This window comes from Callorhinus ursinus, unplaced genomic scaffold (assembly GCF_003265705.2).
Source record: "Callorhinus ursinus isolate GAN/ISIS: 27379988/994484 unplaced genomic scaffold, GSC_fseal_2.0 scaffold75, whole genome shotgun sequence".
NCBI lineage: Eukaryota > Metazoa > Chordata > Mammalia > Carnivora > Otariidae > Callorhinus > Callorhinus ursinus.
The window spans coordinates 3,556,323-3,663,876 of NW_027397137.1; the positions used below are offsets into that span (position 1 = coordinate 3,556,323).

Below are 107,554 nucleotides of genomic sequence, written 5' to 3' on the forward strand. Positions count from 1 at the left end.
AGAGGAGAAGCGTTTCTGGCCTGAATGTAGCTCGGGCATCGTGCTGGGTCTACATGCCCGGGAGGTTATGGTCAGGCAGGACCCGGGGCATGCCCGGCATGGAGGGGAGCCAGGGTGGCCCCAGGCTGGCCCCACGACTCAGGACACTGAGTTTCGGCTGGGTGGGGAAGGGTCATTTCCAACACCAGGGACTGGAGATTCTCACTTTTCCAGACCCGGGACACCAAAGTGATTCTGATGGAAAGAAACTGATGGTAAGCACTTAGCTGGGAGTTCTTGAGAGTTTGCACCCGGCAAGTTGGCACGGAATTGTGGGAGTCAGGGTGGCGTTGAGGTTACCGGCACTGGCTCTCCTGTCGACCCTGGTCGTTTGCAGGCAAAAGTGGAAACATCAACTCCAATAGGCTTTAACGATAAAAACCATTCATGACCTCTTGCAAATTAAAAGTCTACGGCAAGGTGGGCTTCAGGTGAGGCTTGCTCTTGCAGCTCTCAAGGACAGAGGTTTGGTCCATCTTTTTTGCTTTCCTTCCATGGTCTCAGCTTCAACCAATAGTTCCCTCTGTCCCCCAATAACTATGAGAAGTAATCAGGACTAGGTGCTCCTTCACTCCTGTGTGGCCAAAGAAAGACAGTGTCTCCCCCAGCCATTGATCGGAGGAATTATGTCTTGGTTGAAACATCCCGGGGGGCACATCAAGGGGGCGGGCATCCTGCCGGTCAGTTTCAGCCATCCAGAGGTCCCTGGAAACCACAGCACACGGGAGAGAGACAGGCTCCATGTTTTGATCTGCACCGCCATGCAAAGGGCAGAGGACTTGAGGCGATTCTGAACGAAGTTGTAAGGCTCTTGACCTCTCAGCCTCACTGTGGCGCTGGCCTGTCTCCAGGCTCTGTGGACTCCATCTCCCAGGGGGTTTCTGGGGATGAGGGGAGAATAACACGGTCTTATCAAGTGATTTGTCGAGACTGCTCTTAGTGGGCCAACAATGCCTTCTTATTGGATCGTTCACACAGGAAGGGTTCCCATCTCCTCCTGGAAGCCCTCCCAGGGATGAAGGCAGCCTGACAGTGCTTGAGGGGGCTCTGGGTGATGCTGACCCCTTCAGAACATTCACCGAGAGGCCCTGATGACCGGGGGTGGACACACATGGCCCATTTCTTGCTACCACTAACTTGAGGGGCCAATGTTGGCACCCTGAAACTGTAGGAAGAGAACAGAGGCCCCAAGATATTAGTGACCTGCCCCAATCAAGCAGTAGGTGCTGGAGCTGGGCCAGATTTCCCAGGGGGTGGACTGCAAAACATGAGTCCCACAGGTGCCCCTGGGCGCTCCGAAGTGGGGAGGAGGGTTTAGGTCCCAATAGATGAGAGGCAGCCTGGCTACCCACGGCCACACTGGTGGTTTGTGGCAGGACCTCTTAGCTGCTTGAGTATATGGTGGCCAGGGCCTCCATCTAGCCGTGGCCATGCCGTGACCTTGACCTTCACTCTCCGTCTTGACCACCCAGGGCAGCAGAGGAGACTATTTAAGATGACACAGGGGCGAGCACAATGCCTGGCCCCCCAGGTGGGGTGGATAAACATCAGCCCCACACCTGCCCTTGCTCCGGAGCCCTCCTCCCTCCGGTGGACCTGGGCAGAGTGGGGGGCTCACCACCCGGCATGACCTACAGGGCCTGGGACTGTGGGGCAGAGCCCTCCAAACAATAATCCCTGGTCTCCCTCTGAGCAGCTCTTGGGGGGCCAGGCATCGTGCTCAATGAGACATCATCTTCCGGGGCCCCCCATCACCCGGCCGCGGTGGGGAGCCCTGGTCAGGGAGGTGGGTGGCCCGGGGAGGAAGCCAGCTGTGGAGCCCTGGCGGCGGGGAAAGGGGGCACCTCGCTGCTCACGCCACGCAGGAAGGGGCATCTCCGTGGCCTGTGGACCATTCTGTGGACTGGCTGGCTCGCCCTCCCTCTGGGGAGGAGTTGGCTCCCCCAACACCCACGAGCGAGAAGGCCTTCCTTGAAGTCGTCAGCTCTGTGCTCGAGGCAGGCCTCCTTCATGAGCCTCCCCCCACTTGGCCAGGCCCACAGTGACCTGCTGTCCCCCAGTAGGGTCCCCCTGCCCACAGCACACGCTGACACTGACATGAGCTGGTCTCTCCGGGGGCCTGGCTGCTCGGGACAGGAAGGCAGACCCACCCCGTATATGCTTTCTCCTTCCCAGCAAGGCTGGTGTGATTCTTCACCCGCTCAAGGGCAGACAGGAAGGACCCTACACCCTGCAGGAGCCTTCTCAGCAGCCTGTCCATTCATAAAGGCTGTCGACGGATAAGCTGGTCCTTCTGTGCCCTCCTTGGGGCAGCAGGACCATGACGCTCTCTGGGCAGCCCCAGGGTCTGGGGCGACCCAGCTTTTCAGGTTCACACAGAGCTCCCCCCTCCCACCCCACGCCCAGAAGGAGGCCACGCCGCAAGCTGCAGGGCCTCTCCCCTGAGCACCTCCCTCACCTGCAGCCAGGGGGACGGGAACAGCATGGAGGCCGGGGCTGGGGGGGAGGGGCGGGGAGGAGGTGCCTCGGGATCAAGGTCACTGTCCTGGGGCATGTCCACTGCCCTGCCCTGGCTCCGGCTTCTTGGCCCTCAGCTTCCAGGGCGTCCCAGCTCTGCGCCCGCCTGCTGCTGACCAGTGCGCATCAGGGGGCTACTCTGCATGGGGAAGGGAGCGTCGGAGAGATCAGGACCCAGTCTGCATTCCCCTCCGCACCCATCCCAGCCCTGTTGTGGGAATGTTGAAAGACAAATCCCTTTCTCCCATAAAGGGCAGGAATCATCTTTCTTTTTTTTTTTTTTTTAAAGATTTTATTTATTTATTTGACACAGAGAGAGAGAGACACACAGCGAGAGAGGGAACACAAGCAGGGGGGCTGTGAGAGGGAGAAGCAGGCCTCCCGCGGAGCAGGGAGCCCGACGCGGGACTCGATCCCAGGACCCTGGGATCGTGACCTGAGCTGAAGGCAGAGGCTTAATGACTGAGCCACCCAGGTGCCCCAAGGGCAGGAATCATTTTAATCCTGTTTCAACAGAGGCTCCAGTCAGGGACTTTTTTGGGGGGGGAGAAGGATGTGCCCGGGCTCCCCAAGACCATCTTTAGGTTCAGTGATCTTCTAGAAAGACAGGACACAGAGGTTTACTTTATCCTAACAAAAGGTTGCAGATGGAAATCAGCAAAGGAGCTGTGCAGGGAGGAGTCCTGGAGAGCAGAGCAGGGGGATCACCCCACACTCAGGCAGAGCTGGACCATGGGGGTGGGTGGGGGCTTGGCTGGGGGCTCCATGCCCCAGCCGTGGAAAGCGGCCGGCGCTGGCCAGCGGGGTTGGGAAGAGCTTCCCTCGGTCGTTCTGGCTGCCTTGTATTTTCCACATCTCCAAGTGTTTATAAATATTCTCTTTAGAGTAGCAGAAGTTGCCATCGGCTCAGCAAAATAAACAGGTCGGTAACCATGGTGATCCGAGTATTTCAGTCCTGGACAGAAAGGACTTCAGGCAGACGTGGGGTTTAATCCGTTTATCCAGGGGTTTGATTCAAGGCAGCACTGACCTGATTGAAAAACTTAGGTCTCTGGGAACCGGTATTTCTCATCTCCCTGTCCATCCCCATTTCGCAGCCTTGGAGCTCTTTGGAGCTGCCGGAGCCCAAGTCCAGCTCCTGAGGCCCCATGTGGTGCCCCGGGCGTGTGGGCTTTTGCCACTCCTGGGCTGTGGGGCCAGGGTCCTGCGAACCGTGCTCCGGGCTCCCCGCCCCATGGCCCGGACCCACCAAAGGTTGGGTTTCTTTCTCACCAAGCTGTTGCCAAGAAGCCCAAGTATTGCAAAGTTCATCAGGGAACTCTAGTCTTATTTCTGTGGATTTTGTGATTAAAGGATGGGGTGGGGGATGGACACAACCACAAAACCCCAAGGAACTAAGAGTGAGACAAAACATACTTAGCTTGCAGAATTTTCAGTGGAAAATTACCCCCACATCACCAGCAGTGCACATCTCAAGTCTGGAGCTTTGTTTACAACCACCTGTAGAAGTTCTGAGTGGAGCCCGCCCCTGCGGCGTCCTCATGAGCTTGGGTAAGAGATCCCTGCACAGCAATGCACCCGTGGGGCCATTCTGAGCGTGGGGCATATCTACATTCAGATGCCAGGAAGAAAGATGCAAGTTTGAGTCTTCTACACCCTGTAATGGGAGACGGGTGGGGAGTGCAGAGGAGCCGGGGGACAGACAGTGGGACAGAGCCTCCCATCCCCCAGGTGTCCAGAGGCCTCGATCCTCGATCCTTGGAGGAGAGGCGGCCGGGGCACGGCCAGTGGCTGGTCCCAGGCTTCCGGTCCCTGCATGCGCACGTTGTTGCTGGGGCTCAGCTGTGGCTGGTAGCATTAGAAGTGTTTTATGAAAACCATGTTAGAATATTTAGAAAATCCAGAAAGGACCCCATAGCTTCCTTCCTGTGGCTCTTCCCTCCTCATTTACTGGAGTCCAGAAGGTTCTGTGGCCCCTAATGAACAGATGAGGCAGCGATGAGAGCTGGGTGTCTGGAGGCTGGACACACTAGGGCTGAGCCCGAGAGGGTCAGCCTGCTGGGTGCTCTTACTGGTCAGCGACCTTTGCTGGTCACTGGGGGGCTGGGACGAGGTCAGGCCTGAGGGAGAAGGGCCTGGAGCAGAGTCCCAGGGCACTGGTGTGCCCTTCCGTGGTGAAGCGTGCTCGCAGGCACCGTGGAGACTGTGACCTTGAACCTCAGTGCCCAGCAGGGAGCTGGGCTGCACGGCGGGCCCTAGGTGAGCAGGTGAGGGGAAGACTTCCCTGGGGCTGGAGTGTGGGGGAGGCACGCAGGCTGCAGCTGAGCCGGGGCCCCTTTCTTTCATGCCTGTTGTTACAAGCTTCAGCTTGCCCTCCCTCCTACGATAGGCCGGGCCCTGCCGCCGACAACCCCTCTGCTTAGCCAGACCTTCCCTGCCCGTCTGACCCGGGAGCCGAGACGCCCTGGCCTCCTTCCCTCCACAGCCCACGTGCACGCAGGGCCCTCTGAGAAACGGCAGTTTCAGGTCTCCCTTGCTGCCCGTAAATCTGATTACGTACCTTGGTGACAGGGGTCACCACCTTCTCCGTGGTGGAGCGGTAAGGAGGCCATCTCTTCTTTCCGGCACCAGCTTCTTGACCCTCCGCAGGGCTGAAGGAGTGAGCAGCCTCAGGTGTCCCTGTGATTCTGGAGGACTTGGACACTGTGCGGGGGGCCCCGTGAGTGCACCTCCAGCCCTGTCCTCGCTGTCACACCATCCGCCACTCGGGCGGAGCTGCCCGGTCCTCGGCCACCAGACCCTGACTTCCCATGGGAGCCATGCAGGTGGTCTCTGAGCTAGAGCTTCACCCCCTCCCTGGGCCTCGCCCTCCCCTGGGCCCAGTGCTCAGCCCCGCACCCCGAGGTCTCGGGTTTGTCTCCCCCTCGCCTTGTGGGCCCGATCTGGGGATGCTGAGGGCACAGGCAGAGGATCAGGCATCAAGTCCACCGTGTGGATTTTTCCAGACTTCGAGGCCGGCACCCTTGAATCTGGAAGGGCTCAGGCACCTCTGGCTGGTCCGAGATGAGACAGTGGCGGACAAAGTCTGCCGAGACCTGGGGTGTTGGGGGTACCTCTGTGACAGGAAGCAGTCCTGGTCTCTGACCTGTACCCCTCCTTCTCTCAGCAGCTGCTTTGGTAAAAATGCCGTCTGCTTGTCCATGTCCCGGCCCCTGCCCGCCTCCCTGCACCTGCTCTCAGGTGGGGCACAGCGGGCTGGAGGCAAGCGGTCAGGTGGAAACCTGAGCCACGCACTTGGAAGACGGGGCGGGGGGGGGGTAGGCGCCCGCTCCCCCAGCCCAGCTGTGCCCGAGAAAAGAGGCGTTTTCTGCTTTGCTGATCTGCCTGAAGGACACAACGCCCAGAGATGGCTCTCTCCCCAGTCAGTAAAGGACAAAGGCAAACAGAAACAGCACTGGTCTTGCTGGCTCAGGGCCACGCTGCGGTCGGGAATTCGGCATATTCTGCAGCTGCGTCTGTTGGGAAACAACGCACAGCAGCCCTTGTCCTGAGGACATGGGTTCACTTTCAACCATGGCTGTTTCTGGGAAAAGAGAACCCAGTCCTCCCAGAGAAGCGGGCTTCATAAGGACTCAACCCTCCTCTGCTTCCTGTTGCTGCCATGGCCAAGGGTGATCCGTGCAGGGCGGCACCGCCTTAAGCCCTTCGCGTTCATGATCCTGATTAATCCTCGTAAAGACCTGATAAGATCAATACTGCGGCCCTCCTGCCTCTTGAGTGAAGCTCGGTGACTGCCCAGGGCCCCCCTCGGCCGGTCCCCGCACGGCCGGTCACAGTGGTCCAAGAAGGGGGCGGGGAGAACCACGGCAGCTGAATGCACTAGGCTCCCGTGGTAGCTGTAACAAGTTTCCACAAACTTCTGTGTCTAAAACAACACGAATGTATCGCCTTATGCTTCTGGAGGCTGGAAGTCTGACACAAGCCTTACTGGGCTGAATGGAGGTGTCTGCAAGGCGGGCTCCTCCGGGAGGCTCTGGGGGGAGACGTCCAGCTTCCAGAGGCCACCCCCCCTTCCTGGCTCGTGGTGCTTCCCCCACCTCAAAGTAGATCGGCGGGGCCGTCTCTGGGCCCCCACCGCTCTGGGCTTCTCTCCTGCCTCCCTCTGCCACACTGAAGGATCCTCATGACTCCTTTGGGCCCCCTGGGTAATCCAGAATAATCTCCCTATTTTGAAGCCAGCTGATCAACACCTTCAGTTCCATCTGTTACCTTGATCCCTTTGCAGTGTAAAATAGTACACTCGCTCCCGGGGTCCGGGGGTGGGACCTGGAAATGCGTTCAGCTGGGGGTGGCGCGTTCACATCGGCGCCCCCCCATGGCCCCCTTTCCCCCGTACCTTGGACTGGCCGTCCCTGCCCCTGATCTCCACCTCTCCCTGCGGGGTGGGCTGGTGCTGGCTCATACTGGCTCTGGGAGCCCAGGGTTACCTGGTATTAATAAATCCTATCAATGTACAGTTAAGTATAATAAAACAAAGGTAACAAATGCTCCAGACTCATCACTTTGTAATGACTTTATTACAAGTTCCTGTCACCTGCGTTCTGTGGTTATTGGTGTCTGTTGGACCCAAATGGCAGAAATTCTGACACTTTCCCCACCGCATATGTCTTGTCCCAGCTCTGCGTTCAGCGATGTTGTGGGGGCAGCTTGCGATTAGCCACGACTGGACAGTGAGCAGTGCGGACGCGAGAAAACACTACCAATCGGGGCTGGACTGACACTTTTGTAGATTACCTATACTTAAGAAAGTGATGGAGAAATTATTAATAATGCAGATGAACTTGTTTGTAACGGTTGCGTGGGGAAAAGCACAAAAGACCGTCAAATCATGATTGAACCGCGACTTAAGTTAAGTTGGCTACCAATACAACAATTTGGCAAAATGATCAAAAGTGCTCTGTGTAAATTCATTGGCTCTATGGAATTTGCAGTAAAAAGTACCATCTGTTTTATTATTATTTGCAAATTACGCGCTACACTCCCTTTACACCAACAGAATGGAGAGTATATGGACCCACGCATGTATGCATGCACTACTTTTTGCAGAGGGCTGGTTGTGAAACCCTCACCAGCACGCTGCTGCCCCCTCCCCTGGCCTCTCCTCCCAGCACCTGTGTGCTGGGGGCTCAGCCTCTGAACCACTCACACTTTCCAGAAGCTTCCCTGCTGGTACACATGCTGTTTGCTCAGTGTGGTGTGACCCACCCCACCCCACCGGTCCATTGCTTGGCGGCTCCTGCTTGGCCCTCGGGCATAGCCCAGGAGCCACCTTCCTCAGGAGGCTGTCCTGGCCCCAGGCAGTTGAGTGTTCTCATTGCTGGGCACAGAGCCTAGCACAAGCCCTCCATGGCAGGTGCTCAAGAGATGTCACTCCATGGACTGGTAGAACACTCCTGTAAGGAGCTGGAATAATTCCTGACTCAGGCAGGACTTCCTGTCTCTCCCAGGACAGAAGGAAACAGGGGAGGGAACCAGGCACTGATGTAGATACAGTTGGGAGGAGCCCGGGCACCCAGCAGGTGGGTTTTCTGGGTACGTGGCTGGGGATGTCTGGAGGAAGGACCCCCGCCACCTCCTTCAAAGCCTGCCATCCCTGACAAAGGGTTTCCTTATGCAGATCCGCAGGGGAGCCCAGGATTTAGGGCAGATTAGCTGCCTCCCCAGGGGGGACCCTGGGAACTGAGATCCTGCCCAGGTGTGCTGGAGGAGAAACAGGGATGGGGGTGAGGCAGTGCACAGGGAAGCAGCTCCCAGGGCAGCCCCCGGCACAGTCAGCCCAGATGTGGAGGCAGTCCGTGTGCGCCCCCTCCTCCACCCTCACCAGGGCTCGGCGGCAAAGGCTGGGCAGTGCTCACAGGAGGCAATGCAGCCTCACCCCACGTCATGCTGTCGCGCTGCTCCCCGCGGCTGGGACAGGGGGCTGGGGGCGGAGGGGAGGCCAGATGCCACCCGGAAGGGATGCCAAGTCGGGTAAATGACGGCAGCGCTGGTGGTACCCTGCTGTGCCAGAGGCTGGGCCAGGTTCTTCCCGCACATGCAAGTCCATGAGGGCAGCACTCAGGATCACCCCCTTTTACAGAGGGCAGACCGAGGCTTGCCCCTGGTGATCGTCAGCACCAGGACAGCCTCTTGGGTCCAAGCCCTGAGACCACCGCACAATACTTGCTGAGTGTAGCCTTAAAATGCTCGGTGCCCGGCCTGGGGCTGCAGACCTCGCACAGGGCACCTGCTCGGCCCTCTGTCTTCACCCGCTGGGGGCTCCTCGCCTGTCCCTGCCGGACCCCAGTTGGAGTCAGCAGAAACCACCAGGAACAGGCAGGAAAACTTCCTGGCCTCGGGCGGGGAGGAGGCAGCAGGAGGGAGGCATGGCCCCGCCACAGAAGGAGCCGGTGCTCCTGGGCAGGGCCACAGAGCGGCCTCAGCCCCGTGCTCTCCCCTGGCGGCAGGACTCACCTGCATTCCTTCAGAGTCTCCTGGGTGTGGCCGGGTTGCTGTGGCCACCGGGAGCCACCTTCTCCTACAAGCTGCAGAAATTCAGGACAATAGGCCAGGGGCAGGAAGGGTTCTCGGAGCGGCTCCAGCTGGGAACATCGCCAGATTTTTCAGTGACTTTGCAATCACAGAAGTGCTTCCAGCCAGAGGAGCCGTGGGCTTCGAGGCGGCAACAAGGTTCGGGCAAAGGCCACCTGGACTGTTGGTTTATCCTGCCCCCTCTGGACACACACACACACACACACACACACACACACACACACACACGGGCACACACACGGACACACGGGGCGCGCTCACACACACGGACACACGGCACACACAGCGCCCCCAGTGGCCACGATGGGGATGCGCTGCCCCCTCCCTGCTCAGACAGACAATACCCTCCCTCCAACCGTCTCTTGAGGAAGGCTCTGTTCTTCCCCGTTCATGTTCTGGAGGAGACCCCTGCGAGGGGGAGTCGGGTAAGGAGGGGTGGAGGTGAGGGGGTGCGGAGAGGAGCGGGCTGGGCACGCAGTGGGAGGCAGGCGGCCCTGAGCTCAGGGAGCGGGTGCAGGCGGGCTCGGAGCGAGTGGGTGGTGAGGTCAGAAGGCAAAGAGGACTTTGTTTCTAGGGAGTCGGGCAGTGGAAGGCAGGCCAAACCCGCGGCCAAAGACATTGCTGGTTTAAAGGAGGGTTCTGTTTGAGTTTGGGGCCAGGGGCAGGTTTGGTGGGGAGGGAGGGAGTGGATGCTGGAGAAGTGGGGGGGAGGGGGCAGTCCCTGGGTGAATGGTGTCAGCAGGGTGGGGACACTGCCAGCTCCTAAATGGAGGGGAGAGCAGAAACGTGTGGATTCAGTGGGGAGAGTGTGGTGCCACGTGGAGGAGTAGAAAGTGGGTGGCTCGCTTCCTGGTGCAGCAGGAGGTGACGCCAGGAGCTCAGAGCAAGGGCCCGGGCAGTGTGATGAGCAGTTAAAAATGGGGGCCTGACGACTTTCTGCCATCTTAAACATGTTTTATTTTGAGATCATTGTAGGTTCACAAGCGGTTGTGAGAAACCGTTCAGAGGGACCTGAGCTCTCTTAGCCCCACCATCATGCCCCCTTGCAGGACTCCGGTGCTCTGCCACGTTTGTTGGTACCTGGGCTCTCCCAGCCCCTGTCCTGCACTCCCTCTCCCCCTGGTGACCATGTTCCTGGTGTTCTCATCCTTGGCTTCCAAAGCCGTCTCTTACCTGTCAAGAAGACCTAGCTGCCCACCTGCAGATTCACCTGGGAGGACTCCTGATGACCAGTCCTAATGTTTGGGCCTCAGGGACTAGCAAGGAGGTAGCCATCAGCCAGGTTAGTGAGGTGTCTGGATCTGGATGGGAAGGCAGGTTAGGGGGACTTATAAACTGGCGGAACAGCCAAGAACAAAGTTAGAAAGGGCAGTTTCTAAGCAGCTCGGGGGGGGGGGGGTCCAGGTAACTGCCCCGGGGCAGAGTTGCCCCCACTCCAACATCATCCTGATCAGGGTCCCGGATGAGAAAGTTCCATTGACTAGGCTTGTGTCCAAGCCCCGCCCTTTGCCAAGGGGGAGGAGCTCCTTGGTTGAGGGTCCCCCAAGCCTGCATGCAGTGGCCAGTGGTCAAGGGCAGCCTTCCAAAGTCAGGAAGCTGCGACTAGAGGAAGAGGGGAGAGACAGGCTAATTTGACTCCGCAGACCTTGTTCAGTGTTGTGCAAAATTATAGGTGGAACTGGAGGCCTCACGTTCCAGTGATATTCACATGACAACCTTGGGAAGAGCGAGTGGACACACGTGTGTTTGAGAACGCCTGGGGTGGACCCCATCTGATGCTGTGTCGACAAGCTCAGAGTGTTGAAAACGTGTGACTCTAAGAACAAACAGAGCTGCAGTTCTCTGGGATTCTACTTAAGTGAGATTCTACTTAAACTATGATGGTTTATTTTCTATAACTCGTAGCCTGGAGACTATAGTGTTCGTTTTACTTATTTGTGCTGAGACATCGTATTTCCTCACATCTCCTTTGTTATGGGAATTTGGACTTACTCATCGACCTCATTATATTTAACCCACAGACTCTCTTGTTTTAATAACCCAAGCTGTGACATAAAACAATGGTTTTAGATTTTCTCTTAATAGGGATAATCTCTGGTTTTGCTCTTACACAGAAAACAATGCAATGAAAATGTAACTGGCAATTAGAGCTGGTACCCTTTTAAGATGCACTGCACACCTTCCAGTTTTAAAGACGGTGGTCTAAGTCAGCACTCCCCTCTGCCTCGAGGAAGATGCGCAAAGAACTAGAACAATGAGGACGAATGCACGAAGTCTCCCTCTGATGAGCGGGAGGCAGGTGGAGAGCACCCAGAAAGCAAGGCGTACTTGGGGTGGAGAGACGATCCCAAAGTGGCAGGTTTTAGAAAAGACACCAAAAGAGTGCACGGCCAAGGGAGGGTGTCTGGAATGGACAGGGCAGGTGAGGCCAGTGCACAGGCGGGGGGAGCTCCCCCAAGCCGGAGTTGGTTCTGGGGAGCAGAGCACGTGGGACTGGATGGGGAGTTACCCGGAAGCCGTGTGTGGATACGGCACCTTGCTACAAAAAGAGAGAGTGTAACCTACGGAAATCCGAGGGAACTAAGGTCAAACACATGTCAGGTTATATACGTACACTGGACAAACCTAACACCTAAACCCGCAGGTCTGCGCCCTGTCTAGAAGGCACTCCTAATCCCGTGGGACTGAGGAAAGTTGAAAACCCAAAGGACGGGGAAGGCACAGGTAGTTAATGTCGGGCGAGGCAGAATTTAGGAGCAAGGCCAAGAAGGGCTCTTTAGAATAATAAAGAATGCAATTTATAACAATGCATCCCAGCTCTGAATACTTAGGTACCCAAAATGTTTCAACACCTAAAGAGCAAAAGTTATAGGAAAGGGGATGGCGTGTATCCAGGGTCACAGTGTTAACAGGAGGCATTTAAGAAAATGACTGTTACGGTTTACTTGTTAGCTTTTTTGGTATTTTCCCCAGTATTTTACTATGAAAAAGTTTCAAATACAGTTGACCCTTGAACAACGCAAAGGTTGGGGCCACCAAACCCTGCCTGGACAAAAATCCACGTATAGATCCCCCAAAACTTAACGACTAAGAGCCTACTGTTAGCTACAAGCCTTCCTGATAACCTAACCAGTCAATTAACACCTATGTCATATGTTATATGTACTGTATGCTGTGTTCTCATGGTACAGTAAGCTACAGAAAAGAAACTATTATTAAGAAAGTCATAACAAAGAGAAAATACATTTACAGTATAGTACTGTATTTTAAAAAAAATCTCCATCTAAGTGGACCTGCGCAGTTCACACCCCTGTGCCTCAAGGGTCGAGGGGACAGAGGGAGGTTGAAAGAACGGTACAGGGAACACTCCTAGAGCCACCCATCATCGGAGGACAGCCAGCGAGTGTGCGGGCTCAGCTCACCCATTGCCTACTTTTCATGTCTTTCAATGGTTGGAAAACAATCAAAAGACCCATGAACATTATGTGAAATTCAAATTTCAGCATCCACAAATACAGACCTACTGCATTTATTTTACATGTGGTCTAGGCTGGTTTCTCGCACCAACGGACAAGGTAAGTGGATGGATAGAGATCGTGTGGTCCATAAGGTCTAAAATATTTACTATCTGGCCCTTTACAGGAAAACTTTAACTGACCCCTGTCCTAGATTCTAAAATTATGGCTTTATCACACATCTACTCATCCCTCTAGCCGTGCATAAATCCAGACTGTTTTTGGATGCACTTTTGAAGTTGCAGAAATGAGTGCATTTCACTCTTTCAAGGCTCCAGCATGCATATCATTAGGGTTCATTATTAGTGGGTTTTCCTAAAATTTACCAGTGGCACAATGTATACAATTTAAGTCTAATCCAAACCTCTATCAAGACAGAGAAAGTTCCCATGAACTTTCCCAGGCCCTATGACCCCACTGGGATGCCCACAGTTCTGACTTTGGGTCACTATCGGTTAGTTCTGCCAGTTCGAGACTGACATAGAACAGACTTGCGTGCTACATACTCTTGTGTGTGAGGGCGTGTTCATGCTGCATAACAGATTGAGAATCACACCGTCTTGTGTCACAGTAGTGCCGGCCTTTCTCCCGCAAGGTAGTATTCCACGGTTATTCTCCTGATGGTATTCTCCCAAGCTGATTCCAGTGTTTGGCTGGCGTAGAGAAAGCAGCTCTTTCTTGTACAATCCTTCTGATGCTCTTACTTCTCTTGGGTAAGTTCAGTTTTATAAGACACTACCAGACATTTCTCCAAAGTGGCTGCCCCATTCCCTCCCAGCGTATGAGATTCCAGTTGTCCCATGTCTTGACCAACAATTGGCGTTGCCATTCTTTTTCATTTTAGCCACTCTGGTGGGTATGCAATGATGTGTGATTTATTTGGGATCTCCTGATTACTAATGATGTTGAACATTTTTGTGTGTGTGTGCCCTTTAGACATTTAGCTATGTTCCTTTGTCAAGTAAAAAATTAGATGGGTTTTTTGCCATGTAAATATTTGTGCATCAGCATTTATTTGCTCACAGGTGAACATTATAAGACTAAAGATTCAGTATTGTGGATATTTTTTTGACCCCGGCACAATCAGCTACAAATAAATAGCTCTTTAAAAATTTAACTTTGGGACGTCTGGGTGGCTCAGTCAGTTGAGTGTCCGACTCTTGGTTTCGGCTCAGGTCATGATCTCAGGGTCATGAGATCCAGCCCTCCTTTGGGCTCAGAGCTCAGCATGGACTCTGCTTGAGATTCTCTCCCTCTCTCTCTCCCACTCCCTTTGCCCCTCCCCCTGCTCGCACACACACTCTCTCTCTCTCTCTCTCAAATAAATAAATGAAATCTTTAACAATTTTTAACTTTATTGAGGTATAATTTACATAGCCAACAATGCATCCATTTTAAGTGTATATCCAATGAATATGATGTGAGGTAAGGTTTGAGGCTCATTTCCCCCCTCATATGGGCATCCTGTTGTCCCAGCACCACTTACAGGAAAGCCTATCCTATCCCCCATTGAATTACCTTTGTTGGGATCATTGTGGGAAATTGACTGAATATGTGAGGGTATTGCCGGATGCTCTATTCTGTTTCATGAACCTATGTGTCTGTCTTGACACTAAACTACAAGGTCTGGATCACAGTGGCTTTCTAGTGAATCTTAAAATCAAGTATCATAAGTCCTCTAATCTCATTCATTTTCAAGAAAATCTGGCTGTGCTCAGTCCTTTGCATTGCCTTATGAAGTTTTACAATCAGCTTGTCAATTTCTACAAAAAAAGATCGCCAGGATTTGGGGGAAGAATTTCTGTAGGATCAACATGATTTCTTCCTAAAGTGTTCAGTAGAATTCTCCAATGAAGCCATCTGGGACCAGTTTTCTTTGAGGAATGTTTGTGTTATTGTTGTTGTTGTTGTTGTTTTTGAGATTTTACTTATTTATTTCGGGGGGAGGGGCAGAGGAAGAGGGAGAGAATCTCAAGCAGACTCCCCACCGAGTGCAGAGCCTGAACGCAGGGCTCAGTCTCATGACCCTGAGATCATGACCTGAGCTGAAATCAGGAGTCAGATGCTTAACAGACTGAACCACCCAGATGCCCCCTTTGAGGCATATTTTTAACTACAAATTCAATTTCTTTGATGTAGAGATATTCAGGTTATTATTTGTTCTTGAGTGAGCTTTGATATAATTTGCATTTTTTAAGATAGTTGTTCGTTTCGAGTAACTTGTCATATGTATTGGCATAAGTTGCTCCTAATATTCCTTTGTTATTTTTCTAATTCTTATAGTATCTATAGTCATGTCCTCTTTATAATTTCTGATATTGATTTCTGTCTTTCATCTTTTTAAATTTCTGATTTTTCTGGCTGGAGATTCATCAAATACTTCAATCTTGTCAAAGAACTTAGTTTCACTTTCATTGAATTTTCTGTTCTTTTTCTATTTTCCAGTTCATTGATTTCCACCTATTATTCCCTTCCACCTTAATCTGGACTTGATTCACTGTTATTGTTTTAGTTTCTGAACTCACAAAATGAGATTGCTGATTTGAGGCCTTCATTCTTAGGCACCGAAGTATCGAAAGCTATACATATCCTTTTAAGCACTACTGTAGAGGCATCCCACAAATTCTGATATGTTGTGATTTCATCTTCATTCATATTTTCTCATTTCTTTTGTGATTTCTTCTTCAGCCCTTGGGCTATCTAAAAGTGTGTTATTTAATTTCCAAACGTTTAGGAGATGTTCCCCATACTTGTCTGTTAACTGAATTCTAGTTTAATTATTTTATGCTCAAAGAACAGATATTACATAATTTGAACCAGTTTACGTTTATTACCACTTGGTTTATGACCTGGCACATGGTCTCCCTCGGTGAATGTCCTGCCTACACTTGGCAAGAATGTATTCGGCAGCTGTCAGGTGGTGTTCACAACTGTAAATCAGGCAAGTTGGCTGATACAGCATTCCTGAGTAAAGGTGGTACTGTTACTAACTTTACTGAGAGAGGAACACTGAAATCTCCAACTGAAATTGTTGATTTGTCTGTTTCTCCTTTTAGGCCTGTCAGCTTTTCCTTTATGCATTTTTGAAGCTTGGTAATTAGATGTGTACAGAGTTAGGACTGTTATATCCTCATGATGAACTTATTCACTTATAATTCTGAAATCTTCCTCTTCATCCTGGGTGATATTCCTTGTTCTGAAGTCTACTTGGTCTGATACTTACAGCATACTAGTCTAGCAACTCCCGTGCCTAGTACCTGCACATATATCTTCTCCTATTCCTTTATCTTTTAATCAGATCTGTGTCACTATTATTTAAAACGGGTTTCTTGTAAAAAACATACAGTCAGTTTCTGATTTTTAGCTCACCTTGATCATCTCTGCCTTATAATTGGCGTGCTTGGCCCATTTATGTTTTCGATGATTTGGGGGTCGGGTTTACATCTATCATCTTGTTCCTTTTTCCATTTTTTATCCCATATTTTAATCAATTGAGCATCGAGTATCTTTATTATTGTGGTGGCAGAATATACATAAACACACATTTTAGATCGAGTACTTTGGGGCGCCTGGGTGGCTCAGTCATTAGGCGTCTGCCTTTGGCTCAGGTCATGATCCCAGGGTCCTGGGATCGAGCCCCACATCGGGCTCCCTGCTCTGCCAGAACCCTGCTTCTCCCTCTCCCACTCCCCCTGCTTGTGTTCCTGCTCTCGCTGTCTCTCTCTGTCAAATAAAAAAATAAAATATTAAAAAAATAAATTGAGTACTTTTTCATACTTCATGCGTCTCCACTTTGGACATCTCCAGTTTGAGCACTTATTCGCTGTTCTTCATTGCTTTGTTACCTGGCCACTCCTTTGTTTCTCATGTTATTCTCTACTGCGCCTATAATGGGCCACAGTCCATGGTCAATGACACCGCACCACTTTACCTGAAAAGCTGAGACCTTGCAACAGAAACTGTATACTTTTGTTTTCCCTGCCCTTCCTTTGTCATACTGTTTTCACACATTCTACCTTCACACATGTTAGGAGTCCCACAGTACGTGGTGATCATGGTTTAAAGCAGGTCTTTTAAAACCACAATTTGATGGAAAGATAATTTTCAGATAAAAATATCATTAACATAAAATGCCCAAAGAATATGATTTTGTTAAAGTGCATTGCTTCTTCCGCTTGCTTCCAGAGCAGACTGCCTGTACTGTGCTTGTAGCGTTTTCGTGCTGTTATTATTTATTTGTCTTTCTCACACATTGGACAATACAGTCCTTGAGAGCAGAAACAGTATCTATTCATCCAGTAGCCTTAGCACAGTGCCTGGGGCTTCCAACAAACTGTAGGACTCACTGATTTCCTGGCTGACTCACTCAGTGAGGGATGCCCAGACGGCTGAGATGCAAATACTAGGCGCAGGTGGGATGCCCTCCAGCAGGCAGACAACATCTACACTGGCTCCTAATTACTTTTATGTACATTTCGTCTCCTTCCACCCTGCTGTCACCATCAGCCCCCCAGTCACAATCTGGCAGGCGAGAAGCAGAAAACAGGGGCCTCGAAGAGACCTGAACTGAAAAGGTCACAGATCAGGACTCAGGTCACAGAGCAGGACTGACTTTGGCCACCTTCCAGGAGCTGCCGGGCGCGGCCCCATTGGGTATGTCATTGTGTCTGGAGGCCTCAGATGTGCTTATGTTGTGAACAAATGTGACCCTGGGTGGGGTGTGGGAATGGAGTGGGCCACTCTGGATCGTGCCGGGAAAGTGGCTCGAGTCCCGAGCCTGCAGCTTGAGTCGGGACCTGACTGCTCTTGATCCCACTGGGGAAACACAGGCCACTGAGCAGGTGCATCAAACGCCAAGGCTTCTCTTCAGCTGCACGGGGGCATTGACTGCTTGATAATGTAGATGGTATTAATCACCTGGGGTATGGACATTTCATGCCCACAGCTGCGAAGTTGGATCCTGAATGCTCGCTACAGTGGCTCAGGAAGAGTTAAACGCAGCTCACAATGGGCAACAGTGAGTCCTTCTGAAAATGTGGATGTGAAAATATTTCTCTTCTAGCATTTTGAATTCAGAACAATCAGGGCATTATGGATTTTACTCTGCTTTGCTGACCTTTCTCTAATTTTCTAAGCCTTGAAACATTGAGAGGATTATAAAAATATTCCCAATGTGCTTTTAAAAAAATTCGACGCTGATAAATAGAAAACCAAAAAATAATATTTCCTCCTTCCAGCTAGTTTTAGCTTTCTATTATAGGGGAGAACTTATTTCAAAGAGGGATCTTTAATACGTACATAATTTTTTAAAAAAACTAAAGAATTTTCTTTCAAATGTAAAATTAAACCCTAAGTTCAACAATCTTCTTGTTTCATATTTTATTTACTTAGCAATATGTACTAAGCACTTATTGATAGGATGAGGCGGGAACCATGTACCCATTATTTCTCTGGTAGAAGGCAGTGTTTCATGGCCAAAGGGGGGTATGGGGCTGATCCCCCCAGTGACCACCAATTCTCTCCAGGTTTATCTTTGTCTTTCTGATGCATTTATGGATGAGCCATTGGTTTTGCTCTTCACTGATCCCAGAACTAGAAAGGCCTTTGACGATAATGGACTGAGGTGGGTTTCAAAACTTCTCCTTCCTACCCCGCCCCCCCCCCAGGAGCCCACTGTTCAATGATTCAGACACAACTGGGACTGCCTGGTTGCAGAGGGGATGGGACACTTGCAGCTCAGCCCCCTCCCCACCAGCGACACCGCCCGGCTCCAACCTTGGGCCATGGACAGTGGGAAACACTGACCTTGTCCAATCCATTCACTTATACACAGGGAGGTTGTGGCCCAGAGAGGCTCGGTGACTTGTCCAAGGCCCCACAGCCCCCTGTGTCAGAACTCTCCTGGGTTATGGGGTCTTGTGACTCCTGGGCCGGTGTTGCCACATTCTCTGCGCTTTGTCTCTCTGGGGTGACCAGGGGGACGGGTGGGGAGGTGAGGGGCTGCTTTGGGAAGCGGCTGACCCCTCTGGGCGCCTGGACAGTGGCCTGGTGAGCTGCAGCAGTGGGGACTGGTTGAGTCAGGGGGCCTGGGAAGCAGGGACCTCTCTGAGCCTGAAGGCTAGGCCAGGATCCAACGAAAAGCCCATTCTGGGTCGATTTGGGTCCTCGTCAGTGTGGAGAGCTGCCGGGTGCAGCTGGCAGGGGCACAGGGACCTCTAAACTAGACATTGCACAGAGAGGTCAGTGAATCCGCCCCCCCCTCCCCCCCGCCAGGGGGAATCGGGGTAGGGCCTTTTCCTCAGGTGATATTCTGTGTGGCCCATCTGGAAGCTCCAGAAGAACTTTCCAGATTCTCATGTAAGACCCCCAGCAGCTCTACCACACAAGACAGTGCTCCTATCTCCTTTGCATTTAAAATGGCAGTCTATGGCCGGAGCTCAGAATTTTCTGGAACTAGCCAGCCTGATTCACCCAATTCAAAACTGCTCCGAGAAAGTGAGCCAGGTGTTGTTTTAGAAGTTCCATTATCCCTTCCAAAATGATAAGGTGCCATTTGGTAAATTACTACTCTCTAGTACTTAACGACATCCTAGCACCTGGGGAAATTGATTTCATCTCTTAACACTTTATGAAGGGGGTGTGTGTGTGTGTGCGTGTGCACACGCGCACGCACGCCTGTGAAAGAGACAGAGAGGGAAGGAGAGAAATGGAGGGAGGGGAAGGGAGGGAGCGGAGAGAGGGAGAGTTTGGGGAAATAATACATAAACACAAAGGTTTATCTGTACCTCTAAAATGTAGATCATTTCTCTCTCAATGGCCTCAATTAACAGCCGGTTCTATTTCTATTTTGGGCAATTATTAGCTGTACTTTCCTAAAAATGCCACTTTAAAAACCACTATCATAAAAGGCTGTATTAGGAGTCTTTCTGAGCTGCAACCACCCCAACAGCCTGAGCAAAACAGGGTGCTTGCTGGTTCACACAGGTGGGGAGTCCAGGTGCACACGCGGACCCCTGGCACGCCTGTGATAAGGCCAACCCGCAGAGATGCTCTCCAGGCCGGTCTGGCTCATCACAGGGGACACTGACAGCTTTCCCACGGGCTCCAGGGGCCGAGGCCAGGAAGGGCTCTGATTGGTGCAGCCCAAGTGACATGAGCATGTCCAAACCAATCACTGTGGCTGGGAGAGAGGGGGCTCTGATTGGTCAGGGCTGGATCACATGGTTGTCAAGATGGCCATCCTTCCTGGGCCGAGGGGAGAGGGTTCCCACCCAGGACACCGGCGTTAGTTAACTAAAAAAAGGCAGGAGAGGTGCTGGAGACGCAAACCCCACCAGAGTTAGACCCTGTTTTCCCCTACTCTGTCTCTTAAATTACCTTTAACCGTGATAGGCCCACAGATAACACATAGTCTACCACCCGATTCTTTCTGGAGCAAGGCTGGATGTGAGTGCACGTAGGCGCAACTGCACATCGTGTTCCATTTTCAAACCTTGGTTCTGCTGTGTTTGTTGCCAGGGCTTTCACTGTACTTAGCTTTCTGGGTTCATTTCTTCACATACAGCCCATTTATTCTGGCAAATGCACTTCAACCTCGATTTCAAGAATTCAGAGATTTGGCAACATCTCTCAGTTGGGAGGTTTTAGCACGGGATTGTCTTTGCAATTTGTGCGTTTCCACCTGCTGTCCTTGGCTATTTGAATTCCCAGCACACAGACCTTCATCCTTGCCGGGATTGCCTTCTGCAGGGGAGGCTACCTGGATCTTCTTGTTCTCTCCGGCAGGGTCTTTATAAATGTCAATATATTTTCCTGATGACCCTCTCTCTCGCATTTGCTTGCACAACTTAACCCTAGGCCACCTGCTCGCTGCAGAAACCTCGTGTTCAGCTCAGTTGCCCTCAGAGCCTCTTGGCTCTTCATGCCTTCTCTTAACTGCCATGTAGATATTTTAATCTGATGGATTATGAGAAGAAATGACCTCAAACGGCAGGTTTGGTGTTGGCTTTATAAAGAAGTGAAGAAATGCTCTAGGTCCTCAAAGCTAGGGACCCAATCCTTAGTCATTTGGCAATACCACTCAGTGACTTCTTCTCTGCACACGATGGGTATATAATTAATGCTGGTGAATTTAACTCCAGTATACACGTGACACACTTCCACCTCTTTCTAGAAGTCATCCAGTGGCTCCATATCACAGAAAGTGTATTCTTCTTCAGGTTTCTACAAATCATGGGCGCTTGATCAAATGCTGGTTAAAGATTTGTTATGTTTTGGATGCATGTGGGCGTGTGTGTGTGTGTGTGTGTGTGTGTTCATGTGTGCATTCAGGCATTCACAGAACTTAGATTGTGAAGACTGAATTGGGGACCGGGTGTCCCACAGCTCCAGACTCCTCCCAGGGTCTACCTTGCATGATGACTTACATCATAGCAGATGTTCAGTAAATGCTTTCGAATCAACTGAAGAACTATTTCGATGTTTACAAAAGTGTCTTCTTCATGTTGTCCTCAGCACTGCACATTGCCCTAACAGATCATTTTGCATCATCCCCCACCCATCAGGCTGCTCCTATGTACTCTGGGCTCCAAGAGCCACCCAGTTGCAGTTGGGGGGGTGGGTGTATGGAACGGCTTTCACATTTCTTTCTGGAACCTCAAGGTGGTACCTGATTTAAGGTTCAACATCTGAATGTACAAAACCCAATACTGAGGTTTATTGGTGCTTTCCCAGTGGGATGCTATGCTCCGGCAAAGAAGAGAAAGATCACCAGGTAGCTGGGAAGGCACACCAAGGTCTCCCAAATAATTCACAGGGAGACAGGAGAAATGCCATATTATGTTCTTCATCTGTAAAATAAGGAGCTCAGCATGATGATCTCCATGTTCCTTGTAGCTGAAAAGTCTGACTTAGAAGCCCAGTATATGCGTGCAGCGTTGGAGAGGAAGACTTTAAAAGTGGTCTCTTTCATGACACCATTCACTCAAAATCCAATTAAACTTCTTAGAAACATGGATCTCCTCCAGCAAAATACCCTTGGTTTCCTTTTAGTAAACAGGCCATTTTTAAGTGGTTAAAATGTTCTGGGAAACATTTTCACATGATTGCACTAGATGCTTCAAGCTAAAAATACACCCACTGTTTTTTTTCCCCTACTTGCAATTTTGACATCACTTACATAGACACATTCAAGGAACTGACATTTGATGGTTAGATCTTCTATTTGGATTAAACACTTTGGAAGTTTTTCTTTTTTTTTTTTAATTATAAGACAATCACTCAAGTGAAAAAAATCTTGATTTATTAAAATGTTCAAATGCCACTAAGAGATGAATCACCATACATGATGATTCTCCTTATTTGAGAGGCAGCTGCCTGAATGACAGAGCCGGTTACTGCCATGAGCTGACCGTGTAACCAGGACTGCACGCCTCCTTTCCTTCAGCTCTGAAAGACTCAGTCCTAAAGAATAGGAACAGGAGTTTTCAACTTCACCAAATGTTGCCCAATTGCCCTCCAAAGTAGTTGTACCATTTTATGCCCCCAACTGAAGGTACGAGAAGTCTTGCCCCTCCACACGCTTGGGGACACTTGTTATCGATAGATTTCGAGTCTTTGTCAGTCTGAGGAGTATGAGACAGGAGGTCATGCTTTTCATTTCCAGCCCCATGCCTGCTGACAACTGTGAGCACCTTTTCACGTGTTTATTAGATGCTTGAGTTTCTTCTGTGAATTTCCTATTCATCTATTCTGCACATTTTAAATGATAGATTTTTTTGTGTGTGTGCTGTTAATTTGTAGGATTTCTTTATATAGTCTAGATATTAAGTCTTTGGGGTTGAGTTGCACATATATATCTTCCCAGTCCAATTTTCTTGTCAAACATATACTAGCATCTCACAACAAATTGTGCAACACTCTCTCTTTTTCTGTTCCTTGAAACAATTCATATAAGATGAAAGCGATCTAGTTCATGAAGATTTGATAAAATTTACCTGAAGATCAGTCTGGGATGCCTAGGAAGGTGGGAGAATGTTGGCTACTGATTCTATTTATACAAAGGTTAGGGGTTTATTCGGGCTTTTGTTATCTTCTTGATTCAATTTCGGTGATTTTCACTTTCCTAAAGATCATCCATTTCATTGCTGTTTCCAGATTCATTGGATAAAGTTATTCATAGTATCTCTTAAGTGTGTTTTTAATTTTCCCTGTAATTAGGTCCCACTTTTCATTCCTATTAGTCATAATTCTTTGCCTCTCTCTCTCCCTCCCGCCCCCCCACCCCCTCTCTTCTGTATCTTTCAGGCTAGAGGTTTGTCTTTCCTGAGCTTTTACAGAGAACTCACTTTTAGGTTTGTTGATTTTTGTCATTGCTTCTGGGGGTGGCATTTAGCTGTCACAGAATCCTGTGTTCTCGCTAGCCAGCCATTCAGGAGGGCCGGTGCCTCATGATTTCTATTGTGATTTCCTAACTCCAGAGTCATTCAGCAGAGTGTTTATATTTTCTCAACATATTTGTGAAGTGTTTGTATTGTTGATTTGTAATTTAATTACACTGAGGTCTAAGAATGTGCTCTGGATAATGGCAATTTTTAAAATGTGTTGAAACTTTATGGAAAAAACAAAACACCTTCCCTTGTGGTTAATTAGCCTAATGCCATGTGCACTTGAAAGAACGCACATTTTCTACCTTTCTACCTAGATGCTGGCCACTGCTGTGAGCAACCGGGGCTTCACCCAGCTGGGACCTATTGGGAAGGGTGTAGAACATTCCAGACTTCTTTGTCCAAGGAAGGAAGGTTGGCAATCCCACCTCCCAACCAGTGAAGTTCCTCCATGAGGCATCACCTCCTGTGCTTCTGGGCAACTCAGGGCTGCGCAACGAGTAGGGCCCTGCTGGCAGCCTCCTTCTGAGGCATCAGAGAAGGCGGGGGGCGGGGGGCGCGGGCGGCAGGATGTGAGGGATGTGGGGCCGGGCACGTGTGAGGTGAGAGCCCTCGGCCGGAAGGGAGCCGGACCTGCACGCACCTGTTTGCCAAGGCCGCAGCTGGCATCGGGCGGATCTGAGCTGCAGACGAGGCATCTGGGGCAAATTGTTTTCTAATTTATTAATGTCTGTTCGGCATTTATGACTTCCTTCCGTCTTCTTTGGGCTTATTTGCTCATTCTTTTTCTGACTTCTTACATTCGGAAATCTAGTTCATTATTATGGTAGCCTCTCCTCTTTTCTAATGGAAGCTTTTAGGATTTTGAACATCTCTTCGAGAAACACTGTATCTGCATCCTTCAAGATTTTAAATATTTATTTATTTATTTATTTATTTATTTATTTATTTATTTATTTAATGGGCCCAGCACGCTTCGGCTGCGCGACTCTCTTTATTTTATCTATTTATTTTAGAGAGGGCACATGAACAAGCACGAGCCGGGGGTGGGAGGTAGAGGGGCAGAGGGAGACGGAGAGAGAATCCCAAGCAGACTTCCTGAGATCAGGACCTGAGTGGAAACCAAGAGCTGGAGGCTCAACCCCCTGTGCCCCTCAGGCACCCTTGCCTCCCTGAGGATTTAAGATGTAGTAGGTTTAACATGGCTATTTCAATAAGTATTTTCTAATTTCAACATTGTTTCTTTTTTTGGCCCACCAGTTAGTTAGAAGTGTACATATTAATTCGCCCGCATCTCCTTCCCCCACATTATCCTTATGGTTAGTTTCTCCCCTAAGGATGGACAAAGAATGTGATGTGAATGAGACCAAACTGGATGGTTTTTAAGTCTCGCTTCGTGCCCCAGATGTAGGTGAACTTTTGTAAATGTTCTGCGTGTGCCTGAGACATACCTGTGTTCTCTCGCGTGTGGGGGATGCTGTTCGTGTCCATCCAAGTCCCTCGGGGCCTGATGTTTTGGGATGTTTTGTCCAACTTCCAACTACCGGTATCTGCCTCTCAGTATCTTAAGACTTTTCTAGAACCCCAGATGGCAGGGCAGAGAGGCCTGGGACCGACAGCCCCAAGGGAAGCCATCAAGAGTGAGGATGGGAACTTAGGATGGGGCCCTCGGCCCCGCACACTGTGAGGGTAACCTTGTCCTGGGGGTGGAGCCTTAGCGTGGGCACTCACACTCTGCATTTACTGCTCACACTTAGGCTTTAAATGTTATGTTGTCTGATATTAATTCTTTAACTAATATCCCCGTTATTTCTCTTTCTCTCTCTCTTTACTTTTTTAAAAAAGATTTTATTTATTTATTTGAGAGAGAGGTTGAGAGTGAACAAGAGGAGGGGCAGAGGGAGAGTTTGGAAAAGCAGACTCCCTGCTGAGCAAGGAGCCTGACGCGGGGCTCGATCCCAGGACCCCGAAATCATGACCCGAGCCGAAGCCAGACACTTAAACCGACTGAGTCACCCGGGTGCCCCCTCTTCACATTTTAATATAAAAACTTCTAAGCATAACAGCAGAGAGGATAGTATGACAAACCATCCTGTATCCTCCACCTGGCTTTAAGATCCATCGACAAACCTGTTTCTCTCTTCAGAGGGAGGTGCTGGGTTTTGAGCAGAAGGGGAGTCGTCTGCATGGAGGGGAGAGGTGACGGGTGTGGGGAGGGGCGTAGGAGCCAGACTGAGGTGTGGAAGTGTCTGAGGTGGGGGCGGCAGTGCCCCGTCAGGGCGGGGGTGTGTCCCCGTAGGGACTGCTCGATGTAGCTGATGTCCTGCCAAGCCAGTCCCACTTTCTGTTCTTTAACGTCTTCAGGATTAATTTAAGTCTTGGAAAGAGACATTCTCAGCACACTCTCAGTTTGTGACCAGACCATTAAGAAAGATGTTTTGAGGGGCGCCTGGGTGGCTCACTCGGTTAAACATCGGCCTTCGGCTCAGGTCATGATCCCAGGGTCCTGGGATCGAGCCCCACATCAGGCTCCCTGCTCTGCGGGGAGCCTGCTTCTCCCTCTGCCTGCCGCTCCCCCTGCTTGTGCTTGCTCTGTCAAATAAATAATAAATAAAATCTTTTTTTTTTTTTAAAGATGTTTTGATAGTTCTGTATAAATAAGAACACTCAGAGAAAGCCATGGTAGAATGTCCTGGACTCGGAGCCGGCGGGACTGGGATCTGGCCGCCTCACTCACTGTGCGCCCTGGACAAACCACAGAGCCCTCTGGGCCTCAGTCACCTCATCTGCAAAGTGGGGATTTTATAGGGTGACCGACTCAACCTGGGTTTAGCACCGAAAGTCCCACGTCCCAGGGACTCCTGTCGCTGCTGCCCCCAGATCTGGGAAACCAGGACAACTGGTCACCGGGAACAGTACCTCCACCTCCAGATTGTCCTAAGGACTAAGGTACACAAAGTCTGTAAGCAGCTGAGCAAGGTGCCAGGCATGCGGTACGCATTTGTTCTCATAATCATAGACACAGTTACAGACATCTACTTGGGACAAAGTGTGAAATATTAAAATTTGATGTACAAAACAGCTTAGTGGTTATAAACAAGCCAGCTTAAGTGGTTTGGATCAGAAGGGCCATATTTCTCGTTTCCTTAACTCTGCTGCCCGGTGTTGGCCGAAGGGATGTCTGGGCGCTGGCTGCCAGGAGGGCATCCCCGGCCTCTGCCAGCAGGGCCAACACCTCGAACCCTGTTACCCGCCGGCAGCCGCTCATCCGGGAAGGGGCGGTGATCAATGCCCCAGAGACGTTACTCCAGGAGGGCCACCTGCCCGGCCACCCACAGGGGGAGGCGGCAGATTATAGAGGGTGCAGGGGCCTGACTGGGGTCCCCTTGTGCTTTCTGGGTGGAGAGGCGCTACAGGAGCCTTGGCAATCACAAGGTCAAAAGGAGCCACCAGGGCATTTTCCATGATGAAATGTCACTGCGGAGGCCTTGACAGCCAGGCAGACGTGGGGGAGCAGGGCAGCCCGTCATTACGGAGCTGGCTCTGGAAGATCGAGCAAACTTGCAGCCAGGGGCTTTGGCCCCCCAGACCAAAGCGGGGAAGTCAGATACAGACCAGCAAGAAGGCCTAGCCTGGGCGTTTACTCATTTAAAATCTATTGTCACCTATCTATCTATGTATCGATTGATCATGTAAATCTATCTATTCATCATCCATCCATCCATCTTTCATCCATTCACTCAAAAGGACATCCTAAATGTGGTTGCTTCATGTGAATTGAGCTCACTATGTTAAATAACAAGACATCTTTTTTATTTAAAAAGCCTGAAAGGTTTGCAGTGGGCTTCAGGGGAGACCTGACATCTGCAGGGTTGGAGAACTAGCCAGTTCTTCCCACCAGAGGCTGCAGGCCCAGCACGGGCTCTGCTGGACAGCTGGGTTGCAGGTCATGTGAGGGCCTTCAGGTCCCCAGTCCCCTGTCTTGGTTCTGAGCTGGGCTGCGTGAAGCGAACTTTTCAGTGGGGTGTCGGGATTATCCAAGTATCTTCCTGCATATAAGAGCACACCTTTCCTTGGGGAATTCTAAAACAGAAGGCAGGTGCTGACTTTCCCAGTGAGGGGGTGGCCGGGGTTGGCACACACCCACAGCCTGCCCCTGCCCCTTCCCTTGGCAGACATCACTAATCGATCGGGGCACCAGGTCCTGCTGAGTCCAGACATGACTTGACAGGGATGAAGACAATGACCGCCACCGTGACTGATCCATCTTGGCCTGCAAGATGAACCCTAGGTTAGATCCTTTGTCCCAGCGGGGAGCTCTGGCTGGTGCACCTCATCTGCTCTTGCTTGTGAGGATGATCTGCAAACCAGCACAGAACTCCAGGCTCCACTTTCAGAAACTACTAAAATCTTTATGTACGAAACACTGTGTCAGCCTGGCACTCAGCTCTTCCCACCAATTCCCTGCTTTGCCTCCGTGGCCCTGGCCTTGCCACCTCTGGGCCCTGGTGGTCCATGCACCCGCCCACACCCGGACGCAGGTGGGAGCCCCAGGGCCTGCGTCACCCAAGATGGGTCTTGTGCAGGAAGGAGGACCCAGCCCATACCCCGCGTCCTGGAGGTTGCAGGCTGAGTTGGGGATATTTTCTGACAAACACAGTGCTGTAGAGCTTTCTCTACTGAGTTCCACAATTTAGTATGGGGAAGAATTGTAGTAATGCAGTGTATCTACGTGTGAAACAAGAATGGGCTTTTATGGCCCGGCCTGGGAACCTAACCCCTGTGTCCATGGGAGAATGCGTTCTCAGTTCTCCACAACAAGCTGGAAAAAGTGCTGGCACACCCTGCGCGGGGACTGCCAGCACCCCGGAGGTGGCGCATCCCCCCCGTTCCCCGGGGCTGGGGCTGGGGCCGAGGTGGAGGGGTGACACCGCCACCATGCGCCCCGCATCCGGCACTCAGCGGGGGGGAGGGCCTGGTGAAGGGCCGAGCGCACGAGTCCTTTCTGCCGTGCTCCACCAGCATTTTGTAAAGAGCTTCTAGAACCAAAATCTGCAAGTTGGGATTTCTAGGATTCAAAAAGCAAAACCTGATGTTTTGGGCGCGTGTTGGCTCTGGGTGGATGTGGCTTAAAGAGTGGGCTCGGGAGGCAGGGAGGCCTTAACGGAGCCTTGGGCTGTGCTCTGTCCCCTGCAGGACTGCTACTGCCTGGATGGAATTTTCTTAGACACTCAGCGGTCAAGGCTGGTTCTCATGGGTTCTAGACGTTCGATGATGTTTCCGTGGCCCTGTCTGCAAGCTGCTCTATGCTCAAGGAAAGCTTGTAAATCCTACCCACTCGGATGAGCCCAGAGACCTGACTGCAACCGACACCTGTCCACGTTTGATGGTGACCGTGGGGAGAGCGCAGCACCCAGAGGAGCTCTTATGCAGGCCCACACCACCCATCCTGCCTTCCAGGCCCTCTGACCCCGGGCGGGCACTAGCTCTGTTTGCTTCTGTCTCTCCCCTTGGCTCTAGGGCTGCACCAACAGCCTTTTCCACGGCCATTGCGACTGTCCCCGTGTGCAAGCAGGCTTGAGGTTTTGCCAGGATCCTTGTGACTTACATCAAATTGTATATGTATGTTTTTCTTTCTTTTTTTTTTTAATGTTTTATTTATTTATTTATTCATGAGAGTCAGAGAGAGAGAGTGGCAGAGGGAGAAGCAGGCTCCCCGCCTAGCAGGGAGCCCGATGCGGGACTCGATCCCAGGACCCTGGGATCATGACCTGAGCCGAAGGCAGACGCGTAACGACGGAGCCACCCAGGCGCCCGTGTATGTTTGTTTTTCAATCCCAACCATGTGAGATATTCTTCCGTTCTTCTCCAGTGTCCCTGTTCTGAAATTAGCCAGCAGAAAGAGGTGGCTGTACGAATCTGCTGGCTGTCAACTGGGAACATCTTAGGATCCCTCTTCCGGTGTTGGGGGCACAAGGCTCTGCCCCCAGCTTCCTGCCTTTTTGTTATTGTTGTTGTTGTTTTGGTGCCCATTGTTCTCAAGCCCATTTAACCTTTGGCATGTCAGGAAAATACTCCAGGACTTTTTTGGAAGATCGAAGAAGGCAGTTGACTTGGGGGTCATGCTTCACTTCTCATTTCTTAGCCTGTGGTTCATCAGGAAAGCCCCACCCTCATCCTCACGTCTTCAAGGGCCTCAGTCTGTATGCCACAGTCTTGCCCCATAGCAACCTCAGACTGCACCACCCTGCGGGACGGGCACAGAGGGTGGGGGCAGTTGGACAGACTCAGACCAGCAGGCCAACTTAGAAAAGAGGATCAACCACCTCCAGCTGGGGTGCAGAGCTCCCAGGAGTGTGGGTGGGCGGCAGCCAAGGGTTGTCCAAAGAGATGGGGGGGGCACTTGGCCCTCAGCCTGGGCCACCTCCAGTGGCCCAGCAGCAGCTCCGAGGCATGGCCCTGGACCTCTTTCCCGGCTCCCCCAGCAGTGCCGATTCACATTCTGGGGTGAAGGGAGGTGTTGCTATTTTTAAAGAGCCCCTCTCCCAGAAGGTTCTGCTGGGAAACCCGGTTTTGGAACATTTTACTCAAATTGCGGGTTGTAAATGGGGGAATTGGCAATCTCTAACATAGATGGTCCAATTCAAGGAAAATGGTGAAAGTGATTTTTATCTGTAGACCTGGTGTTGCCAAGAAAATTGAGTGTTGTTTGTGGAAGGGACAGATGCCTCCTGATTTCCAGTGACAACATAGTTTGGGTTATTGCCTGGGTGTTATTACTAAGGGTAGATTGCAACATTCATCTCCTGACCAGTTCCTAGGAGTAAGTAACAGCACCCTAAGACAAACCACCCCAAACCGCCACAAGCTGTAGGTGAGAAGTAATGCATCATCTCTTCTGTGGAAATGGCTTGCATGTATAGAGGTCAAACGTCAGAGACTGACTCTGAGAAAGCACTGACTGCAAAATAACCATGATAAATCTGTGAAAAAGAGAGTAAAAGACAGATAAAATTGATGCAAAATGGGGGCATTTCACAGGGGAATTGGAATCTACAAAAATCATCAAATGGACATTCTAGATGCACAAATAAATATTTTAAATGAGGGTATTTCAGATGGCTGTAACAGCAGACTGGATACAGCAGAACGCAAGAAAATAAATTTGAGGACAGATCAATAGAAAATATCCAAAGTGAATCACAGAGAGGAAAAAATTATAAACACAGAATAAAGTGTAAGACACATAGGAAGGAAGGACATTACTCGAGAGCAACACAGGTGTAGCTGGAGTCCTGGAGAAAGGGGGGGGGAGTGGGGAGAGAAGCAATACTTGAAGAAATAATAACCAAATATATTTTCCAAATCTTATGAAAGGTAGTGACCTGTGGGTTCAAGAAACTAATGGATAAATAATTTAAAAAAAAATCCAACCTAGGCACATCATAGTAAAACTATCTATAAATCAATCTATAAACTATTATCAGTCATAGATGATTTTAGGAAATTTGCTAATATGTGGAAATTAAACTACATGCTCCTAAATAAACAATGCTTCAAAGAAGAAATAGCAAGGGAAATCAGAATACACTTTGCTATGAATGAAAATGAAAAACGCAACATACCAACATTTGCGGGTGCAGAGAAAACAGTGCCCAGAGGCAAGTTTACAACTGCACGTGCCAATATTAAAAAAGAAGATCTCTGGATCAATAACCTGATCTTCTACCTTGAAAGAACCTAGACTAAGTAGAGCAAACTAAGCCCAAAGCCAGCGGAAAGAAGGAAATAATAAAGATGGGAGATTATTATTGGAAATAATAAATAATCGGTTTTAGCAAAGTTGCAAGATACAAAGTCTCCATATAGAAAAACCAATTTTTATTTCTACATTGTAGCAAGAAACAACTGGACAGTGAGGTTAAAACATATCATTTATAATAATATAAAAATACGAAAAAGAAGAAATCCAACTGAAGATTTCTTCGACGGACAAGAACTACGCACTGAAAACTTTATAGCACTGCTGAGAGAAACCAAAGATGACAAGGGGACGGAGAGATAGTCCATAGACATGGGTGAGGACACTCAGTGTTGTAAGATGTCCCTTCTCCTCAAAGGGAACTGTAGATTAATGCAATCTCTGTCAAAACTCTAGTACATTTGCTTTCTTTCTTCTCTTCTTCCCCCTTTGGATGACAATTGACCAGCTGAGTCTGAAATTTATATGGAAATACAAAGGATCTAGGTCACTGTCATATTTCGGGACTTATTTGGAAACTGCAGTGATGGCTGTGGTGCGGTGTTGGTGTAAGGACAGACAGACAGAACAATGGAACAGAATAGACAGTCCAGAAATGCACCTTCCTCCCATGTATGGCTACTTGATTATATCAAAGGGCTGGTGCAATTTGATGGAGAGAGGATGGTGTTTTCAGGAAATTGGCACTGGAACAATTGAGCGAGCATATGGAAACGTGCACCTTGACCTCTGCCTTTCACACAGAAATTAACTTAAAATGGATCATAAACTTAGATGTGAAAACCAAAACAATGGTGCTTCTAGAAGAAAACATAGGAAACTATTTTCATATTCTCATGGTAGGCAGAGATTTCTTAGAGAAGACATGCGTACAAAGACAACTCCAAGCCATAACTATAAAGGAAAATGGTGATAAATTGGATTTTATTAAAATGAGGAACTCCTATCATGAAAAAACATTAAGAAACTGAATGGCAAGCTCAGGCTGGGAGAACACATTTGTAGGGTATCTATGTGAGGCAGAACGCGAGTCCAGAATAGATCAAGAAATCCTACGGATCAATCATAAAAGCAAAACAATGCAATTTTAAAAGGGGGGGGAATTGAACAGGCGCATCATTAGTCAGGACAGAAAAGCAAATTAAAACCTTGGTGCTACAATCATCACACACCTATCAGGGTGTCCACATTAAAAAAGAAACTTGAAAATGCCAAGTGGGGGCAAGGGTATGAAGCAGCAGGGGTGTTACCTTGCGGTGGGAGTACGAACTCGTAGAAATTTGGAATGCTGATTGGTAGTCTTTACTAAAGTTAAACATTCTTATCCCGTAACCTGGAGATTTCACTGCTAGGGATATCCTCAAGGGAAATGGATGTCCGTGTCCACCAGGAGACACGAGCAAGAAAGCAGACAGTGGCTTTACTGAGGATGGCTGAAAACCGGCCACAACCCCCGTGTTCATCAGTAGCAGAAAGGAAAAGCAAACTGCAGAGGGAGGAACTGTGGGTACACAGCACAGCATGGACGAGTTTCAGGAACATAATGTTGAGCGGAAGAATCCAGACAGGAAGAAGGACATACTGTATGCCAGTTACATGAATATCAAGAATAAACAAAACTAATCTATGGTGATTGAAGCCAGAGGAGTGCTTATCTTTAGAGGCGGGGATGGGCTGGGATCGGGCACGAGGAACATTTCCCATGGTGGAAAGGTTCTAGATGGAAATGTTCTATATCATGATCTGGGTGGTGAATATACAAGTGTATAGATATGTAAAATTTGCCAAGCCTTATGTTACAATTTTTGTGTTTTACTTTAAAGAAGAAAAAGAATCCTTCTTACAGGGGAAAAAAAAAATATATTGCAATCTCTGGAGCCAGACTTGACTGTTTTGGATCTGAGATTGGATATTTTCTTGCTGTGTGACCTCAGGCAACTTACATAGCCTCTCTGTGCCTGAATTCCCCATTGTGGATAAAAATAGTGTCTGGCTCATGGAGTTGTGATGAGGATTAAATGAATTAATGGCTATAACATTCAGAGCACAATTCTGGAACCCACCATTGCCTCCAAGGCTATCAGTTTCTGTTATCAGGTGATGGCTAATCTCCCCTAACCCTGTGAGGTCTCAGATGCTCCAACAGCTCACTTTGCCCCCACTTTGCAGCAACATTGGCTGGCCAGGGCTGTTGTGATATGAGGTTATTGAAGTTATTCTAGCCCTCCCACTAGGAAATACTCCGTTTATCCTTAACGATTACCCTAGAGGCCCTGATGCTTTTTAGTCTTGGCTGTAATTATTTTTAATGTGTGTTACAAAAATAAATAAATAAATTCCAGTGTTCACAAATGTGAAATCTATCATCTGACCAAAAGTGGGAAATAAGTAGATTTCACACTTGGCCAATCTGTGGACAGACAGGTAGTGGGTGCTATTTTATGCCAGTAACCTTGGAGGGAGCAGACTGACCTTCAGTAACCTCACATGCTTCCTGTTTGCTCCAGAAACAGTGACACCGGCCATATTATTACACATATGATTGCATTATGCCTATTTTAAAACCATTTGTCTTGTATGTGCATAGAGCAGAAACTGAAATCATTGTTTGTGGTTTGGGGGTTTTCACATGTTTGCAGTGATGAAAATTGAAATTCTGTCCTACACAGGCAGGGGCTACTTCCCTTTATTAATTGCAGAATAAATACATCTCACTGCAGAAAGGTCTGTTTCGCAGCAGAAGGGCTCCTTGGGAAGTGTTTACATCTAAGCTTGTGGGTAAGTCACTGACAAAGTGCTCTTTCGTAAAAAAATTTTTTTCTCAATATAAATGCATAGAGTAAATGTTTTAACTAGTTGCAGGTCAAAGAAAATATGTCATGTGTGTTAGTATAGGCACAAACAATAATTTATCATTTGAGCCGTGATGTAAAGTGTGTCTGATTTAAATCAGTCAGTCCGCAAATACTGGGGAGTCAACTAGGAGGCAGGTACCTGCTGGATGTTGGGGCTCAGTGAGAATGAGCCAGAGCCTCCCTGTGTCCTCTGGGCCCACAGACCAGTGAGGAAAACACAACTGATCTGTAAATCGGGATGGGTTGCCTCTCTATGAAAAGTAAGATGCCTTAATTTTTTTCCCCCAGTTTTGTTGAGAAAGAATTAACATATAACATTGTACTAGTCCCAAGGTGTACAATATAATGATTTGATAGTGTTTATATCACAAAATAATCACCACAATAAGCTTAGTTAACACCCATCACCTCACGTAGTTATAATTTTTTTCTTGTGATGAGAACTTCTAAGATTTCTTCTCTTAGCAATTTTCAGATACACAATACAGTAATGTGCACCATGCACATGCACCATGTATATTATGTTCTCCAGGACGTATTTATCTTAGAACTACAAGTTTTAACCTTTGGACCACCATATTGATGCCTTCACAATGGATATTGAAATGTTGTCACTCTGAGCTCTGAGGCCCTTTGTACACTTATCCATCCATTTCTCCTTGTAGAACGTCCCACGCAGAACGGTTCATCACAGGAGGAAAAGAAGAGTAAGCCATTTGGGAAGATGGTGAGCAATGGCAACCCTGGGGGAGGGTCAGGGGAAGGTCGTGGTCTCAGAACCTGGAAGGCATGTTAGCTGCACACAAGCCTCCTGCTCTTCCCTCTTCTTGGCTCCAGGCGCCGTAACTACCCCATCTTACTCAGTCACCATGGTACTCTTAGTATTCCCATTTTCCTGATGAAGACTGAGGCTTTGAGAGGGGAGGACCAGCCGGGCACCACAGATGGCTGATGATGGGGCTGGCATCCCATCCATCACTGCCTTTGCAGGTGCCTGGACACTTGAGCCTGCACACCAGGACTTCTAGTAAGGAGGAAGAGCATCATGCCACCCATCCTCACTTTCTCAAGGCGACAATGAACAGTCACAAATGCTTCCTTGTCCAGCAGCCCACTGTGTGGTCCCGAGTGACCTGGTACTCTCTGGTTTCATGCCCTCTCCCTATACATCCCCCAAACTCCGCCACTTACTTCCTCACTCCCTATAGTCCATGTGATGTCCACTCGGTGCTACAAGTTGGCCTGAGGCCACCTCATCTGGAGTGGCCTCACTCAGGATTGCCCTGTGACTTAAAAAAAAATTAACCTTTGAATTTTGAGATAACTGAACATAGAGAGATCCTATGTGCCCTTGACCTAGCTCCCCTCTTGGTCACCTCTTGCAAAACGAGTACAACATCACATCCAGGATGTTGATACTGAAGTCCAGATGCAGAATGCCATCCACACGAGGCTCCCTCCTGCCACTCTGCAATAGCCCCACTCTCTTTTTTTCCACTCCATCCCCTCCTTAACCCCTGACCATCACAAATCTGTCCCCATTTGTGTTATTTTGTCATTTCAAGAATATCACATGAATGGAGTTGTATGGTCTAACCTCTTCAGATTGGCTTTTTCCAGGAGAATTCTCTGGAGATCCATCCAGGTTGTTGGGTGTTGAATAGTTCATTACTTTGTATTGCTGAGTAGTGTTCCATAATGTAGACCACAGTTTCACTATTTCCCTGTTGACAGACATCTGGGTTGTTTGTAGTTTCTGGCTAATCACAGACAAAACTGCTGTAAACCTTTGTGTGTTAATTTTTGTCTCAATGTGAGTTTTAATTTCTCTGGGACAAATGTCCAGGAGTGCAATTGTTGAAAGTTGAGGAAATTGCCCTCTATTTCTATTTTTCTGACTTTTTTTACAACCATGAATAGGTGTTCACTTTTGTCAAGTGCTTTGTCCATATCAATTGGCATGATTATGTGATTTTTCTTCTTCAGTCTGTTAATATGGTGTACTACACTGATGTGCAAATATTGAACCAGACTTTCATGCTTGGGATAAACCCCACTTGGACGTAGTGTATCATTTTAAATGTACATTGCTGAATTCTGTTTGCTACTATTTTGTTAGTGATTTTTGCATTTATATTTATGAGAGATTTTGACCTGTAGTTTTTTAAAAAATATTATCTTTGTCTGATACCAGGGTAATTAATACTAGCTAAATAAAATGAATTGCAAAGTGTTCCCTCCTTTTCTATTTCTGGATGAGATTATAGAGAGTTGATGTGAATTCTTTTTTTTTTTTTTTTTTAGATTTTTTTTATTTAGTTGACAGAAAGAGAGCAAGAAAGGGAACGCAAGCAGGGGGAGTGGGAGAGGGAGAAGCAGGCTTCCCGCTGAGCAGGGAGCCTGACCTGAGCAGGGAGCCTGACGTGGGGCTCGATCCCAGGACCCTGGGATCATGACCTGAGCTGAAGGCAGATGCTTAACGACTGAGCCACCCAGGCGCCCGATGTGAATTCTTTAAACACTTGGTAGAATTCTCCAGGCAAGCTGTCTGGGCCTGGAGAGTTCCCTCTCTTCCTTCCTCCCTCCCTCCCTCCCTCCCTCCCTGCCTGCCTTCCTTCCTTCTTTTTCTCTCTCAGTTTTAAAATGATGAATTCAGTTTCCTTCATAGTTGTAGGGCTATTCAAATAACCTATTTTATATTCAGTGAGTTGTTGTAGTTTGTGCTTTTTGAGGAATTCATTAATTTCATCTAAATTGTCAAATTCGGAGGTGCAGAATTGTTTGTAGTGTTGCCTTATTGTCCTTTGGATGTCTGTGGGGTCTGTAATGATATCTCCTGCTTCACCTCTAATATTGGTAATTTGTGTCTTTCGTGTTTTTTCTTTGTCAGACCTGCTGGAGGTTTTTCAATTTTATTCATCTTTTCTAAATGATCGGTCAGGCTTTGTGTTTCACTGACTTTCTTTATTTTTAATTTATATGCTTTTAGCATTATAAATTTCTGCTCCACATTGAGGTAGCTCTCACACGTGTACTTTCATTTTAATTCAGTTCACTGTACTTTGTTTGCCATTAAGATCCCCTCTTGGATTCATGGATTATTTAGAAGTGTGTTGTTGTTTAGATTCCAGGTTTTTGGAGATTTTCCTATTGTCTTTCTTTTACTGATTTCTAGTTTGATTCCATTTGGGTCAGAGAACACACTCTGCATAATTTCAGTTCTTTTAAATTTATTGAGGTTTGTTTTATGGCCCAGGATATGATCTATGTTAGTACATGTTCCATGAACATTTGAGAAGAACGTGTATTCTCCTGTCATTGGCTGGAGTCGGGTGTTCTAAATACTAATTGGATCCTGTTGGTCAGTCATGCCGTTGGATTCTATATCCTTGCTAAGTTTTCTGTCCAGTTGTTCTAGTGGTTGTTGAGAGAGGAGATGAAGTCTCCAGTTGTAATTGTGAATTTATCTATTTCTCTTTTCAGTTCTATTAAGTTTTGCTTCACATAGTTTGTAGTTCTGTTGTTTGGTTCATTTACATTTAATGTAAGTATTAACATGTTGGGCTTAAGTGTGTATTTTATTTTTTTATTTTTCGTGTTCTCTGGTTTTTCTTTTCCTGTTTTCTTTTTCCTGCCTTCCTAGGAGTCACTTGAACATTTTTTAGAATTGCTTTTTTTTTTAAAGATTTACTTATTTATTTTGAGAGAGTGAGAATGAGAGAGAGAGAGAGAGAGAGAGAGAGAGAGAGTTCATGAGAGGGGGGAGGGTTAGAGGGAGAAGCAGACTCCCCGCTGAGCAGGGAGCCCGATGCGGGACTCGATCCTGGGATTCCAGGATCATGACCTGAGCCGAAGGCAGTCGCTTAACCAACTGAGCCACCCAGGCACCCTAGAATTGCTTTTTGACTTCTCTATGTTTTTGAGAGTATCTCTTCGTATTGCTTTTCCAGTGGTTTCTCTAGGTATTACATTACATAGTGTCTTTTAGTATCATAGTTTTATAAGTTACCGTGTCATGTGCATCCCTTTATATCTCTTTACCCTCCTCTGTTTATAATATAATTGTCTTAAATATTTACTCCACACATATTTAATATTCAGACAATATTACAATTTTTGCTTTAACCATCAAACACAATTTGAAAAACTCAAGAGCAGAAGGAAAGGTTTATTTTGTTTACTCATGTTTTTACTTATGGTGCTCTTTCTCTTTTTTGATACATAATATTTCCTTCTTTTACCATTTTCTTTTTCTAAAATTTTTTGTTCTTTTACCATTTTCTTTATGTTTTAGAGAACTTCCTTAAGCCATTCTTTTAGGGTAGGTCTATTGGTAACAAATTTTCTTAAATTTATCTTAATTTCCCTTTCATTCCTGGATATTTTTTCTGGATATAAGGATCCTGGTTGATAGTTCTTTTCTTTCAGCAAGTGAAAAGTGTTGTGCCAATTCTTTCTGACCACTATTGTTTTCAGTGAGAAATCTGCTGTAATTTGAATTGCTTTTTCTTTCCAGGTAAGATATCGTGTGTCTTTCACTGCCTTCAGGATCTCTCCTTTGCCTTTAGTATCAGAAGTTTGACTATGGTGTGTCTTATTGTAGATTTCTTTGGATTTACTCTCTTTGGAGTTACTCAACTTCTTGAATCTTTTGAATTTGGAGGTTTCTGTCTTTTGCCAAATTTGGGAAGTTTTTAGCCATTATTTCTTTGAGTATTTTCTTTTTCTTAAAGATTTTCTTTTTTTTATAAGAGAGAGAGAGCGTGCATGAGTAGGGGGAGGAGCAGAGGAGGGGGGAGAGAGAGAATCGCAAACAGTCTCTGCACTGAGTGTGGAGCCTGTCCCAGGGCTCAATCTCATGACTCCAAGATCACGGCCTGAGCCAAAACCAAAGGTCAGATGCCCAACTGACTGAGCCACCCAGACACCCCTCTTTGAGAATTTTGAACCTCCAACCACCCTTCTGGAACTATAAATTTTCCATTAGATCTTCTGTTATGGTCCCATATGTCCCTCAGCTTCTGCTCATTTCTTGCACAGCCTATTTTCCCTCTGTGTCCAGACTGGGTAATTTCTGTTGTTCTATTTTCCAGTTCTTCTATTGTTTCCCTTCTCCTCTCCATTCTGCTGCTGAGCCCATCTACTGAGTTTTCCAATTTGGGTATCATATTTTTCAGTTCTAAAATTCTGTTTTATTTTTTATATCTTTTATTCCTCTGCTGAGACTTTCTGTCTTTTCATTTGTTTCAAGTGTGTTCATAATTATTCACTGAAGCATTTTGATGATGGCTGCTTTTAAATCTTTGTTAGGTAATTGTAACATTTTTGTCATCTTGGTGTTAGCATCTACTGATTGCTTTTTTTGTGAATTTCTTGGTTCTTGGATAATGAAAGACTTCTGTTGGAAACCTAACTATTTTTGGTATTAGGAGACTTGGGATCTCATTTAAGCTTTCTGGTTTAGCTGGCTTCCTCTGACATCACTCAGGTAGGAGAAGTGGGAGGGCACTCCCTCATTACTGCCAGGTGAGGGTAGAAGTCCAGGCTCCCTGCTCAGTCTTTGCTGACATCCAAGGGAGGAGCTCCTCATTACTGCCGGAAGGGTTGGCCACCATTCACACCTCCCTGGCCAGGAGAAGTAGACCTTATTATTGCTCCCCACATGATCTCCACTGACACCATGATTTGGGGAGAGAGTGCTGTCCTTGTTAACACTGTGTGGTGGTGAAAGTCTTGAATCTACTGGATCTCCTCTGCCACCACTCCAGTGAGGAAAGGAGGAGCTCCTCATTATTGCCTGGTGGGGATGGTCTCAGCCTCTGTATATGGCCTTCTCTGACACCATTTTGATGAGGGGTGGGGCAGTTTTGGGTGCTTACAGCCTGAGGAGCATGGAAACCTAGGCTCCCCACTCACCTTTATTAGTGTAGGTGGGGTGTGGTGTTTGACTGGTAGAGCAGCAATTGTCTAAAAAATGTCTATATTTCTAGGATGCCCCTTTTCTGTTCTTTTGGCCAGAGAGAGTAGCTTTTTGTTGGGGCTTGCTTTATTTGTGCCCATGAGCATTTCCACGTTCTTGGTTTCTTCACATGAAAATCTGGGATATATGAGGCACAAAGAGAACCCAGAGACCTCACTGCAGTGTGGTTCTTGGGTCCCAATGTCCCTGGGCCATCTGCCTTGTGCTCTCCACCTTTCAGGGTCGCCTCATGTGCTTTGTACAATGTCCAGAGCTTTTAGTGGTGCTCAGGTGGGGGGGATAGAGAAAAGTATATCTACTCTGTCTCCCCACTAGCCTGCCTGTGATTTTTAACAGATTGAATGTGGGGCTTCTTCAGATCTCTGTCCCTATTGGAAAGAGCTGTGGTGCTCAAGTGAAAGAGGTGCTCAGCAGGAGTCAGGAAACCTGGGGCTTTTCAAACCTCATGGAACCTCAATCTCCTTATTTCCAAGTTGCAGGATCAGGATCATTTACTGAGATAATTTCTGAGGTTAATTTCCTTACTTTAGCTAATTTCCCCTCCCCTTCTTTAAAGAGTAGCCAAGTCTTTTTTTTTTTTAATTAAATTGTTTTTCTTTGCCTTAGGGACTTTTGAGTTGCAGGGTCCCGCCCAGAAGTTTCTAAACATGCAGAAGATAATTTCTCCAACCAAATTTTTGCTTTCAAAAGCTCAAATTCAAGTAGGTGATTGCCCAGGGCTTCCTGGGAGGTAGGAGAAGGGCAGCTGGTGACCTGGAGGAGAGAGGCAGGAGGCTCAGGAACAACATCTCGGGCCTGGGGAAGGGGAGGGGTAGGGCTTGCATCTCACAGGAGAGCTCAGGTGTCCCAGGGAGGTAAGAGGGCTTCAGGGCACTGAGCACACAGGACTTGAGCTGTGGTCTTTGGAGCCAGGAGACTAGATCTGTGCCCGAGTGGGCAGGGAATGGAGGCACTGCCTTCCAGGGACCAGGGGAAGATTATTTGACTGCTAAGGAAAGTAAAATGTGGCCTGCTCTGTATCTGGGGCTGGGGTGTCAGATTCTCGTGTGATCCAGTGATGGCATCTGCCCTCCTAACCTGCGGGGGCGTCCTGAGTGTCCCGTGGGATAATGCATGGTTCAACACTTTCCAAAACATTGCAGGTTGTTCAATATAACTCATGAGGCTTATCAAGCACCTACTCTGGCTAGATGCCATGCTAAGAATGATGTCGGAGTCAAAGAACTCTTCCGGAGTCACTGGGATTTATGATCTCCTGAGGGAGATAAGGCAAGTGCCCAGGTGAACAGAGACCAAGACAACAAAGGATTATGGGGTTGACCTGTAAAATATTTGTGAGGATTTCCCCATAAATTGGCTTAGGGGCCCTGACTTTTTTTTTTTAATTTTCAATTAACATATAATGTGTTATTTGTTTCAGGGGTATAGGTCTGTGATTCATCGGTCTTACACAATACACAGCACTCACCATAGCACATGCCCTCCCCAATGTCCATCACCCAGCCACCCCATCCCTCCCACCCCCCACCAGTCCAGCAAGCCTCAGTTTGTTTCCTGGGATTAAGAGTCTCTTATGGTTTGTCTCCCTCTCTGATGACTTCCCATTCAGTTTTCCCTCCCTTCCCCTATGATCCTCTGTCTTGTTTCTCAAAATCCTCATATCAGTGAGATCATATGATACTTGTCTTTCTCTGATTGACTTATTTTGCTTAGCATAATACCCTCTAGTTCCATCCACGTCATTGCAAATGGCAAGATTTCATTTTTTGATGGCTGCATAATATTCCATTGTGTGTGTATGTATATATATATATATATATATATACACACCACATCTTTATCCATTCATCTGTTGATGGACATCTAGGCTCTTTCCATATTTCCATAGTATGACTATTGTAGACGTTGCTGCTATGAACATTGGGGTGCACGTGAGGAGCCCTGACTTTTAACAGCCTGTTTGTCCTAATCAGGATTTTTAGGCAGCAAGCGACGGAAACCTAATTTGTGCTAGTTCAAGGTCGGAGGGAGAGTACCGGTTCTCATAATGAGGCTAACCAACATTTGTGTATAAGACACACACTATGAGCCAGACGTGATTATTACAAATTTGACTCATTCAATCCTCCCAACCATCCTGAGGTGGGCACGGCTGTCAGTCACTTTATGGCTGTGGTCATGGAGGCACTGAGAAGCATGAACTTGTTCAAGGTGCCCAGTGCTTCCCGCCATGCCGTGCAGCCTCTGCGCCTCGTGGTTTCCCTTCCCAGCTGGCCAGTCTCTGCAGGCAGGGAAGGTGGCCGCCGTATGAGGCTGTCAGCCCCCAAAGGGAAAGAAACTCTCTCCTTCTCAGGGCCCTGGCAAGTCCCAGGGAGAACTCTGATGCCCCCCCTGGGCTGGTAAGTCCTCTCCAGAACAAATGCAGTGGCCTTAGGGTTGGAATGTTCTGACTGGTTCCGGGTGGGGGTTGCATTCTAGGACTGATCACATGCAGTTAGGGCAGAGCAGCTCTGCAGAGGAAAAGTGGGGTGCACATGAGCTACCAGTCTTTTCCCAACTGGGCCCTTGAATGGGGGTGGTGGGAGGCTTTTGTTTCTGTGTGGGAGGAGGACCCTGGTAATTTTCCAGCGTCTGTCTTTGAGACTTCTGTCCTGGTCTTCAGCTCTGAAGGTCATTTCATTGCCAAATGTTATTTCCTCTTTCTTCATTTGTGGAAATTATTTCCTAGAACTTTCTTGCCACTCTCTGTTCTGTGCTAATGGAAGAAAACGGGAATAATCTGCAACGCTTACTTTTTCCTAACTTAGCTTATGAATATTTGCTTGCATTTTTCTTTCCCTGAAAACATCCCGCATTAACCTCATCTTTCCATCTTCTGGCGCTCCTCCTCTTCCTAGTTCTACTCTGCGTGCACTTGCGGCCCCTCCTCTGCCCTCACCTCCCGGAAGGTGAGGAGGGAGGGGCCCCCTTTGGAGCCGGGCCAGAGGATGCAATGTGGGGACATCTGGACCCTGGCGACAGAACATGACAGGAGGCGGGAGGGCCAGCAAAACAGGAATCCAGCAAACCGTGGGGGTGAAAACAATGTTTCTTTAAAATGAACCAGCCTACAGAGGCTTCCCCCTTGGTACTCATACCCAGGCTCAGGCTGCCGCTCTCCCTGATACACTGTGTCCGCTGCCCTTTCCCATCCCAACGACAAGGGCTGGGGCACGGTTTTCCTCTGCACTTCCTCCTACCTCTTAATACTCTTTCTTTCTTCCTTCCCCCCACCCTCCTGCCTTGGCTGTCTTTCTCATTCTCTCTCTCTCTCTTCCTTTTTTAAAGGGGAGGTGTTGGCTTTTAGGTAAACAGAGGTAGAAAAGGCCCAGGGGCCCTAATTCTTTGTTAACATGACAGAGAAAAGATCGGAGGAGCCAACAAGTCAGGGGCCATGACCAAAGGTAGGTCTCTAGCCCAGCCTAGGGCAAGTTTCCCACAGGGACGCCTCCAGGAATGTGCACCTGCTGAATGGTCGTAGGTGTGGGGATACAACAGCGGTGGGATTCATCCCTCCCGGCCCAGCTCCAGGAGTCTCTGTCACGTCTCCCACCTCTGTCTGCTAAGAGAAGGGATGAGCCCCTTTCCCTGCTGCCTGGTGCAGTACCAACGTTTTGCTTTTCTCTGCCTAAAAACATTTACCTTCAGAACCAGGGCTTTGGGTTGTAAAAAGCAAGCCAGCAACCAAGCAAACCCCTCCCTATACCATCCCCTCCAGAACCGAGTTTCCTTGAGGCTTTGGGAAAAGCAGTCTCACAAACCCTCGCGCATTGTCACTGTGCAGCCCTTGATGTGGTAGGAGGGGGGCTGGGGGCGGGGCAGGGGGGGCCAGCCTTCTTTAGTTCTTTGTTTTCCTCCATGAAATGCTGATATATCAAATGAGGGAGATGTTCCCCTGGTGGAATATGGGCAGGGTGGGCACTTTTCCACACTGGGGGTTTGGCGGGTGCTGGAAGCAGCCTGAAGGATTGGCTCCAAAAGGGACAGGGTCACTGAAGACCAGGAGGCCCCTGTGTCCCCACTTTGCCTCCCCCTAAACTACACGGCAAGGGCTCCTGCAGCTTTAGGGAAAGAATGACCCCTAAAGTGTGTTAAGCTCACAGAACGAGTTAGAAAAATACCCAGTCTAGATGAGAACTTCAGCTTTTGGATGTGGTGATTCTTTCGGGCAGGGTTTTCTCCATTTTGCACCCTGCCACACCACCCCGTGTTCCAATGTGGAGATCAGCTTTGGGCAGAGCAGGCAATCTTTTTTTTTTTCTTTAATTTAAAGATTTATTTATTTATTTGAGAGAGAGAGAGGGCGCACCTGTGAGTGGGGGGAGAGGCAGACGGAGAGGGAGGGAGAGAATCTCAAGCAGACTCCGTGTTGAGCTCAGAGCCCAACACGGGGCTTGTTCCCAGGACCCCGAGATCGTGACCTGAGCCGAAACCGAGAGTTGGATGTTCAACAGCCTGAGCCGCCTGGGAGCCCCCAGAGCAGGCAATCTCTGAGTGTACGCTGAATGTGGGGTGAAAGTCATAGGTCCTGGAAAATGAAGTTCAGGTTGGTGTAGCTCTGTAGTTGAGCAGAAGAAAGTCAGCCAATGGGGTCCACTTTAGTTAATTCAGAGCCAGCCACCCTGTAATCAAAGAAGGCTCAAGGTCAAAATTGTCAAAAGCCAAATCACCAAAATATGAAGAAGACTGTATTAATAAAGAATATATTCATTAGATTTCTTCCTAGCCAGCTGGGAGCGGGGAGGCTGGGAAGCCATGGGGTGTCCCCGAAGGGTTCTCTGGAGGGATCTTGTGTTTGGGACCTGCAGGGGTAAGGTAATCCATGATGCCAAGCCAGCCTTACCCCCTTGTGGCCGGCTCTGCGCAGGAGTTTCACCCACATCAGTCCCCAGGTCCATGGTGAGCCCATCTGGATGTCTGAACTCCCTGTGCCCCCCCTTGCCCCCTCTTCAGTGGACACCAAGAGTAGAACCCTTGCATCAAAGACGGGGTGCTCGGGGTGCCCCCAGCTCCCTGCCATTTTTCCCAGCCTCAGTGGCTGGACATCTGGCAGAGATAAATTGGACAGTCCTTAAAATGGAATTTGGGGGATAAAGTGCAAACCAGGCAACTGGAATGACATAATTATAAGGAAAGCGAATTCAGTCCCCGGTGGTGGAGTCCACTGACCTGCTTGTCCCTGGGATATCAGGTGGCCGGGAAGATTGTCTTTACCAGCAGTCTGAGTGGAGCCTGGGGACACTGGCTCCTCAGCGGGAGGAAGGAGAGTCTTGAATAGGTGGCCAGTGATGCACCCCAAGTTTCGCAAGGGACACTGAGTCAATGGAACCCATGCAGAGAAAGGTAAGCAGGAAGAAGGGGCACAGTCTAAGAAGCAATATTGGGAGGAGGGGGGATGCCCAGGGGAGCTTGATCCAGAGAAGTGAAAGTCTAGAGAGAAATATGGCACCTTGGTTGAATAACTCAAGGCCTACTGTGGGGAGGACGGGCTGCCCGGCTCTGTGACTTGGCGTCTTAGCAGAAATCTCCACTGGGTTTGGGGTCTGGACTGGACAGTCCTGTGATGAGCTCCTCTTGTGTTTGCCTGCTTGGCACATACACTTCTGCTCAGAGTACCCCCAAATGGCCTTGTGAGGCACCCTGTCCCAATCTTTCTGGATGGTTCCAGTGGGGCTACTCTTCTCTTTGGCCTCTTTGGCCCAGCTAATCAGTGTTTGGCACCCCCCCAAACTGGGGTACAGTGACTGGCTGCTGGCTGATGGGATGCAAGCCTGAAGCTGCTGGGGGGGGGGGGGCTTTACAGAGACAGTCTTGCTGAGGGGGAAGCCAGCAGATGGAAAGTAGAGGCATGGAAAGAGCTAGAGACCAAGAGCTGAGGATACAGTATGGGTCCTTGGTGTCGGCAGGCTTGAAACCAGCACACCCCGAACCTTTCTGTCACCTAAGACTATGCATTATCTTTAGCGTAAGCCAGTTGGGATTGGGTTTCTGTTACTTACAACCAACAGTCCCGATACAAATGTCACAGATCCGACTTATTCTACTGTTCGCTTATTCCTTGACTTGGCACAAGAAGGATGATACCAGTAAGGATTGGGATCAGCTTGCTTGCTAGTGCCATGCATGGCGGAAAGTGCTAGACATGCACTATTTCCCACATGACTGAGAGTCTTATTACCCAGCCTACAGATGTATAAGTGAGGACTCTTTCAGTGCCTGTCATGGAAAAGCCAGCAGCTCACGCCGTGCCAAAAAGGACTCACTTTCCCATTGTCTTCCATCTCTGGCTTCACTCTCAGGGTCTTACACACTGTCCCCTTGGCTGAGCCCAGAAGCCCGGCAAGCGTCGCCTTACACCTCTAGTTCCTGACCAACTGTTGCTATAAATCACATGATACAGAACAGAGGGCGGGGCCGGGAGGTTTCCAGAGGAACTTCTGCACTCATCCATAGGCGTGAGGAGAGTGGACAGTGGACAGAAAATAGAGGCCAGCGCCACAAGACTACGGTGTCACATCGCCTGCCCTGACCACATAACTGGGCAGTGTCCAGCCAGATGCTCGTGGGGAAATCCTCCTCTCCTGAGTTTCATGTCTTCCTCCTACTGCTTCTTGTCTTGTCCTTCCTGTCCTGGAGCAGGTGGTGGGCTGCAGGACCAGCCACCAACCCGGGGCCCCAGAAGTAGGCACCTTTGTCTCTGCCTTTTGGCCTCATCTCTCCCCAGGAGGTTTGTGGATTTGAATCCTCTTTCCAGAACATTTGGAGTTTTTTGGCTTCCCTGTTCACTCATTTAAGGCACCACACAGCCTGCTGGGCTGGGCATGCTGAGTGGCTCCTGAAAATACAGTGGTCATGTTTCCTTCTTCTCAGCCAAAGATAGAAGAGAGGTAACGCATTGATCTTCGGGTGAAACTATTCAGACAAAAGCCAGGCCCTCCTCCCCCTGAACTCGACATCATACCCCCTTTCCCTCCTTTGGGTTGAGAGGAGAATTTGGCTATGGTTGTCAGACCTCTGGGTGTGAAGTCCACCTGCCAGGTGTGCTGGAGGTGAGGAAAGATGCATTCCTACCTGCAGTCCCAACATGCAAACCACTGAACCAAAGCATTAGCCTCTGAGATTGGGAGTGAGAATGTCTTGTCACCATGGTTACCAGGAAATGGTCCCACTTATATATAATAAGGGCTTTAGAAGACCCCAGGCCATCTGATATTCCAGTCTGGTGCCACCATGAGAGGGTGTCTGGAGGGCCATCTCTTACGCAGTTACCCTGAACACAGCGGTGGGTCAGGTATTGAGCCAGGCACTGGAAACAAGGCTTTTTTTTATTGGGGCGGGTGGGCAGGGGCAGGACAGAGGCCTGGGCACCTTAACCAAGCGCCCCTTTGTTACCCAGCATTTAGTCCTGCATCTGGCTACAACGGTGGTGCAGGAATGAGTGTGTTTGCACTGTCTCAGTGTGGGGGGGGGGATCACCCCAGATACGGATCTCTAGTTGGAGGGGGAGGGCCGGCGTTGGAGAGGCCATGTCTTCTTTAGTCCTCACGCTCCTGCCTGGCAGAAAGGTACCCAACAACGAGAAAAGAAGAGACCCCCCCCTTCCCTTCCAGCCTCCCTGACGCCCCCTCTGGCCCCATCCACACAGCCACGCCGGTTTGGAGGGGCGGTCCTTGGGGGAGACTCCACTGTGCGTCGGGCGCTCGGGGCCGCTGGTCCATCCCCGTCGAGTTTCTGGGCGCGGGGGCTCCGGGGCTGGGGAGCACCCGCAGCACCTGCCAGGCCCCCGCGGGCGGCCAGGGCAGCGGGGACTCCCGCGAGCTAGCCTGCCGCCCCCCCTCAGGAGCAAAACAAGAGCACGCGCACCTGCCGGCTCCGCCCCGCCCCGGGCGCCGGCCAATCGCGGGGCGTGGGCGGGGCGTGGGCGGAGCCGGCGGGGCGGGGCGGGGCGGGGCCAGAACCCCGGCGGCTGCCCGAGCCGGAGCCCGAGCGGGGCGCAGCAGCCCAGCCTGGAGCGAGCGCAGCCTCGTGCCCGCCGCCCGTGCCCGCCGCCGCCGCCGCCCGTGCCCGCCGCCCGCCGCCCGTGCCCGCCGCCCCCGGGGCATGGCCTGTCTGATGGCAGCTTTCTCGGTCGGCACCGCCATGGTGAGTGAGCGCATCCTTCGCCCCCGGGGCTTGCTTCTATTTTCCAGGAGAGCCAGAAACGCACAAAGACCCACACCCTCACTCTGACAGCCGCCCCTGGGTCCCCGGGGAGAAGCCCGGCTCCCATTGCCCCCCCGCCCTGGCCACCTGGCGCCTCGGGATGCCCCTTGCCCCCGCAGGGGACGTGGGGCACGCGGAGGGGCCAGGAGTGTGCGGGAGGCGGCCAGCAGCCCCACAAGTGCACCGATGGCCCCACCTCGGCCCCTTCTGGGTAGGGGCCTGGGGCGTGGGTTCCTGAGCGCGCTGGGGAGGGTGGCAGCCTGGGCCCTAGGGAAGGAGGCGGGGGAGGGGGGGGTTCCTCTCTGCCGGCGCGCGCGGCCCGGGCTTGGGGATCCGGCACTTCTCGCGCCACCCTCCGGAGCGCCGGGCACGATCTGGGGGAACAAAAGAGGGAGCTGCTCCCCGAGAACCAGAGCCGGCGCTGCCCCTGGCGCTCCCCGGGTACAACCTCTCCCGGACCTGCTCGGGAGGGGGCGGTGGATTCCGGGGAGGCAGCCCAGGGGCGAGCCTGGATACCTGCAGGCCACCTTTTCTGCACCCTGGACAGAGAGCAGGGTGGGGACAGGAAGGCGGATCTCTCGTTCCCGAGGGTGCCAGCTCCGTAGAGGGACCGCCAGGCGCCGGCCGATTCAGCGCTAGACGCAGTGACATCAAGAGCTAGTCCCAGGGGTGGTCCAAAGTCTCCTTTTGCTCCTTTATAAGAGCTCCTTAAACTCACATTAGGGAAAAAACAAAAACAACAAAACAACAAACTAACCATCGACCCATCCATCCTAGGGCCTTTTATTTTTATGCCTAGCACACCGACATTGCAGTTAGGTACTTACAGACTAGATTTCGGGTCATCTAAAGTACAAATAGAAAGTATTCCGTATTTCACCCCACCTCGCCCTCCCTTTCCACCACTCTCTCTATCATCTTTCTGTGGATTTACTATCCTGCTAATTACTCCCCATAGGCTGTAAGCCCACAGTGCACAGCACGCGCAGGGTTTCACCCCCACCCCTCGCCTTATTTCATTTTTAGCATCCTGTATTTGAAGTCAGCAGGGCTCAGCAGGATTTGACCGACAGTTACCTCTTGCCTTGAGCCCAAGAAAAAAAAAAGCGTAGCTGGCTGTCTGCGCATGCTCTCTCTCACAACTGCATCCTATGCCTCCAAACAGGTTACTGTAGAATACATACCGAGCGTCGCCAGCTCATTATATAATGATTTTGTGTAAACCGATAGAATGGGGCCGCAGACATGTTTAGGATGTTGGTGGAGCAGGGGCCGGTGGCAGGGGGACTCAGCGACCAGGTCCCCTCTCTGGGCATGCCCTGCCTTCAGTACTTGGTTTCTCATGGATGAGGGGGGTTGGAAACACAGGGGAGGCAGCCCCTGCTCCTGACAGTTGCTTTTATCTGGATGAATGTTTGGATAATGCTTGGCCATTCTTCCTTTTACATTTGTCCATCTCTTTGGGATTCCTAAATCATGTCGATAATGGAAAATTCAGGAGATTCTTATTGTTAGCTGTAGGTGAGGCATGTTACCGATCTTTTAGATGCCACGTAACTCCTGAAGTCATTTCAAAGCTGCAAAAGTGGTTTACACATGTGGAAAAATAATGAAATCGAAATGTTTTAAGGTATAGATGTTTTTATGTCAGGATTTTTTAATGTTATGTTATAGTCTGATGCAGACCCAGAACTCCAGTGTTCTGAGCTCACGTGGAGACACTAACAGCTGGGCTCATTTTTTTCAGGGAACATTGTTTTGTTTGAAAAATCATTCTCCTCCTCAAAAATCTTGTACTTTTTTTTTTTTTTTTTTAGTTTAAAAAATTCTACCCCGGGGTGCCTGGGTGGCTTAGTCGGTAAGAGTCTGCCTTAGGCTTGGGTCACGAACCCAGGGTCCTGGGATCGAGCCCCACCTTGGGCTCCCTGCTCCGCAGGAAGCCTGCTTCTCCCTCTCCCACTCCCCCTGCTTGTGTTGCCTCTCTCACTGTCTCTCTCTGTCGAATAAATAAATAAAAATCTTTTTTAAAAAAATAAATAAAAAATTCTACCCAAGTCATAAACAAAGAGCCCTTGAGAGAACCCCAGGATCCTGAGCTCTTCCCTCACCCCCTGCTCTGGGGTCCCACCTGGGACTGACTGTGCCAGGTGTGAGTCTGGAAAAGCTGACTTGGAGGATGGACGAAACACCTGGCCCTGAGCGGGCTGGGAGGGGCAGGCACGAGGTCCCAACAGGATGGTGGTATTCGGGGCTGTTTGAAGTGGGGTTTGGCGATGATGAGGTCAGCAGTCTAAGTGACCACACAAGTAATACCTGCCTTTTGCTTAGTTAAGGGTATGACGTTTGGATTATTTTCCCCTCGGCAGTGGCCTTGAGGATTCTTAGCTAGCGTTATCCTCTTAGGTGGCCAGGGTCCCCGGGAGGGATCTGCCCTCCAGTTGAAGGGTCCACTGGTCTAGGTGGGCACCAAGCCCAGCAGCGGCACATGGGAGAGAGAGCTGAGAGAGAAGTGTGTACCAGGGCCTGCTGCCTGCGCCTTTCTCTTCCTTTACCTCCCTTCCCCATGAGCTGTGGGAAGAAGTTTCTATCTCTCATTGCGTGTCCCTGGGTGAAGAGCATGAACCAGCCTCACAGTGGCCTGAGGGGACTACTAGAGACCCTCCTCAGCTAAACAGGCAATTCTGTATGCTTGCATTTCAGCTGAAATCAGCACCCAAGAGAATATTCTCAGGAATGGCAGGCAGGAACAATTCCAAATAGGGTCTCCTCAGCGTTCAACACCCATGAATGGCCTTACTATTATTTATCATTTATTATGCAGCACAAATTGTGTGTAGATGGGGAGGTCAAAGATAATGCTTGGAAAAGACAGGGAAACATACAACAAATGGGGAGCGCAGATGTATTTGCTTCATTTTTAATGAGCTCAGGAGGCTAAGGACAAACTAGCTGTAACCTACATTGCCGGCCGCTCTCATCTGAGGATGTTCCCAGAGAGCTGGTCTATTTCAGAATGACAGCCGCTGCCTCCCATCATCCAAGGTTTCATGATTTTATTAATTGGGCAAGGTCACTGGACACCTGTGGAAGAAAGGTGGCTAATGGTATGCACCACTTCGGTGTCAGTTTCTTTGTGGGGGCGGGATTGTCTGGTTTCCTCAGCTTCTCGTGGCTTTTCCTCTAATGGGCAGGGGCCGGGACGACCCAGGGTCACCTACAACTTGCCTCTAGAAAGCTAAGCAATGTTCAAGTGCTGTTAAGGGCACTGGCTGAGACAACAGGGCTCGGAGCAGAAGCCACACAGAGCTGGACCCTGGCTTGGCTACTCATTAACCTTGGGTCTTGGGCAGGAGGCAGTCTCCGTGTCTTAGAGCCCAACTCAAAACGGAGTGGGGGATGGCGACACCCCGCCCCTCCCGCTTGGTGCAGAGATAGTAAGAGGCATCCTCTCTGCAGCCTAGACTTTACTGGGTACAGGCCATTGCCGAATCAATAGTCACTGTTGTTTATGATCACTCACCTAGTATGCGGGAGGCATTATTTAATACTTAAATAATGAGTACTCGATTCTGCCTCCTCCCTCCCTCTCTCCCAGATCGGTTTAGTCACCCAGCTTTGTCCTACTGCCCTGTCCACTTGCCTCCGTTCCCACCACCACTAGCTGGCTAAGGCCACTGTCACCCTCCCATCTGCACGTTGCCACAGGAGATGGTTTTTAATTACAGTTTCGGGTCCGTTACCTCCATTTCAGATCCCTTGGTGCCCCCCAAGACTTCTAGATAAAGTGCAAAACCCTTCACAGGGTTTACAAGTGCTTCACATGCAGACCCCATGTGTCTCCAGTTTCCTCGGACTCTCCCTCCCTCCTGCCCTCCCACCCGAAATCGAAATCAGAGCTCCAGCCTCTGAATTTCTCTCAGATCTCCCGATGTTCCACTCCCTCCTGCTGCTGAGCCTTTGCACAGGCTGTTCCCTTGCAGGGACCCTCCTCCCACCCCACCTGGTCTCATTCTAGCTCTGGTCTCAGGGCATTGTGACTGCCCGCATTCTTGCCTGGAGCCCAACCTTGAATGGGGAGCTTGCTGAGGCCACAGGCCTTGTCTGCCTGGCTGACTGCTGATCCCCAGGGCTTTGCTGGGGGCTCTCATTCCTGAATGAGTGAGTGAGCGAGAGAAGAGATAGGCTTGGAGTCTGGACCCACATCATGATACGGGTTGAGGATCTGCCGCAGTCCTGTGGTGGGTGCCAGGGAGAGGGGCTGCGGTCTGGTTGGGCCATGGCAGCTGGGATGTCAGGGAGGAGGTCCTGGGGGCCACCACTGGTGAGGAACTGCCAGATGCTCCCTGCTCCCAGCTGAATGCCCACGGTTGGAGCCGGGTCTGCCCGCAGGATGTGGGTTTGGAAGCAGACATTTAGGCTTTCCGCCGAGGTGGCGGGTGGGGGGGGGGCATGGGCTTCAGGGACCAGGCCTGGAGCTCCCTGTCTTCCCCACTGCTCTCTCCACTAACCCCCGGCGCACCGATGGAGTCAAAGCAGGGGCTGTGAAGCTGGAAGAACGGCACGTGCCCCCAACGGGCAGGATGGGTGGGCAGAGGGGTGGCGCTCGGCGCCCGCTGTAGGTGCTGGAGAGGCGTTGAACGTGTGGCCGAGCTCGGGCGGGGCCTGCCGTCATCCCTTCCAGGGGCCCCAGCACGGAAGGCAGTGGGCGAAGTCACGGCAGACAGAGGAGCTCCCTGCGGAGCGGAGCGGAGAGGTCCCGAGGAGTCCGTGGCCGGGCAGACACAAGCCTTCCCTGCCTCTGCCTCGGGAATGTAGGAACCTACTTATGTTTGCGTGTGAAATGTTTCACATGCTCGGTGCGAGCAGCAAGCCGAGCTTAATTTTCTCAGTTTTACTTTGCACTTTAATTTTTATCCACAGAATGTTATAGTCCGTGAGCTAAGTTTTGATTTGGTTAAGCTTCTCAGAGGTAGGAGATGCCTGGGAGGGCTGTGTGTGTGTGTCTTTTACTTAAAGAGCAAAGCAACATTTTCAAACATGACGAGAACCAGAAATCCTTGTGCCCACATCTCCCCTGGCCCTACGTGTGCGTCTAAATATTCGCAACCCTCAGGCCCTCCAAGATTTTTTTTAAAAGATGTATTTATTTATTGTTTTAGAGAGGGGGGAGGGGTGGAGGCAGAGGGAGAGAGAGAGAATCTCAAGCAGACTCCCCGCTGAGCGAGGAGCCCGATGTGGGGTTCCATCTCACGACCCTGAGATCAGAACCTGAGCTGAGATCAAGAGTCCGGCTGAGCCACCCAGGCGCCCCAGCCCTCCAAGATTTTTGAGACTTTCTTTTCTTGTCTTTTCTTTTTTAAGCTCTTATTTATTTATTTGACGGAGAGATAGAGAGCACAAGTAGGCAGAGGGAGAGGGAGAAGCAGGCTCTCCGCCGAGCAGGGAGCCGGATGTGGGGCTGGATCCCAGGACTCCAGGATTATGACCTGAGCCGAAGGCAGCCGCTTAACCAACTGAGCCACCCAGGCGCCCCGATTTTTGAGCCTTTCAATACCATGATGTTATAAATAATGCCAGGTCGGGGCGCCTGGGTGGCTCAGTTGTTAAGCGTCTGCCTTTGGCTCAGGTCATGATCCCGGGGTCCTGGGATCGAGCCCTGCATCGGGCTCCCTGCTCGGCGGGAAGCCTGCTTCTCCCTCTCCCACTGCCCCTGCTTGTGTTCCCTCTCTCTCTGTGTCTCTCTCTGTCAAGTGAATAAATAAAATCTTAAAAAAAAAATAAAAGAAATAATGCCAGGTCTTCAACGGTATAGTCATGGACCCTAACGAGGGCGCTCTAGTGGGGGAAGAGCAGTGTGTCTGCGGTCCTATGGCCGGCAGAAGGGCCTGGATCATCAGAGAGGGTTATCGATGGGCTCTCCCAATCAGGCAGATGGTCCTCAACCCTATGGAGGAGAGGTGCCAAAGGCCCACACTTTTGGCACTGGGGAATGTTCTCTTCAGATTCGAGAGAGAGCCAGGAAAAGCACAGCATAATCTTTGTCCACCCCAGGGTTCTTCTGTGCTTTGGAGGTACCTGAGGCACATCGATCCGCTCAGCGTTGCCAAGCCATTAGATAAGGATATTCCTTACTTTGCATAAATACTTTTGGTTCTTGGCATATCTGTAACAGCTCGGTTGACTCCCAGTGGAAGCTTCCAAAAGCCAACGTCGCTACAAAATATCAGGTCCTCTGGTGTTTGGGCGGGAGGAACACCTCCTTTTTTGGTGACTCAATTTGGGGATCAATTCTGCCCCTCACCTGATTGTAGGGCTCAGAACGAGCTCCAGAAAGCGCCTGTGTCTCCATTTCCTCGTGTGTATAACAGAGAGAGAGAGAAAAAAATCAACCTTTCCAACTTTCCAGCGCTATTAGGAAGAGACAGTGAGAGGCAGGGTTGGAAGTGAGTTGGGAAATTTGCAAGGAAGGCACAAGGCCGATTCCCACAAACCCCAGCAGTTTGAGTGGAGTCATGGCTCTTGGGAAATGTTTATGAGCTTCCACAGGAAGGCACGAAAAGAGCTCATTTTAAGTAAAACTCTTTCAGTTACGCATTTCCTAGGGACCCCCGTGCATCTTTACTGGGTCTTTGAATGAGCGTTCTCACTGTAAATAGTTAATTTTTTATGGTGGCCGGTGTTTGACCCTTCGAGACAAGCAAGGGGTTTATTATAGTTTTGTGAGTCGATTTGATGATTCCACAGCGAGACTTCGGTAGATTAGTCTAATATTCTACCTTAGGCACGTATATATATTTTTTAATAGAAGAAGCAGCGATGGCTAGAGATGACAAATCCCTCCGGGTAAGCACGTGGCGGATAGTCGATGACCATGAGCCTCATGGCTGGGTCCCTGGTGCCCTTCCCTTCGCGGAGCTCCTAACCTCTCTTGGTGCTTCCTTCTGCTTCCTCCCCGTTTTTCTAGAATACCAGCAGTTACTCCACAGCCATGACAGAGCCCAAGTCCGTGTGCGTCTCGGTGGATGAGGTGGTCTCCGGCCACACGGAAGCCTCCGAGACGGACCTGCTGAACGGACATCTGAAAAAGGTGGACAACAACCTCACGGAGGCCCAGCGCTTTTCTTCCCTGCCGCGCAGGGCAGCCGTGAACATCGAGTTCAAGGACCTCTCCTACTCAGTCCCGGAAGGACCCTGGTGGAGGAAGAAAGGTAGGGAGGGCTGCTGCTGTGTGTGCTGGGGGCGGGCGGCGCCTATGGGGGGAGGCTGGGACAGTTGGGGGGCTGGAAGTCGGGAGTCTGCCCCGTCTCGTCGCTGCCACTGCGGCCAATTTCTTGACTGGCTCTGTGCCCGACTGGTCCTCACCTCTAACGCGAACAGGCTGGATGAGAGGACCCCAGATTGATGGTGGCTCTTCAGTCCTGGTACGAAGACAGGGACTGTCATGAAGGCCGGCCAGCATCCGCCTGTGCTGGCTGCCAGTGCGGGCTCGGCCCTCTTCGCTGGATGCCCCTCACGTCGGTCTTTCAAGAGGACACAATTTCTTACTGTTCCGGAGGGCAGAGGAAGGGAGGTGCTTCTCCCAAGTTTGAAGTCCAAAGTAGCCGGTGACCTAGAGCGGCCTCTCCGGCTGCCGTTCATCTACATTATGGGTGGTGTCGATGGGCTATAAATAGACTGTTGTCAAATGAGCCACGGAAATGAAAATACAAGAGAGAGAGGATGGGACTGGGAGGCTCTGGAGTTTGCCACCGTTTGCTGCGTGTTCACGGGATTTGGTGACCGATGCCGGTATTTGGAGTTTTTTTAGCCACCTGGATGTTCCTGTGCTAGCTCGAGATTTCCAAAGTGTGTAGAGTTAATGCTTCCCTGGGTTGGTATTTTGTTTTTTTTTTTTTTTTTTCCAGCCTGACCTATGTGCCCATCCTGCACCCCTCTTTCAGGTGGGTGGGGGGCAGATGGGAGAGGGCATGTGCCACGTCCCCCAGGAACAACAGCCTGTGGCTTCTCATGAGCCCTTTACAACTACGGGGACATCTGTGAGGAATCTGGAACAAGGACAGTGAGCCAGGTACCACTGGCCTACTGTATTTTAGGACTCTCAACTGAAATCCAGAGTCAGACCTTCCTTCTTTTCAAGGCAGACCCACCAAGACTTTTTTAGGTTTCATGATCCTGTCTTTTCCCGCTATTACCTTCATTTTGTTCTCCTACTCCCTTGAAGCTAAGCTGTTGAGGTTGTTGGCATGGACGCTCTGGGCTTCCTTGTGACCATGGTGCTGGACTCTTGATGGACCGGCCCCTGGGACCTGCTCGCCACGTTAGTTACCAGATGACTTTATGTCTGTTTGTACAAGTAGGAACACATCCTGAGCTTTATCAGTGGCCGGCTGTATGCTGCCATCTGATACTTACATTATCCGAGTTTGCCAGCAGTGTTGTAAAGAAAGAAAGCCCGTGGCAGGCTCAGGGTTGGGCCCATTTGTGCGAGGCCGTTGAAGTTTCAACACAGGCTTATAGCCTTTTCCTTCTCACCGTGAAAGAAAAACCTTGGGGAAAAACTCGCTGAGCCACCAGGAGGACCTTGTTGTTTTGGCTCGGTTGGTCTAGAAGGACAAACTGTGGCAGGCCTTCGAGAGGCAGAGGTCGATTCCGGCACGTCTGTTACGTGTGGCCGCGGAAATGGTCATGAGGCTTGGATGGGTGTCCTGGACAGTGAAGGTGCCACGCAGAGCAGGCATGCAAACACTGGAAAACGGAGGCAGAATCTCGTTTTGACATCTAATACAGCAAGTGTTCATGGTTTGCAAGTGGAGAACAGCATTTCCTATTAGGTAAGGGGCTTGTGAATCCCATACTCTACGTGTTAGAGCTGGGCCCGCTAATTGTCCAAGTTAGCCAGTGGTGACGGCCTCTTCATTAGTGAGGGAGGGGCCACCCCTGCCCATTCCCAGTAGCCCCCTTGGAAGCTCCACCCAGGTGGCCTCCAGACAGACACTTGCCCTACAGTAACCTGTGTGGGCTCAGGAGGGGAGGAGCAGGAAGTGGGCCCCACGGGACCTGCCGGTGAGTCACAGATGGTTAGGGCCAGAGGGGAAATGGGCATGATCGGCCTGGTGTGTCCCGGTTGCTGGCTTCTGAACCAGTGGGGCCTGATACCTCTGTCTGGCTTCCTTCCCTGCCCCCCTCAGCAGCACCTGTTTCCGCTTTGCTCCCCCAGCCCTGCCCCCGCTGGGCGCCCCATCATTTCCTTTGTTCTCGGTACCCTGCAATTCAGAATTTAGATGGCTTTCCACTCCCCATAAATTTAAGGTGGGAAATGCTTCTCAGGAAAGGAAACTAGTGGTGGAGGGCCTTGCCCATGACCCTGAGCTCGTCAGCCAGGCCGTTGCTAACTTTGCGGCCCGCCTGGGTGCCCATGCCTCGCCTGATTCAGGGCCTCAGGGAAGCAGCGCCGCCCCTAGAGGCTTGCTGCCCACGGCGGCTTGGCGGGTTGGCTGCCGCGTTAGGCTGCAAGCTGCAGGCAGGGCCAGAGCTTCCAGAACGAGGGAAGGTAGCTGCTGATGCAGCTCATGCTCACTGCGTCATCACCATCAGGCTCTTGAGCGCTACATCCAGTAGGCTCGGGGCGTGGGGACTGTACCTCCCCAACTAAGAGGCCCCCCGGACAAATCATAAAAGTAGGCATGAAATCTGGAACCCGGCGTCGGGGCTGCCCCAGGGAAGTCCCTGGGCTGGTACCCGTGCATCTGCCTTTCCCACCCGGTTCACCACACCCTCCTTGGCGAGACCCCTCCTTGCTGGGGTCCCGCTCCTTTGCCCTCAGTGTGGGATCCTGCCTTTCCTGCTTTTGTTCCTCTGATTGCTGGCAACTGCCTCAGCCCCCAGCCATGATTCGGTTAAGCTGAGAAGTCACACCCAGCCACTCTGCGCATCCCGGTTTCTCACTGTGGCCATTGTGAATCTGGCACCACCTCTGTGTGAGGCCACGTGTGGCCACCTTCGGGACAGGGGCTCTTTCCCTTACCTCTCTCGCCATATTAGTTTTGCTGACTTTTTTTTTTTTTTTTTAAGGTTTATTTCTTTTAGAGAGAGGAAGGGAGAGAGCGGCAGTGGGGGAAGGGAGAGAATCTCAAGCAGACTCTGTGCTGAGTGTGGAGCCCAACGTGGGGCTCAATCTCACGACCCTGAGGTCATGACCTGAGCTGAAACCAAGTCAGACTTAACCGACTGCACCACCCACGCGTCCCTGTGGGGTTTTTTAATGGTTGAGAATTCAGCTTTCTGTGTTGAACTCCCCGTAGTGATCACACGGCCTGCATGTCCTGGCATTTCCGGGACGTGAGTTCCTGGAGGGCCCAGCTCCAGAGAGCCGCGGTGATGGTGCAAGGTCAGAGCCAAGGCTGGACCCGCGGTCCAGCTCCTGCTCCAGATCTCTTTCCATCACAAAGACCCTGGGCCACGCCGTACATCCCAGGGCAGGCTCTTTCTCCCACGGCTTCTCCCAGAACCAGGCGCTGGGGCCCGGCTCGACACAGAACGCTGCAGCAAAGCTTGGCGATGCGAATGGAGTTATGTTTTAAACTCCTACACGATCGTTTTAAAGAAAGAGAGTGTCCTAATCCTTGGGAAAAAGGTGGCAGGTGAATCTGTGACATCATTGGTAAGATGTCAGGCGCCGGTTCTTGAAAACCCTCGAGTGGGATGATTGCCAAGCATTGAATACGGAGTTTAACAAACATCTCTACATTTTCAATTGTAGTAACGTTTTCACCATATGATTAATGATGTCTTTGGAGGAAAAACTAGATCATATAATAGATTCCTAGTAGAGAACATAATTGTGAAAGGAAGTGTTCTCGGGAGAACAGAGTACACTCCAAGGATAATTTCACCGGCTTCTGATGCAGTAATTACTTTCCCCCAAGGAGTGCACTCACGTAGCACAAGCTGACAGGACAAATGATCTGGAAGAGTGTGGACTTTGGCCCGGTCACACTAGCCACTGTGTCAGGGATGTGTCGGGACAGAGGCCCTCAGTCACCCTCAGTGTGACTCACTTTGAAAGCGGCTTCCGTTCCTGTAAAGACACAGTGTCGGGAATATTTGGGACCCCTGATTAAGAACAGAATCCACATCATGAAATTCTCAGGTGAACACGCCGTGACCACATTTTACACTTAAACGGCACTTCCAGGCTTTCAGAGCTGGTTCACACAGCGCTCTCGTCAGGATGGGACCCATCACAACGAACAAGAAGACCCGAGTAGTTTCCATCTGGATAGTTAAAGCAGTTGGTGAGGCCGCTTGGCTCAGGGGCCAATTCTGCTCTCTCTCCGCATGGGATACAAGAGGTTCAGAGGCAGGGCCCAGGTCCCAGGAGCACAGAACATGGCAATTGAAAAGCGGGTCTGTACAATTTGGGGCCAAGACCCAACGAGACACCTGGTAAGCCCCTGGCCCCAAGGCGGCACACCTCAGACCACTGTGGCCTGGGGGTGTTACGCCCCATTTGATGAAGCCATTAGGCACTGCCTTGACCGTTAATGCTGACAGATTTCCCTTTTTAACCGATCTGTGGGGACGTTAGTCCCCTTCGCCATTCATAAGGACCCAGAAAGGATCCCCTGAGCCTTTGGAGAAGCTCTAGCCCTCCAGTCCCCTCGCCAGGGAGGTGAGCTGATGCGTATGGCATGCTTTCACACAAACAGGTGACATGATTCTTAGAAATTAAATACACCTCCCATGATTACCTGGTGACAAAGTTCAGGTTGAGAAGGAAAGGAATCCTATCTGGGGCTTTAGAGAGTTTTCTTTACCACTCCTGAGCCTGGCACTTGTCTCGGCATGGTGATTCTTATGGAATGGAATAGCACGGGCTTACTCTGAAACCCTACCTCCCAGCCTTGGCCGCGCTAAATAACCAGGAAGCAGTTAAGACATTCTGGGCGGATCCACATCGGATTATCGGTCCTGGTTTGCATCTAAGCTTTAAAAATGCGTTTCTCAAATTAAAGTTTGCTTTCTCTTAATTTCCAAAGCTACCTCCCAGGGCCTGCCATGACAGACTGGCTAAAATGAGTGGAATGTGCCACTAATAAATCCCTTTCAGGAATTCCATTAAGGGAAGACTGGATCCCAACCAAGCGCTGGGCTGGCTCGATGCAGCCCACAGGGGCAGGGATGGGGAGGGAAGGCCGCAAGAGGAGGACTGTGGGGAGCCCATGGCAGCTGTAGGTTTGCAGAGGGGTGGGGCTGCTCAGGTTCAAGGGGGCTTATATATTCCGCAGTATGAATGAATGACTTTTGTCCTTCTTGGGGACCATCACGCTAAGGTGGATTTTCTTTGGGGTACAAAAGAAGATTGTTTCGAATACTTTGCCTTTGTGTTTATTTGAGGCTGTAGCTAGTCTTCCAGTACAGTGTTGGTGAGACTATACCTTGCTCACAAGGGCTCCTTGCTTGAGGCTGGGGCTTTTACAAAGGAAGCCCAATGGCCCTATGTTGCCGTGGAGAGCCCAGACGCTGGAACGCTCCTCCCTTCCCCTCTGGGGCCACTTCTTAGGTCCTCAGTACTTGGTAGCTCCCTGGGGCAGGCAGGCAGGCCACCCACTCAGGCCCTTTGGTGATGAGGTCTTCTAGAACAGTTTTGATCTTCTGCTTCCTAGGCTTTGAAAGAGGCTTTGAAAACATGTTGAGGATGGGCCGGCTCTCCAACGGAATCATAAGAGGGGAATGCCTAGTGACCATGATCAATACCAGAGGGGTTGTTAGTTTACAAGGAGAATGTTAACATCCAAGAGTCCCGATGCTCCCCTTCTCGATACCCTGCATGGAAGCCCAACCATCCCCAGCTGGGACCCGCCATCAGGTGCACAAGGCAAAGGTATGGCACCGTCAGGCGGATGGCCCCTGCAGACCTGGCTTCAGTGGCCCAGCCAACATTGGCCTTGAGGTTTCCTTTTCTCCTCCACTTCCATGGCTGGCCACCCTGTCACCTTCCCATCTGCATCTTCTCTATTCGGGCACACTTACCTTTTGCCATTTTCCCAGAGAGTTTGCTTGTTCTTTTTTTTTTTTTCCAAAGATTTTATTTATTCATCTGAGAGAGAGAGAATGAGAGATAGAGAGCACGAGAGGGAAGAGGGTCAGAGGGAGAAGCAGACTCCCTGCTGAGCAGGGAGCCCGATGTGGGACTCGATCCCGGGACTCCAGGATCATGACCTGAGCCGAAGGCAGTCGCTTAACCAACTGAGCCACCCAGGCGCCCGAGTTTGCTTGTTCTTGAGCCATCCGGTATCCTTGGGGAGACTTCGCAGGGCTGTGCTCTGTTCAGTGGGGCGCTAGCGTCACTGTCTCACTTTTTGAAGACATTCTTGCCACGCTCATTTTTCACCTGCCAGGTGGGTGCCCTCCTACCCTCCTCTAACACCTCAGATATGTTCATTTCTTGAGAACTGCACGTTCTGGAGCTCAAGTCCTCTGTTATAAACCAGAACCTAATCTTCAGAGGCAAAGAAATAACCCAAGGTGACATTTTGCCGAACATGAAACCATTTCTGTTGTTTATAAATTGGCAGAAAGAAATGTTTAGTAAGCATACACCTGCTCTTTTTGAGTTCAGTTCTGGAATCAACAGATTTACTTATTTAAGGAACAAAGGTAACCACGTGGTCAGGGTAAATCTGACCCGTCCCATCCAGGGGTTTGTAGAAAGGAGGTGCATTCTCTATCAAATCCGTGCTGACCAGCTTCCAAAACCTTTGTAGGAAAGCTTACCTTCAAATGAAATCTATCTAATACTGAGTGTTTGGCTGATAATATGAGAAAAGGCACCAAGAGGAGTTTTCAGGGTTAAGGGTGGAGGCTGGTGTGCCTGCAGGAGCCAGTCTGACCCCAGCCATTAGCTTCACTTCTCACTCTTCAGCTGTGTTGTCAGCCACCTGCGGCCCGCTCTATGAGCGGCATTCTGTGTCAACATGAAGACATGACAGAGTGACTTCAAGACTCTTGTTATGTCCAACTGAGACCTATATTTAGAGTCCAAATCTTGGAGGCCCACAGGGGCCTCAAAGCTCCCTTAGTCTGACCTCCCCCCGGTGGAGCAACTCTTCTTGCTGCTTCCCCACCAACGGGCGGCCGGCCTGGGTCTGGGCGCTTGCCATCTCCCCGCGCAGCCAGGTCCTTGCTTGCACATGGTGATTCTTAGCAAAAGCTTCTGTCTGTGGAGCTGAAACTGAATTTGAGTTCATCTGTTGATCCCAGTTCCGCTTTTTGGAACTTTGCAAAAACACTTATCATCTTGGTCTTGAAATAAGGTCACAAATTAGGAAGAGAAAAGCCTAACCAAGTAGAAAACAATAATCGCATGCATCAAGACCCAGGGCCATCTGAGAAGGAAGACACAGAAGCATGTGGCCCCTAGAGGAAAGGAGGCTCGAGTCCCCCTTTGGGCGTGGGCATCACAATGGCATCCCTGGGGGGCAGGGCCGTGAGCAGAGCTCGTGCTCTCCGTCCCTCAACTGAGGAGTGGAGCTTCACAGACGAAGAGAACGTGAGGCCGTCTTTCTGTTTCTTTTATTGTCATAAGGCAACAAAAAGTCCCCACCTTCATATCTCAGTGGCCTGTCTTGAAACTGAATCTTTATAGCAGGAGTTTTATGGGATTTCTCACTTGTTATTTCTGCCCTCCCACTTTTTTAGGAGAAGTGCTTATTTATTTATTTTTTAATGAAAAGATAACTGTTCCCTAAGCACATGCTGTTGGCTTTAGCACGCTGCATCCTAAAGGGCTCGCGGGAGAGCCATGGGGGCGTATCTGCACGGACATCTCACCCAGGAGTAAAAGAGGTTTCCAGGGAGGCAGATCTTGGATTCAGGCTTAAATCTCAAGTCGTAACTACCTGCCTCTCAACAAGCTCCACTGAGAACTCACCTCCTTTGGTCAAACGAAGTGTGTGAAATGTTCTTTGCCTGTGACATACACAACCCCAGGCCCTGGTCACAGCTGAGGCAGCGCAGAGGGCCTCCCTACCTCCCTGGGGAGGCGGTTCCCAGATTTCCTACGTGGGCTAGGGGGGGGGAGGGGGCAGTTTCCTTCTCTGGCCGGGGTAGGAACCCCCGGCCCCCGGGGGGGGGGGGGGGGGGGGGGGGACCTGCACTGAGCACCTCTGCCTGTCCTCACCCTCCAGGATGGGGGTATCGGGCCACCTGCCCTGCACCTGCACGTTCCTTCCAAGGGCTGCGAGACTGGCTTGTTACCATAGAACGAATTCATTCTGGCCTGCACTTCCACCTGCACCTTCTCCGCAGAGTGAGGTTCTGGCCGCCAGCCTAGAGGAAGCTCTTCAGCGGGCTTTAAATACGGAGTGCCCCCCCCCCTTTCCCCGGCTGTACTGGGTCAACGCTGACTCCGCGGGGCTACTGCCCCGGGGGGTGAGGGGCGCGCGAGTCCCCGCTGTACGGGGGACGCACCTGCTCCCACATGCAGATCAGGCTGCGGGTCTGCGGGAGGCTGCCCGGAGGACTTTCGCGTGCCTTGGGAACCCTAAATTCTGAAGGGCTGCTAGAGCCGCGCACAGCCCGCCCCTAGCGCGCCCGCAGATGCGGGCGGGGCAAGTGCGCGCCGCCGCGCGTGCGCAGTGGCCGCCGCCCGCCCAGGCCGCCGCCCGCGCCGGGGTTACTCTCGGTCAACGCTCGCGGGTAACCTCGGCGGCGCGGCGGGATTGGCTGCGCGCGGGGCGCTGTTGCTAAGGGGAGCCGAGGGGCCGAGCGCGGGTGGGATGCTGCGGCCCTGCGGGCGGCCGGGCCTCCGCCTCCCCGGCCCGGCGCCCAGTTGCTCCTGGGACCCCCGGCGTGCAGACCCGGTGCTCCGCCCGGGCCCGACGAACACCTGCGCCGGGGCCGCGCGCGCTCCTGCCCAGGAGCCTGATTTGACTCCGGAGACGTCACTAAAATGGATCCGATGAATGGAGAGAATCTTCACTCGATGATTGTTTTGATGTCCGTTTAAGCATAACTGGGAGGCTCGGCCGGAGTGGGAACAGCACACAGACATTGAGAAAGGCCAACCGCAAAGGAAACGGCGGGTGTCCTGTGTAGTGTCTGCGTTCTTGTCCTTGCAAAAGCTTTCATCATCGGCCTGGGGAGGGTTCACGAATTTTCCAGACTTCTCTTTAAAGTGGAGGGTGGCGCCATCAGGTCGCTGCCTTTGAGACGACCGACTTCTGAATCCCTATAAAATGTTCTTGTCTCCCATCCAAGTACTTGTCTCGTTTTGTTCCAGGCTCACCTGTAGGTGGGGCCGAGCAGGTTGGGCGGGAAGCACCGGCCCCAGCCGTGGCGGCCTCTCTACCGTCAGGTCAGCCTTTAAAAATGAGCAGGGCGGCTTCTGGAATCCTGGAATTCCCCTTAGGAATCCGGAGCGGGGGATCCAGTAAGCGGGCTGGAATCCGGAGGGCCAGGCTGCTGCCGGCCTGCCGCCTGCTGAGTCACTTCCATGCTGGGCGAGTCAGCCGGGCAAGGAGAAGTAACAGCAGAACTCAACCGTGTGTTTTCTGGAGTATCTAGTACACATTTTCGATGAACCCGCAAACGTGATGATAAACACAGCTTCTGCAGCTGGACCTGGGAATGGCCCGGTGGAATTGGGTGCCGTCTTTCACCTTCCCTGGGGACCGGGGCTTTCTCCAGACACATGCGGCTCGGGCGCATTTGGGCTTCATTTCGGTGTGCTATGAGACATTAAACACCCTCACTCATATGCTTTGCTCAACCCTTTGGGCTCCTGACCCAATGCAAGGAGACTAAGGACTAATGATTTTTCTCACAGTCTTGGGTTTTACTGGGTTGCTTATTTGATTTTGTGACTGTAGGGTTGACCTTTTTGTAAACCGACATAAGGACCTACAGAGTTCCCAAGTCTCTGAGGTTCGCTGAGCTGAAGGTAGAATATACAGGAAATCAGAGACGGTGGTGGGTAAGTTTCATCACCATAAATTCCCTCTTAGGTCTTCTGGAGGATTTGCTGGTACGGAGGGTAAAAGTTTTTGCAAAAAGAAGGAAGCGCACATTTCTGATAACTGAGACGTTCCATTACTGTGAACAGTAAAATGCATGTTGCTAACATAAGATCATACCATATACAAAAGTCTGGTTGAAAAGGGGGGGGGCCCAGTGTACGTGTAAAGGAAGCTTGCGGGTTTCCTGTTTCTAAGAGCTACATACCAGCTTGTCCAGAAAGTGGTTATGTCTTCAATGGTGTGAGCAGTGAGCCTTCTAACCTAATCTGCGTCTGGTCCTGCTTCCCTTAGGTTGTTAATGAACGTGCCGCACACTCTGGGCCAAGCACCCCACTTTTCCTGCCTCTCATTTTTATCAGGCTCAGAGAGCAGGAATGATCACGATCGTCTTGTCTCTTTCTCTGTTCATAGGAATGTTCTGTCTGTCTCGATTTTGGAATTGGGTATGTCTCAAGGGCTCCCCTTGGGCCCCCTCCTTCTTGTCTCCAGAATCTTCTCTCTGAGGCCACTCTGCAGGGGTAGCCAGGCAGAGTTTGCGTGGTCTTTTCCTGCACCACGCCCCCTGCCAGGAGCCTGCCTTGCCTCCCCAGGTTGGGGAAGCGTTCCTTCACCCATCCTTCCCTCTGCGGCTTGTGCCTCCCATGGTCATGGCACTCAGCACACGATTTTGTGGTTTTCTTTCTCTCCACTTCCGAATAGGGCCTATGTCAGTTAGCCCTTATCCCTGCGGTCCTGCCCTGGGCCTGGCTCAGTGGGCGCTCACTGCCAACTGAATGAATGGACTAACAAAAGCCTAGGTCACCGTGGAGCATACGTTCGCCCTGGAAGAGATCTCAGGACAGCAGGAGCCTCGAGGAGATGGGACACCTGGATCTTCCCTGGCTGTGGGGCAGCCCGTGAGCCACCTCTGGCCGACCACCTGGGAGGAGGGGCTGCTTGCGGTTTCCTTGGGTCAGCCCAGCCCACGGCCTCACCTTACAGCACCCTGGAGGGGCAGGTTGGCGGGCAGGTGGGCGACTGGGTGGTGGTAGGTCTGGATTCTGGGCCAAGCCAGGCAGCCTGCTCTTAGATCATGGCCACTCCCCTTATGAGCCACGTGGTGTTGGGCCTCAGTCCCGGCATCTGCAGAATGGGGTGAGGAGAGTACCAGCCTCAGGGGGTTGGAGCAGGGAGTGGCTAGGGCCCACCCACACCAGGCGCGGCACACAGCGGGGCGCATTTCAGCGCTGTAGGACAGACTTTGCCCACGTGCTGGCTTCTGTGTTCTTGGCTTCACTGAGGATCTTACTCATGAATGAGAGCAATGATACCAGCCTGTTTGTCTTCCCAGCAACCACCCGGGAAGCTCTCCTTACCATTCCCTTGTGGCTCAGAGCAGTGAAGTTCTCTGTCCCCGAAACAGAGTGCCCTCCCTTACCCGGGACCCACGATCTCACGTCCCGATGCCCTGGGCTGTCTGCCCCGTCTGAGGAAGACCGTTGACAAGCATCCTGGGAGTTGTGCTCCAAGGGAATTTCTGTACTGTACCTTATCTAAGGCATCCGGGCTTCCTGCTCATGGTTATTATCAGGACTGACCCCCACCATTTCAGGGATGCGAACAGATACCTTATTTAAGGCTTGTGTGCTTCTGTAGATGAGCTAGGCAGAGGTTCCATTATTTCTGGGGGGTCTTTCGAGCACTTTCGGCTTGCCGGCTGATGCGGGTTGCATCGCTGAGACTACTGACACAGAGGCATCCACACTGTCCCGACAGGATGGAAATTTCCACCATAGGAACAATGTTCCCAGCAACATTACACTTCAGAATTTGGCTCAGGAGCGAGGTTCGTGTGGGTTACCTTACGAGGGTGAGAGAGATATCAGGTGCTGCGCATGTTAGTCTTGTGGCTAGATTTTCATGGCTGCAAACTAAGGACGTCTTGCCAACTGCTCGCGCACAGGCAGCCGTGGTGGGGCCGGCAGCCTCTCAGGCAGGGGCTGTGATAGGCCGTGGTCTTGGCGTGGCGGCTGCATTGCCAGCATGTGGATCATGTTCTTGCGTTTGCAGAGAGTTAAGTGTGAAATCCTGTCAGGTTGTAGTTTTGTAAAAAATGCATATTCCTTCCTTTGAGTCATAAGTGAATGTGTAACAAGGCGGAGGTTAAGATGAACTGAGTGATACATGGGGCTTAGTTAGAATCTTCTTTCTTTCTTTCTCCTTCTCTCTTTCTTCTGGTAAAAGGACCGCAGGTCCTGCACCTTCTAGCAACATGCGCTCTGTGGAGGAGGATTGGGCTTGGGAATGTGGGCTCCAGAATAAGGGAGTGTGTGTTCGAAGCCCGGCTCTACCACCTACGGGCTGGGCAGCTGGGTGGGTTACCTCACCTCCCTGTGAAAGGCCCATCGTCATCACCACCATCATTATCCATCTCATGGAATCAAATCACTTCATACATAGGAAGTGCTGTGCCCAACATGTAGTGGTTTTTTTTTTTTTAAGATTTTATTTATTTGGAAGAAAGAAAGAGTGGGAGTAGGTATAGAGGCAGAGGGAGGGAGACAGAAACCCAAGCAGAATCCCTGCTGTGTGTGGAGCAGACATGGGGCTCGATCCCATGACCCTGACATCACGATCTGAGCCGAAACCAAGAACTGGATGCTCAACCGGCTGCGCCACCCAGGTGCCCCCCCCAACATGTAGTGTTTAATAAACAGTAGCTACAATCCTTATGAATGGTTTTATATGTGCTGTAATAATATAATCACAGTAGCCTAGAATCAATAGGCTGGATCAAAGCCATTTGGTTATCATTCTAAAACTAAGTTTGGGGTAAAAATCTTAGGCTTTAAAAATAAGAGCAGCAGAGCTGGTTCCCGGTGACGCGTCACAGCCACGAGCTCGCACGCCCCTCACCTCGGCCTCACGGGGGAGGGGAGGGGAGCCGCGTGGGACAGCCGCGGTCATGGGTTGTAGGTCTTGTCTTAGAGGGAGGGTTGAGCCTTGTGTAGCCACCTTGGGCTGCAGGGCATCGGCGTGGGTAGAACAGGAGGGTGGCGGCATGACCTGCCTCGCCGCATCCCCAACACCATGTGGGGCCGTGTGTCCACGTCATTGATGACGGAACCGTGTAAGTGACAGGTTCAGAGTTCCTGCGGGGGTCACTGAGACCCCAGCCGGGATCGAGGCCGGCCTGGCCGACCCCCACGCTCCTCCTCTTTGCCCTTGGTCGTGTGAAGCAGATCCAGTGACCCACCGAGGCCCATTTCGTCAACTCCCTACATGAAAACGTTTCCTTCCTTCACGCGTGTGCCCTAAAGCCCTGTTTCCAGGGAGAACGAGGCAGCATGGTCAGAACAGACTCTCCTAGGCGTGTGCACAGCTGTGACAGGTGTGGGCGACACTCACTCCCCCAAGTGGCCCGGGGTGGAGAGGGGCCGTGGGCGGGGGGGTAAGTCAGCCGCTTTGTCACTTTGTCAGCACAGGGCATGGTAGATTGGCCAGAGAGCAGGGGTCTGGGGGCCCGGAACGGCCTGGGAGGACCACTCTGGCCGTCTGGTGGCCCTACACTCACTGTGACACCTTTGCCCACCTTCAAAAGTCACTGCCTCTCAGGACGCTGGGCAGCCGCGTTTCATGCAAACTAGTGCAAAATGGACGTTCTTTGCTGTCCCGTCAGCGAGCTTGCTGTCACGTGAAAAGGGAGGACATGTTAGGCCTGTGTTTCTACTGGGGGTTTGAAAATCTGTAGGGCTTTAGGAGGGTGGGACGAGGGTGCAGGGGCTGCTCGGCGTGCGGCACAGGGCCAGGCCCGGGCGTCTGAGCCCCACGTGGCCCGAGGGAGCCTCTCCATCCCCTCCCTTCCACTGGGGACTAAAAGCTCCCTGTCCTTCGGGGCATCTCTGCAGGGAGAGCAGGCTTTGGGATGCTGGGGAAACTCAGCAAATTTATTATTCTTATTTAAGAGAGTACATGTTATATTTTTATCTTCATCTGATCCAGAGAATATTTTAGATACCGTGCACGCCTGTGTGTGTGTGTGTGTGTGTGTGTGTGTGTGTGTGTGTGCTGGTTTGAGATATCACCTGTGTGGGAAAGAAGGCAAGTTTTCCTCCTGCTTATTTGTCAAGCCTGTTCAAACCCCCACATAAAGCTGTTGTGAGCTCTATCGCTGTTGGATTCCCACACTGGTCAGTTCCACTGTGAAATCTGGAAAGAAGGTCATGTGAAGGGACAGGGGTCTGCTGCAGGACCCCGGGCACTGGCATGGGTGGGAGAGTGAGGCCAGAGTAGACACGGGGGGGTTCGTGGGTCTACAGGATGGGCCACTGGGCCCCGAGCTGCTCCTCGCCCCTCCCTGCGCAGGGCTCCAACAAGAGCCTACCTGAGCCATCTGTCAGTATTTAGTAATACTCCATCAGAATAAGGTTGCGTTTCCCAAATCCTCCGCACCAGCTCTAGGGACTCGGTAAGAAACACGGCGGTTGGCACAGTCATTGCTGCGCCAATAAATGGGCGCATCTAGAAGCCCTCCAAAACTTTTTCCCTTTTGCACTGCCTTCCCCATAGATGCTGTCTTACTTTGCAATCCCCACTCCCTTTCTGGCAAGGAACTTGAGCGTCTTCCTCGGCTCACAGATGGTAGGTTCTGAATTGCAGGATTGTAATTCATGAATGTAAAAATCATCCTTGGAGCACAGAGGTGGTCCTAAGGGTTGGAGCGTGAGTGGGGAGACCCCAAGGCTTCTCCCCTCTATGCTGAAGAGCAGGGGCTGTCAGGACGGCATCCATGTCCCTGCCACAAAATAGGTGATGCTCAACAGTATCTCGTTTGGAAAAAACTTGCAGAGAGCTGGTGGTGACCTTTACCACCAGGGAAGCACCTGTGCCCGCAGAAAGCCCGGAGGCAGAGAAAACCCCAGGCTTGCTGGCAGAGCTGGAGGCCCAGAGAGGGTTGCTGACTTGGCAAGAGTCACACCAGGAGGTACGAGTAGAAACCAGAGTGTGAACTCCCTCACTTCCCTTCTTGCTGGCTGGGGGTGACTTCCAAGGAGAAGACCTGTGCTTGGCAAGGTCCTGGACCCCCAGTCACTGGCCCAGCTCTGTCCCCCAGATGCAAGTCAGACCCATCCTAGGAGCTGTGTTTGCTGAACCTGGGTGCCCTGGGCTGCCTCTGGAGCTTGCTCCAGTCCATTCTGGACGCTCTGGGCTTTGTGCCAGGGCGTGTAGGATGGAGCAGACCTTGAGGATCAGAAGACTTTGGGAACCTCATAGATGGAAGAGCCAAAGAAAATGGGATTTACATGAAAACTTGAGCCTTTCCATTGGCTTGTGAATAAGCTTGATTTATAAAGAAGTCACTGGGTTGGCATTTTGAAGTCATAAAAATTAGAAGGGAGCTGGAAAGTGGCATACTTCTCCGGCTGGCTTTAGGCGTCTCTGCAGATAAAGGGATTACCCAGGGAGGGGAACCCCCCGTTTGCTTCACCCTACTGCCTGCCGGAGCTCTCTTGTGGACAGTGGGGTCCATTCGTTTTTAAGCGGTGGCTTGCCTCAATTCCCGACACAGAGGAGCGCCAACCAGGGCGCAGAAAGGGGTCAGGCCAGAGGGCAGAGCAGAAGCAAAGGCCGTGGGGGAGGCACGGAGGGGCCCACGAGGCTGGCAGGCACCTGGGGGCCTCACTAGAGGCAGAGAAGATGGGGCAGCTCCGGGCTGGGATGTGGCCGGGCTGGGTGGGCCAACCTGTGAGGGAAACCAGGCAACTCAAGCATGTTGCTACTCGTTCCTGGACTCCACCCATCCTGGTGCACCTCCACAGCTGAGTGTCCTGGTGGAACTGGGAAGCAGAAGCACCGGGAGGTGGGGGGGGGGACCGTGCCTGCACCTCTTCTCCCTAGGAGCATCCTGGAGTTAGGTCAGGAACGGTGGTCCCGGCAGGAGAGCCCAGGGCAGGTGGGGGAGGTAGCAGGCGGGCGGTGAGGGCGGGCAGGTCGCTGCTCCTTGGCCAGTGACCCCGACACCTGAGTGGCTCTCTGTAGCCGCAGGCGTCAGCTTCGAGGTGAGTGACTGGGCCATCCCCGCACTTCAAAGGAGTAAACATGGGGATTTGTACTGGGGCTGTATGTATAGGGCAGTTTCTTAAGATGAAAAAGGGTCATCAGTGGATATAAAGTAGGTTTTCAAAGGATGTGTGGCTCTCAAGACCTTTTTCACTGGCAAATACTGGCAAAACAATGAAGCTGCTATAATAAATTACCTGTTAATGAATACTTTCATAAAGTAACCTCAGTTCTGTGCAAGAAGCATCCACCGAGGTGCGGGGCGAAGAGAAGATATTCAGGCACAGCGTAAACTCCCTGACGGAAAGGAATGCACTGTCTCATGAGCCTTTTTCAGTTTCTTTTTCACGATTTTGCCTTACAGAAAGTAAGAGATGCCGTTTCGAGACACAGTGGCCCGTGCAGACATTCGTGCTTGTCTATGTAATATGTACATGTATGCTTGTATTTATATGTGAGTGTTTCTTTTTAAGTCAGGGAAAGAACTTAAAGATTCACAGAAGCCAGGCTTCTAGAAAATGAAGGCCCAGGCTGATGGAGTTCGGTTTAAGAGAAATCAGCTTTTGAGATTAAACAGTATCCTGGCCACATCCAAATTTATATCTCCTATGCATATGTTTATTTTGTTCCGAGTGAGAAGGTGATGTATCATTGACTACTATCAATCCTAAAGCCTTATGTAACCAGCTTAGGATAAGTTAAAAAAAAAAAAAAAAAAAGGCAAAGCCCGGGATCATAAAACAGTAAACCTGACCGTGATTTTTAAACTACAGTAGGAAAACCCCGTTCTACCGCAAATCAGACAGGAATGTCTAAGGTAAGAGATGTGAGGTGTTATACACTCTTGAGAAATAATTTCTAGCCAACACTTTTTCTGCTTCTTGGTGAATTTGCTTCTGAGTAATTTTGCGGGGAAGACATGTTTGAATTTTTTCCCCCATTCTCATGATGGGGGATAAAGCATCTACTCATCATTCAGTGAATTTCTTATTAATCATCTGTTATAAGCAAAGTATTTTTGCTAAGTGTTGGGGAGGGAAATAAGGATAAAGCATGGCCCTCGAGGAGTTTAATCTCCCCGGGACAGGGGGTCATGGGAGGTGGGGAAATGCAGGGGAAGGGTTCTGGGAACTGGGAGCAGAGCGGGGTGGGTGTCAGTACCACTGCGAAGAAGCCGGGGCAGGGGACGGTTGTGTGATGAGCCCAGATCCCCAGAAAAGAAAGGGGTCAGAGCCTCCTGGCTGGCCCCGCTGAGCGCCCGGCCGTGGTGTTGGATGGACCCTGGACCAGGCTGTACGGTTTAAGTTCTGGCTTCGCATCTGCTGGCTGTGGGATCCAGAAGGTTATTTAGCTCTTTCCATGCGTCAGTTTTCTCATCTGTAAAGTGGGGGCATTAAAGTACATCCCATAGAGGGTGGTGTGGGAATCAGATAAGTTAGTACCTGTGGGAGCATAGAATGGTGCGGTCACCACCGTCCTATCACGGAAGCGGTCCCACATCCAGAAAGAAAGAAGCAGAAGGCATGGAACCACAGGGCAGTGAGAGATATGGTGGGGGGCTCCCGCTAAGGGAGGGTAGGCATGTGCGAGTCTGGGACGTGGAGGGGGATTCTGACTGCAAGCCGAGGGACCGCGGACCACAGGGGACAGTGGGAAGGACACAGGAAGGGAGACGCCTCGGAAGGAGGTGTGATGAGCCCCGCTTGGGCGGGTCGCCTTTCTCCTGACTGGCGCCTGCCGCAGGGCTGATTGGTGGTGCCGGCCGCCCTGCTGGGGTTGGGGGGTGGGGGCTGGCCGAGGGCCCTGGGGAGTGTGGTGCCTCTGGTCACATTTTGAAGGCATTTCAATGGACAGAAGCCAGATTCAAACCCACCTTGCTCTCCCTGTCCTGCTGGGTGCCTCATTGGTCTCTGTTGTCCCGGGGGGTGGGGGGCGCGGGGGTGGATATCCTGCGCAGAGACGAAGCCTCCGGGCCCGGCGGCTGCAGACCCTGAGGAGCCACACTCAGACTAGCTCCTGGGAAGTGGGGCCCGAAGATGGGCACCGGGGTGTCCAGAGAACGAGTCCGTCTGTCTAGGGGCAGTGCCCGGTCTCTGGCTGGCTCAGGAATTCTCCCTGTGGCTGCGCATGATCCTTGCAGCTGACTTCTTGGGGCCACACGTGCTGTTGGCACACATGCGTGTCTGTGTCGGAGTCTCCTGCATACCCAGGGGATCAGCCACCTGTGCGGGACGCGAGGCCAGAGCGAACAACAGGAATGACAGCAGTCTGACCCCTGCCGCCCTGCGGGGCACTGTGCCCCGACGGACCCCCAACCCTGGCGCCGTGAGGGGCTGGATAGCCCTGTCCCTGCGGCGGGGGAGCCTGGAGAACGCCGGGGGGGGGGGATCTGACCGGGTTGCCTCCAGGCCTGCTGCTTTGACTCTCAAGGTGGTGAATGAGTTGGCAAGAGGAACAAACAGATGAAGATGGCCCAGTGGCTTGGAGGAAGAAGACTTTTAGGGGGATGGTGGGCTGTGCTCACTGAGACCGAGCCCAGCGCCAGAGGCCCCTAGTCTTCATCTCGTTTCCTCTTCCAAGCAGCACCTGGTAGGTGTTATCCCCAATTTATAGATGAGAAAACCAAGGCACACAGAGATACGTTAGTTTCCCCAAGCCATCTGATAAACAAGGATAGATTTAGGATTTGAACTATGGCCGATCACCCTATAAAGGTCACTCTGTTCTCCTCGGGCCATATAACTGGCAGGAGCCATCACAGAGAGGGCATTCTCTGAGGTGAAGTGCCCCAGCCAAGGCATGTTTGGGAGACCCCAGCAGACTGGCCTGGTGTGCGGGGATTAACTGAAGTACTGGGTGATGGGAGACGGGCCTAGAAGGGCCAGTTGCAAAAGGAAGGCCTTGAACCCTAGGCCGGAGCACATGGAGTTGACCCTGGATGGAGATAGTGGGGCCTCATCTGGACGGGGCCCCAGGAGGCTCAGGATGCCACCCGGAATCCCCGCTGGTCCAGAGGGTGCCATGCTTTCACTCATGAGACTGACATACCCCGCGAGATGAATGCCGAGCCTGCACGTGTGTGGGGGGTCCTCCCTACAGCGGTCTAACTTCAAACAGCAGGGAAAGTTCATGAAGCAGGTAGGGGTCAGGAGCATGCCTAGCTTGGCAGCCACCTGGGTCATGACCCTGGGTCCTTGGAAATCCCAAATGTGGAAATGCAGCCGTCCTCTGAACTGCTTCTTCTGAAGCTGTCGCAGAAGGTCTCTCGGATGTGGCCGCACATGGCAGTGAGCAGCTGAGCTATCCCCAGCTCTGCACGCTCCTCGCAGGAGAACGAGCGGCTGGCTGCCATTTTCTCTCTGAGAAATGTCATCACCGTGAACATCAGGGAGAGCGGTAGAGCTGAGCGCTTGTCAGCCCCGGCTGCTTCTGGAAGCCGTCCAGGGCTCTCTGGACCCACAAGTGCGCATGTGCCGATCTTTGCGTTGTTTTTCCTTTCTCCTTCAGAGTCGGAATTTGGGATGGGGGGTGCAGTTGTTTGATATATCCCAGCAGTGATCACGACTCTCGTTAAATAGACCCCACGAAGCACGAATCGGCCCAGGAGGACTGGGAAGTCTCAGGGCGCGAGGCAGGCACGCGCTCGGGCCACTGCGACGGGCGTTAGGAGGGTCCGGCCTGGCTGACGGGGCGGTGTGGACAGACTTCTAGGCGATCCTGTTTGAGAGTCTCCACGGTGCCTTTTGTGAGGGTGTGCGGCTTCTGGTCAGAGTTGTACTGTGATTTTTCCTTAATGGAGGGTGATGTGAGTGTCCCAAGGTCACCTTATTCACAGAAGAGCTGCTTGCAAGGCCAGGGGCCACTTCCTAGTGTGACGACTGCAGAGGAGAGGCGACCATCCCTGTTCGAGAACCTCTGCCACTGCCACCTTGAGGTTCATCACTGGGATTTTAACCCACGGCATCTCCAAGGGCAGGTGCCCAGAGCAGGTCACAAGACCAGACCTGGGCTGAGCTGGTGCTCCGGTGGGGAGAGCACGCCCAGCAGCTGCGGAAGGTGGGAGTAAGCCCCCGGCCACTCCAGGCGCCGTTCAGCTGGGGCACAGGATAATAATGCCCATCTCATCGTTTTCTTGCCCAAAGCCCTCCGTTAAAGGGTTCACGTTAGGGAGAAAGGCCTTCATTTGACTGTCCTCCGAGGCTGCAGAGTAACTTGGCCTTGAGGGACAGCCAGGGACCCTGCGTTGTGCAGGAGGGTTTCAAGATGATGGGCTTGCCACCTTACTGTAGGGGCAGGAGGCCAGAGGGGGGTGTGCTCTTCCCCGGGGCGCTCGAGGGACACTGAGCACCGTCTCGCGTGGAATTTGTGGACATTGCCGTTTCAAATACTTGGACCCAGGCAGGCAGAAAGAATGAGGGAGCTGCTTCTGCCTAGAGCCGGGCAGAGGCGGAACCCGGGAGGGCCCTGCGCTGGGACAGGTGGGGCTGGGCAGCAGACGGACAGACGGAGGGACTGATGGGTGAGCAGGGGACATGGACCGTGAGGGAGACCACCGACCCGGGATGATGATGCCGAGAGGCTCTAAGGAAGGAAGGATTGAAAGGCTTCCTGAACTGTGGCCAGGTGACCATTTTGAGTCCATCAAAGTCCTGCCCCGAGGCAAGGCCTCCGAAAACTCGGCACTTCATCTGTGATTCCGCTGCGGCGGGCGCGAGGCCCCGGGCAAGCCAGAGGGCGATGGTCGCAGTCGGACAGGTCACGGTGCTGCTCTGAAGCTGGACCGGGCTTGCTGCCCCAGCATTCACTGGGGGTGGTAGAGGGGGCACTGCACTGTGTGCGCAGTTTGGGGACACACGGTAACGTCCTCATGTCACGAGTGGCTCTTGCTCACTCCTAGCTCGTGTTAGGACACCCGGCTGCACAGGCCTGGCTCCTGCTATTGCTGTCAGTTCGTTTCAGGAGGTGCACAAAACAGGAGAACGACGTTGGATCTGTGGGTGTGGCTTTGCCACTTAATAAGGAGAACCAGACGGGGGTGTGGAGGCCCTTGGGCATCCCAGGGAAGAAACAGGTAGGGTAAAAATGAAATGGCCTGGGTGTGTAGGAATGTGGACTTTGGTCCTTTTTGCCTTGAGGTTGCTCTTGGAGAGGGAGAAGGAAGGGTCTGGAGAGTGAGGGTCAGTTTTCAGCAAGAGGTCCTTTTCGCTCTCGGGCCAAGAGTAGTTGGGAGGGGGAGGAGGGAGGGGGAGGAGGGAGGTGTGCAGCGGGGCTTATCTTACAAACACTGGCCTCCAGAGAAACATTACCACGTGGGTGCAGAAACCAGGTACGCGGTGTTGTTTTCGGATGAGCATGATGTGACACTTGGGGATTATTTGGCACCTTACTGGCACTTTTGGCATCATTTGAATAATCAGAAGGATTTTTTTCTTACTTTTTTCTTTTTTTTCTATTGTTCTAGCCAGGTTTAGAAGTGTGTGAAAAAGACCAGTTCTGCTTTTAGAAGTATAAAAATAACAGTGATAAAAACCTGCTTCATGCCTGACAGGAGGATGTAAATGACTTCCATCTATTCTTCAGTGCCTGCAATGGGGCTGCTCCACGGCCGGTCCTCAACAACCCCGCTGGCGTGGGTGTGCTGTGTGTGTGTGTACATGGTGGGGTGTGCATGTGTGTGTGTACATGGGGTGTGCATGTGTGTGTGTGTGTACATGATGGGGTGTGCGTGTGCATGTGTACATGGGGTGTGCGTGTGTGTGTACATGGTGGGGTGTGCGTGTGCATGCGTGTGTGTACATGGTGGGGTGTGTGTGCGAGTGCGTGTGAGTGTACATGGTGGGGTGTGCGTATGCATGGGGTGTGTATGTACATGGTGGGGTGTGCATGGTGTGTGTGTACATGGTGGGGTGTGCGTGTGTGTGTGTAGATGGTGGGGTGTGCGTACGCGTATGTGGTGGGGCGTGGGGCATATGTGCGTGTGTGTACGTGGTGTGTGTGTGTGTGTGCGCATAGATGGGGTGCGCCCGCGTTCATGGGGTGCGCGCACACATTCATGGGTACATGGCCGGTCCTTGCAGTGAGGGCTCTTGCAGATATGAATACAGAGAGGGCACAGGAAGTTGAAATGGAGTCAGAATTTAATGTGTGAGCTTCTCCACTCACGACTCGACTGGGGGTTTATAGAAATCAGGGAGTGACCCTCAGAGACTTCTGATCATTGTTCCTGTTTGTTTCGTGCTGTTCTTTCCTTTTAATCATGGTTCAAGCTCTTCACTGGTTGCAGGAGAAGGTGGCCCTGCTTTCACCTAAAATTCTTCATGTTCCCCTGATCTCTTCAGGGTCACAGAAACAACGCGTCCCAGTGGTTTCCTTCTTACGTGATGAGTTTACACCCTGATTGATTCTACAAAGGATTCGAGAGAAGGAATCATAGTTTAGTCTTTGAGAACTTCTGTTATATGGCAAACACCTCACTTTGTCCTCTGACCCATGTGCTGTCGCCCCCATGGTGGGCTGCTTGGGACCTGCGCGCCCCCTCCCACCTCCGGAGAGGGAAGGGGGTGGCCCTGACGTGGACCCAGGTGTGGACACCTCCTCCCTGTGTGTCCGGGGCAAGTCCTTCGGCCTCTGCAAGCCTCAGCCCCACCATAGAATGGTGGTGACCGCACCATTCTATGCTCCCACAGGTACTAACTTATCTGACATTAATTCCCTCCCAGGGCTGCTGAGGCCACTGAGGCAGGTTCAGTGACATATGCAGAGGGTTTAGCCCCCAGACGGCCCATGGCAGCCACACGGAAAGATGCTGACGGTGTCGCTGGCAGGACAGTCTGTCTTATCCCCCAGGCCAGTGGGGTTTTAAGCCGCTGTGCATGAGTCCACGGAGGCCCGCGGGCACTGTCCACTGGGCTCCAGGAGCGGTGGCTGGGATGGAGAGGCTCATCTGTGGGCACTGCCATCCTCCTGGCTAGGCTGCAGTGTCTGTGCCCGGCCCCACTCACGCCATCTCAGCAGGTCAGCATCCCAGAGAACCCCATGGGATATTAACTGTGACACCGTTTCCCATCACCCAGGTCATGCAGGTCACCTGGGCCATAGCCACCTGTAGCCAGCACTACCAGGTTGGGCGCTCAGAGCCACTCTGATGCTGATGCCCAGGCCCGAGACCTTGTGGGAATGTGTTTAAATTAGGGGCAAAGGAGAATTTCTCATAGTCTGGGATGTGATTAACCTGGCCATGAGATGTGCCAAGTCCAGAGATGCCTCCCTGCACAGTGGGAGCGAGCATAAAGCTTCATAAGCATGTGCACATGGGCTAAGCCGGCTCCGTGCAGTCTGGGTGAACATGGACAACAATGGCACGCACAGGAAACATTTACAGCCCGGTGGTGATGTGAGCCATCAGAACACCGGGCCCAAACTTGAACCACGGGAGCCAGCCCCCGCCCCAGAACGCAGAGGACTTCTCTGACCTCCACCCGCCTTCCCTCCTATCTTTCCACTGATGTGCTATTCCTGAGTTCCAAACGCTGAGACTGATCTGGAGTGTCTTGGTGCAAACCAGACCACACAGTCTTTGGATTGGTGCCATTTTTGTATTCTGTGACACCGGCATTCATCTTCATCAGTTGGGTAGGAAGGTGCGACCGCGTTTCTGCCTTGTGGCAGAGAAGACCGTGTCAATGGAACACGGCCGTGGATAATGGGGGTCACGCCGTATGTGGTCAGAGGGACCGTGCATCATGGTTCCATGAGTCTAGCCAGGCAGAGCGAGAAAATATCTATGTAGCTCTAGGATTCTGTGTTGGCTGTGCAGAATTTTACCTCTAAAAATTACGGAGAGTAAAATCACATCTATTTAAAAATAGCCAATAATCTATTTATTCCCTGGCTCTTTCTAATTTGCCTGGGGCAAAGAACATCTCCGGGAAATGAAACCCTTGCTCAGTTTGAGGGAAGATGCTGTGTCAGGCTCTGCACACTGATGAACTTGGGTCTGACACCTGCCGTGAGCGTGGCGTGTGCAGAGGGGATTCCCTGTTTCAGGACCCCAAGGCTGTTTCCGTGGGAACTGCGTGGGAACCTCAGCTACCGTCTGGTTGTCTGGGGAAAGAAAGTTTCACATGACTCACATCTACAGGATATTAGTGCCAGGAGGGGTTTTATCCTGGGGCAGCTGAGGCCAGGACGGGTGGGCGGCCTGTCCGTGGCCACTCCCTAGTCCTGAGCGTGGCTGGATGAGCCCCTGGGCTGCCTCTTACCACCTTGGTCTTCCCTGTCGTTGTTTTTCCTGTTCACGTTCAATGGCACAGAGTTTAATCTGTTCCTTGAACCTCATTATGAAAGTTTTACACTGGGAGTGTGTTCTAACCAGGCTTGGTGCCATGTGGGCTACCCAAGAAAGTCAGGGTGACATGGAGGAAGGACTTCCTCTGGAAGAGCTACCAGATGGCAGCAGGCATCTCTTCTAGAACAGCCCGGGGCTTCGCTCTCACAGTGTAGACTGGCCATCAAACCGCCCCTTGTGAAGGCTTGCTGGCTTTCACATCATGTGCACAGAGCGGAGTGGGCTGGGGGAGTCATCGTCGGGGGGTGCAGGTGGGCGTGAGCGGGGGTGAGCAGGGCGGGGCTGAGTGTAGGAGTGTCTGCGCACTGCTGGAACTAATCTCTGCACACGGTGGCTTCAGACAACACACACGTGTTGTCTTCAGGTTCTGGATGTTAGGAGTCCAAAATCAGGGCTGTGTTCCTTCTGGAGGCTTTCAGGAAGCATCTTCTCCTTGCCTCTCCCAGATTTCCAGCGGTTACACTCCTTGCCTTGCGGCCCCTTGCCCTGTCTTCAGAGCCAGCAGGTAGCATCTTCAGATTTCTCTTTCCCCGACCTCTGCGTCCTTGGTCGTATCTCCTGGTACAGCCTCTGCCCCGCCTGCCTCCCTCTTTCCCTTAGAAAGGCCCTTGTGATTATTTTGAGCCTGACTGGATAATCCAGGATAATATCTCCATCTCAAGATCCTTATTTTAATCCCATCTGCAAAGTAACAGATTCTAATGGTTAGGTTGTGGGCACTTTTGGGGGCTATTATACTGTCCACTAGCCTGGTAGAGCACAAATCCCCCCTCCCTCCCCCACCCCCACCCCCATCCCTCCATCCCTGTCTCCCTCCAAACCTCCATCCATCCAGAGTTCCCACCCTGAACCCCCAAAACTCAAGGCCTGAAAAACCCCCAAAAGCAGTTGGGGATTGCTTTGAAGGAATGTGTTTCTAGTGTACCTGGGTGAGCTTTGGAGACATGAACTAGAACATTCTATCAGAGAACGGGCCCTGAGGTCACCTTTCCTCGTGCTCCCATGGAAGTGGGGCCCCTGATAGCAGAGCTGCCCTTGAGGGCCCGTGATGAGGTGGCCCCTGAGAGTGACTCCGGAGACTGTGGCCGGGATGCCCCCCACCCCCAGCAGCATGGCTCCCTAGCTAGGTTGGCACCTGTGGGACGTCTGGGAGTGATGGGGACCAGCAGCCCTAAAGCCATCCATCAGTGAGCACTGACAGGCCGTCACCCATCCTGCTACTGAGCTGGGTCTCTGCCGGCGGCCCCCCCTGGGCCCTGGGGGTAGAGTGAAGCTTGCTTCCTCTCAGAGCTGCCTCGGCTCTCCTGTTCTCCCCGGAGCAGGTGCACCCCATCCTTACCTGGCCTTTCCTCAGCCTTGCAAGCACACCTGCCCGAGAGAAGTGATGTGGCAGGAGCCCCGCTGCCCTGGGCGCCAGGCCAGCCCCGCTCCGCAGTTCTGGAGCAGGTTCACAAACTGCAGCCTGGGGACCAAATGTGCCCCCCTCCTCTGTTTGTAAGTAAGGTTTATTGGAATGTGGCCTATTGTGTGTGGCACAGCCACCTCGGCAAGGTCTTGAGTGAGGGAACAAACCCGGGACGGTGGCCCCTCTGTTGCCTCTGCCTGCAGGGAGGGCTCCACGCACCGCGACGGTCTGTCCACACTTATGTTTGTGGCGTGCTGGGCCTGGAGGGGTCAGCGTGCTCAACTCTCAGGATGGCATTTGACATTCGGACAACGGCAGAACCAGCTCTGCTCTCCCGGGGGACCCACTGCTGCTGTTGGCCACCCGCCCCGCACAGGGAGACTGCGCGCCTTTGCTTGGTGCGGCTCAGAAACCAGACCCGGGGGTTGAGCGACCCTGGGACCTCTCGAGAGACAGCCGCCGCTTCTAAAGCCACAACTTGCGAAACCAAATCTGAGTGAGCCGGTTGCTTGCTGGAATTTGCGGGACGAACTGCTCATTATTTTCTGCAGGAAACCGGGATCAGGGGCCTAATGGGTCCCCAGGGGCTCAGATGGCATTTTACGGAATGAAGCACCTGAAGGGTAAGGGAGGATTTGACCAGCTCAGAGCTCTTCGGATGCACACGGGGGGTTTTGGCCTTAGCTTCGGAAACATGACCCATGTGGCATCCTTGGCCTCCGTAGATGGGGGGATTTCGTCTTTTGGGGAGGGAAGGCGTGTCCTGTCTTCCCGTCCTCTGGGAAGTGCTTCCTGCATAGCAGACTGAAGGCACATGCCCCAGTTGAGCTGACCTTGGTGATTTAATGGGAGCCACCCACACATGGGAGCTGCTGCAGCCCCCCAAGCCTCCCAGCTGCATTCCTGGCTCTGGCAAAGGCTCATGCCCCGGGGCGGGGCGGGGGAAGACAATTCTGGGGTTGGGCAGCGTGGGTGGAATGTGGGCTTCTCTGCTGACCTGCTGTGTGACCTTGGGCAGGTCATTAACTCTCTCTGAGCCCTTGCTTCTCGTCTGCAAATTACAGATCGTGTGCACCCAGGGCTGGCATGTGCCCAAGAGCAGGGCTGTACTCTGAGCTTCTCCTTCAAGGGCTCGTTTCTACAAAAGGAGACATCTGTGTGCCCCCCACTCCACTGAAGTTACGCTCCTGTGTGTCCCCTGACCCTTGTAAGTGGGACAGACAGACACCATGTCCCTCTAAAGCACCGTGCGCTAACCTGGGTCCGGGTGCCAGAGCTTTGCCAGCATCCTCCGAGACGGGAAGGCCCGGTGTCCGAGCAAGGTTCCTGTCCTTGTGAGGGAGGGGCCAGGCACTGTTCTCTGTGTCTCTGTCTCTTCTGTCCTCTCCTCTCTTGTCCGGGTTTTGCTTGGGCTTCTGGACTGACTGTTTTAGAGACGGGCTGCCCGCACCCTGCGGGGGGCTGATGGGCATTGCTTGGCCCTGCCCCTCTGCGGTTTCTGTTCCTGGGATCCCCCCGAGCATCACAACCCCGACCAGAAGCATCAGGACAAGCCCCCGTGTAAACGAGTGTCCACGGCACACGGAGGAGGAAGCAGGCGGCCCCGCCACTGTGCCCAGAACTGGGCTGGGCGGAGCTCCTGGGCGGGAAGTAGGGCACCTCCGTTTTGGATTTCTATAAGGGGACAAGTGCAAGGCTCTGCCGCCAAGGATGATTTGTTACATAAAGACAGAGCTGTGCACGTGTGGGACACCCACAAACCCCACCCTAAGGGGATTCCCGGTCCCCCAGCACCAGACCGAGGTCCCCACTTCCAAGTGGGCACGTGGACCTCTGCGGGTCCAGAAGTAGAACAGAGAGGTGACTTCTTCACTTTCCACTGTCACTTTTGGGATTCTTCTATCCCAAATGTGTGTTTGTTGTTTCTAAAGAAAAGCAGGTTTCTGATATTAGAGAGGGCAGCCCCAAGCTGCGTCTTGCCCCTTCTCGGCTGCCCGACCCTGTGCAGGCCCCGCACGGAAGGACCCCTCCCGGCCAGCCTGCCGCAGGTCCCCTGTCCTTTCAGGCTGTGCTGGGAGCCAGCGTCCCTCCCGGAGGCACGAGTCCTGAGCCTCACGAGCCTCGCACAACCTGGCCGTGTATCGGTGCAGCCAGCTCGGGGGTTCATGGGCAGACCACCTTCCCAGTCGCTGGCTGTAAATGACAAGACCACAGGCTACCCCCCCAGGGGCCCACCTTCTCCCTTGAAAGGTCCCGCTGCCCCCACAGCTCCTGCATCCTTGGTACGCATCCTGGCGAGCACAGCCTGCGTGAGTTGTGCTATTATCTGGTGCGCCGTGTGCACCCCGACACCAAGGGACAGCCCCAGGTGCTGTCAGAGGGTCCCCCATGGGCGCTGCCCCGAGGGAAAGGGCCTCTCAGAACCCCAGGATGCGGGGCCGCCCCCAGGCCAGCAGACTGCACTTGGCCTCCAAACAGCCGGTGGCCATCTCGTGGTCATCTCAGGGAATCACCTGCATCCTCAGGCGGTCCCTGATTCACAGAACAGCCTAAGGGAGGGTTTGCTCGAGAGTAACCCCGGTCCTGGCCTGAACCGCCAGGGGGCCAGCCATAAACGAACAGACGCCCGCCCGGCATTAGCGCTCCCTCGGTGATGTCATGCAGGTCCCCGTGGCCCAGGCCCCGGGGTGCCTGACGAGGGCCCCTGCACCAGGAGCTTGACCTTGCAGAGGAGAAGCCTCTGCTGTCCCCCAGCTTTTCCGTGTGTCTGTCCACCGAGGGGCAGACAGAGACTCTATGCTTTGGGGTCCTGGCCCCTCCCTGCACTGGTCCCTGGTAGCTGACCTGAGTCACCTTCGTTCCCGGGGGTAGGCATGTGAGCGCCTCCTCCAGACTGCGGGTGTGCATCGTTCCTCTACCCCTCTCCCACCTCGGTGACTGTCACCCCTCCCCAGGGACTGTCGCTGTCCGTAAGGGGGCGGACCGCAGGGCCACAGCTTGCGGCCTCTCTCTTCTGCCTGAGGAAACTGGTCCTCGGGCACTCCCTGTCCAAATCGAGGTGGCACCTGGTGACCGGCAGGAGTGGAGGTGTCTCATCTGTGAAAGACGAGTAGACCCCTGGGTGAGAACTCCCCAGGCCCGCGCAGGTGTGGGGGTGCGGGGAGCAGATCAGCCAGAACAAGGGGCTCCATGGGGCGCTTCACTCGCCCCTTTAACCGTTGGGTGTGGGGGGGTCAAATACTTCGTTTGCATGATTGTGACCATTGGAGGGTCTGCTCTGAGGATGTTTCTCAGGAACTGAGAAAATGTTTCTGAATTAGGAGTCTTTACCTGTGGGTCCAATTGCTTCTATTTTGTTTATAGCACATTGAACAGTCCCCTCGAAGAAAGATTAACATGGCTCTGTGTGGCGTGTATTTTCCTTTGACGCAGCTCCCGGATGGAGACTTGGCAGAAATTCCAGAGCAATTTGATGTGGCTGCAAAATGATAAACTCTTAATTATTAATTAATTAATGCCATTTCAGTTATTTAATTATAAGGTAATGATATGTGAATAAATTTTACACAAAGAGTTTATATGGATATAAAGTATAAATAAATGAAAGAAGAACCATTTGATTAATAAAGGCACTTGCTTACCGTCATGGGGGCGGAGGCAGCATGGCGGGTGGCGTGGCCCTGGGTTAAGATCTGTTCACACTGGCTGTGGGGTCCTGGAGGAGGCACCTGCTTCCTCGTTCCACCAGGAGGTGGATTCCTCGTAGGCCAGATAACGCGTGTGCAGAGCTCGGAGCTGCTAAGCTAAGGGGACCGTGAGAGGCAGCTGAGGAAGGGTACCGAGGGGGCACGTAGGAGGCTGACTTTGTCACCCAGAGCTCGGCATTTTAGGCGACGCACGAAAAATCTTGCTTTTAGCCTTGGTTGTGTTGTTACTGTATTTACGGGTTTGTCCTTTCTGTGTGGGGGTCGGACCCATGAACCCCGCGATGGCTGGGAATGAATGTGATGTGGTTTCTGCAGGCTACAAGACCCTCCTGAAAGGGATTTCCGGGAAGTTCAACAGCGGGGAGCTGGTGGCCATCATGGGGCCCTCTGGGGCTGGGAAGTCCACGCTCATGAACATCCTGGCTGGGTACAGGTGAGTACAGCTGTGGTGGAGAACAGGGTTCTCACCCCGTTGTTAGCCTGGGGGCAGCAACCGGAAAAGCGAGGCCACCTCAGTCAGTCCTGTCACTTCTTAAGCTTCTGCACAGACTCCGGTGAGGCCTGTGGGGTCGAGCATTAAGAGGCTTTAGGATTGGGGCGCCTCGGTCGCTCAGTCGGTTCAGTATCTGACTCTTGATTTCAGCTCAGGTCATGATCTCAGGGTCATGAGATCAAGACCCGCATCAGGCTCTGTGCTCAGCGGGGAGTCTGCTTGAGCTTTTCTCTGTCCCTCTCCCTGCTCTCTCCCAAAAAAAAAAAAAAAAAAAAAAGATAAAAAAAAAATGTAAGGTGAGCAGCAGGAGAACCGCCAGGCAGGGGCCCGGGGCTCATGTGCTCTAGCCTGGGCCTGTGTTAGCCCCCGACGTCCTGCCCAGTGGCTTTCCTGGGAGAGCGGCTGGAAAGCTGAATCTTCCCAAGTGTTAAATTGCCCTCCTAGAGCCGCTGTGTCCTCGGTTCTCAGGCTCCCATTCGCCAACGTTAGCAAATACTGCTAATGCTAATAGTAATTTCATCTCCTGGAAAAAAAGACAAATATCACCGCTTTCCTTAGGACCTCTGAATTACTCTTTAATGCCAGAAATTAGGGTTTTTAAAAACCTCCCATACGACAAGTTTCTGTCTGTTGCATTCACATCGAAAGCTTGAAGCAGATGCCCGGCGTCATGGGGGTTCGTGGCAGGCATAGGGGGCGGACACTTTCAGCTGCTGCCTGGCCGGGGGTGCTCGGGCAGCCTGGGGCCACCGACTGCTGCCTGGAGGTGCCTGGGCCGCGAGCCTGGCTCCCAGGGTAGCCAGGGGATCCCGGCCCATGCCCTGGAGGAACGAGCCCAAGGTTGCAGTACTGGCCAGGGTGAAGCTGGAAACCAGACGGGATCGAACTGGTCTCCACAGCCCCTTGGTGTTTCTGTGCTCCGGGACATCTAGGAGGCAGGTCCTCAGGGGGATGCCTGTGGCTTCCTCCCCCTCCCCGGGGCTGAGACGACACACCGCGGGGGCATGGGGCAGCGCAGATGCACAGTGGGTCTGGGAGGGGGAGGGAGAGAGGGTGGCTGGCGTCTCTGGGGTGCACCCGCCATGCCCCAAACTATTGAGTGAGGGAACAACTTCCCCTGTGGAGAAGGAGCATCCCCTTGGCCGCAGGAGTGCAGGGCCCAGCCCCTCCTGGGAGCCACCTGTGCCCCGGGAGTCTACTCCTCTCGCGCCCTCAGGAACTGGTTCTGACTGACACCCTCGGCTGCAGAGTCCTGGCCTTTGGGGCCTTTGGTGTAGCCTTGGCTACTCACGAGGTCATTCGGAAGCCAATCTCACAAGGCTCAGCAGAGCCGGGGTGTCCCTCTGACCTGGGGGCCGCAGGTGGGAGCACCCATGAGTATCTCTGCTCATTAGCACCTGTTCCTTACGGGTTCGGTACCCCTTTCCCCTTTCATCCTGAGCATGTTCTCCACACGGCTCCATCCTGCGTGTCCTGGTGCTGTTCTGGGTCCCCCCCTGCCCCGTCCCTTCTGGCCGCTTGGCGTCCCTGCCATAAACGGTCCAGCTGGGAAGCTGCTGGGAGGGGTCCCCTCCCTCCCCGAGGCCCTGGAGGAGGAGCTCACTGGGTGCTCTGTGGGCTTACAGGGAGACAGGCATGAAGGGCGCCGTCCTCATCAACGGCCTGCCCCGGGACCTGCGCTGCTTCCGGAAGGTGTCCTGTTACATCATGCAGGACGACATGCTTCTGCCACACCTCACGGTGCAGGAGGCAATGATGGTGAGCCGCCCCCCCCTCCCGCCCCCCGCCCGGGCCCGCCCCGGCCCAGCCTCCCTCGTCCCCGTTAGACAGAGCAGTGCCCTCTGCGGGTCACCTGCACACTGGCAGGTGGGGCACCAGGCCTGCTGTTTGGGCAGCCTCATCGAAAACAAAGTCCCCACCCCCGAGGTTCTCATGGACTCTGGACGGCGAAATCATGGTCAAGTTTGTGAGAAGGTTATTGACCCATCTTCTGTGAGTGACCACCTAGAGGTGGCCACGGTCTTACCGCCCGTGGGCCATCAGCTGTCCTTACTGATTTGTGGCTCTCGGCCCGAGGTCCCCAGTCTGGCCCCTGGGTTGGGGCCCTGTGGTCCTCGGCCCCCCTGCCGGCCGGGGTCGGGGAAGCAGACCCAGCATCTGCTGCATCCCAGGCCCCGTATGCACAAAGGCCCAGACAGTCACCAGGAGTGTGCCAGTGAGCTCGGGGCACCTGCACGACAGGGTCTGGAGCAGCCCGGACATCGTGTGCTCAGGCTGCTAGCTTTTCTGCCTTCTCCTGGCCCGCTGCAAAAGACCGTGCCCAGCCTCCCGGCCCTCCCCGTTCTCAGCTGCTCTGCCTCGCGTCCCTGGTCAGTAAACGGGCGTTTGCCTTGGTTTCCCTGCCAAGAGAGGGCTTGCCCTGTGCTTCTGACTTGAGGCAAAGCTTCCTGTCTGCGGGGTTGGAGAGTGGCTGCCCGGCCGTTTCATCCGAAGGGCCACTCCAGGGGGTTCTCATCTCAGCAAAGGGAAGCAGAGTGAGATGTCAGTTACACGATCTGCCCCCCAACCTGCTCTGCGGGCTTTCCTCGTTCATGTCCTGGGGACTGAGTGTTCTGGAAGGGGGAGAACTCTGCACCGGGCTGGGCCTCACCAGCAGCCCTGTCTGGGGCCCCTAAGAGCGTATCCTGCCTCTGCATGGCCGTTCTGACCGCGGCACCGGGAGCTCAGGAGGAGTTCAAACGGAACAGCAAATTTAGAAAATTCAAGCTTTGCTGACCCCTGAAGGCTTACTGCACCATTCTCTCGGGCGACCAGAATTGAGCTTCTCAGCCAGTTGAACTCAGCACTTGGTTACTTGGCTGAGAAACTTCCCTTTGGCTTCCAGCTCGAGCCTTGCTTTCTTGTGCAGACAAGATTGGTGACAGTCCCCAACCTGTCACCACGCTCTGCTGTGAAGTTCATTTTCAGAATGAAATTAGGTTTTGACCTTGGAGAGTTTTATGATGCCTTTGAAAATCACCTCTCGCTTGGAGGGAATCCTGCCTTTTGGTTTTGAAGGTCCTGCCACAGGCCTAGGGATGACACCGGGCACCTGCACCCCGTCCCAGCCACGTGTCAGAACGGCTGTGCATTTCCACGTGTTGCCTCTGACCCTCAAGACCACCGGGCAGACCGCACAGTGGCCCTGGGTGTTGCCCAGCGGGTGGCTGGCCCTGCAAGCCCCCCAGGCCTGGCCTACCCCCCAGCTCGCCGGCTGGAAAGTGTGCCCATGAGGAAACGGAGCAGCCCCCCTTGTCCTTGTGCCCTGCAAGGCCTTGTCGCCCAAGGTCACGCCCAGAACGGGGCAGGCCAGAACCGGGGCCGATACTGGCTGTTGATGGCCCCTCGGGGCCTCACCAAGCCGTGCCAGGGGCCCCTTGGTGTGCCAGCAGACAGGACCTCAAGCAAAACAAAACGACCACAAAACGGGAGTCCTCACATTTAGCACTGGCCGATTTCTGTGGTGTGAACACTCCACGGCGGATCATTTTAGTCTGTCGGTGCTTTAACAGGTGGCCCGTGGACTTCCTAGGTGTACAGCAGTGGTCTCCACTGATGCTTGGAGTGTGCCGCTTGGTCAGGTGCCCACACCTGCCTTCCCTCTGGGCACAGCAGAGGAGACGTCTGACATGACAGGAAGACTCCCGGACACCTACTGCCACCCTGGGCCCTGGGGGGTGGGAAGCCCAGACCTCCGAGGGGTGTCCCCTGTCCCGTCAGCGTGAGGTGTGCCCTGCTGACCGCCGTCTGTTCTGGTCCCACCCCCGGCAGGTGTCCGCACACCTGAAGCTCCAGGAGAAGGACGAAGGCAGGAGGGAGATGGTGAGTGCACCCCTGAGCCACCGGTCGTCCCCGAAAGTGCGCGAAATCCGTTTGGCAAATGCGTGCGGAGGGACTTTTGGGCATTGGCTTCGTTTGCTGGTTTGTCACCCCGATTTCCGTGCGGGGGACGGTGACATCTCAGTGTGTGCTCTGGCCTGGCAGCTGTGGGCCCCGGAGGGGCCTCCTTGCCACAAGACTACAGATCTCAGTGTGGCCACCAGCCCGCAAGGACGCGGCAGGGAAGCTCAGGCGGCCCGAGCACACCAGCCTGGACATTAGACCAGGCACTCGCTCTGCCCTGTTTAGTGCTCAATGTGCTTTATACGCCATCGCTTTTTTTTTTTTTTTTTATAAAACACTAACAATGAAGATGGTTAGTCATTCCCTTAAAAATAACCAGCCTCCACCCACACGCACTCACAAGAAGAAATTTGGTTCTTACACATTATTAAGCAGCCTTAAAAAGAAATCAAATAAACAAGTTTCCAGGATGCTGGAGACCTTCTAATCCTCTTCATGCCCCCTCCCTGGCTCCCCCAAAGCCCAGGGCCCAGGGAGGGTGCCGGGAAGCCCCACACGGCCCCATGCAGCAGGTGGGACCCTCTTATGTTTACACATCAACTGGGGGAAACTCAGTTTCCCTCCTCCGCTCCACGGTTGGCCTGGCCCTAGTGGGATTTCCATGCAAGAGTAGGGTTGGGTGAAATCCCACTCATGCGCGATACCATCTTGTCTTCTAAGCCCTCGGAAGACAAGCGTCCGGCCGTGGAACAAGGAGGATCTGCAGGGTTGGCACCAGTGGTGCTACGTGCCTCTCTGCTGCAAATCGGAACCGTGCGGTGAGCGCACTGAAGAAATATTAATAGCACTTCTATTTACTGCGTCAACTCCCTTTCCTGTGGCGCGTAGTAGTTAATGTGACGTGTCAGGAAGGCCATGCCGGGCATCCTCTCCCCTGGGGCCCCAGAGCCGGCCACCACCCTTCAGAACCCTCAGGACCAGCTCGGGAGTCCGGGGTCAGCCGCCCTGCACAGGCGGGAGAGGGGCACACGAGCCCTGTGCTGTTGGGGTGTTTCCTGGGAGCTTTTATTCTGAGGTCCAAAGGGATGAAATGGATTACTGGAACCCAGACGTGGCAGGTGTGCGGACCACGCCATCGGGTGGCCGGTCAGGGTCTTGGGGAGGCCACGGGAGCCCACGCTGCCTGCTCTAGCGGAAGGGACAGGGGCGAGACCACCTTCTTGGTAGGGCGAGGAGGTGTCTCTCGCGGGCCACGCCCACGTGCACGTCCTCCATATGCCTGGCCTAAGACTCGGCCATGAAGACAGCCGTGCGCTGTTCTCAGCTGGGTTTATAAGAGCAAAGACATCAAGTCGGTGGGGGTCTTCTCGGCCAACTGCGTGACCAGCTTCACCTGCTGCTGGATTGAACAAGGCGGTGAGCCCTCCTTGTGGGGCCTGGAGCTGGTCCTGGGTCCTGCACACGCTTCTCACTGGAAGCCCCCGTTCCAGTCCTCAGCCAAGTGTAGGGTCCGCCTCTCCCAGGAAAGCATCCGCAGGATTGTGTGGTTATTTCAAGGATGAAACAGCGGCCGAGTGCCTGCCCTGACTCATTTCCCTCGAATCTAGGCTGTGGTTGTTTGTAACTTGTGGAAACAATAGGATGGAATGTTCTAGTAGGTAACGGAATGTGTTGTCAACAGCCTTCCTTGGTTCCCAGAAAAGCAGCCTCAGCCCTTGAGGGTTCCCAGCAAGGGGCTTGCTCGGGAGCGAGATCTCCCAGGGCTGAGACATTGTTCTTTCTGACTGGTTTTAAAACAAAAACCAACCTGCAGAGCCTCCCTCTTGAGAGAACGCTGGAGAAACGGGCTGGACGGGGCAGCACTGACATTTAACTCCACCTCCAGCGTCTTGTCCGTGGGGGCAGAGGGCACGTGGGGCAGGGCACACCCGGCCACAAGGAGGGACCCCCGAGCGGACAGATGGCGGAAGGGAGTGGGCATATGCCGAGCCATGGGGGAACCCCAAAGGCAAGCCCGGAGCGACCGGAGTGACTCTTCATTCTGCAAGTGTGACCTGTGGTTCCAGAAGACCGCACAAGCTTGGTGGCTCTGAGAAAGCCAACAGATGGCATCTGCAGGGGAAAGAGACTGTCCCAGAGAGCCCTTCCCACCTGCCCCGCCTTGCTGGCCCCTCCTGGGCAACCTCGCTGACCTTTCCTGGTTGGGATCCCTCAGATGCAGTGCATTCTAGAAGGGCAGTGGATTGGGTTTATAGATCAGCAAGGAAAAAGCCTAGTGGGATTCGGACCCAGGTCCGTCGGACCCCACTGCCCCCTGGCCCGTGGAACAGTGGTGCCCTGGCTCATCCTGTCACCCAGGCTGTATTTTGTCCTGACTGTGAATCAGTAACTCGAGAGTTGGAGTGGAAATTTTCTTCCCTGTGAGTGCCTTCTCCTTCTGGATGACCTCATCTCCCCGGAGAAACCACTGGCCTGAGGTCCGTCCTCAGGGGCCGGGATGGTGGCCAGGTGTGTTCTCGCAGGACCTCCAGGAGGGCTGGCCCTGGGAGGTGAGCCTGGGGTGGAGGCAGGGCGGGCTGCTGCGGACACCCACCGTCCCGGGGCACTGCCTCCAGGAAGACAACCTGAAAACTGCGCTCAAGTCTGCTGACTTCTGTTCCCCGAGTCAATACTGGATCAATGATCTGGAGTGGACACGGAGGCTTAGTCACAGTGGACTGTTTATATCCCGGTGCCTGGCCTGCTTCCCAGGAGGAAGGGGGGCATGGGCAGGGCCCCCGTGGAAGGAGGGACTGCGTCAAGCCATTTCCTGGCCTTGCTGCCCCATCAGAGCCCTGGTTCTCCCATGATGAGTGCCGACGGGTGGCTTTCCTTCTCCCTGAGAGGCCTGGCTGGTGTGGCATGGGTCCGTGGGAGCCATGGGCCTGCTCAGAGTGCCGGTCACAGCTGCTGGTCATCACAGGCCTTCCTCTGGCCAGGCTTTATGCCACATGTTTTCACTGCTTCTCCCATGTTGCCGTCACGGTGGCCCTCCCCTTTCTGCTGTTCAGACACCTGATCATCCCCTGGCTGTGTGTCTGCCGATCCCCCCGTTTTGCATGTGGCGATTGAGCACCTTCCCGGGCCCCCCGTTCTGCACATGGTCATTGTCACCTTCCTGGGCCTGAGTGAGGCTTACAAGGGCAGGAGCCTGCCAGGTCGCCAGCAGGAGGCAGAACCGGGCCTCCAGTCCCAGCAGGCCTGGGCCCGGCACTGCTCCCCAGCCTCCTGGGCCCAAACCAGGAACTCGGACTTGGAAAGGCACCTTCCCACTTAGCAACAGGCAGCCTGGGATGGGCCCTGATAAGCAACCCCATCCGTGTGTGTCCACGAGTGGGCTGGGGGAGGCGGCAGGTGTTTCCAGGTGGGGAGGTGTGGCGGGCAGTCCCTGACGGCCATGCTGGCTCTGCTGCTCCCCCAGGTCAAAGAGATCCTGACGGCTCTGGGCTTGTTGTCTTGTGCCAACACACGGACTGGGAGCCTCTCGGGCGGCCAGCGGAAGCGCCTGGCCATCGCCCTGGAGCTGGTGAACAACCCTCCCGTCATGTTCTTTGATGAGCCCACCAGGTAATCAAGAGCAGCGGAGGGAAGAGCCCTGCCCTCTCCACCGGCAGGGGCCCCTGGAGTTGCCTCCAAAGGGGGAGGCATGTGCTCTGCCTACCCATCTTTTTTTCTGTCCTGGGGTCCCGGGGAGCAGGGGCCTGACTTCCTACCCTCTCCCTGTCTGACTCTAGAAGACATGACAGGCTCAGGCCTGTAGGATGGATCTCCCCATAGTGCTGTGAATATGGGGTATGGTTTGGGGGGGTTCCACAGGCATCTCACGGCGCCCCTTGCCTTGCAGTGGGCTGGACAGTGCCTCCTGCTTCCAGGTGGTCTCCCTGATGAAAGGGCTGGCTCAAGGAGGGAGGTCCATCATCTGTACCATCCACCAGCCCAGCGCCAAGCTCTTCGAACTCTTCGACCAGGTATGTGCGGTGATAGCCCAGGTGATGCCACATCCCAGGGACTCACAGCTTCCTGTCAGTTCCCGGGGGTGTCTTCATTTTTGAGTAGCCTTAAGTGTTCTGTTTCACCAGACTCTGGAGTCATAAGCAGCTAAGGTGGCAGGGCGGGAGGGTAGAAAGAGCTGACCAGTGTTCTCCCTCTGGGGAGGAGGGGTCTGACATTGCTAAAGCTTCATTTTCCACCCCCACCCCTGTAACAATGGGGGAACACCTGTTTTACAGAATTGAATGGCAGGTTATCATATGTGTACAATATCATTTCTTTTATAAATCATAGGTTTTGACATTATAAACAAAAAAAAAAAGAAAATAAAAGGCCCAGGGATGAAATGTGTACAGCTTCAAAATCTTTCCTAGCAGGTGGTTGGTGTGAGGGTGAAGAAAAGCAATATAATAAAGTAATGCCTGTCCATATGATATCTTCCCTGACTTAAAGTTCCCTTTGAACTTTAACATTTTGGGGAGGTAACGTAAAGCTCTCCTGAAAGAAGGAGAAATTGACTGATGGTTGGGTGCATGGGTCGGTGGGTGGGTGGACGGGTGGATAAATAGAAGGTTGAGTGGGTGGTGGATGGATGGGTAGATAGGTGGGTGGATGGGTGGTTGGAGGGTTGAATGGGTAATGGCTGGATGGGTGGATGGATAGGTAAATGGGTGGGTAAGTGGACGGATAGAAAGTTGAATGGGTAGTGGTTAGATGAACAGATGGATGGATGAATGGATAGATGGAAGGTTGAATGGGTGATGGATGGATGGGGTGGATGCGTGGATAAATGGGAGGGTGGATGGATGTGTAAATGGATGGGTAGGTGGGTAGACAGAAGGTTGAATGGGTGGTGGATGGAGGGCTGGATGGATTGGCAGCTCCTGTTGCTTTACAAAGGGGGACAAGGTTGATGTTCCTCTCCTTACTTTTTTCTAGCTTTATGTCCTCAGTCAAGGACAATGTGTGTACCGGGGAAAAGTCTCAAATCTTGTACCGTACTTGAGGGATTTAGGTCTGAACTGCCCAACCTACCACAACCCAGCTGATTTTGGTAAGTAGAGCCTTAACCAGCTGGAGGGGAAAGAAAGGGGCTCTTTTCCACTCTCTGTGGGTTTCTGCTTTTACCCGAAGCCCCCAAATCTGGAATTCCTTGAATATTCCACACTGGCTCAACTGCCATCCTGTGGCGAAGCTTTCAAGAACAGATAAGAGGTTTTCGTTCCTGCAGAGATCTGGGAACTAGAATAAGGACTTGGTGTTAGGAGCCATTTTTCCCATTTTGCTGTGTTTGATTTCTGATTTAAAGGAAGGTATTTCTGAAAATAAATAACCTTTAAAAATAAAAAAATGACCCTCTGACATTGATTAACCAAGTTAAAATGCGGATTTAAATTTCCACCAAACATAACAAAAAAGGTGAAGCTCAGAGTCCAGAGACCAAGTTGATGGTCTGAGGTCCTTCTCCTGAGTTGAAGGTCCCGAGGTTGGCAGCGAAGTACGCTGTGTCCTTGACACGTAGAAGCCCACCCCTGCGTGCTGGCGTTGCTCCCAGGGGCCATGCCCTCTGGGGTGTTGATGCTGCTGCTGCTGGCCATCACTTTCCCCCCACCACTGGGTCTCCGGGCCCAGCACCCCTCCCACACCATGGCCCACACATCTGTCAGCAAGCCTCACAGCCTCTCCAGGCCATGCCTCCAAAACCAAGTCTCCTCCTCCACCAGGCTCTGCAAGCCAGGGAGCCAGGAACCCCTCCTGCCTTCTCTTTCTCTCAAGCTTCATATTTACTAGGCCGCCAAGTGCTTGACACTCCCCACCCAGTCCTGTCTCCCCCCACCGGCCCCTGTGCTGGGGTCCGGTCTTTGCCTGCACATCCTGTCTGCTTGTGGCTGCTGCAAGGTTGCCCCACAAGCCGGGTGGCCTAAATCAGCAGAAATTCATCCTGTCGCAGTTCTGGGGCTGGAAGTCAAGTTGTGGGCAGGGCTGAGCTGCCTCGGAGGGCTCCAGGGGAGGGTCCTTCCTGCTCTTCCAGCTCCTGGGGGCTCCAGCGTGCCTGGGCTGGTGACTGGGCCACCCCAGTCTCTGCCTGTGTCCTCACATGGCTTTTTCCTCAGTGTCTCTGGGCGTCCTCTCTTCCTCTTGTAAGGGTAGCAGTCATGGGACTCAGGGCCCACCCTAAATCCAGGATGATTTCATCTGAAGATCCATAACGAATTATATCTGCAAAGAGCGTTTTCCAAATAAGGCCACATTCTGAGGTTCCCAGTGGACATGAATTGGGGGGGGGCATCAGCCTTTCTCATCCATGTTTTTCCCCCAAACACCTGGCCACAGCACTGCTGGGATTCTATATCTCTACATCATCATCCCCCAAATTGTGTTCCATGAGACACGGTTCCCAGGCCAGGCTCTGTCTTCTGAGAAGTGGGTCATGACGGCGAGGGGAGCACACAATGGACAGGAACAGGCCGACGAGGAGGGGAGCCTCACCTAAAGAGAGGCTTTGGCGTGTTGCAAAGGTAGTGGATGGAGCCAAAGATCGTCACACACCTGTTCCCTGGAGACAGAAGGTGGGCGGGGGACAGGGGCTGCAGAGGAGGGGCAGAGCAGGGACATCCAGGGTCTGCAAAGAGGAGAGGACCTAGGGGGTAGGAAACTGGGCACATGGGACTGTGGGAAGGCCTCACGAAGGAGAGAGTGTACCCTTCTGGCAGCTTCTAGTCCCTCTGCGTCACCGGAGAGAGGGCTGGAGGGGAGCGGGGCCGTTTGGAGCACGGTGGAGCAGGGTGGGTGTGAGTGAGCAGGTGAGCCGGCCGTGCTGGACCCATGCGGCATCACTGATGATGACGTTCTCTTGTGGCAACATGTCCTGGTTTACGACAGGATCTAGGAGGGCTTGGCCGCCCCGGTTCAGGCTCCGGGAAAGTAAATAGCTCGTGTGGCCATAGGGCAGCGCCAAAAATTCGAGGCCAGGGACTTTGGGCTTCATCACGGATGTCAGTGAGGGGAGGGGCCATGGGAAGAAGGCGTGGGAGACCTCAGGCCGCGGGCCGGAAGGGGCAGCGGTCGTGTGGGCTGTGGAACCAGGGGCCACGGAGAGGCCGTGGGATCCAGAGACAGGGTCAGTGGAGGACACACTCCCTGGGGACCGGGAGGTGGGGCTGAGGGTCCCAAGCTGGCTGGTGGCTCTGGGCCCCTCTCCATGGTCCTGAAGAACTGTCACTGTGCCCATCACTCTTGCCTGAGCGCATAGTGACATGAAGCCCCCTCTGGCTCATCCCTTGGCTCCAATCCTGGGGCTTGAATGCCCAAGGCAGGCATTCAGTAACCATCACTGGGTGAATAAGTTAATAGACGTACGAGCTAGTTACCTCTCAGGCTTCCTGGCATCGCCACCTGAATTCGCATTTCTAGGATCCTGATGTGACACCTGGCCTTGCTGGGGGTTTTAGAGCTGACGAAAGGTTGGTTGTGGCATGAGCTTATCCTATCATGCAGCGTCCATATAATCCACTAAAAGGACTCCCGCAAGGCTCATGGCTGTGTTGTCGCAAAATGACCAAGGCCTGGGGTCACGTTAGCGACAGGGGGCTCCTCCCTGGGGTGGGTGCTGGGACTGACCCGTCTGTGTGTCCCGCAGTCATGGAGGTCGCGTCCGGTGAATACGGCGATCAGAACGGCCGCCTGGTGAGAGCCGTCCGGGAGGGCATGTGTGACTCCGACCACAGGAGAGAGCCTGGGGGGGATGCCGAGGTGAACCCTTTTCTTTGGCACCGGCCCTCTGAAGAGGTAAAGCAGGCAAAACGATTGAAGGGGTGGAGAAAGGTAATGCAAAGCCCCGGCCCCCCGCGGGACAGCTGCATGCTGCGCCTTGTGCCCTGCTGCATGGGGGCTCTTGCTCAGCCAGGGGGAGCTGCGTCCTGGGCTGGCGGCTCACGACTCCCCCTTCCGGTGTGCACCTGCAGGACTCCACCTCCATGGAGGGCTGCCACAGCTTCTCAGCCAGCTGCCTCACCCAGTTCTGCATCCTCTTCAAACGGACTTTCCTCAGTATCATGAGGGATTCGGTAAGGCTGTGGGCCAACGTTCTTTCAGGATAGAGGGAGCTGCAGGGTTATTTTCCGGTGTGTTCATCCTGCCTGAGCGCTCAGGCTATTTTCCCTGCATTTGCATCGGTCAGCTTTCCCTCCGTGGTGCTGCCGTGACAAACAGTCCCCAGTGGCTGTGACAATAAATATGTATGTCACGTTGGTGTTGTGTGTTGGCGGCTGTGGCGGGTGGTCCTGCCCCACGTGTCTCATCCTGGGACCCAGAATGGAGTCACAGCTCCTTTTCTGGAACATGGCAAAGGGCAGCCTGTCAGAGTTCCTGCTGGGGCGACAAACCTGGTCTTGTGCTCGCTTTCCTCTGGCCAAGCCCAAGTGGGAGTGTGCCTCTCTCTCAAGGAGGCCCTGGGGGCCCAGGGCGCTGGCAGGTGCACAGAGCCCCGCCGGGCAGGAGGTGGTGAGTGACTGGGGGCCGTGATCCTGTCTACCCATCATAGTGGACAGCATGGCAGGCTCCCTGCCGAGGGGGGCTGAGTGCCCAGTGGGGCCTCTGGGACCTGCTTTGAATGTTGGGGGGCTTGTAGCTGCCCAGGCCAGAGTACTCCAAGGAGGGGCCTCGGGCGTAGGCATTCTCTACCCCCCAGCACTGTTTCACCTGACCCCTCCTCTGAAGGTAGACTGCCCTTCGTGCCTTCTGTGGAGCATAGCAATTGCTTCTGTTTTAACAGCAGTAAACTGCTGTGTGTGTGTGTGTGTGTGTGTGTGTTTGCGCGCGCGTGCGCGCGAGTTGGTTTAGGGTTGGGGCTTGTTTTTCTGGAGGAGAAATCGGGGGCCAATGTCTCCAAAGCCTCAGCCCTGAGGTCTTCGCCGACCGCCATGCATGTCAGCGAGAACCGTGTCTGCCCCCCAGGTCCTGACGCACCTGCGGATCACATCTCACATTGGAATCGGCCTCCTTATTGGCCTGCTGTACCTGGGGATTGGGAACGAAGCCAAGAAGGTCCTGAGTAACTCCGGCTTCCTCTTCTTTTCCATGCTGTTCCTCATGTTCGCTGCCCTCATGCCCACCGTTCTCACGTGTGAGTGCCTGACCCTACACCCGCCCACCAACGGGGGACCGAGGTCTTGGCTCGGCCAATAGATGAGGTTCTGACACAGAACGTCATGGTTTTTTGAAGCATTATTTTTTTGTTGACAGGGACTATCATATTTTCTCTCAGACCAGAAAATACATACCATGTTTAAGCCAAAGGAATTAATCACTAGTGGAGAAACCATGAGCATTGTGGAAGGCTGACAAGAGAGAGATTTCTAAAAATTTTTCTAATCAGGAACACCTCAAATCTTAACTGCTTACCTGTTACCTCATTCACTTATTAAGCCAGCCTGCTGTGGCCACATCTGTGTGTGGATAAAGCTATTCTAGATGGATTTCCATGCGGTTCCAGATGGTTTGCAGAGCATGCTGCCCTTGCTTGCTCTGGGCTGACAGTAAACTCTAGCATAAAACTTGCCCCAATGTTGCCTCCCTAAATGGCCCTGCATGCTCAAGACCAGCTTAGGGGTTCTTGCCCATGGAAGGAATCGCACTGGTTAGTGCTGAGCTTAGCAGGAAATCCTTGTGCGAATCACTACAATAATGCTCAGTATCCGAGTAGATGTTCTCCGCACTTCGATTATCCGCCCAGTGACCCTTCGGGTTATAAATACGGTCGGCAGTTTTCCCGGGCTGGTGAATCGTTCCGTATGTCTTAGCTCCGTCTCTGAGAGCTGCTCACATGGCAGGTGGGCGTCGTGGTCTCCAGCTCAGCACACGCGCGCCTGCGCGGATACCTGGCTGGTGGGCTGTGTCTGCCTGACCCCTTTGCCCTCCTTCTGTCTCCTAGTTCCCCTGGAGATGGGAGTATTTCTTCGGGAACACCTGAATTATTGGTACAGCCTGAAGGCCTACTACCTAGCCAAGACCATGGCCGACGTGCCTTTCCAGGTGTGTTAGTGAAGGGGCAAGAGTTCTCCATCATTCTCTGTAGAAGGGGCGGGAGACACCCATGTCCGTGAGGGGTGACGGGCCCTGTGCTTGCAGATCATGTTCCCAGTGGCCTACTGCAGCATCGTGTACTGGATGACGTCGCAGCCGTCCGACGCCGTGAGGTTCGTGCTGTTCGCTGCGCTGGGCACCATGACGTCCCTGGTGGCACAGTCCCTGGGTCTGCTCATTGGAGCCGCATCCACATCCCTGCAGGTACCAGCTGAGGACACAGCACGGGGGGAGTGGAGGGCCTCCCTGCTCCACCTGGGCCAGTGTGGCCAGGGCCCCTCCTCCCTAAAACGCCGCCTCCTAATTCTGCCCTGACTTCCTAGATTGGCTTCAGCAGGTCGCTGCCCAGGGAAGGAACCGCACCGTGGTGGCTGGTCAGGGTTGGCACACTGACGACAGCAGGTGCCCGTGGCCTTCATGCCTGCCAGGCGCTGTTCCCAGTGCTGTCCACATCATAGCTCATTGCTCCCCAGCACCCCACAAGCTAGGGTGGTGCTATCCCCATTCCGTAGTGGGGGAGACTGAGGCCCAGAGAGCCAGCGTGATCTGGTCAGGGTCGTGTCGCTGGCTCCGAGTCCAAGCTCTCAACGCCTATGTTTTGTTGCCTCTGGGGGATCTGCTCCGCCATCCCGTGGCCCTCCAATGGCAGCCTGTGCCCCTACCCTGCCCCGGGGCTTCACATGCCCCGCAACCTGCCAACCCCCACATGTGCGGCGGCTTCAGGGTGCCCAGGTCAGCTCGGCCCCCAACACAAAGCCACAACTCTGGTGCATCGTGTGCCCCCCAGACCTCCCATCACATGCCCTCCGCTGTCCCTGCGTGTGATGGACTCTCCGTTTCCGTCTTCAGAGCCCCCTGCCAGTGACTGCCTAGCCTCCAGGGCGGGCCCCTCATCTGTGGATAGACATAGTGATGGTGTGCATGGGGTGCATCGGGCAGCCGTGGGAAGCACTCGGCCCCACCAGCCGCCGCGAGTGCACACGGAAAGGCGCTCCTTGCCCCTTCCTCCCTTGGACGTGGCAGCAGCACCCGGCTGTCCACTCCTCCGGATGCTGTGCTGCAGCCTCATTGCTGTTCCCCTTGGTCCCTGCCTCCCGCAGGAGGCTCTCTCTCTTCGCCGCCCCTCAGCAGGGGCCCACTGCTCTCTGCATGGAGACAGGCTGCAGGCTGGAAGGCAGGGGCTCTCAGTGCCGTCCTGGCTTTGTGCGACCAGCCGGGAGCCCTGGCCCTTTCCCGGCTGCTGGTGACTCTCCCCAGACGCGTGGGATATGGCCTCCGGAGGACCCCTGAGGAAACTGGGTGGGATTCCCGCCTGCTGCCCCTGAGCGCGTCCCCCGTGCGCCCCCCCCCAGGTGGCGACCTTTGTGGGACCCGTGACGGCCATCCCTGTTCTCCTCTTCTCGGGGTTCTTCGTCAGCTTCGACACGATCCCGGCTTACCTGCAGTGGATGTCGTATATCTCCTATGTCAGGTAGCGTGTGTGGGGACCCTGCTCGCTCAGGAGCTCTGTGTGGACCGAGGGAAGGGACCAAAGCCACCTCCTAGCCACCAGCTGAATGCCAGGATGAGGCTTGCACCATGAGTCCGAGACTCTTGATGCCTTTCCCGTTTTCCCAAGTCCGGTGTGTGCACACCCTCTCGGACACACACACGCACACACATGCACGCGTGCTCGCACACACAAGGATAAAATAAATACTAGCGGTTTATGCCTCGAAGAAGCCGTAGCGGACCCCTGTCTTCTGCCCGTTTTGGAGGACTGCTGTGGGCGGTGTGTTTCCATCTCACGAACCTCGTCCCTCTCTGGAATGAACAGTGCCCACAACAAGGTTCTGCCTCTGTGTGAATCCGGTGGAAACCAAGTCCTGTTTTAAACATCCTAATATCTTTGAACAAGAGCGTCCCGGCCCCCGGGCGCCACGGCGCTCGGACCCCATTCCCTCCGCTCTGGGTCCTGGCGCCTCGGCCTCACCGGGCAGCGTCCATCTTCAGTGCTCTGCTGCCCCAGCTGTAGCAACCCCACGTGACACACAAGATCCAAAGTTGGGAACAAGCTTTCTTTTTCTAGAATGTCCGTTCAGACCCAGAGGTATTGTTCAGGAAAACAAAATCAAAACAAAGCACCCGTACAGAGTTTCAGCAATCCGTGTGTGCTCCAATGCCAAGAAATCAGAAACCCACGTCTTTCTTCTCAAAATTGGTATTTTTGTTCTGACGCTGTAGGGCTGCACTGGAATGAGAAATGGTGCAGAAGGGTTTTATTGAAATGCGCTATAGTCCTTCGAAGGCTATCAGAGCCTTTATTATATCCAACTGTTAAAAAATACGTTGTATCAGGCGATCAAAGAGCCTTCCAGTTCGTTTCCCCCACTGAACAAATACCCACTCTTCGTTCAGTTTGGTTTTGTGGGTAGAGGCTCTGGAGGAAACAAAATTTGGGAAAACCTTAGCCAAGCCATTGGATGTGTTTGTCTTGGGAGGCTAGGAAGTATTTCCGTGAAGACGGGTCTCGGGGAGGGGATGTGGCCGCACTGCGGATCACGGACAGGGGGACCCTGTTTCCCTTGGCAAATGGAGGCGGGCGCAAGGGCGTGGGGTCCCCTGGCCACGGGGAGGGCCTTGCTCACGGCCGGTGCCTTCCTCCACAGGTACGGGTTTGAAGGGGTCATCCTGTCCATCTACGGGCTGGACCGAGAGGACCTGCACTGTGGCATCGATGAGACATGCCACTTCCAGAAGTCGGAGGCCATCCTGAGGGAGCTGGACGTGGAGGACGCCAAGCTCTACCTGGACTTCATCGTTCTGGGTATTTTCTTCATCTCCCTGCGCCTCATCGCCTATTTTGTCCTGAGATACAAAATCCGGGCAGAGAGGTAAAAACACCAGAGTGCCAGGAGACACGGACGTAGACACCGCGGCCCAGGACCCCTTGTAGAGCCGCAGAGACCGCTGCCGCCCAGACCCCGGCGGCACGCTCGGGCCACGGGCATCGTGCTGCCCATCCGCGCCCAGCCAGCTCGGCGCCTCTCTCCATCTCCCTTTCTGGCTTCACCTGGGAAGAAGGTGTAGAAAGTCGTCACATCTGTGTGCAGAATTTAACACGGCGGTGGCCGGGCATGCAGGAGTGGGCAGCAGAGGGGCGGCCGGGAAGCTGGGGGTGGCCCCGTCTCGGGACTGTCGCTGTTGTCCTACGGTTTTGCCTCCTTCTCCAGGGAGAAGTCAATTTCCAAGCCAAAAGCCGGTAACTCTCATTCATTTTAAGAAACGGTATCTTTTTAGTACTTGTTAAAGGAAATTATTCAGGGTAAATAACACACTTTGCTTAGAGATACGAGGGGCTTAACTAAGGCGCGGAGCTGGTCTTGTTTTCAGGCAGACCTTGGGAAAGGCGTGGGCGCAGTGCCCCGGCAGAGAGAAGGCTCTGGGGCAGCACGCATTCCGAAAAGTCATGCAGAAAGCTGGAGGGTGACGTAGGCCAACCTTCCCAAAGTCTTTTCTCCCCCTCACCCCATGCTGCTTATTTTAAGCAAAAAATATGTTTATTTCTTCCTAACTTTCTGAACACCTTAATTTCGCCTAAAAAGTGTCTAGAAGATGAGCCTTGTTGATTTTTTGCACACATGTCCCTCTCCTCACGTATCACATCGACTACCTCCGCGAGAGCTGGGAGAGCTTGGGGGGCAGCAAAGCCAGGGGGGCCGGGGAGGGAGCCGCCAGCGGCGGCGGCAGGGGGGGGGGGGGCGCACCCAGACCTCACGGCCTCCGAGGCGTCGCAGGCAATGGGCACAGTCCGAGTGGCCCTGGCTCCTGTGGCTCGGTCATACGTTGCGCAATGTCACAGGCGAGGCCACCTCCCGAGCCATGCGTCTGTGACATCCCTGCCTTCTCCGTGCTGGGCCCCTGTAGATGTCACAGACCAGAAGCTCCTTCTTCCCAGCGACGGAATCACAGAACGAAATCCCTGCAGGGCAGGAGCGGCGGGCACATCTGCGGGGTGAACGGCCTCTGGCTTGGCACTGGCCCCTGGGGCGCCTACCAACTGTCAGAGGCAGTGCGACTGCAGGGGGAGGTCAGAGGAGGCCAAGGGGGGAAACGGAGTGGTTCCCCGCTTGGAATCTCACTGCCCAGGGGCTGGGGTCTCCCAGAGATGGACTGTTTTCTGCGCATGTTCATGCCCTGTCTGTACCTGTCTCCTCCATGAACAACAACGCTGCGTGATCTCCAAGGCCGCTGTCAGCTCGAAAGGGGTCTTTGACTCCTCAGTGTTGTTCCCAAAGCTTCTATTTCCCACTTTAAGAGAATGGAAAGAGTTTGATTTTTACTCACATACAGATTTGACTTGCAGATGCTTAGCAATCCCTTTTTCAGCCTCCCATCCTTTGTAGTAAACACACTGGAGCGTATTCAACTGTAACTGAGTTTTGCTGTTCTGTACAAATGTGGCATTACCTTCCAGATTAGGTCATTTACCCAGGATCTAACTTAGGCTTTATAAAGAGTCTTCACTGAGTTTCAAGATAGATTTGCCTGCAAGATGTCACGGGTAGGAAGACCCACCTAGGAACAGCCTGGTAAAATAGAGGGAGGGGCGAGGAGATGGATGTGCTCACAGCACGTGCGGTCAGTACTTAAAGACCTCTTCCCCTCTGTGACCCTGCAAGGACCAGCCAGCCTGGAACCACGCTGCAGGGCTGAGGCCACCCTCCCCCGCCCTCCAACAGGCAGCTCACGTTGTGTGCCCTGAGCCCACCGTGCCGTGGCTCAGCCACTTGGGAAGGAAACAGTGAGATCCCTCGAGATTGAAAATCTGGTTTCCAAGTCTACCTGTGCCCTCAGAAGGGATCATTTCCCCAGGAGTTCATGTTGCCCGCATTTCAATTTTCCACTGTTAACAAATTACATTCATCCCCTTAATAGATGAGGAATGGAATCAGGGGCCGATATTGGGGGACGTGAGGGCTGTCGGCTGCTTCAAGGGAAACACATACGCAAAGTAATACGGGAATTTTTGAAGGGCGTAACTGGTGTGTAGCGAGTGTGCGGAGTCGGCAGGCAGGAAGATCTGCTTAGAAAGACATACGTCCAGGCGGGGAGCAAGGCTCTGTCTGCTCTGGGATGCCGCCCTTCCCCTTTGTGGGCAAGCGCCCCCTGCTGGAGCCTTCTCTTACAAACCCTTGGCATCGCTGATGCAAAGGGTGTGGTTTGCATCTTCAGGTCCTTAGATAAAACATCTTATTCCAATGACCGAAGATAACGTCCAAACAACTTACTGATTTGCGTTTTTTTAATCCTGTGGTTAAGAGGTAGGTGACCATGTCTTTCACACACTGGGACTGAAAGCAGACCAGCTTGCCAGAGTTCATTCTCATACAGAATTTCTGAATGTAAATGCCCCAACTATTCTTTTCATCTCGGACTGTGATTCTTCCTTTAGAAGAAAGAATTACATCTTGCATAAAAGATGTGCAGCCTCTCCCGTGTTTGTGAGTACAGGCAAAAGTGGAAGTCCAAAGAATATCACTTCTAAGTGACGTTTGTCAGGAGAGAAGGGGGGGAGCTGGGATTCTGCCCACTGCCCACTAGTCACTACCCACTGCTCCTGCACCTGCACCTGCTCCTGTTCCTGCTCCTGCTCCTGCACCTGCTCCTGCACCTACACCTGCTCCTGTTCCTGCTCCTGCTCCTGCACCTGCTCCTGCTCCTGTTCCTGCTCCTGCACCTGCTCCTGCTCCTGTTCCTGCTCCTGCACCTGCTCCTGTTCCTGCTCCTGCACCTGCACCTGCTCCTGCTCCTGCTCCTGTTCCTGCTTGTGCTCCTGCACCTGCAACTGTTCCTGCTCCTGCACCTGCTCCTGCTCCTGTTCCTGCTCCTGCACCTGCTCCTGTTCCTGCTCCTGCACCTGCTCCTGTTCCTACTCCTGCACCTGCTCCTGCTCCTGTTCCTGCTCCTGCACCTGCTCCTGTTCCTGCTCCTGCACCTGCACCTGCTCCTGCTCCTGTTCCTGCTCCTGCACCTGCTCCTGCTCCTGCACCTACACCTGCTCCTGTTCCTGCTCCTGTACCTGCACCTGCTCCTGCTCCTGTTCCTGCTCCTGCACCTGCAACTGCTCCTGCTCCTGCACCTGCACCTGCACCTACACCTGCACCTGCTCCTGCTCCTGCACCTGCACCTGCTCCTGCTCCTGTTCCTGCTCCTGCACCTGCAACTGCTCCTGCTCCTGCACCTGCTCCTGCTCCTGTTCCTGCTCCTGTTCCTGCTCCTGCACCTGCACCTGCTCCTGCTCCTGCTCCTGCTCCTGCACCTGCTCCTGTTCCTGCTCCTGCTCCTGCACCTGCACCTGCACCTGCTCCTGCACCTGCAACTGCTCCTGTTCCTGCACCTGCTTCTGTTTCTGCTCCTGCCCCTGCTCCAACTGCAGGGCCTGGGCTCTGGCACCAGCCCCACCTGCGCCCACATTCAGAGCACTTTGTGCCTCCCTTGCTCCGCCCTCACTGAGTATTAGCCGGAGAGGTCAGTTCTTGAAAAGGTCCTGCATGGGGGCTGTGGGAAGAAACCCGTGTAAACAGTTTACAGAAAAGATGCTAGAGTCTGCTGAAGTCACCTGGGGTGAGGGGCCTTCCGGGCCAGGAAACAGAACCTAAGCTTTTAGATAAAAGCCCATCCTAGAGACCCACAGAGAGGCCATGTTCCCACCCTGAGAAGGGCACTACCAGGAGGTCAAGGACAGGTGGAGTCACCTTCGGTTGTTTTGCTGAGAGAGGAACAGGCTGAGCCCCAGTGCCCTGAGCATCTTTCCCTGCTAGGGTGTCCCGGGTCCTGCACTGGGAGCCGCGCTGGTCCTCTGTTCATCCCCTAACTCAGCAAACATGGCCATTGGCGCTCTGCACGAGCTCGGTACTGTCCCAGGGGTTGGGGGCCTGGGGCGAGGGAACCCAGAAGTGGCTTGGCCTCCAGTGTGGCAGGTGAGAGGGATGTGTTCGTTCTGCAGATACAGAACATGGGGCTGGGGGAGGGCAGGTGAGGTCCCAGGTCCCACACCAGGAAAGAGCGCAGTTGACATATGAGCCACGGTCTGACCCCAGAGCCTTCTGTTTTGTTTTGTTTTGCCATATTGCCTCCTGTTTGTAATGCCCAAATACACATGACAATACTTTGTAAGGCATGAAGCGCAGTGCTAGTTTAGTGGCGACTCATTATGGACTTGCTGTCACCACACAGAATGGGAGGGTGGCCCGTGCCCCTGCCCCCCATCGCCTGGCATGGGGGTGTCCCTATGGGCCTGGAGGCTGAGCTGACTCCTGTCTTGTGGGGAGAGGGCTTCCTCTGCCCTTGCCTGGTCTTGGCTTCTTAACGCAGCATACCTGAGGACTAGCTCGGGCGGGCAAGAGAGGGCTGGGGTGTGTGTGTGTGTGTGTGTGTGTGTGTGTGTGTGTGTGTGCGCGTGCACGCGCACACATGCAGGCTTGCTCCAGGTGTGAGCTCTCATAGTATTATTCTGTGGTCTTTGCTTTGTCTCTAAATGCTCCATCATCCTTTAGTCCCAGAAGGAAAGACAAAATTCCCTCACTTCATGTCTGCTGTGCAGATGGTGACGAGTGTAGTCAAAACCCAGAGGTTTTCATCCAATGCTGGGTAAAGTGGAATGTGACAAAGGGTAAAACCAAACCCCCAAGACGGAGAGGTGCAGAGTGTGTGAATATAAAGTTAGACACTTATAGGAAATAAAGACTGCTAATAAAATATTTTATATAAAACTTTTTATTTGTGTTCAGTGTTAAATGCTTCAAATTCAAACTGATTTGCTTAACTCTTACTAGGCAAAATGGGTTTTTAAGTTGCATTTTGAATATGTTTGTTGTACATCTAGTAAGAGTTCCACGTTATTACTCAGTGTTCTGGTCTACCCCCACGATGGTACACAGTCACCTTCCTCTCTTGGACACCTTCATGTTTCATGGGGGACTGTCTTCAAGTTTTGGGCTTTCCCTCTGTTCTCCCAGACTCCTCCTGCCTTGTTAATGTTGGCCACAACCAAAAATTGCCAAGACCCCCATGTGCTGAGGCCCGAGCCTTCCCTTCCCATCCCCTGCTGTCCCCTCTGCCTTAGAGGGGTCTCAGGGGAGACAGGCACTGGTGGCGATTCCTCAGAGGGACATCCCTCGCTCGTTGCTCTCGTGTTTCTGGAAACCCACCTCTCCGGCCTGGTCTCTGTAGAGGCTGCGATGGGGAAAGCACGTCCTCCCAAGGTTGGGCCCCCACAGTGAACATGAGCAGGACCCCGAAGGATCCTGGTGTTATGCATTGCCTTGGCTCCCCCAGAGCCAGGACTCCCAAGGGCAGGGGTGCTTGGGCCCCGGCCTTCAAACTGGTCTACAAAATCGGAGGGCACCCCACGTGTGGAACCCAGTCGTAAGCGACAGTATTCGCTAAGTTCGCTAAGACTGTGTGGAACACAGTCGAACCCAGCTGTGTGCCCGCTGGCTCCCTCTGCTTCTCCTTCTGCACCTGCCTCTGCAGACCAGCGCTGCGCCTCAGCCCAGCTGACATTCACGCCAGGGTCCTTCTGGGTCACAGTCCTTGGCCTCTCACATCAGGGAGATTCCTCCAGGATAATCGGCCTCTGCAGAAGCCATATCCGGGGCCTCCCTGGGGCCAGCGGCAGTCA

The 107,554-nt window shown here is 52.8% G+C and overlaps 1 protein-coding gene across 4 annotated transcripts; it reads left to right on the plus strand.

The window, feature by feature from the left end:
- Nucleotides 1-33,510: 33,510 nt before the first annotated feature.
- Nucleotides 33,511-103,297, plus strand: ABCG1 (ATP binding cassette subfamily G member 1). 4 transcript variants are annotated; one of them, XM_073887082.1, is made up of 16 exons: nucleotides 33,511-33,587; nucleotides 34,330-34,391; nucleotides 54,850-55,093; nucleotides 84,717-84,834; nucleotides 86,520-86,652; nucleotides 88,705-88,755; nucleotides 92,237-92,382; nucleotides 92,660-92,783; nucleotides 93,745-93,859; nucleotides 96,446-96,630; nucleotides 96,771-96,872; nucleotides 97,762-97,930; nucleotides 98,738-98,838; nucleotides 98,935-99,093; nucleotides 100,242-100,360; nucleotides 101,538-103,297. In XM_073887082.1, the coding sequence occupies exons 2-16, from the start codon at nucleotides 34,389-34,391 to the stop codon at nucleotides 101,764-101,766; spliced, it is 1,998 nt and encodes a 665-aa protein (XP_073743183.1). In that variant the 5' UTR covers nucleotides 33,511-33,587; nucleotides 34,330-34,388; the 3' UTR covers nucleotides 101,767-103,297. The 4 variants fall into 4 exon arrangements, with proteins under 4 accessions (XP_073743183.1, XP_025719155.1, XP_025719156.1 ...); XM_025863370.2 differs by lacking the exons at nucleotides 33,511-33,587; nucleotides 34,330-34,391 and adding an exon at nucleotides 47,677-47,825; XM_025863371.2 differs by lacking the exons at nucleotides 33,511-33,587; nucleotides 34,330-34,391 and adding an exon at nucleotides 47,677-47,825 and having other exon boundaries at nucleotides 96,446-96,594.
- Nucleotides 103,298-107,554: the final 4,257 nt, after the last annotated feature.

Coding starts and splice junctions, on each gene's coding strand:
- ABCG1 (XM_025863370.2), top strand. CDS start 47,784: ATGGCCTGTCTGATGGCAGCTTTCTCGGTCGGCACCGCCATG. Junction 55,094..84,716: donor ACCCTGGTGGAGGAAGAAAG/GTAGGGAGGGCT, acceptor TGGTTTCTGCAG/GCTACAAGACCCTCCTGAAA. Junction 97,931..98,737: donor CATGCCCACCGTTCTCACGT/GTGAGTGCCTGA, acceptor TCTGTCTCCTAG/TTCCCCTGGAGATGGGAGTA.